General features: G+C 36.5%; 1 pseudogene; it reads right to left on the reverse strand.

Annotated features, from left to right (window-relative positions):
* Positions 1 to 39,288: 39,288 nt before the first annotated feature.
* LOC112914503 (acireductone dioxygenase pseudogene) lies at positions 39,289 to 99,814 on the reverse strand (annotated as a pseudogene).
* Between the last annotated feature and the right edge of the window lie 38,246 nt (positions 99,815 to 138,060).

Below are 138,060 nucleotides of genomic sequence, written 5' to 3' on the forward strand. Positions count from 1 at the left end.
TAGTAATAGGTAGTGAACAATCAAGTCCATCCTGTGAGGCAGGGAGCATTGATTAGATTTTTTGCTAGATAAAGCTCAATCCATCTCAAATGATCTTCTGATCTTAATTCATTTTCTTCAACGTGCTTAAATGAAGGTCTCAAAAAATGAAAACCTAACATGGTGCTCTGATAACTTTGCTCTAATATTCAGGCTTACTTAGTAATGAAAAATAAGAGAATCTCAAACACTTTCGTCTGAATGTTGACATTATGCTCTAAACATGTATTTGCAGGCAAAACAAAACAAATAGGTTTTTCTAACACATCACCTATAATATTTAAATATTATTTAATATTTGTTTTCATTTTTTTTTCCTCAAGTGAAGCTGGTCCTTATACTTTCATCACCCTGAAGGTGTTAAATAAATACAGAACAATCACCTGTAGCTTGGGCATTTTTTCATATCAGTCACTCAGAATACTTTTTTTTTTTTCACTGTGTGTGCTGTATATTTTAAGTATATAACAAGAGATCATCAATTTACTTAAATTTTAAAATGATCGTGGGTTACATAAATATTAAAAATGAAAAGCATTTTGAAAATGGCCAAGGGCCAAATATAAGTTTTATGAAAATATATGATAATGAAAAGAATAATAAATTATTATGTGAATATAATTATCTATCAATTAATGGTTACCACATCTATTTTGAGGGTTTAAAAAATAAAATAATCTAATAGCCACATTTATAAAAGACTACTAATGAAAATATTTCACATTCAACCTTGACATTTCCTTATTCCAAGTTCCTAGAAAAGCTGGGAAAATATTAAGTTAGTAAATATTTTTGAGTCAATACAACCTCATGAGGTAGGTATTGTTAATAGCTCTATTACACGGATCAGAAAAACTAAAATACATAAAGACTTCTAGTTTCCAGTTATGCATGTGCTTAAAGTCACTATCCTAACAACAAGTAAAACAGATTGAAAAACCAACAACTCTCCTTGCATCTGCAGGAGAGGTGAAGATACCAGGAAGACCACTGACCACAGGATTAGAGAGACAGATGGGCAGATATGGGGAATTGTGGCTTACCTGAGCAGAGACTGAAGTAAGGAAATCATCCTGGGTACAGGGGCTGGGGTAAAAAAACCTGAAGTGTACTTGACAAATTACTGGAGGCCTGGGTGGGCAACTCTAAAGGTTAAAAACTCCAAGCAGGTCCCCTGCAATACTGTGAGTTTTTCTTCTAGGAGCTTGACTAGGTACTCACAGTAAATATCAGAAAAAATTTCCCTCATGCTTCCAGCAGGAGTAGGAAAAAAAAAAAGCCCTATATGGAATATACTGGATCATTCTGTTTTTCTTAACAAGCTCTTTCCTCAGGAAAAACTAGTTAACCAGAGCCTAATTTGCTAGAGTATTATCAGGGCCTAAGTGACCTGGGAGCAGAAATACCCAACTACAGACAACTGTAACCTTCCACATGGGAGAAGGGAAATACATCACTTCCACTCTAGCCAACCTGTCTCATGAAGGGGGAGAAAAAACTGAGAAACAATGAAGTTTGAAGTCTAGAGGCACAAGCTTACGGAAAGTCTGGGACTTAATAATGGGATTATAGGTTGCTTCCTGCCCCCTCCCCATCCTGCACACACCTCACCACCACATTTGTAAAGGCCACTTACAACAGTTCCCTTCACATGGTACAATATGTCCAGCTATCAAGAAAAAAAAAAAATAAGGCATACCAAAAGGCAAAATATATAATTTCAAGAGACAGAGCAAGTATCAGAACTAGACACAGCAAGGATGTTGGAATGATCTGACCAGGAATTTCAAACAACTATGACTAGTATTCTAAGGCCTCTTACTTACCAGATAGAGGGACAGCATGCAAGATTAGATGGGCAAATAACAGAGATATGGAAAAACTAAGAAAGATCCAAAAAGAAATGCTCGAGATCAAAGATCCTGTAACAGACATGAAGAATGACTTTGATGACAGTTTAGTCATTAGTAGACGGGCCACAACTGAGTAAAACAATCTCTAAACTTGAGGATATCTCAATAGAATCCCTTAAGACTGAAATGCAAATAGAACAAAAAAAAATGAAACAATAATAACAACAGATTATTCAAGGACTGTGGGACAAATGCAAAAGGTGTAACATATGCATATTGGGAATAGCAGAAGAAAAAGAGAGAAAGGAACAGAAGACATATTTGAAATGATGACAGGGTTTCCTAAATTAATGTCAAACACTAAAACACCAAGCAAGAGAAAAGCCAGAATAACACACACACACACACACACACACACAGCCATATTATTGTCATAGTATAGAAAATGAAAGATTAAAAAAAAAATCCTAAAAGAAACTAGAGATAAAAACTACCTTACCTGTGGGGGGAACACTAAGAGTCACATATAATTTGTCAGAAACCATGCAAGCAAGAAGAGATTGAGCAAAATATTTAAAGTGTTGGGAAAAAGAAAAGACACACCGATATAAAATGTGAAATTATCCTTCAAAAGTGAAGGAGAAATAAAGACTTTCTCCAGTCACAGAAATTAAGGAAATTTGTTGCCAGTAGACTTAACTTGCAAGAAATATTAAAACAAGTTCTTTAGAGAGAAGGGAAATATATTGATCAGAATCTTGAATCTATATAAAGAAAGGAAACCACTGAAGAAGGAATATATATTTATTTTATATAATATTTACATAGGGCAGCCTGGGTGGCTCAGTGGTTTAGTGCCGCCTTCAGCCCAGTGTGTGATCCTGGAGTCCTGGGATCGAGTCCCGCATTGGGCTCCCTGCATGGAGCCTGCTTCTCCCTCTGCCTGTGTCTCTGCCTCTCTCTCTTTCTCTGTGTCTCTACAAATAAATAAATAAATAAATAAATAAATAAATAAATAAATAAATAATATTTTAAAAATCTATATAATATTTATATAAATAAAAAACTTCATTTTTATCATCCTTAATTGATCTAATTAATAGAAGTGTGTTCAAAATAATAGCAACTGTATTCAAGGATGTCTGCTTATGTATATCATATCGTGATTATTATTCTTATGTATAAGCAAAATAGATGATAGTGATAATACAAAGGATAAGAGGGAGGATTTAGGATTATGTTGTTATAATGTTCATATTACTCAGGAAGCAGTGTAATGTTATTTGAAACTAGACTTGGATTAGTTATAAAGTGTATTACAAACTATAGTGCAACCACTAAAAAGAGTTAAAAAAAAAAAAAAGAATAACCGATATGCTAAGAAAGGTAGGAAAGTGGAATCATGGAATGTTCCATTAAAACCACAAAAGTCAGAAAAGTGTGGAAGACCAAGAAAAAGAACAAAGAAGAGGGCAACAAGTAGGAAACAGCAACAAATACGGTTGATATCAAGCCCAGTGTATCAATAATCCAATGATCACTTTGAATGTCAATGGTCTGCACTAATTAAAAGACAAAGAATGCTAGAATAGATTTTTTAAAAAAAAGGCCTAGATATATTTGGTCTACAAGAAACCCACTGCAAATAAAAAAGGCCCATACAAATTAGAAATTAAATGGATGCAGGAAAATACACTATGTAAACACTCCTCCAAAGATCATAGAGTCTCTATGTGAAGTTCAGACAGGACAGAGTTCAAAGTGGGGAAAATTATCAGGAATAAAGTAGGATATTACATAATGATAAGGAAATTTATCTCCCAGGGCACCTGGGTGGCTCAGCAGTTGAGCATCTGCTTTTGGCTCAGGTCCTGACCCCAGGGTCCCAGGATTGAATCCTGCATGAAGCTCCCCATGGGGAGCTTGCTTCTCCCTCTGCCTGTGTCTCTGTCTCTCTCTGTGTCTCTCATGAATAAATAAATAATCTTAAAAAAAAGAAATTTATTTTCCAAGCAGACATAATAATTCTTAATATGTATGAGCCTAACAACATAACATCAAACCAATAAGGTTTAATAAACTCCTGGAACTTCAAAGGGGAACAGATGAATCCACTGTCAAATGCAGAGACTTCAGCATTCCTTCATCAGAAATGGACAGATCCAGTAGGCAGGAAATCAGTGAGGACAGTTGAACTCAAAAACACCATCAATCAGCCGGATACAAAAGATATCCGTGGAGTACTTCATTCAACGATGGCCGAGTACACATTCATCTCGGGCACACCTGAAATGTTTACCAAGATCGATTGCATGCTGGGCTATAAAGCACACCTGCGCACATTTAAGAGACTATAAATCATACGATGTCTGCTTTCGGAACACAAAGAAACTGAATTAGAAATCAACAATAAAGAGATAAATGGAAAATCCAAAAATACATGGGGATTAAACAACACACTTCTAAACACACACACGCATACACACTTCTCAGTAACACATGGGTCAAATAAGAAATCTCAGGAAATTTTTAAAAAAGTATTTTGAATTAAAACAAAGACACAACTTATCAAAATCTGTGGAATGTAGCAAAAGCAGTGCTTGGAGGAAAAGCTATAGCATTGAATATATATTAGAAAAAGGAGAAAGATGGAAAATCAATAACCTGTTTCCACCTTAGGAAAATGGAAAAAGAAGAGCAAATAAAATACAAAATAAGCAGAAGAAAAGAAATAATAAAAAAGAGATAGAGAAGTGAAATTTGAGGCTATCTGGAAGAAGAGCATTCCTGGTAGAGGGAACAGCAAGTGCAAGAGCCCTGAGGAACAGGCGTATCTGGAAAAATTGAGGAATGAAGAGTGTGACTGGAGTAGAAGAGTCAATGGCGGGGGAGGGGGGGTATTAAGGGATGGAAGCCAAGAGGAAGCCCCAGGTCAGGTCATGTAAAGCTTTGCAGGATATAATAGGACTGAATTCCAATGCCAGTGAAAAGGAAACCATTAAAATGATTTTTAAAATTAACACACACAGACACACATGCACACACATGCACAGTAGCTGTGTTCAGAAGGATACGGGAAGAGCAGAACACAAGAGTGGAAGCAGAAATGTCATTTTCGAGGCTGTTGAGATGACCCAGGTATAAGATGATACAGCCTTGTAAAAGAATGGCAGCAAAGTGATGATGCATAGTAATGTTTAAATAAACTTTGAAAAAATAAGATTAAAAACATATCTTAATAGATTTCATGTTAAGTGTGAGAGAAAGACAAGGACCTAAAAGGACTTTGAGGATAATGATAAAAATAGGCCACAGAATCAAAAATAGGTTGGGGGTGGGGAGAGGAAATGAGAGAATGGTACTATACCATCAACATAATAAAACAAAAGGAGGAAGAACAAAAAATTTCAGGCTAATAATTGCTCGAAGAACTCTTAAAAAGTCAAAGCCAAGTCATAGTTTGAATCCTAGAGAAGGTAAACGAGGAGAATCTCCAGTAATGGTCCATCGCTAAGATTCTGAAAGGTGAGCATTCTCTACTATGATGGCCTGGGGGTGAATAAGGGGTGGGCAGTGAAGGTGGCATGGAAGAGGTTAGAAAGCTGAGACATTAAGGACCCAACGCCGTAGACAGGTAATGAGTATAAATACGTGAAATGTTTTAAATGCATTAAATTCACTGAAAAAAAAATCCAGAATAAGTCACACAGACTTCTGTTAGCTAAAAGTTGAACTCCAACTAATGAGTGGGGATGACTGGCAATCCTAGAAGTATTAGCTCCCAAATGAAGTGGCACAGGACCGCGTGACATCCAGAGCTGTTTTGTGTTGGGTTTTTATTCTTTTTTTGTTTCTAAGAAGTTAGAAAACTAAAATGATAGGGAAGCTTCCGTCATAAGCATGTGCGGGGGTACCTGCCACACTTCACTTTTCTAAGTTTGAGATGGGGGCAAGAAACCCCCTTTCACTTGAGAGGGCTACAAGGAAGATGGTGCATCTTCCAGCCAGATTTCAATTAAGAAATAGAGATAAAAAAAAAAGAAAAAAGAAATAGAGATTAAGGGCAGCCTGGGTGGCTCAGCAGTTTAACACCTGCCTTCAGCCCAGGATGTGGTCCTGGGATCTAGTCCCACGTCGGGCTCCCTGCATGAAGCCTGCTTCTCCCTCTGCCTGTGTCTTTGCTTCCCTCCCTGTGTCTCTCATGAACAAATAAAAAATCTTAAAAAAAATGAAATAGAGATCAAGAGAAAGAAATAAGCTAGTAGAGAAAAGGAACCCCTTCAGAGAGTTCCAACAAGCACAGTCGAGGGATGCGGGACAATCCTGGCAGAAGGGTCAGGTTGGTTGCATGACTTGAACTTGAGTGGGGCGGAGCAGTGTGATTGTGCAATTTTGCCTGGTGTTAGCTAAGAAGCATTGGACTCCCCTAGGCGACTGAGACACGACTATCTAAGACATCACAGTTCCATAGGGAAGGGTGGACAATTATTCTAGGCAAGATTATTGAATATTTAGCCCAGCGTTGTAGGGTCCCCATAGTAATTCATGGCTCTGAGCAGCGCCAGGGAAGAAATGGAAACGTGTGTTCATCTTGGATCTGTCAAAGAGTAACTCAGAATTATTTAAGCAGTAAAGTCATTAATTGGAGACATTATTATTTGGCTGCTGCATAAAATTTATATACATATGTAGGAGAATGCCTTTATTTTTAGAGAACACAGGAAAAAGCCTATCAATAAAAAGGGGGTGGAAAAGGGTGTAAGAAAAATACTTCAGATTACTGGGGATGGGGAGTCTTGTTTGCTTTTTCATTTTCAGGTGAACAGAGGAGCCGACATCTCTTGAAGAGGACAGTCTGGAGAATGTCCTTAAGCAGCAGGCTGACTCGGGGCATTGACAGCGCATCCCTGGAGCATACGTGGCAGGCTGTTAGGGTCCTTCCTTTAGGACCTGAGCCACAGCAAGGCCACATCTGGTACCATGCTCTTATGGGAAAGACCCTTCCCCTAGTTATTCTGTCTGCCAACACAAGTTGGAGAGATCTCTGTGTCACAGCATTAGCGTAGAGAACTGAAAGCCATGCGTAGAAGGTGTGGCATGGGAAAGAGCAGAGGATAAATCTTTCTCCAAAGGTTTTCTCCAAAGCAGCTGGTGCTTGCAGGCCAAGAGGACACATTGCTTGAACCACAGAATTTCTAAAATGTGTCCTTCAAGTTTGCTTGGAGCTCATACCTGCATTTTATACTTAAGGATACAATAGAAGAGAATATATAGAATTTTTAAAAAAGATTTTATTTATTTTTTCATGAGAAATACAGAGAGAGGCAGAGACACAGGCAGGGGGAGAAGCAGAGAGAGAGAGAGAAGTAGCTCTATGCAGGGAGCCTGACGTGGGACTCGATCCTGGGACTCCAGGATCACGCCCTGGGCTGAAGGTGGGCGCCAAACTACTGAGCCACCCGGGCCTCCCCGAATTTTCATTTTTTTTTAAATTGTAGCTCATCACTCCTAGTTAACCAGCTTTGAGCTCAATGAGTTTTGTGTTTATTCTAAATAGATGCACAGTTTGCAAAGCCGGACCCTTGAACAATGAAGCTCAGATAAGATTCTTAAATTTACACACATGCCAAAAAAGTCCAACAGTACCTTTTGAAGAATGTTCTATTAATAAGCCTCATTTCTATTTGGTTATGTCAAATATTTTAAACAGATATCCTACCAGTTAAGATTTTATGACATCTATAAGAGAAAACTGAACTTTAACCTGCTTAATAAAATGGAATTATTATCTCCTACCATTGTAAGTGCAGGAAGCAGGTTGGGTGTCACAACCTGTTTGATTCATTGACCCAGCTTTCGGGTTTTAAATGATTAGCCCCTGTGTCTGCCATGCGTGGCATCAGCATCATCCTAAGAAACACATCCCCTTGGGTCATGAGACAACTGTGGATAAACTCCAGGCTGCCTGTTCCTCCTCTAAGTCCACAGAAAGAGCAAGAGTATGAAGAGTTTGAAGAATCTTTCTAAGGAATTACCCCAAAACGTCTTGCATCTCACTGGCCCCCGTTGGGCCACCTACTTATCTTTGAATCAGTGATACAAAGGATGGTATTTCACTGATTAGCTCAGGCCTCAGCCACATGCCCCTCAGGAAACCACTGGTGAAGTCACTTTTTCTGGAAGCATAGGGAATGCTCCGTGTAGAGGTGGGCATCTGAAGAGCAGCAGAGAAGTAGCCACGAGAAGGAAAATGTAATCTATTTACTAACTGAGCAGGGCATGTAGCAGAAAATGCCAAATATCCTTTTATTACGTGAACATTGTTCACATGGGACACATTGATGTACTCACTACACTTTTGTAGAACAACTCATGGGATTCTCATAATGAGTCACTTGGATATTGTCACATTCTAATAAAACCCACTTAGACTGGCCAACTCAACCAAAAATGAGGTATGTGTTCAGCAGTCAACTTTCCAGATGTTGTCATTACTCTATAGCCTGAGAGAGTAAAAATATAACCCAATGACTCCCTTCCTTATAAATTGCTGCTTATATTACTCCATCCAAATTTTGGGTGAGTACTTCCTGTCTAGATTGGTGCTCAATAATTTCCACCACTGAGCAACACCCAAATCCAAGTTCATCCTCTAACCCGGTGACAGGCTGCAGTGTGAATCCTTTCAAACTACGAGGGTCCATAGCTTCCTGTGCAGATAATTCATAGGTTTCAAGAGTCTGGAAAAAAAATAAAAAAAAAGATTCCATCTCTTTCCTACAGTAGTCAGTAGTCAGCCATGCTAGATTTGCACTGCAGAAGCACAATAATACCAAACTCAGTTTAATTTTCTTTCCAAAACTCCTAGCAGGAGTTCTAGGATCATTTGGAAAAGAAATGCAAAAGCAAACTAAAAAAAAAAAAAAAAATGTTAAGGCATTTTTGATACGAAGAAAAAAAAAAAAAAAAAGAGAAGGAAACACCAAAAGAGAAAACCCATAGAAATGGCTTCTGTGTTACTTCCCATATGTAGCTTGTTAGGGATTGTTGGAGTCAGCCTGTCTCAGCTCTGTGACACTGTGAGTTTTTTCTCCCATCAAACCCACTGAGTCAGTGGTCCATGAGACTGAACCGTGCCATTAAAGAAATCTGCCAACAGAAACAGAGTCCCCAGCAAAGAGCTTTTGCGGGACTTGCTTTGGTGCTAACGTTTGGCTCTGCACAGACTGTAAGTTCACTTCCAGTCTCAGATTGAAGGAAGATAATCCTTTCCTTTCACTTTATTTTCATTTTAGCAGATACTCATAAAGGGCCGACTATTGGCCAGTCACTGGGCTTGTGAGGTTTATAGACATTTTATCCTACAGATGAAACTAATAAAGAGAAGAAAAATAGTACTTTTCTTGAGTACTTCTCAGCTTGCCAAGCTAAATCTGAATTCCTGGTAAATGACTATAATGAAGCTCAAAAAAAATGTTGATGCTAATTTGAATATTGGAAATTCAAACCATCTTTAGTGCATTGGTGGCTCCTATTATTTAGGATAAGCTCAGAGTGAATTAAGATGGATGTAAAAATTTCCTTGTGGGAAGGCTGCTAATCATGGCATTTTTTTTTCTGCCTTTTGGTGGTGGGAGTAGATAAGGAAGTTTTTCTGAAGCAAGTGATATTTTTGGTATCCATATTTTGTGGAGAGCTCATTTGAATCATAGGCCTCAGCACATGGCAGGCAGGCAAGTTATCAGGAACACAGAGGATAAAATAGGCTTCTGGTACTTCTTACCATCTTGGTATACTTTTAGAACCTTCTGCTTGAGAAGACAGTTCTTTCTAGTACAAAACCAGATTGTGAGATACAGTACTTCCATATAATATTGAGAGATGAGTAATTCAACATGGATCCAACAGAGAAGGAAAAAACATTGAATCTGTCAGATAATTAATAAGCTCCTTGAAAATAGGTATTTCTTTTTAATCTTCATTTAAGATTTGGGTCCTCAATGTGAAAAAACTGGACCATATCATCTCTAATGTCCTATGTGTCTATAACTCCATGGCTTTTTTTAACAAAAAAAAAATCTATGAAATGGCCTAAAACTTAAGAAGATAGATGTGACTAAATTTCACTCAATATAAGATCCCATTGGTTGTAAAATGTGCCCGTATTTTATAAGTCGCCAAATAAGAAAAAATGCTGCCACATAAACCATGATACAATGTTTCATCACTTAGAATTTTTTAAATACACTTATTTAAAAATTTCCTGTCATATATCACTATTATATGAACATAAAAAGAAAAATACAATCAGAATAAATTGGTTGTGGGATTTCCTATTACATAATCTCATTCAAGGACCTTTTCTTCTGAATCACTTTCTACTCAGACCTATGGCATCCATATTTTTTCACATGGTAACCTCCTTTGTTCTAAAGGAGAGTTTTGAGAATGTGGAATTTCCTGAGAGTTCTTCAGTAATATCTCTTAAATTGCCTCTCAAATGATTGACAATCATTAACTCGTAACTTAGTATGGACCCTTCCAACAGAACATTTTGAGACAATAACCAGGACTCATATTTCTTCTTCAAATGGTCCACTAGTGGTTTCTTGACTATGAAGTCAAGAAGTTACAGTTGTACCATTATGCCCTCTGCAAAAGCAATTTTACACACAATGCTTGCCATGACAGCGATGATGTGAAAGCCGTCTGGTATAAAGTAGCTACAGGATATTACCAGTTGTAAGATAAATGCTGATTTTTTAAGTATTAAAAATGTGTGTGTATGGGGATCATTTAAGAACAATGAACTATACCATATAACAATGAATAGTAATCCTGTGTGTAGACACAGTCCCTTTAGTTTTCTTTCCTTAAGTAGACATTTACTGAACTACTTCTATGAGCAAAGCACTGTGTTAAGAAAAGAGGGTATAATCATGGGTAAGGTCTACCTTTTGTCAGCTGTTCTGGAGCAAAACCAAAAACATGGATGTTCCAAAAGAGAAAAATGGTTTATCTCAAGTCTAAGAACAAGGCTCGGGATAGACAGAGAGGAAAAGAATGGTATTCTAGGAGGTGAGGGAGAAGAGGAAGGTAGGGACCAGGGCATGACCCTTTGGGCTATCTGAAGGATTTAGACCTTTACCCAAAGACCCATAGGCACTAAAATACTTAAAGTGTAAAGGGAAAGATTTACATTTAGAAAATATAATTCTAGTTACAGTGTCTTCATGAATTAGAAAGGAGGAAAGAAAAAATGGCAGGGAGACCAAGTAGGAGCATGTCTTACCATGATGACAGTTTGATCTAGAATAGTCGGGGTGGAGATGGTGAGAAATGTATGGATTTGAAAGGTGTTTGGATTATAAAAGCTACAATACATAGGTTTACATAGGAAAAATAACAGCTAGCAATGTAATAAGACATAGCCAGAAACAAATCACTCTTTCAGTTCTATGGTATATATTATTTACAAAGGTCCATCTGTGTATAAAAAAGAAAAATCTGTTGGTTTCCATCATGAGTGTCAGTTCACATTTATTCTTCTGACCTATTGTATAAAAATCTAACTGTCCCAAACTATAGTAAGAATTTCAAAGTGGATTTGCTTTGCTAGTTTATATTATAGCCGTGGAATATTTTTCATAGGAGGACTAATGAAAATCTCTCTCTCTCTCTCTCTCTTCTCAAAGTAATCAATAGCTGTCATATTGGGCCAAACTCTGATAATAAAAAAAGACTAAACAATTCAAATATCCAGGTGCTTTGATTAGTTTAGTTCTTGTCAGTGTCAATGCCTCTGTAGGAACAATGACCGAAAGTGTTTACAGAATAGACAAGTGTGTTTTTATAATGATGAACTAAGCAACCTGTACTTGGTTCATCATTAGATGATAGATTGGCAAACAAAAAATTTGAGAACTGAAATATTAAAAATGAGAAGGATCTGGAGGTGGAGATGAGGGTCAAGAATGGATGTAGTAGGCATAACCAAGCCTGCTGTCTGGGAAAAGAGACTTGTGGTCAGACTTTAGAATGCTTGAAGCAATGTCATTGGAGGAATAAAATTTACAATAGATAGAAAATGAGAAAGTAGGAATTTGACGGTGGCTTACTGAACCAAAGAAAGAGTTAAGACATCAAGGAAACTGAGAGGCTACCATTGAGGGGATTGCCATCCATACAGACTTGACATCAATCAAAACTATACAAGCTTTAGTCAAATAGCACTTTTCAATCAAAAGTACCAAGGTTCTTGATAAACTGCAGAGATTGAAATAATAATAATAAAAAAAACAGGTGAGCATAACTAGGTGAGTGGGTATAGAGCTTAATTTTGCAAAATGGCCTGCATCTCAAAGAAGTAGATTCATGTGATTTGTTTTTAACAAATCGGGATAGAGGATTCATAGCCCAGGAACAGTAATGGAGAACCATCACAATCTATTGGGTAGTAGGTGAGCTTCGGAAACAAAAATGATTGAGGAAAATAAGTTTAAGATTCTTAATGGATCCAATCTCATTGGCTTGTTACACGATCTAAGTCTACAACTTCACATTCAGGTCTTTGCCAACACAGACAATCAAATGTGTAATCACACCAACTGTGTCATGCATTCATATGGTTAGCTGTATTTATAATGTCTATTCCACAGTATTTATAAGGCTTACTCTGATGAATTATATATATTTTTAGCTCAAATGTAACTTAACTCTGACCTTCTCCTTCCCCACTGTTCTCACTATTCATCCACCAGCAGATTGGATGGCTCCCACGTACTTCCATGGCTTTTGGACGTAGCTTCATTAACATACTTCCCTGATTCTGTAACAGATATTTTTAATGTGTTTTCTCTCCCACTAGACAGTGAGCAACTCGAGGGCAAGTTTCATACCTTACTGATCTTTGCATTATTTCTATCCCCTGCATAGAGAATGATCCAGGGTAAACAGTAATTAATCGCTGAAATAAATTGAATTAAAAAGTATATTGTTCCTCTACCATGTCAGAAACATTGAATCTCTTGTCCTCTGGCAATGGCGTATTTCAGATGCCCACGAGATTTAAAAGCATTCAGCAGAGAGCTGAAATGAAGACTCATTCTAGTGCCGCATTAGAGTTACCAGGTCATATTTTGCAACCATACTGCGCCACCAATATAATTAGAAGATATTGAACTTTCATTAGTTAGAGAAGCCAGCCACCCTTTAATTGTCATTATTTAATTTTTTTTTTTTTTTTGCTGACTATAATAGCCGTATGAGATAGACATCTCATTTCTATGATAGACCCAAGGGTCACCAGTGGTGTAATTTTATTTCCCTCTACTTGAACGCAGCCCAGAATGGTATTCAACATTTAATACATTCCTAACTTTCATTAGTAACTTCAGCCAAGAACAAATTAATCCAGTTTCTCATTTAAAATCAGAATTTCTCAGTGTTGGAAAAAGAGGTAATTCACTGCTACTTATATGATGTTTGTGTGCCTGCTCAGCTCTCCTGTCACCCGTGTTCAGTCCTGTGGCCAAACCCCTTGAATGCAGAAGAATTCTCTGCCTCCTAGGACAACTCATTTCACATTTTTTACAACTTTAACTTTCCTGTATAGAATGAAACAAACACATTACCCAACAATTTTACATCTATCATTGTAGTACATGACAATAATCCTTGGTCTAATCCCTTTTATAATATTGGGAAACAATTCTGTTGTCCCATGAGACTTTATAAAGCTAGGCTATTTATGCGTAGTTTTCTAACCTATATTCATGCTATATTATTTGTGTTCACGCCATTTTCTTGATAACTTTCTTTCCTTTTGCTGTGTTTATAACCCTTAAGATGAGGCCCCTGGAACTGAATCAAATACCCTCATGGTTATGTCTATGTGATGAAGGAAAACCAAAGCTTCACTCTTGGGTTGCAGGTGGCTATCCTTTCCAATATGTAGACTAACTTTCTTTATTTTATTTTATTTTATTTTATTTTATTTTATTTTATTTTATTTTATTTTATTTTATTTTATTTTTTAAATTTTTTGTTAACTTTTATTTATTTATGATAGTCACAGAGAGAGAGAGAGAGAGAGGCAGAGACATAGGCAGAGGGAGAAGCAAGCTCCATGCACCGGGAGCCTGATGTGGGATTCGATTCCAGGTCTCCAGGATCGCACCCTGGGCCAAAGGCAGGCGCTAAACCGCTGCGCCACCCAGGGATCCCTATTTTATTTTATTTATTTATGTGGTGGGTGATGTTACAACAAATTTTTGTAATTGACATCTCACTTTGACACTTATAATATGGAGAGTAAATTGTAAAATGGATCCACTTAAGTAAATTCACACCCATGGAAACTTTCTCTAACCACCATTGCCCCCACGTACAAAAAATGAAACTGAAGTACAGCAGTAGTTTACCTTACCTCTATAATCTTTCATGCTTATTAAAATTATTGTTTATTATATCTGCTTAGTTAAAGGTAGTTCACAAATGGTGTGCTTTGACAGCAGCACTTGTTTCCTGCATCTAACATAGTACTCACCTCGCTGTACTGCAACTACTGTGTGTGTCTCTCTCTCCAAACAAGAGTCTGTAGCTCCATGGTTAGAACTGGTCTTACATGGCTCTGTATTCGCAGCACCTAGCACATTGCCATTTGTTGAATAAGTGGGGATTTTTGTATATAAATATCATTGATTTTTGTATTACTGCATTCATGTAATATGAAATATAGACACAAAGGGTACAATTTCACTTGGTAAAACATAGAAAAATGCTGCCAAGTGGAAAAAGGATTAAACATCTTCTGCAATAGCACCAACATGAACTAGACCAATAAGGAACATTATACAGAATATATTCTAATTTTTATTATTATAAATTGGCAAAGGATTTTCAATAATCCTCAGCTACATAAAATTCCAGGTAAGTTGTTGGTTGTATTTATACTTATAAAATCCACTATTACTTTGTCATCCCCAGTCACTCTCCCCTGTGAGAGACTAAAACAACTCAACATACATTGATATAATGGCACAAATGTTGAGGAACATTAGGATAAATAGAGCCCATGATCAAGGCATTGATGAGTAGTTTTTTGGGATTTTCTTTTTCCTTAAAAATAGCTAACATTTATTTAGCACTTATACTGAGTACTATTCTGTGTTTTTCATGGATTATTTCAACTAATCCATGTAATCACCCTATGAAATAGCTCAAAGTATAAGTTCATTTTGCAGATGATATATTTAAAGCCAGGATTACAACTCAGAGATTCTGATGCTAGAACTACTGATACATCCATCTTTCTGTAAAACATAGTCTGAACATCTACTTTAAATAATGTATAAAACAGTTCAACCTATTATCTTATTTTAGGATATACATATAATAAGCAAGTTTAACTTTTTAAGTACTCATACAACTCAATAGCAAAACAAAATCTGATTTAAAAATGGGCAGAAAAACTGAGTAGACATATCTCCAAAGACATACAAACGGTTACCAGACACATGAAAAGACGCTTGACATCACTAATCATAAGGGAAATGCAGATTGAAATCACAACAAGATATCACTTCACCTCTATTAGAATGGTCAGGATTTGAAGGAAAGGAACCCTTGTGCACTTGTAGTGTGATTTTAAATTGGTACAGCCACTATGGAAAATAGTATGGAGGTTCCTCCAAATACTAAAAAATAGAACTATTATATGTTCTAGCAATCCCACGTCTGTGTATATATCTAAAAGAAAAGAAACCAGTATCTTATCTGTACTCCCATGTTCATTGCAGCATTATTTACGATCTATACTACTTAACACATGGAAACAACTTAAATGTCCACTGAAAGATTAATGTAGTATCTACGCACACATTGGAATATTATTTGGCCAGAAAAAATGAAATCTTGTCTTTTGCAACAACATGGATGGGCCTTGAGGACATTACGCTAAGTAAAATAAATCAGAGGAAGACAAAAATCATTTGATCTTACTTATATGGAATCAGACACACACACACTCGTAGATACAGATAACAGATTGGTGATTGTCAGAGGCAGAAGGATGGGAGTTCAGTGAAACGGGTGAAGGGAATCAGAAGGTGCAGACTTACAGTTATAAAATAAGTCGTGGGGATGTACTACTGTACAACACGATGACTATAGTTAATAATACCGTGTTGCCCATTTGAAAGTTATGAAGAGGGTAAATCTTAAAAGTTCTCATCACGAGAAAAAAAGTTCCATAACTATGTATGGTGACAGATGTTATCTAGACTTATTATGCTTATTATTTTGCAACATACTCAAATATTGAGTTATTACATTGTACACCTGAAACTACTATTGTATATGTCAAGTGTACCTCAAAAAACAAACAAGCAACAAATACTCCCTAACTCCAAAGTAGGATTTCTTAACCTCAGCTCTATTAATATTTGGGGCAGAAAATTTCTTTTTTTGGGGGGGGATGCTCTTTCATGTGTTGTAGAATCTCTAGGATCATCCCTGGCCTCTGTTCACTAGGTATCAAAAGTATCCTCTCTCTAGCTGTGAGAATGTTGCTAAGACATTGCCAAGTGTCCCCTAAGGGCAAAAAACACTGTCCAAAAGTAAAGAAAAATGATCTGATTTTAAAGTCTTACCTTATCTTTATCATCTTTTTCTTTATAAAAGTATTTCTCATGTGCCATATAGATAAGTAACATAATAAAGAAGTAATCTTTGAAATAAGGGAGAAGAGCTGATTAGAAGAAGATGCTTCCTGTGGATCCATTGATAGACCTAATTTCTCTTTTCTTTCTCCTATGACACAAAATGATTTTGGGGTCCTCCTCAACCCTGTACCCAAAGCACACATACTAATCTCACTCTCCTCCCCCATCCTAAAACCCCTGCACAATACTTCTATTTTTGTTATTCAATCTTTCAATCTACTTCGATTGGTAGAGACAGATTACACTGCAACATAATTGGTCCAGAAACATCCTATTGTCTTCAGACCTTCTCCTGTGTCCTCCTAAACTAAGTTGCATGAAAATCCATGTTTCAATTTAAGTTTAAGAAGCAAATGCCATCAGATCTTCATCAGATGCACTACTGCTGCTGCTTCGCTTCTTCATGTTCTTAAACTAAGTTTAGGGTAGAATTTTAGTCGTGTCTATTATACCACTCTTCATAAAATAGTAACTCCTTTCAGGGAAAAGTAAGGAATACATTACATTTAAAAAATATTCATCCCAGTTTATTATATATGTACATTTCCTACTCCATTTGTATGTTCTGTAAGGTTAGCAATGAATTTTAACATAAAGATAGGATTTTATTGCTGATTGCACAATCATTTGAATGCAAAATACAATTTTCAAGGACGTTAATATTGAAGCATATGCCTTCTATCTTAACCCGAAGGGGACAGTAGGCAGTCCTACAGCATCTTCATCTCTAAGGTTAGAGTCACTCTTTTCCTCCAACTCATTTCAAATTTGGCTAAAAGCGTCTCCCACCCACCCCATCCTCAATGTTATTCTCAATCTGCAGCCAAATGCAAATGAGTTCATCCAGTAGAGACTCAGGTCCTTTTCTTTCAGCCAGAAACAGTAATGGCAGGAAGAAGAGAACATCCATATTCTGAATTTTTTATCAGTTATTTACTCTAACTGGACAAACAAGGTGAAAGTAACATAGCTTGCTTCTCTCGCAGAATTCAAGGACTAGCTTTCCTAAATTAAGTTATAATTTGATGCCTAAGTGCAATACACACACACACACACACATTATGCCTTATTTCAGTGAATTCCAAGTATACGTGAAAAGATGAATCAAAATATTTTCACCTGACCAATATCTAAGTCTTAATTTCTTTTTAAAGATACATGTTAATCCTGAAAGCAGATAAATAGAAATTAAATCTCTTTTAATCTTTGGAAAGAATTGTAATTTTATTCCAAATTGTCATCTAATATATATTGAAAAGAAATACAGCCAAGAGAAAACTTTATTAATCCAGTTGCCACTTATAGGAATTATAAAATATTACACTTTTATTGATTTTACTAATAATTATATTTTTATGTCATTGGTAATGACATTTTTGTGTTGAATGAGACCTCATAGATTTTCAGGTAGTCATGTTTATTCTTTCTCTGAATACACTAACTTCTTTGAGACTAATGATCTTAACTAGTGTGTTGCATTTCATCTCATAAATCAATATTAATATAGTAATATTGAACATGTTATATTTCTTCATGGCTTGCAAGCCTATATGAAGGACTATGAATATATATTCTCACTTGATACTCAGAAGATCCTCTTGAAGTAGGTGCTGCTCTTTAATAGATATGAAAACTGAGGCTTTGAGATTTTAACTAATTTCCCGAAATTGGCCAATGAATACCAGTTGGATTCAGAATTTGACTCCTAGCCTCTCTGATGCCCAAACTCAGACTTGAATGACTCTACTTTATCTGACATACATGTGCGTAAAACACTTTAATGCCTTATTGCTCAGAGATCTGTTGACCAGCAGCATCAACATCACCAGGGAACTTGTTAGACAAGCAGAATCTCAGCATCCCCCTTATCAGAATCTGCATTTTAACAACATCCTAGGTAATTCCTATGCACCTTAAAATTCTAGAAGTACGCACCTAGTGCATACTGGTGGGTTGTCTTCTGAGCAAACATTCCATCCTTTTCCAGAATGTTCACCATTTCAGTTTAGAAAATCAGAAAGTGGGGGACGTGGGTGGCTCAGTTGGTTAAGCGTCTGCCTTTGGCTCAGGTCATGATCCCAGGCTCCTGGGATGGAGCCTCACATGGGGCTCCCTGCTAAGCAGGGGGTTTGCTTCTCCTTCTTCTTCTACTTCTCCTCCTGCTTGTTCTCTCTCTCTTAAATAAATAAATAAATAATAAATAAATAAATAAATAAATAAATAAATAAATAAATAAATAAATAAAAATCTTTTAAAAAAAAAAAAGGAAAAGAAAAACCATAGAGTTCCGGCAAAGGTAAGCTCTATACCTAGATACGCAATTCATATTAAGCTAAATTGTCCATCCCATCAGAGTGAGTTTCTAGATTTTTGCTAGGAATGTTGGCACAAAAATTATATTCTCAAGGCCAGGTAGATAAAGGGCGCATATACAAGCTTAGATACAGGGGCTGGAGAGACAAAGGACAGGAAACAGTAAGCCACACTATGCATTTGAGAATTTATCCTAAGACAAACCCATTTTAATTATGGTGTGTGTGTGTGTGTGTGCACGTGTGTGTTGGGGGTAGAGAGGTGGAATGAGTTGGGTTGACATAATCAGATTTTGAAGACTACTTTTGCTACATGATTAAGAAAAAATTAAAAGAACAACGAAGCCCTAAAGAGGAAGCCAGTCACAATCTGTTTCTGCAGGATACTCTAGAGAAGTTCATAGTTTACAATGGGGTGATAAGCAGGGAGAAAAAAGGTGGTAAACAAATTCTAACAATACTTAGGAGGGAGAACCAGTAGCCAAATAGTTGGTAGACTATAAATAATGAGGAAGGTATTAGGAAAAACTTCAGAATATCTGGTTTGAGCAATTGGGACAATAACCTTCCCTCAGTCTGAACAAATATTAGAGTAGGAGCAAAGTAGGGACAGGATAAAGAGTTTGGTTTTGGACAAGTTGGACTCTATGCTGGATTTACACTTTGTTTTGTTTTTTAAAGATTTTATCCATTCATTCATGAGAGACACAGAGAGAGGCAGAGACACAGGCAGAGGGAGAAGCAGGCTCCATACAGGGAGCCCAATGTGGGACTGGATCCTGGGACCCCGGGGTCACACCCTGAGCGGAAGGCAGGTGCTCCACTCCTGAGCCACCCAGGTGCCCTGGACTTACAGTTCAAATCCATGTTCACTTCTTGCCACGACTTTTTGTTCTTAATCACCATATAACCTGAGTGCATATCAATCGTTTAAAAAAAATGGATAATGCAAAGTCTTCTCCATTTTAAATCACCCTTCCTTTGAAAATAGTCTTCAATATTTTTGAAGTTTTACTGATAGGCAATATAACTAATTCAGAAATGTAAGCACTTTCCCCCTGGTATTAAACTCTTAGTGTGACTAAAATTTCTAAAGGGAAAACATAACCTATAATCAGATCTCTTACAGAAGAAAGGAATCTTGTAAGAGTGACTCCTTTCCTGCTCCATTAATTGTTAATTATCACTAATGAGAAGGAAGTAGGATTTGGTTCACATCTGATCAGCCCATAAATTAAAATCATCTAGAATGCTGGTTGTGTGAGCATCATCAGATCTATTCAGTATGTGGCTCCCATTTTTTTTTTTCTTTCAGTTCCTTTAAGATAAGCTTCCAATGCCTAAATACTCAAGATACAATCTACTGAATTCCGAGTTCCAAACCCCTGAAGGATTAGACTTTGCTGCAATAAAATTAGAAAATATTAAAAATTTTACTGTGACTGGGCTTTAGAGGGAATCTTCAACTGTTTTTTTTTTTTCAAGATTTTATTTATTTATTCATGAGAGACCTAGAGAGAGAGAGGGGGAGAGAGAGAGAGAAAGAGAGAGGCAGAGACACAGGCAGAGGGAGAAGCAGGCTCCCTGCAAGGAGCCTGATGTGGGATTTGATCCTGGGACCCGAGGTCATGATTTTTCGTTTCTGAAACCCCTCTACTGAAGAATCGGGTACAATGACCTCACATGGGCCTTAAAATCTCCACAGAAGCCCAGGAACCTCTAAATGCATCGATGGTGATTACAGCATTTAATTTCTCATTATTCAGATGTGTTCCAGAGGACATGATATATTCTGTTTATGTTTATCTTGTGTTTGTTTTTAAATAGTCAGCAACCTCGAGGAGACAATAAAGTAACAAAACTGTTCTGACAAATAATTCACAAATAAACAGCGCATTAATTAAAGTTGGTCCAAATGCTTTCATTCCTCAGCAGATGCAGTATTTTTTTTTTGAAAAAATGTAATTGTAGAGCTGCCATAAGAATACTAGCAAACAAAGAGGGCAAAATTCATTTCTGAGAGAATAAGTATTGTTTAAAATCACATTAAAGTATGCAGCTCTTATGCTGAGTTTCTGCTGGGGTAGCTGAAAGGCCCACTGTAATCTGTAAATGAAGAAATAGGATGTAAAAGGGGAATATATACATGTGCCATATGGGATTAGCAGAGAAAATATCATATACTACTCCCATCCAAGCAATTAGGCCTTTCAAGAGACTGATTTTTTTATTTTTATATATGAAAGGGCTATGAGAGGTTTAGAGCAACTCTGCATACATACTGAATGTTCTGTGTGAATGCTGATATTTTCTGGAATATAAATACAATGGCTAATCTGTTTTCTGAATTGGATGTCTCCCTTAATTACGGGAAAGTGAAAGAGAGAGAGAGAGGGAGAGAGATGGGGGTGGAATGAATGAATACAAGAGGAAACAGTTGCATCCCAGAAATATTCTGACATTTTTATCTTCTAACAGGTGAAAAGGGAGGAAGTCCTTTAATAAACTTAGCTTTTTCTAATTATGACGGAGCAAATTATTGGCTTTTAAAAGTTGTCCCAACCTTAAAGCATATTTTCTATCTTCAAGTTAAAAGCAGTGTTATAAACTAGAGTAATCTTAGAAACTGAAATGACTCAAGCATTTTTCAAAAACCTATTTTATGAGTAGTCAGGCTAATTTCAAGTCTGAAACTGTCCAGCAGAGTATGAGTCTTCAGTTTGATTTTTCTCTTTTTTAATTTAAATCAAATTAGGAAAAGAAAGGAAGAAGGAAAATGGTATTTATGCATTCCTCCGTAGGCTAAGCTTTTAATATATGTTATATAACCTTCATAACATTCTTGGGCTGCAGTGTTATTATCTCAGTTTTAAAAGAGGAAAAAAAAATAAAAGTCTCAGTCAAGTTAGTCATCTCTCTCCAGGTCACACTGTTCCTAAGGGTTAAAGGGGTAGAGTTGGGTTTAAATCTAGACTTTCACTTAAAGTTCTACCCTTTTTTTCTTTTCTTTTTCTTTTCTTTCTTTTTTTTTTTTTTTGTATGTTTAGGCTAAGCTGGGCTCAAACGAGCTCTCAACAATCAAAATTTATAAAAGCATAAAATAAAGACATGAAGCAATGCAGAAAGTGTTGCTTGCTATTCACCAGTTATACCCAACAAAATACACATTCTTCTCCTAAGCTCCCAACAACATCTTTTTACAATCAGCAACACATCATGAAGATCAAAGTTTCATCACGGTTGACCAACAACACCCAATGTTATAATTTCATTCATGCCAGCTATTTAAGAAGTAGGCATTTTTCTCCCAATCCTTTTTTGGGAATAGCAAGGAAACACACAAACTAAAAAAAATCAAAGCATAATTCTTAATCTGGGGAAGCCCAGGACCTAGCTCGAAGGAAAAAGATGTATAAATATGCAGAAAATAACCAGAGAGGTAGCCAACCTATCAACCAGAACATTCCAATGTGCAAGACAATTTGCAATAAGTATAAAAACTTACTGGATATCCTCAGTGGACAACTATGTATTTTTTTACCACACATACTTCCCAGTTATACAATTGCAATTTTTCACTGCTTTTGAGCTATTTACAAACTATAGGTAATTCTTTACAGATAATTCATGGCAATGAAAAATGATTCTGACTTATACACACAAAAATAAATTTTGTCAGATAAAGGTTCAATTGGCTTCTCTCTGCCACTATGTTAGAAGGCAGTTTGCCCTCCCTTCATTTGCACATTCATTTTAATATTCTTGATTTATAAATGTGTCTGTTCTTGGTACTCTCTTTTGAACTAATTGTAACATCTTACCGGTTCCTTCCTTAATAATGAGTGAAATTCAATCTTGATCACATGTTCATTTTGTCTCTGTTTGAGATTCACGATTTTACTTTTTTTTCCTGAAAATTATTCTTTAACAAATGTGATTTAAACACTAATGGTTGGTGTCAATAGACTGCAAGGGAACAAATGATTTTCTCTGGGTATGTGGAAGAGAGGTGATAATATATATCCTCCTGTAGGCTGAATGCCTAAAAACATATTTTTGAGATGAAAGACACTGTTCTCTGTAAACAAATACATCAGTAATCTGCCCATACATTCAGTCAGGCTATACATAGTCTAATGATCTCTGCACCTGTGTATCAGTGAGAAATGAATCGATATATCTTTCTAATAACTTAGATTTGAAAGAAAGCACATACACACAAGGACTATAAAAATAGAACCCGGATTGCTTTAACCATTAAAATATTATCCTTTCCATATTTTCAAATGAAATAGAAAAAGAACACTATATCATTCTATCAACCTGTTGGTATTAATAAAGTTAAGTTTCCCAGGGAGACTTTTTATTGATACTTTCAATTTTCTCTTTGATTTTACGAATAACACAAATATTTTCTCATCATTATCTTCTTCCTCTGTTCTTTAGTAGTTACAAAGTTGATTTTTTTTTCTCACGAGACTTTGAAGAGAGCGGCCCTGTCTCTCTTGAACATCAGATACAAGATGACTTGGCAAGACCAGATGCTTTTGACAGAGAAAAGAAAATTTTCTTCTTAGTACTTATTTATTTAATAACCACTTCTAATACCTGCAGCATTATTTCCACTACTTTTTCCCTGAACAAACAGTATCTTTGGTATTAGATAAAATTACAACAAATTGGTTTATTTTTCTCTTATGGGATTTGTATGTCTATCAAATACTGAGTTACTCCTTAAGAGTCCAAGGACATTCTTCAGACCTGAAGTCATGGCTTACCCCCATGCAAGAATTCAAGTATGCCATTGGTGCCATGAAAAATTATTAAACATTTTGGCAGATATTTCTGGAAGGCCTAACTAAAAGGCAACTGAGTGGGAAAAGGAACATATGGTAAAAGAGGTGGGGAAAAGTATAAATGCAGTCTTTTGTGAATAAGGTTCTCTGGAGTTTTGTAGAAAATGAGTCCCGCCATGAAGAGGCGTGCAGGCATGGCACCTGCTGTACATCATCACGTCTCACGATTTTAACAAATCAAGACCAGGATGATAAATTGCTTACCTTTTCCTATATGTACAAAGAGTTGAACTGGTTCCCATGATCTAAATGTTTTTTTTGTTAGACCAACCAACCAGCTTATAAATTGAAATGAGTCACTTTCAGAAAAACTGGTAAACTTGATATGTAAAGAGACATAAATACATGAGTAACCTTTTTGAAATGATTTTATTTATTTGTTTGAGAGTGAGTGCACATGCACATGTGAGCAGCAGGAGAGGCAAAGGAAGAGGGAGAAAATCCCAAGAAGACTCCCCACTGAGCATGGAACCAATGGGGTCTCAATCCAACAACCCCAAAACTTCAACCTACACCGAAATCAAGAGTTGCTCAACTGATTGAACCACCCAGGTGCTCCCATAACATACCTCTAAGCTAAGCTCTACCAGTTTGCAAACTGTGCCTGGGCACGACGTACCAAAACATGCAGATATCCTCAAAAGATTCAGATAATTATTCAATTACTTTAATAAATTTTCTCAAAGAATAAATACTGCCCATGTGAGAGGGTAACATTTATTGAATTAGCTCACAGAAAAGTCATTTGGGTGTCACAACTTCTGTGTCCCTAGAAAAAGAAACCCCATCTCTTAATTCCAGAATGGTACTTGATTTCCACTGCTTTAACAACCCTCATTAGAAATTGTGTTTTAAGTCATTTACACGTGAAGCAATCTTCAGAGCCTTAAGACACTGACCTTCATAAAATTTAAAGAACAGGGAAACTAATACTGTAGAATCAAATCATTTGCCTCATCTCTGTCACTGAAAGCTTGAATATTTTAGTTGTTAAGAGTCCAGGTATTTGATGAAACTGAGGTCTATTTTCATCTCTAACACTTAGTACCCATATCAGCTCAGGAAGTTCCCTTAACTAATTAAGCCAATTAATTTCTTCATCTGTGAAAACCAGTAATAGTAAATTTCTATTTACTGAGTCCTGCGTTAGTCAAAAGTTCTGAGATTGCTTTTTAAGCCTTTTCTAATTTGCATTTTTAAAAACAGAAACTGCTTATACAAATGGCCCCAATAAAACACTTTATCTGTGTGACACAGCATTAGAAGTAAAAGTGTTGTAATATTCATTTTGTGTATGTTTAAGATAACACATGGAGAAATGAGCTGCTATAAGATGAGGATTGTCTGTGAAGATGTCAGTGTGTTTGACACACAGTGGTCACTCAATGAATTGCATTAAAATAAAAGAATAAATGTAGAGGGAGACTCAGAATGCAGAGATAATGGGCAGAGTATCTCTATGCAGAATGTCATGAAGCCACCATACGGAACGGCTGTCCATGTCCCTCAGCATAACCGTAGACAGGGCCAAGATGGGGAGAAGGGCTGATGCAAATTACCAGGTGGTCATGAACAGGTCCCTGCTGAACTTTGTGATTAATCAGTAATCACCCTCTATCAGATTTTTAGCAGTCTGTCCATTGCTACAGGCCTGCACAGACCCTCAAAGGGTTGCCACACCCACAGAAGATGAAGTCTTTCCAAACAGGCACTGCCAAGAACCTTCTCATATTCTCAGGAATACAGAAGGAACAGTGGGAATAAAATGGCTTTTTTAAAGAAAACTATCATCAGAAACTTCTATTTTGCACTCTGATACTAGTACTAGCCTTAGAATAAAACTTTTGCTTAAAAAAATACAAATAAATAAAGCCCCAAACTAATTAATACCCATATCCTATTAAGAAAATACTTGTAATATATTTTAGCAAAATGTCTGGCACCAAGTAAGCAATAGGAACAGGTAGCTATAATTTCCTCTCCTCCCCAAACCAGTTGGTGATACATTGCGGAAACAGTGGTACTACTTCTTAAAAGCCAGTAGAAAAAATATTTAAGACAATGTAGACATTTCCATTACAGTAATTTAGACTCACATGGAATCAATGCAAACATCATTAATTTGTGTTCTGTTGGCCTCTTCTGGCTGAATGGATTGTTACAATGGTGTGAAGCAAAGGAATTCACTTTGGTATGCATTCAAAAGTCATGGATTACCTAAACATGGGGTCATTAAAACAGATCCTAAGGGGACAAACACAGACACTTGACATTAACATTACTCTTACAGTGAAAGCAAACACATTTGGCCATGGGCATTGATTCCATATATTTTCTAAAATCATTAAGAAAGGTTCTTGTACTATTTAATACCACATGGCAAAAATAAATGGAAAATAACAGACAAAAATAAATTAAGAGTAAAAAATAACTTCTGTAAATTAGTGAAGTAGTCAACCTAGCAGACATAGAACTTAATAATATACCTCTCAGGGATAAGCAAATAGCGTTCTCATGATTAATTCAGTTATAAAGGTCAAATAAAGATATCCTTTAAAAAAAATTAAAACAGAGGATCAGGGAGGTCTGAAATGAAAATATTTTGGTGGGAAACAAATCTGACTCTATCACTAGTTTTCATTTCCTCTACTATTTTTAGAAAAATTAAAGACTTCGGCATCAGATCTGAGTTTGACACCCATCCTGCTAGTTTATTGTGTGACCTTGGTCGCAATCTCAGATTTTTGGTTGGTTCATTTTACATCTTTAAAACATGGATAATAACGCCAAGATGACTGTTATTAAGAGATCACAAAATGATGAAGGTAGGCACCTGCTATCGTCTCAGGAAATTTTAGCTCCTTCCTCTTCCCCTCTCTGCTAGCATCCTCCCCTAGGCACCCCTCCAAAATACTTTTTTTTTTCTTCCAAAATACTTTTCTAAATGTGCACAGAAATCCTATCCTTGGTTCCACCAAGGCAATGACTGAGACCAGAGACTATTACAATCCCAATTACAAAAGCACTTTATTAAAATCTGGAGAAGAACAAAGAGAAAACAACGTTCTAAAATGTGCAAACATGGAAGTTTTTAAAGAAAAGTCTTTGTCTTGAAAAACACAGAGAAGTGGCAGAAAGTTTAAAGGAACCAAATATGCTTATTCTCTTGTAGCCACTGTCTTTTCCCAAAACTACCATAGAACTTTGCACTCATTGGCTTTCTATATTCCTGCAATGCTGCTCAAATAAGAAGGCTCCAGTTATCAGTGGTCATTTGACCTCCATCTACAATACTTCTTTTCTTAGACTCCAGAGGATAGTGCAAATATGTCTGTGATCCTTTATCCCAAAAATCTCAACAAATCAAGCCTTATTATTATCCAATTTATGATTCCCAGGTACAATACCTGAAACCCTAAACAATCTTCAAGTTGGTTTCAAAATTTCAGAAAAATTTCACAATCTAAAGGAGTAGAAAAAAGGTTGATGACAAATTATCCAACCAGTTTGAAAAGGATAGTGATTGTTAAATATGATACTCATGCATATACACACATAAACATTCCTTTGAAGATTCTCCCCCAAGAAAAGATCATCCAGAGTCTCTTTAGGGTTAAATATTAAAAGCTTATATAAATTCTAAAATCTGTTACTTCAGTATACGGGCTCATGTTTTTATAAAAACAGAAAATGTTGACAATTATCTTTAAGGGGATTCAACTCATTTCTTTTCTTATATATTTCAGGTGGCTCAAGCGGTTTTTATAGATTTAATATATTCAACCTCCCTTTTAAGTGTTTCAATGTTCAGTAAAACTTTCTGAAAATTTAAGTAGATGTCATGCATCTAAAAAAGTAAATTAACAAATAAGCTGTCAAGTTGTCTTAAAATGTCCTAATACTGTATTTAACAACTTAGAACACTTTTCACTTAAAAATCACAATTTTGAATCAATTATGGCTTGAACAAAATCGTTATGACAATGTTGAAAGCCACCCTTCCTCTTCCACCAAAATAGGGAGGTGGTCTCCTATGTTCCTTAAAGAAACAGAAAATTGACTCTCATCGCCTGGACATGACTGTAAACAGCAAAATAGGCACGTGGAGGAGGCTCACGGCACAATTGAAACTTTCAAATTTACGGCCAGGCTAGAGATTTGATGAAAAGATGTTTGAAACTTAAAATGTTAAATTGTTGTGACCAGCAAAAAGACCCAGATTGATGATCAATATTTTAAAAGATTAAAACTCTTAAACTTGGGTTTGTGCTCTCTAGAGAATGAAAAACGTCTCACTCTTTTCAAAGGGTCAGTACAAAAGCAGCGGAAATAAAGTGTCATTTGTAATTAAAATGAGGGATTTGGATGTTGTTTGAGGATAAAAATGCAGTACCCATCTCTTCAAAATAACTTAATTACAGAGATCATACAGGGGATTAACTGAGTTTTGAGGACATTCTTTCAGAGAACGAAATGACAAGAATGAAATATTGCAGATGTGCAGATAGTAAAAACGTCCATGGAAACAAATTATCCATTGATAATCCAATTACCTGTTGCTTGCAGATCTCCAATCTGTTAATTATCTCCATTTATTTTGAATCAGCTTTCAGCCACTGAGATTCATTATAGTCCATTCAAGTCTCTGCCATAATTCAACACTTTTTACTCTTTTTCTAATATAAAGAAAACGGTCTATCATTTCTTCACAGCTTGGATTTGTACTATTTTCCATTCCTTTCAACTGTTTTGGATTAGTATTATTTTCCTCTAATATGAAAACATGCTCAATCCCAGCCTCGATTGGAATATCAGGTCCTGAATATATTAAGCCAGTATCAACATTATTTATGAAATTCCTGTGTATGGGACCTTATAGAACACATAAAAATGTAACCATCTCTCATCGTGATAGTATCCATTCCTATTCTAGTTGCTATCACCCTGCTATTTCCCTACATCGGTGAGGCATGATTAAATATTCATGACATGACACTGAAATAGTGCAAATAAAATGGAAAGAAATGAGTTTATTTCTCTTCTTTATTCACTCACACTGTCTTCGCCATGATTGTATAGGTTATCATTTTTGCTACTCTCTCTCCTAGGGTAGCCAGAAAAGGGCACCGTGGGAATCTCGAAAACACCTTTGCAGTAAACCTAGTAGATCTATCTATATGGCCAGAGTAAATAGTGCCATGCTACTAAATGGAAATGATGTTGAAAGGAATATACGGTTTTCTGTAAATAAAGACAAAAATAATACATAAATCCATAGTTCTTTTTCACCTCATCAAATATATTCTTTGATATGCACCATTTTCCAATACCGATGCCCATGGTTCCTAGCACTGATCCTCAAATCTGGGGAATCTAACTTAACTAACCCATCCAAAGCTGGCCCCGTTAGTCAGGGTTGTTATGAGATGTAAAGTACCAGGAGTTCATCTGGTACAAATGTGTCAACAAAACTCAGTCCTCCAGTAGGAGGCAGGAAGTGCTCCTATAAAACACTGCATGAAAAAGGTGTGCGGGCCAATATCTCTTTTATACCACACCTTTGCTACTCTGGGGCTTTTGTGTCTTTGCACATGCTCTTTCCTCTGTCAGTGATGCTTCAGCCATCATGCATGGATACCCTTCTTCACTTGCTCTTCAAGAGTGAAATCAAATATCCTCTCCCCTGCGATGCCATCCCTCATCTCTAATTTCTGTGTTCGCATGGCAGTTTCTTCCATAGACAACCATCTCCTCAATAAGGACATGTTTTGATGAAAATCCCAACAAAGAGACGGAGATGTCCAGAATGGATCAACAAGCAAAAGCTAACTCGGCTGTCTACTGCCCACTATTATTAAGAAACTGTAGATGTAGAATACATGGAAAAGTGAAGGTGAATGATGGAAAAAGAATATTAAAGCTAGAAGCAAGTGAAGGCTGAGTTGGGTGAACTTTGGAGGTTCACCTTACTGTGTGTCTGTGAAAGTTGGGTGATGATAATAACAAACCTCTATGAGTTTTGTGAGGCTTAAATGAGTAAACATGTAAAATGCTTAGATCAGACTCACAGTTCTAAAAAAGTGGTTAGAGATTTTATTTTTGGTTTAGAAGAGGCTATAAATATCATAATAATATATAATATATAACATAAAAATATCATATCATATATAATATATATAAACACTTGGAGAAGGAGCTGTGGACACCCAAACATGATGTGATTGTACCTGGTAGTTGATTGAAGGAATTCAAAGAAGAGGCTGGTGTACACAAAACTTGGGAGGACACCAGGAATGTAATGAGTAAACAGAAGCAGGAATACAATTTCAGGAGGTGAGTAAAACATGTTGGAAAGTAGACGGTGTATTCGGGGGAAGAGGGAATGGGGATTGGATTGGAAATGCAACATGGTGTCCTTGACCGTATTGGGATTCAGAGTTGCTGTAACATAAAGAGCTTGAGATTCTGGTAGAGATAGGAGTCCTGTATCCTGATCTCAAACACGTTAGCTGTGTGATCCCTGGAAAATTGTTTAAACTCTGTACTTCAATTTCTTTGGTTGTTGTAAAAATTAAATTAGATCATGTGAAACATCAGAATATTTGTGGGATAAACGTATGAAGCCACCACCTAGAAAGTTGCTACATGCGAAAACTGGAGAAAATCATCTAAGCTCTTAGAGTATCAGGTTCTTATATGTAAAAAAGGGAAAGTAGTGAAAAAATATTACTCCATACGAAAGCAATATTTGTAAACTATAATGTACTCTATATATTAACAAAATTAAGGTACCATTTCTTAGATACCTACGAAAGTGCTCTCTACTATACAAAATAAATAAAAATATACATATGTTCAAAAAACATACATATGTTTCCTTTATTTCTTTTTTCCACATATTCTCTATAAGTTAACATAGATTGTATTAATTCTATTTTTATCAAGAAAGACACTGGGGCCGAGAGAAGTTAATTAATTTTCTTAAGTTCACACAGGAACTTTAAATATCTTTGTCATTTCAAATTCTATGTTCTGTTCCATTTTGTTTTAAGATGATTGTTATTATGAATACTATTTATTTCCTATTAATAAATATAATTAACTGGGCAATTTTATTATGTAAGTGACATTCTTAATCTAGAAACAGTTCCTTATCTGTAATTCACTCATGTCCCTGTTTAAACAAAACTGCAAAGGGCATTTTTGGATGCTAACTTCAGTAAATATTAGAAATATTTACTTCGTATGGAAAATATTTCAAGAATGCATTGAGAAATTATCAAACTAATAAACAATTCATGAAAATAATTTAGCATATGATTAGAATTAAAATGTCCACCTCTGAAATATCTATCAGACGATGCCACCTGAGGTTTTTATAGTCCCTTGGTGAGAACTGTGACATGAAATACATTATGCAAAATCTCCCCTTCTCGAAAACCTTGAAGTATACAGTAGGGATAGAAAGCTACTAACTTTGGTCCAAAAAGAATGACAGGCCCACTATTATCTTAGGAGGGCCATTGACTCTAAAGATCACATTGAAAATAATTTCTCTAATCCTCTTTCATAATTGCATAGCCAGACTATCTTTTTTTCCTCTCACATGTATTTTCAAAAAAAAAATCTTCAGAAATACCTCCACAGTCTAAGCAAAGACTATTTTTACTAATAGGAGTCCCAATTATAATTATTACAAGATGACCTGCCATGGTATGTACAGATAGGTTAAAGTATGTAGACTTTAAATTCTTTTTTAAGTATTTATTTCTGAGAGAGAGAGAGAGAGAGAGAGAGAGAGAGTATAGGGGGAGGGTCAGAGGGAGAGAATATTTCAAGCAGACTCCCCACTGAGTGTGGAGCCCACCAAGTGGGGCTTGATCCCAGGATCCATAAGATTATAATCTGAGGCATGATGAGATCATGACGCAGTTGAAACCAAAGGTCAGTTGCTTAATTTAATGGTCACACTCAGTAGCTGTGACCAAGTAAATCTATACAAACTGTCTCCCCTAGAGTGTAATTACCAGTGCCTCTAGGGGGAGACCTGAAAGAGAGTTTCTGGCATCCTAAAATTAAACTAGGTATCAAAAGGAAACAAGAATCCTAAGGAGCAGTATGAAGAAGAGGCAGAAAGACCCCTTGACCCACTAAAGCCCAGGGCCAGTGTACCCCAGCATCCGGCACCTATGTCCCTCCAACACTACCATGCCCGAGAGAAAGGCTAAAGGGGACATGAAAGAGATAAAGCCAGGGTGAAGGGTGAATCGCAGAGAAGATCTGCTTCCCCAAAGCCAGAGCCTAAGCCTAAAGAGGTCCCTGCAAAGAAGGGAAAGAAGGACCCAAAAAGAAAAAGAGGAAAGCTGATGCTGTCGAACATGGAGAGGCCGAAACAGAGCAGACAGGTCCTGGAGATGCCATGTGAAATGCGTGTAGTTTTGGTAACTGGGTGTGTCTCATGACTGTACAGTTTGAAATACTATTTTAAATCAAGTTTTCTAAAAATGCAGAATTTTGTTTACTTTTTTTTTATTTTTATTTTTTTTTACTTTTTTTTTTTTAAAGCTATGTTGTTAGCACACAGAACACTTCATTGTCATTTTAGGGGAAGGGCCTATGTCCCTAATAGAATATCTCAGAAGCTGGATTAATACGGGGGAAAACCACCTTTCCCTTCTAGTTTTGAGACTATCCCTCTTGGTTCCCAGGAGGAAAGATACCTTGACGTTGGCGGACATTAGCCACCATTGCACAAACTCGTTGTGGTGTGGAAAACCAAAGATTCATTTAATTTTTTTTTTAATTTCCTCTTTTCCCCTATCTGTTTTCAGCATAGACTCGACTCTCTTATACCCAGAGACTTGTTGGAACCTGACCCCTCCCCAAAGTGGTCCCCACTACATCAGGCAACCTGCCATTGAGACGGTACCCCTTCAGAGAGCTCCTTTTTTATCTTGTACATCTTTGGATTGATAATGCTGCTATTTTCACTTCATTTCCTGAAAGTCAGGGTTGGCTGGTGAAAAGTTGTTGAACAATATGCTAAATGCGAGACGTCAATCCTCACTCTAAACTTTCTCTGTTTCGAGCATCACAGGAAGACTTCCTTGGGTTTTACAGTGGCTTTCTGATCTCAGCAGTCCTTTGGAGAAGGGGGTTTGGAAGTCGTATGCTGGTAATGATTGTCTACCTGTGTCCTGCCTGAAATGCCACGGCTGTTTATGAAAAGTATCTTTAAGGAAGCGGAATACAGTTTGTCTAGGGGAAAAACAAAAAACAACAACAACAAAAATCAAAGGAAACAGACTCCTTAGATGAAAAAAAGCACTATTGTCTTTTTCTCTTAGTTTATCAAGAGCACAAAGAGAAAACCCAGCATCTCTGTGGTTTTTCACCAGGATATTTAAGAAGACCTCTTTGTGATACATTGAAAAGCACATGCTCTTTGAACATAAGGAGTCTTTGACCACCTACTTGCTATTTGATATGTGACGTCTTAAGTCCTCAACTGAACTCTGTTTTCCTCTTTGTCAAACTTTATTGGAGCTGTGGAAATATAACTTAATTCAAGTAGTACTTTGGGAGCAAATTTTACCTCTTTAAATTGTTCTAGATCATGTCTTCCAAGCTTATTGTCAATATAAGGAATCTAGTGGGATGCCTGGGGGGCTCAGCAGTGGAGCGTTTGCCTTTGGCTTGGGTTGTGATCCCGGGGTCCAGGGATCGAGTCCCACATCCGTCTTCTCTTTCTGCCTGTGTCTCTGCCTCTCTCTCTGTGTCTCTCATGAATAAATAAATAAATAAAATCTTTTAAAAAAATATGAGGAATCTAGTGAGTACACGCTTTCCATAGGATGCTTAGTTCAAAGGACAGGCTACTTCATAAGGTCTTTTTTTTTTTTTTTTTTTTTTTTTTTTTTACTGGAATTTTCAGATGCTCTACTGAGTCAGTTGTCAGTTGGTACTTCATGCCAAACAATTAAAGTAAAATAAAATCCAGCTCAACGATGATGTTATCACTTATAGTATGACAAATTATGATTACTGATCTTCCTACTTCCACCTCCATTTATTTGAACTAGTAGGTGCTTCACCTTGAGAAATGGTAAATTTATTTCTTAATAATTGCATAATTGCTAATATGCAACATTCACTGGAGAGGGTACTAATTGATGTGCACTTCCCTGATTTTCCTTTGTTCTTTGATGACGCTGGAATAGATATAATATTTTAGCTTAAATTGAGTATCAAATTAAATACCAATTTACAACTGCATTTTAGCGATAGCCAAACTCTAATGTAAATCCAGATCATGAACTATCGAATAAGACATCACCAAAAAACCATTCAAGTTTAGGTAAATTGAGGTAATCAGATGCAGAATAAATTTTGCCTTTTGTTCTTCTTTTCTAACAGAAATAACTATACCTAGTTCACTTATGCTTGGTCTTTGACTAATGTCACTGTGCCTCACATTGTCTTTATCTCTGATTCATAATATGAAAATTCATTTATAGCACAAAAATAATGGGCACATTTTACCTCTAATTAAGATTACTCATCAGTTCACACCCACCAAGGATTCTACTGTGCTTTTAATTCATCACTGCTTACTTTAATATACCTAGTTTAATCACAGCAATGCCAGGAATTATTCCATCATAACCAGAGCTGCACTAATTTATTCTTCTCTAAAAAAAAGAGAAATTTGAATGTTGAAAATTTGGAAATTTATATGTGCCCATGTTTAACAATACACATATATAAAAATGTTTTTATTCCTTATCTAGTTCTTGCTATCATGCAATCTGAAGAGTGTTTTAGGAAGTATGTTTGCCTTGACTCTGAAAGGAAATTTGTTTCTGTTTCCATATTCCATCAGGGTATAACAAATAGCCTGTGGATTTTGACACATCAAATTACAAAAAACATTATCTATTAAAAAGTTTCCTTGTCCCAATCTCCTCCACCCCCTTCTAGAGTGAAGAAATAATTTATAAGAGCATTGGGCTGCAAGTCTTGGTTCAAGAATTAGTGAAAAATGAGGATGGGATCTCTCAACCTTTTCAGAAGGTCAATTCTTATACAGATATCTTCTGATTGTGTGCTTCTCAAGGACAGTGTTTCATGATTTAGACTAAAATCCTATAGTAATATTTGGAGAAAGGCCATTGGAAAGTGCTGCCTGCTTGTCTTCAACCCAGTTGAGTTCATAATCGAGCTTCATTAGTGTCCCACGGTGCTGGCTCCAAGTTCTGTTTGTGAATTAGGTAAAATTACGATGAACTTTCAACCTAAATAGTTGTTCAGAGATTCTCTATCATCTCCAGAAAAGGTTAACATAGAACCCTGTAAGTCTACCACTATTCTAAACACTGAGTTCTTCTTGTCGGGATGTTTGGTGTATCATAGTCAAGGAATATGTTTTATGCAAAATAAATTTTAAAGATTGTTTTGTATCTTCACGTATATTAAAGTCAAAATTGGGAATATATATATATATAATATGTATGTATTTCCAGTTGTGGGTGGGCAGCTGGGTGGGTCATGCATTTCCAAATAAAACATGATTCTATATACTGATAATATAAACATAGATAAATAAAACCTATGTATGGCCTATATATTTATAATGGAGGTAAGGAATTTGGAAAAAGCAAGAAAGGGTAGACAGGGTTTGAGATTAACCTTGAGGGTTGTGCAGAAGTTGGATGGGTGATGAGGGGTATGGAAGGTTGGGTTCTGAAGGTGACCCCTTAACTACCCATCCTCTGTTTGATCTTTTTTTTTTTTTTTTTCTGCTGTTCAATCTAATACTAATCAAGGTACTTTGCTATGAAAGGTTTTTCCAGATGTCATTGAAGTCCCTCAGATATGACCTTGAACTACTGTAGATTATCTGAGTGGGCCTGACTCAATCCAGTGAAACTCTTTACATGCAGAATTTTCTTTTGCTGAGGGCAGAAGTTGGAGAGAGATGTACTCTTGCTGGCTTTAAGGAAGAACACAAATAGCTGTGTTATGACCTTCTGGGGAACAACGTCTAGAAGCTTAGAGCAGGCCCCTGCTAGCAGCCAGCAAGAAAATGGCCATATACCTGAGAGGAAATTACATCTTCCAATAACCACAAATATTGGAAGAGGATCCAGACCCTGAGATGAGGATCTTAGTGCTGCCAACGCCTTGATTCACCCTGTGAGATCTAAAATGGAGGATCCACATAGCTGTGGTAACACTTCTGAGCCATGGAAAACATGAGATAATAAATGGATTATCTGAGGTTGCTGCATTTGTGGTAATTTGTCACTACATCAGTAGAAGCTAACACAACAAAGATGTGTGGGAACAGTCAAGAGATGAGAGGACTCACATATATTGATATAGATAGACATACATATACTATACATGCATACTTATATACATATTTATATACATACACTAGAGTGTATATATGTACTAAATGTTATATATAGAATATACATACGTGGGATCCCTGGGTGGCGCAGCGGTTTAGCGCCTGCCTTTGGCCCAGGGCGCGATCCTGGAGACCCAGGATCGAATCCCGCGTCAGGCTCCCAGTGCATGGAGCCTGCTTCTCCCTCTGTCTGTGTCTCTGCCTCTCTCTCTCTCTCTCTCTCTCTGTGACTATCATAAATAAATAAATAAAAATTTAAAAAAAATTGAAAAAAAAGAATATACATACGTATTTATATGTATACATCTGTGCAGAGTGAAGGGGTAATAGTCGTAAAGAGGAGTAGCCCATTTTAGAGTTAAATAGCAGCTTACTGATTGTCAGGCTGCAGTTTAGACTGTCTGCTGGAGAATCAATGTAGCATGGCAGTCTCAAAATGAAAATGACCTACTTTATGCCAAGTATAATATGGCCTGAGGGTACAAGAGTGTGGAATAGGAAGGCTCTATGAGGCAAGCAGGAGGAAGAGGGATGAGGACAAGAGCAGGTGAGTAAGAAAAAAACAGCTGTTAGAACAAGACAGACAGGTCTGGGAAACAAACACCCAGGGAAAGAAAGTTTAGAATATAAAGCTATGGGAATAAAGAACAAAATAATCTGAAATACAGGGAAGAGAAAATTAACATATTCTTGAAAATATTCAGTCACTCTCTGATAAAATTGTACTAACAAGAAAAGACTTTGGTATTAGAAAGTGCCTGGCTGACTCAGTTGGTAGAGCATGTGACTCTTGATCTTTGGGGTCATGAGTTTGAGATCAGTGTTGGGCATAGACCTGACTTAAAAACCAACAAAAACAAAAAAACAAAAAACAAAAAAAAATATGAAATACTAGTCTTCAAAAGACACTGTTAAGAAAATTAAAAGGCAAACATTAGGCAAAACATAACTAATCAAGAACTCATGTTTATAAGAAAGTGAGAAAGAAAAAGCAGTAACTCTAAGAGAAATTTACCCCATGAATAACTTAGCAAGAGCCTGCTTTGAAAGATGGAGTTAATGTGGTAGGTTTTACACCATCTGAAAAGCTTTTCAATACGTAGTTACCATGCACTAGGATTTATGAGGTTATATTTATGTATCGGTGAGTAGAGTCAATAACTACTGGTGAAAATTTAGAATTTCATGTTAACTGACATTTTCCTTATAGTCTCTTGAAAATGTATCAGATGCTTGAATTGTCAAGGGAAGCAAAGAAAATTAAATTCATGTGTTTTCTGGAAGTGACTATGGATCATCCAATTAGTAATCTGGAATGCAAGTAGACTTATTGAATCTATGATACTAATTGAATTTAAAATATCAGAGTAGGGTTCCCTGGGTGGCTCAGCGGTTTGGTGCCTGCCTTTGCGCTAGGGCATGATCCTGGAGTCCTGGGATCGAGGCCCATATAGGGCTCCCTGTATGGAGCCTGCGTCTCCCTCTGCCTATGTTTCTGCACCACCACCCCCAATGTCTCTCATGAATAAATAAATAAAATCTTTAAAAAAACATAAAATGTCATAGTAGTTGGGATTTTCTAGATACAGTACAACAATATCAGAGATTCATGACAATTTTGCTTCTTCCTTCCCAATATTATTTTTTTTTTCTTTATTACACTGGCAACACAATATTGAAAAATAATGACAAAGAGCAGACCTCTCTGCCTTGTCCTGATTTTAGAGGAAAATCATTCATCTTTCACTGTATGTTCATCATTTTGCTATTTATTTTCTATATGTCTCACAATTATATTTTTCTTTTTCTTTTTGTATATACTTGTTAAATAAGTAGTTTGCTGTGTCATTTTCAAATGTAGTTATTTTATTTATCTTTGTGGCTGTTCTAAGGATTAAAAAGGGCCTCTTAATATGCACAAGCTATCAGGAGATGTGGGAGGTCATGGGGAAAAATAGTGAGTTTTAACTATGTTAATGTCACAAAAATATGTTCATTCATTCATCAAGCTGCTACTGTTAAATCTCACCCATTCATCTCATTTTGATAAGTGGAATAAACTAGTTTTCCTATGAGTGCACCTCTGTGGGGGCATGAAATTAAAATTAAAAGATGAGCAATTTCATGGTAGCTTAGTGTTTGTTATAAATATAGCAATGTCTTCTCCTTTGTTCTCAGTGGAAAACTATCTGTCCCTCTTAAAAATATATTACCAAAAGGAGAAATTGCCTTCAAAATATGTTCATAGTGCAGCATGGTCCCAGAGCTGCAGGAGATCTCCTTGAGAACTCTGAAGAGTCTAAGCCCATCAATGCTTCTGAACTGGCATCAGCTCACCTTTTGAGGTCCCGTAAAGAATAAATGGCAAAGACACCTTTTAAGATCTTTCTAAATACCCAGCACTGAGATGGTAGCTATAAATATGAGGTAGACAAAATGTTATTATTCTACGATTGATATAAATTAGATCCCTTTGGTAGAGTATTTACCATGATTTCAGAACAGAAATAAGAACTTTTTGTTACTTCATTTAGACGTATTATCACCTTAGTAACCACTAAGTTTCCTCAACAGGGCCTCACTTTGGCCCTACTCCTACTCCACCCTTATGAGGAAAGGAATCAATAGACTCAAAAAGAATTTGCCTCCCAGAACCCTGAGACATCCTCTAATGGTGGAGGTAAAAAAACAAACAAAAAAGGCCCAAAATGGAGGCACTTGTGCTAAGCCCTGCATCACCTAACTGAGACTTAATTACACTTTCAGCATGCACAGAAATGGAATCTTAAACCAATCTGTCAGGAATCACTTCATCAGCATTACCTGGATAATCTGCCTGAGAAATCTTCCCTGTGTTTAGGAAAGGAAAGTAATTGCAATAACTAAACCACTTTTTCATGGTATACCTACCTTTTACCCACTCCCTTCTGTGCACAGAAGTTTTTCATCTTGTTTAGCATCTCAGAGCTCCTTTTGATCTGTTAGGTGAGATATTGCCTTCTTTGAATTGACTTTTGCCCAAATGAAGTCAACATTTTTAATAGGCTTCAGTTTATCTTTTAACATGGCTAATATTCTGGCTACCTGGGATCATGGAAACCTTTGCCCTCCTCCCAAGCCCAGTTTCAGAGTATGCAAGTGCATGTTTCTGAGGTCCATTTCCTCCAGGTAGATTATAAGCTTGGCACATGCACACTTAGGCCTGGGCATGATCAAGGAGAGCTGTTCAGGGGTTGGCAGATGGAACTGGATGAGTTGCTCATGGTGAGCCAGTAACCTGGGAGTGGGAAGAGAGGAAAGCATGAGCTCTGAGTTGGAGACTTGCAGACCAGGCACCAGCACTCCACGTTCAAAAGTTTGAAGAATTCAAGAATTTAAAATTTTGGATTGGCTTTTAGGTCATTATGAAAATATCAAGGTAAGAATGAAGAAGACATTTTATTTAACAGCATGTTAACTTCTTATCTTTTAAACACTTAGCTATATGGTATGTTGGACTTCATACTTAATGATCTTGGCCCTATCATAGTCTGGGAGGGTTTGGGGGACTAATTTCACCTTTATACGAGTGAGAAAACCTGAGATTCAAAGAACTTGAATAATTTGGCCAACGTCACATAGCCAGAAAGAGAAACTGGATCTGTCTGGTTCAAAGGGCTATGAAGAAACCATTATATTGTGCTTCCCTGACATTGTAACATCACCCTTCCAATATTTGGGGAAACTTCACGGTAACTGGTTTCAAAGCCTGTGGTGGTTTGGTGATATCATACTACCATGGTGGCATCCAAGGAGTATAAAATACAAGCATAAGGAGAGCAAAAAATGCTGTCCTTTTTGTTTATTTTGTATTTTTAGCACCCACAAGTAGGTACCTACAAGCATATAGTAGGCACTCAAGACACCTGAGTTGAGAAATGAATAAATTCAATAATGTTGGTGTTTACAGCCACCCTGGTGTAGTCTCATATATAATGTGTGACTGTAATCCCCCACTGATAACACCTCAAGAATAGAGGAGCAATATAATGATTGGAAAAAACTCTAATGAGCAATCTATTCTAGGTGTGAGCAAAGGATTTGCTTTCTACAAGGTGATTTTTATTTTTAAAAGGAAGAAAAGGAAGAAAAAGTGAAAAAAGAAAGGAGTATAAAATAACACTGCCAGTTTTAATAGAGGCTTTCATCTGGGAAAGGAAGAGGGATATGTTTTCCTCAGGTCTGTCAAAGTAACCTATAAAACAAAACAAAGCGAAGCCAAAAACAAAAAGTCAAATCTGTCAATCACCAATTGCTCTGCAATTAAACAGCACCTCCTCACCTCACTTATCCTGGGTGATTCAGCAAATGGCAAAATTAGCACCTCAATTGATTATGAATTATTCAGGTAAATGGGTCATAAACTGAGATTTAAGAGATGGAAAGGAGTGAGGGCTACGGATTGCCATAGGGATATGATCTGCCCAGGGAGGTGTACCGCAAAGGCAGGCTCTTCCTTCTGAGGACAAGCACCTGGAGACAGGAGCCATGAACCATGTCAGGAAAATAAATTTGAATCCGGAAAAAAAATCAGCATGTCTACAGATAAAAACCTCTGCACACACAGTGGGGTGAGTCATTGGAAGGGTCAAACTGAGGGCTGGCTCTATGGTTGGTGCACCCAAAATGGTTAGTGATAAATGACACCTGAGCTTGGCTCATTCCAGGGCTGGTGGGGCTGATTTAATACAGAAAGTTACATCGGTTGTGAAATGAGACTTCACCAGCAGCACAGCATTAATAATCCTTTGTTTTTATGCAGGAGGATTGTATTATCTTTACTATGGGCTTAAAAATCTCCTCTAGGATTTCTGTTCCTTAAGTGTCTCTTGCTAACAGGAGCTTGGTTAAATTGCTTATAAGAACAGAGGAGAGAGGTTGTAAATTGCAGACTTCCCAATTCCCAGAGCTACTCAACAATCTTGTACATTTGAGGGACATTAATATCTCATACAACCCTACTGCAGTCTTGGGGGGAAACACACACACACACACACACAAAACCCTTCCTTCTTCTCTATCACATTTTCTGCTCTATTATTTTATCTCAAATAAAAGCATCTTCACCCCTCGTTTTCTTTACGACCTTGCTGCTTCCACCTGTCTAAGCAGGATAATCTTTTATCGCTATCAGCTTTGTTTCTAACCTTCGATGACTTCTGGGCTTTTCTGGGACAGTAAATACTTCTGAATGACTCAGGAGTCTTCACATTCTGATTTCTCTTCTGATAAGGGATTTCAACTCCCTACAGCCACCAACGACGGATGCTACGGGAACAACTAAGAGAACAGGTAAGACAGTGATGAGGAGTTCCTGACAGTTCAACTGGTTTTGAGGCATATTATTGAAAGTCCAGTGAAAGGCTATTGTCCAGGAGACCATGCAAATTCAAAGTAGTAGGCACTCTTGAGATCAAATCTCCCCTGCCATTGCCACGGGAAGGTCTGCCTGTCTCTCGATTAAACAATTTACAGGACTTGAATATGGGACTTAAACTTTAGAGAACCAGATGCTCCAAATTGATGTATTTACTAAAGCAACTGCTTGCCTCTGACTATCCCAGGAGGAGTTAACAGTTTATTAAAATACATAAGCTGGCCAGTTTCTGTGGCAAGAAGTAAAGAACTTGGAATAATCCAGGAAAAATATATCTGAAGTTCATCAGCAATCTATTTACCAGTTCCTAACATTTCCTACAGGGTTTTTCTTGCTGACATAATCTCTTATTCATTCAACAAATATTTATTAAATGCCAACTTCATGTCAGTCAATTTGACAGGGACTTTGGAATCAAAGAGAACATCCATTCCTGACCTCAGACAGCTAATGGTCTAACGGGGAAAGACCTCACAGTGGTTTAATGACCTCCATAAAGGTCAAATTCTGAGATATTGGACTTTTTAGCACTTCAACATATAAATGATGGCCGAGCATATAGTAGGCATATAGTAGGCATTCAAGAAGTTTTTAATGAACAGTGGGAGTATAGGAAGACAGGGAGTATAGGGAATATAGGGAGATGTCGTATTAACCATTTATACCACTGTTCATTAAAAACTTCCATATTGAATGCCAAGCTCTTTCGCCTTCCCACCATCTTGAGCAAAAATAAACACAGTAACCATGGAAGCCACAAGTTGAAGTAAGTAAAACCACAAGAGAAAGACACCAGATTCTTGAACCACCCCTGGAAGGAGACTATTCAGTCTGCCAGGATCATATACTTGACATTACACAAGCAAAAAAAAAAAAAAAAAAAAATTTCTATGTTTAAGCCATTGTACACATTGAATTTGTTCAGCAACTAACTTTGTAAAATAGTCTTGGGTTGAAAACACACAACTTGTGCTTAGAAACTGAGTTGCAAAAAAAAAAAAAAGAAAGAAAGAAACTGAGTTGGTTGCCTATCTTCAAAATAATGCTCAGAACATATATTTTCTTTAAAGATGCAATAGGCTTATTTACTTTGATTTTTTAAGACATATCATGGTTATAATTCCCAGTAAATTCTCTGATAAAGCAGCCACCAGAGTCCTCAAAGTATTTGAAAAAAGTATCCACAGATCTTACCTTAGGGATCCCTCAATGGCCAACCAAATTCTTCAGTTGTCCTAAGCCTCAAACCATATCTTTAGCTACACCACATCTTTTAAGATAAATTTGTAAAACGAGTTACAGAGAAATGTTGATGAAATGTCTTTAATATTATTTTATAGAATTAACATTTTTGAAGGCTGAACAACTGGAACCAAATTCAAAATGACTTTAAAATATGGGAGATTTCAAGTTGTTCCTCACTAATTTAAAGTAGAATTGTGGTAAAATATTATATAAAGTCATCAAATATCTGAGTCTACCTGAAATTACGTGAGCCTAAAAAATATAGCCTGAAGAAATATTTCACCAGATTTGCTGACACTGTGATTCATATAAGTTTTGAAATTAGAATTTTAATGCAAGAATTTGGAGATTAAAAAAGACACTATTGATGAGCTGCACAATATTAGATCTAGGCCATTCTAACTCCATTCAAAGAGTTGGCTTCTAAATTCTAATTATCTGTTGATGTGTCCACAAAATTTAATAGTCAAAGAATCTGAATTATACACATTTAGTGAGATACAATAATAGTATGCATTCGTTGATGGGTCCTATTTATTACTTGTCACCTGTATTAGTGGAAATAGGGAAAATATCTTGTAAATCAAGCTGTGGGATATTAATGCCAGGGATAAAATTATAATTTGTACTTTAGGATAAATGCACAAGAAGAGAAAAATATAATTGCTTGGAGAACTTTATTAATAACCCAATGCTCAAATGATCAGAACAACTTTGTTATTGCAATGTTCTGTGCCAAAATGCATCTACCCATATATTTACCAATTTCATTTAGCCCAACAGTTCACTGGGTTCTATTGATGAGTTGTTTCATTTTACTGGAAAGTTTAGGACATTGCCAATATCATAAAAATAACTAATTAAAGAAGTCAAACTGGATATTAACTCCTTATAGGATATATAGTTTACAGATATTTTCTGCCATTCCAGAGGCTTGCCTTTTTAATTTGATGACTCTTTCCTTTACTGTGCAGAAACTTTTTAGTCTGATGTAGTCCCACTTGTTTATATTGACTTTCATCGCCTGTGCTTTTGATGTCAATTCCAAGAAATCATTGCAATAACCAATGTCAAGGAGACTTTCCCCTGTGTTTTCTTTCAGGAGTTTTACAGTTTCGGGTTACACATTTAATCTATTTTGAGTTGGTTTTGTGTGAAGCATAAAATAAGGGCCAATTTCTTTCTTTTGCATGTGGATATCCAGTTTTGCCAACACTGTTTATTGAATAAACATCCTTTACTCATTGTGTACTCTTGGCACTTTTGTCAAAAATTAATTAACTGTATATGCTTGAATTTACTTCTGGGCTTCCTACTATGTTTCATGGACATATGTGACTCTTTTTATTTCTGTATCATATTGTTTTGATGACTGTAGTTTTCTAAGAACTCCTACAACTCAATAGCAAAAGTAATCATAATAATCCAATTAAAATGGAATAAGGACCTGAATAAATATTTTTGCAAGGAAGAACTATAAATGGCCAACAATTACATGAGAAGACTCTCAATGACACTAGTCATCTGAGAAATGCAAATCAAAACCACAATGGAGATACCACTTCACAGCAGTACTTATGGCTATTATCAAAAAGTAAAGGATAGTAAGTGTTGGTGAGGATGCAGACCAAAAAGTAACCTTTGTACACTCTTAATGGGAATATAAATTAGTACAGGCATTATGGAAAGCAGTATGGAATTGTTTTAAAAAATCTAAAATAGAGCTACCATATGACCTAGCATCCCATTTCTGAGTATATACATACAAAGGAAATAAAGTCATTATTTTAAATACCTATGTCCCTATATTCACACAATAGCCAAGATATGGGAGCAACCTAATTATCCATTGATAGATGAAATATTACATGTATAAAATTATTATTCAACCTTAACAAAGCAAATCCTGCCATTTGCAACAACGTGGATTAATCTAGAGGACACTAGGCTAAGTGAAATAACCTAGACACAGAAAGAAATAACTGCATGATCTCACTTTATTTGGACTCAAAAAGAAGTCAAACTGATGGTAACAAAGAGCAGAATAATGGTTACCATGAGTTGGGATTTGGAGAAAAAGGGGATATTATATTGGTCAAAGATATAAGCTTTCGGTTATAAGATGAACAAATTCTGTAGACCGAATGTATAATATGGTGGGTATTATTAATGATAATATATTGTGTCCCTGAATTTTGCTGAGAGTAGATCTCAAATATTTTGACCACAAAGAGAAAAAAAGAAGGTGGGAGAGTAACTATGCGAGGTGATATGTATGTCAATCAAATTGATTGTGGTAATCATTTCACAACATATACATATATTAAAACATTACATTGTACAACCCAAATATACACAATTTTTATTAAATAATGCTAGTGAAAAAGTTAAGCTTGGACCTTTTGGGAGCAATCTGTTTTTTTTCCCTTGATTTCCTTCTCATCTTTTACAATGACTTTGTTGGATGAAATCCTGCACATTGACCAACCAGAGTTCATTTGCTTATTAAATTGATGAACACATACCTACTGAGTATCTACTCTATGCTTATCTCAGGATACAATTATTAACAAAGGGGGCAAAATCTCTATCTTCAGATAAGTTAGATTATAAAGGAGATAGATAATTAAACAGGAACAACGCAGCTTATATCAGAGTCCAACTTCAAACTTGACTGCTTTCAGATCTCCTGAGTTTGTGATGGCTTCTAGCATAAAATCTCAACTGCGTTAGATTCCTTATCAGTCCATATGGTAGCAGCATAATTCTATACTGCTAAGAAATATCAGAAATAAATGTGTTGCCAAGCACAAGGCATTGCTGCATCACTTTGTCAATCACCATCTAGAGTACTAGACATCAGAGAGTGTCAGGAAACCTAAATTCAAACCATAGATCTACAATTTGCATTCTCTTGGGGGAAAAAATTGATCTCACCTCTCTTTTATTATCTTTTTAAATAGGGACTGTGTTGGCCGACTCATAAAACGATGGCAGGAAAATAATTCTTTTGATGGTGATAAAACAAAATCTTCCTCACTGGGGCAGCCAGGTGGCTCAGTGGGTTAAGCATCTGCCTTCGGCTCAGGTCATGCTCTCGGGGCCTTGGGATCAAGCCCTACATGGGGTTCCCACTCAGCAGGGTGTCTGCTTCTCCCTCTCTCTGTGTTCCTCCCCTTGCTCCTGCTCAATCTCTCAAATAAACAAACAAACAAATAAATAAATAAATAAATAATCTTAAAAAAAAAAAAAAACCTCTTCCTCATCAAATAAGACATTAGGAAAACCCTCGATATTTTGGCACAGGTCATAAACATGTTAACACTGTGTACATTAGTTCACTTATTTTTCTAGAATTATTATGCTATTTCATAGGGCTAATAACTAATTCAACTCTGAAGGCTCCTTTTGTTGTCCACATATACAGGGTAGGGAAAATAAAGAGATGAGCAAAGTCAGGGAAGAGAAATGACTACATGTTTTGATTTTTCAATGACGGTATTTGATTTTTCCATTCCTAGACGTCTTGATGGTAAGAAGAATTGCTTAAGTTTATATAGCGTTCAATAACATAGTCATAAAGTATATAAGAAATTTCCACAGCAGTTTCCTTTGCAGCATCTTTTGGCTTTGACGCAATATCTGACATGGGAGCTTAAGGAAGAAAATAGGGTTAAATCATTTTGTCCCCGTAGAGCTGCGTAAAAAAAATAAATAAATAAAATAAAGACAAAATTGTTCAAAATAGTATTAGGGAAATTTATATCACTACAGAAAAATAAAACCCTTAGATTATATAAATTACAATCTCTCCCTGCTGTTAGGTTTACTCCTAAATCATCCCTTTTAAAAGGGGGAACCAGGAGGGCCCAGTCTGTTAAGTGTCAGACTCTTGATTTCAGGTCACGATCTCAGGGCTGTGACATTTAGCCTCGTATCAGGTTCCAGGCTGGCCCTCTCCCTCTCCTTCTGTCCCTCCCCACTCCCTCTCTTACAAATCAATCCATCAATCACGCTAAAAACGTATTTGAGAGCTGACAATCAGTTGTCTAGTAATACGTAGTCATAGCATGACACAGGTATGTATTTTATTTTCATTTTTAAATACATAGGTTCCTCAACCTATTAAAATTGGTACTATGGCCTTAAATTCACTTTTATTTCATGATCAAGTAGATTTGGCCACAAATGATACCTGGTCATTGTTTTACTTTCAAATAAATATAGCTTGAAAATATTTTACAGGTATTTCAGCATTGCCACGAGGGATGTGCTGAGATATTAATGTCTGTTCATAAATATCTTTGTGCTGAAATATTATAAAGAGTTGTGGTTAAGCTACTGTAGGCATAAAACAAATCATTGACCATTTATTTATCCATTCAGTCTTCTTTTCTCAAATGAGTGATGGCCCTACATTCGGGCATCTTTTACAACTCTTACATTAACCTCTTCCATGAGGAGAATGCAATAAATTTGTACAAAACCCATCCGAGATATTATTGTCCTCATAAAAACATTCCTTTATGAGTCCCAAACTTTAAAGTGCTTTTCTCCACCCCCACTCTGAAGTTGCCTACTGTCTTAAGTTATAAATATGTACAGAAATTCTCTGCCAAAATTAATTAATTTACAGTCAAATAAATACAAGTCAGTGAGCCACATGCAAAGAACCTACTATGTTCTCCAATGTGGAGGCAACAGCGGTAGGAAAGATGGACTCATATATAACCTTATCTTTGTGTAGAAAGAGTGTGTGTGTTTATATCCTCCTATAGGAGGACTAGGCAAGGACGGGGCATTGCTCAAATATCATACACATGCAAAGTAATAAAATACTAGTTTTAATCATAGATAAATCTACTCTCGTTTAATCCTTCCATTATACACTTTCATTTCTGCATTCCCTAAATATTTTATGAATGTCTTCCTTTTGAAATGTATTGGTCTTGCATAGTGCTGGTGAAAGGAAGGTCACACAAAAATGAAACAGACAAGGTCTCCGACCTCAGGGAACTTACAAGCGCGTCTAAATGTTGGCTCCACTGCTCTGGCGACTTTGAAGAATTTTGCACATAAAAGCATTATTGGGAATAAACCAATAAATGACAGAGAATAAATTATGTCCAAGTAAGGTAGCAGCACCAGTAAGTGCGAGTGAAGTAAGGGCACCAGTTCCCTTCCCTGTGCCTGGCTAAAAAAACAATAGGTTTCCTATGACTGGGATGGACCTATAGTTTTAGGAAAGTATAATGAGTTTGTCCTCTCCTTTCCCTACAATTCACCCCTCTAAAAGACAAGACCTTTTAATATGAGATAGATGTGAAAAATTGAAATCCTTGTGAAAAGCTATTAAAATGGCAGTCACAAAATTCATGATCTTGAATGTGTGCCCAAAGTGAACTGAGAGGAAGGCCTTTGATCACCACCTAGCCCGAAGCAATGAAGAGTCAGGAGAACCTAAGGAAAAGTTTTTCATAGTAAGATAATTTCGGGGCGGTTTTTAAGGTTACTAATTGAATCTGTTAAAGAAAAAAAAAAAGGTGGAGTAATACACATTTGTATCATGAAACGGTTTTACTCTAAAACAGTGGTTTTGAACATATTTTAGCAATGAAACTCTTTATTGAAACAACATCTAGGTCTAGTATAAAAACCAATAATCAATGAAATGCTTTGGTGGAAGCCGAGATAGGAGCCCCAGCATGGGTCTTGGCTTCCCCTGCCCTCCAAATTTTCCAGTGCTAGGAGATTTTGGGTCATCTGTCTGTAATCTCTGTGTCTCCAAGAAATATGGGTTTGGGAGCCAGACACAACTGGATTTGAGTATCAATTCTTTTCTATTATTTATGGAACCTAAATCAAATCATTGCAAAATTTTAAGCCTTAGTTTTGTCATCTGTTAGAGGTTATGACACAAAGTTAGTGGAAAAATAAAATGAAAAAAATATTTGTAAAATACGAGGCATACAGTAAGTCTTCAATAAATGTGAGTTTTCTCCTTTTTTCTAATACAGTGTGCACTGGATTTTACACTTTGGTAAACTATCAGAGTTTGTGGCAAAATATCAAACTACCAAAGTTGTTCTGTTTTGTTTTTTAGGAAATGATCAATACATTTATCTGCATCTAAATGTACAAACTCAAATCCAAAATTAAGGGACAGTTCTAAATGGATACATACATATAGTTTTATTTAGATTATTGATTTTTTGCATGATGACTAAGGAAAAAGAAAAGGCTAATTAATGAGATGAAGTTTACTAGCTTGAAAGATTTCTGTACCTCTATTTCTCCTTTTTTTCTTTTTTAAGGATTTTATTTATTTATTCACGAGACCCACACAAAGAGAGGGAGAGACACAGGAAGAGGGAGAAGCAGGCTCCATGCGGGGAGCTGGATGTGGGACTCGATTCCAGGACCCTGGGATCAGACATTCAACCACTTAGCCACCCAGGTGCCCCTCTCCTTCATTGTTTTAATTTATATTTTTTTAATTATAGAGAAAATTTCACATGTATTTATTATTTTCCTACCTTGAAGAAGATATTCCCTTAGTTGCTTGTGGCTTGTTTAAACTCCTTTGTAATTAGAAATAAATTAGAAAAAATGAAATTGCATATTTACGTTTTTAACATATAAAATTAACATAATTGAGATTTTACTCAAAGCAAAATCCATTATGATTTTTTTATAACCTATAGATTCCATGTAAGTTATGGGTTTTAAATTGTATGCTTTTTAAAATACATATACTACTTTCTTACAATCATTTTTATTTCTGTAGAATCAATAGTAATTTTCCCACCTTTATTTCTGATTTTAATACTTTTAGTCTCTCTTTACTTCTGAGTATATCTAGCAAAAGGTTTGTCAATTGATTTTTTTTTTAAGAACCAACTTTTGATTTCATTGATTTTTGTCTATTGTTTTTTTACTGTTTTGTTTGTGTTCTGATCTTTATTATTTCTTTTCTTCTGCTACCTGTGCCTAGTTTGTTCTTCCTTTTGTAGTTCTTTTAGTTGTAGAGGTCGGTGTGGATTTGAAGTCTTTCTCTTTTTTTTTTTTTTTTAAGATTTAATTTATTTCTTCATTTGAGAGCAAGAATGAACAGTGGAGGGGCAGAGGGTGAGTGAGGGAAAGAATCTTAAGTAGATGTGGCACTGAGCACAAAGCCTGATGCAGAGCTGAGTCTTGCCACCCTGAGATCATGACCTGAGCCCAAATCATGAATCGGAACCTAACCCAGTCACCCCGTTCTTTCTTATTTTTTTAATGTAAGCATTTATGGACTACAAATTTACCCCTTAAGATTTTTTTCACTGTATTCCTAAATTCTAGTATTTTCTGATGTTGTTTTTATTTGTATCTATGTATATTATAATTTATCTTTTGTTTTATTATTTGATCTATTCATTAAGAGTGTGTTTAATTTTCATAAATTTGTGAATTTTCTAGTTTTGTTTATTATGTTTTTAATTTTATTTCATTGTGATTGGAGAAGATACTTCATATGATAGCTATCTTTTAAAATCTGTTGAAACTTAATTTGTGGCCTAATATATGGTTTATCCTGGAAAATGTCCCATGTGCACTTAGGAAGAATGTGTTAACTCCTGTAGAGTGCTCTGTGAGGGTCTGTTAGATCTCTTTTATTTATTGCATTCTCTATTTTCTTACTTATCTTCTATTTGGTTATCCTATCCATTATTGAGAATGGTGTATTAAAGTCTCCGATTATTACTTCAGAATTGTCTATTTCTCCCTTCAATGTTGTTGGTCTTTGCTATATATATTTTTATGGCCTGTAATTAGGTGCACAAGTGTTTATAATTTTTACATATTTTTGCTACATTAAAAATTTATTAATGTATAATGCCATTTTTTGTCTCTTGTAAATTTCTTTTTTAAATTTAGAGGTTATTTTCTCTAATATTAGTACAATAATCATTGCTCTCTTTTGGTCATTATATGCATGGAGTAGCTTTTTATAGATTTTCAATTTCAATGTTTTGTGTCTTTGTATCTGAAATGACTCTCTTGTAGACAGCATATGGTTGGAGCATGTGTTTTATCCATTCTTTCAATCTCTGCCTTTTGATAGGTAAGTTTAACTCATTTACACTTAATGTAACTACTGATAAGAGGGAATTAACATAAAAGAATGTAGTAATGTATGCTTTGTAGGTTTTTTTGTTCATTTTCTGTATAACTGTCTCCTTTTATGTCTAGTTGATTCTTCAAAGAAAAATGTTAAAATCCTTTCTCATCTTAATTTTGTCCTCTCTTTTCTTTATGTTTACCATGGAAATTACATTTAACATCCTAAAGTTATAACACTCTAATTTGAATTTATATCTCCTTTATCTCAGTAACATACAAAAACTGCTTCTTGATAGCTCTGTTCCCACCCCTTTTTGTTGTTAATGTCACAAAGTTACATCTTAATACCTTCTGTGCCCCAAAACATAAACACTCAAATTATGCAAAACAAACAAACAAAAAACACGTAGCATTACAAGCCAAAGTTACAATAACACTGGGTTTTAGACTAATAATTAAAAATATATTAGTCTTAAATCATGTAGAAAACAAAAAGTGGAGTCACAAACTGTTGATGCAATAATATTACATTTTATAATAGTCCATGTATTCAGCCTTATTGAGATTTTTCATTTTTTTATTGCTTCCAGTTGCTATCTAGTATCGTTTCCTTTCACCCAGCAGGACAGGTCTAAAGGTGACAAACTCATGCAGCTTTTGTTTATCTGAAAATATCTTAATTTCTCCCTCATTTTTAACTGGAAGTTTTCCTAGACAAAGGATTCTTGGCTAACATTTCTTTTTTCTTTTACTTTAAATATATCAGGTTACTGTCTTCTAGCCTCCAGGGTTTCTGATGAGAAATCTGTTGATAATCCTGTTGAGGAACATTTCTCTATTGGCTGATTTTAAGATTTTTTGGTAGTCAAAAGTTTGATTAAAATGTGTCTTGGTTTGGATCTCTTTGATTTCAACTAACTTGGAGTTTGTTCAACTTCTTGAATGTTTATATTCATCTTTTTCTCAAATTTTGGAAAGTTTTCAGCCATTAGGTCTTCAAATGCTCCCTCTATCACTTTTCTTCTCTCTTCTCCTTTTGGGACTCTCACAATGCATGTGTTGGTCTCTCTGATACTGTTACACTGATCCCTTGGGTTCTATTCACTTTTCTTCAATACTTTTCTTTTGTTCTTAGACTTGATAATTTCCATTTTCCTAACTTTGCTGACATACTTCTGCTTGCTCAAATCTGCTTTGAATCATTGTAGGGTATCTTTTATTTCAGTTATCGTCCTTATCAGTTCCATAATTTCCAGAGTCTCTATCTACTTATTAGAGCTTTCATTTTGTTCATTCATCATTTTCTTGACTTTCTTTGCATCTTTTTTTTTTCTTTGCATCTTTAAGCATCTTTAACTGTTTAAAAATCTTTGTCTGGTATATCTGACAGCAGGTCGATTTCAGAGTTTCTGTTGATTTGTTTTCCTTCTCCTTTGAATGAATTGTATTTTCCTGTTTCTTTTCCTGCCTTATGGGTTTTTTGCTGTTGTTGTTCAATATTGGACACTTGGATCTAATAACTAGCTCTGGAAATCAGATTCTTTCTTTCCCCCATTTTCTTTTGTTGTTGTTGTTGTCATTGATTTCATTATTGTTTTTGTGGTTTTAATTCTGTGAGCTCTCTCTGCATCAAGGATCAGTCTGAAGCGTGAGCCCAAGGTCTTCTGTTCTCTTATGACTCTATGCCTTTCCCTTGGCATACCTGGCCACTTTCCAATTTCTTCAAAATATACAGTTGTTTTTGAATGTCTTAGTCTTTAATGTCTGGCTTCCAAAAGAGGAAAAGGAAAAACAAGAAGGGAGGAAAGAGGCTGCACCTTTACATTTTCTGGCAATCTCTTCAGCTAGAGAGGAAGGGGCTAATAACAAAGGGGTGGGAGGTGTAACAACAATGGTCACCTATCTCTTTGTACTTCAGAGATTGGAAGTAGCAATCATCATCCACAGCACGGATCCTCTATGATTAGGGAATAGGGTCTTTTTTGCTCTTCCTGGCCTCTGCAAACTGTGTGCAGGTTGTTCCAGGAACACATGCACATCTGCCTGCCAAAAGGTTGCTGGTGGAGGATGAATGGCTGCTAGTCTGCTGAGATGAAATCGAACAACATTAAGTGTGATTTGCCATCCAAGTCTTTCCCTGGAAGTTGCAAGCCTTTGGATAAACTGCAAGGATCCAGAATAGTTGCATCGGACTGAATCTGCCAGTGGACTTGTCTAGGTTGGGAGACAAATTCTTGGTGCTTCCTATTCCACCATCTTCCAGTGTCCATAATATTTTGCCCAATTTTTCCATTGGAAGTATTTTGATTAGTCCAAATGATGTTGAATAATTTTACTTTAATTCTAGAGAGGACATTTACCCCTTTCTCTTTCAATTCTGTTCTTATATATCTCATATATCTCTATTTTTATTATTCTCTTATTATTCTTATACATCTCCTAACTCTATAACAGTGGCCAATAAAAGCACTTAAGTTTGAGACTATTGTAGAATATTGATATTTGGTTAATAAAATCAGGCCCAGTGTTCCTGAGTGATAGTGCAGATTCATTGACAGATCCTTACTGTCCAAATCCTTCCTTTCCAATACTCCTTGTTAATTATCAATAGTATCTACCATCAAAATACTTTATGGCACACATGTAAAACACTGCTTGTCTATTGAAAGGCTATCTTATTTAAAGGTTATGCTATTGAGAGGCCACCTTATTTAAAGTCATGCTGAACCTTGGATAACCTTGAAACAGTATCCAAATATTATCTGTCATATACTTAAAAAATATTTTTTTCAATATTCCCCTGGCTATTCAGGGTCTTTTCTGATCCCACACAAATCTTAATATTATTTGATTCAACTCTGTGAAGAAAGCCCATGGTATTTTGATAGGGATTACATTGAATGTGTAAATTGCCCTGGGTAGCATAGACATTTTCACAATAATTATTCTTCCACTCCATGAGCATGGAATGTTTTTCCATCTCTTTGTGTCTTCCTCATTTTCTTTCAGAAGTGTTCTGTAGTTTTTAGGGTATAGATACTTTACCTCTTTGGGTAGGTTTATTCCTAGGTATCTTATGGTTTTGGGTCCAATTGTAAATAGGATTGACTCCTTAATTTCTCTTTCTTCTGTCTCATTGTCAGTGTATAGAAATGCCACTGATTTCTGGGCATTGATTTTGTATCCTGCAACATTGCCGAATCGCTGCATGAGTTCCAGAAATCTTGGGGTATAATCTTTTCAAGCTGTATTACAAAGCTATGATCATCAAGACAGTGTGATACTGGCACATAAACAGACACATAGATTAATGGAACAGAACAGAGAACCCAGAATTGGGCCCTCAACTCCATGGTCAACTAATATTCAACAAAGCTGGAAAGAATATCCACTGGAAAGAGGACAGTCTATTCAATAAATCGTGTTGGAAAAATTGGACAGCCACGTGCAGAAGAATGAAACCATTCTCTTACACCAGATACAAAGATAAACTCAAAATGGATGAAAGATCTAAATGTGAGACAACAATCCATCAAAATCCTAGAGGAGAACACAGGCAACACCCTTTTTGAATTTGGCCACAGCTACTTCTTGCAAGATACATCTATGAAGGCAAGGGGAAAAAAAGCAAAAATGAACTATTGGGACTTCATCAGGATAAAAAGCTGCAGCAAAAGAAACAGTCAACAAAACTGAAAGACAGCCTACAGAATGGGAGAAGATATTTGCAAATGACACATCACATAAAGGGCTAGTATCTAAGATCTATAAAGAACGTATTAAACTCAACACCCAAGAACCAAAAAATCCAATCATGAAATGGGCAAAAGACATGAACAGAAATTTCGACAAAGAAGACAGACACATGGCCAACATGCACATGAGAAAATGTTCTGCATCACTTGCCATGAGGGAAATACAAATCAAAACCACAATGAGATACCACCTCACACCTATGAGAATGGGGAAAATTAACAAGGCAGGAAACCACAAATGTTGGAGAGGATGTGGAGAAGGGGAATGCCCTGCATTGTTGGTGGGAATGTGAACTGGTGTAGCCACTCTAGAAAACTGTGTGGAGGTTCCTCAAAGAGGTAAAAATAGACCTGCCCTATGACCCAGCAATTGCACTGTTGGGGATTTACCCCAAAAATCCCGATGTAGTGAACACTGGAACACCTGCACCCCAAGGTTCATTGCAGCAATGTCCACAATAGCCAAACTGTGGAAGGAGCCTCAGTGTCCATTGAAAGATGAATAGATAAAGAAGATGTGGTCTATATATACAATGGGATATTCCTCAGCTATCAGAAAGGACAAATACCCACCATTTGCTTTGACATGGATGGACCTGGAGGGTCTTATGCTGAGTGAAGTAAGTCAATCAGAGAAGGACAATCATCATATGGTTTCACTCATATGTGGAATATAAGAAATAGTAAAAGGGATTGTAAGGGAATGGAGGGAAAGCAAGTGGGAAAAATTAGAGAGGGAGACAAACCATGGGAGACTAACTCTGGGAAGGAACAAAGGGTAGTAGAAGGGGAGTTGGGGGTGGGGTGGGGTGACTGAGTGACAGGCACTGAGGAAGGCACTTGGTGGGATAAGCACCAGGTGTTATACTATATGTTGGCAACTCGAACTTCAATAAAAAAACAATAAAAATTATATAAAAATAAAATAATTATTTTTGAGTGGATTTTCTGAGGGTATTTTCACACATTTTCAACAATGTCATTTTACATTTAAGTCTTTGGTTTTTTACTTTTATGTGATTATGCACATTAGTATCCATTATTTCATCCCTGCAAATATGATCTTGAATGAGTTAATAGAGCAATAACCTTATATTACTGTCCACGATATGACCATGAAATAGATAAAGCAAGTTTCATGATCGCCATGTTACAGATGAGAATTTCTTTCAACCTAAACACATTTAACAATTTTGTCATTATAACCTAAGCCTTTTCTTTCTTTTGATCCTTACAGCTTTGTGGTAGCACATAGTATGCATTTGAGAAAAACTTGTTGAAATAAATTAAATCCTAGCACAAAAATAATTTATCTGAAAGAGTGATGCATCTCTGAATCCAAATTAATTTATTTTTACCACTGATGAATTATGAATCCTGCACAATGAAGAACAGGCTAAAACAAATTTGACAAAGATTGTTCTTTGAGCAATAAAAATGTATATTTTTGAGAATATATTTCCTGCCTAAGAAATAATAATGTGTGTTTGTTGAGAATATATTACATACCTTACAGGTACTATAAAGCTTCCTCATGTATAACACAATTGCTATATGACAGGTGCTACTCTTATCCACATTTTACAGATGAGAAAATTAAGACTGAGAAGTCAAGTAACTTGTTCCACATCATGCAACCTGTAGATGGCAAAGTAAGGGCTCTAATTCAGAGTAGTTAGTCTCCTTGTACTGTCCCCCAAAGCTCTTACATTGTATTTATCTCATTGTTGATATGATAAGCTTTTTCCTGAACAGTTCCAATGACTATAAAGAACACAATAGAGAATTTTATAATTATTTTCTATTTTCTCACTTGTGCAATCTGCCATTTTCCTAGGTAATGCTTTTTTGAAATTGAGAGGCATTGTAGCTAACTATAGCCGTCCCTGCATTAGAGAGATAAAGGATGATTTAGATAAGTAGCTAACAATTTGCATTTATCTTAAGGAAAATTATAGCAATGATCTTCATGCAGTTTCTATCACCTCATTGCTCGGAGACCCCTTGCTCAGATAGAGTCTTTGCTGGAAAAAAAAAAAAAAAAAAAAAAAAAGAGTCACAGACTATGAGTCACAGAAAAAGCAAACACAAAACCATGAGAATCTATCCCTTTTGTTGCCATTACTTCATTTCTCATCTAAATGATTTGATCTCTTCTTGCTATAGCTAAGTGACTCACAAAAGCTTACAGGATTTACATGACCAATAAAAATCATTTCCACTGTTATATACAGGTGACAAAAATGTTCTCTTGCTGAAATGATCAAAGAGGGAATAATGTTTTTATGTTACCAAAAGATGAAGCTATTTTCTCCAGCTAAACTACACATTCATTTATGTCAACTGAGGAAAGGAAGAAAAATCTCCTGATCTTTATTACTATGTAATTAAGCTTTAGACATTTTTTTGATTGACACATTAATATGAGAGTCGAATAAGTTTTGAACTTGATAGTAAGAACTCAGGAATAGAGTAGTAAGAACGTGAGAACAGAAGTTAAAGACATTTAATACTGAAGAAGAAATTGGGAAATAATATCAGGCAGATTATGCTCAAACACAAAGAAATGAGAAATTAAATTTCTCCACTGGAGAATAAAGAAAAGCACAAGGGCTTAAAATCCTGCTGGCAGCACCTGAAGTTTACTGATAGAGTATATTATATAATCCAGATATCCATGAAGACAATTCAAAGAAATGTCACTGACCTTTTCATTTTAATTTAAGTGCATTAAAAATATTACAGCAATAATGGGACATAGACTGTTGGAGCTGATCACCCAGGTTACCAAAAAAAAAAAAAAAAAAAAAAAAAAGGTAACTTATGTTATAGATAAGGTAATTAAAACTCAAAGGGAGAGCTAAAGTAACTTTTGCAAAGTTATACCATCAATTTGTTAAAGAATTAGTAGTGATCTAATTCAACTTTTAATTTTTGTGAAAAAGTTATCTCATGAGAGACATTCTAATAATACATGAACTTAAGTTCTGGACCAAACCTTTCAGTCATTCTTATCATCTATGGTCACAAATTCATTGCCTTTTGTCAGAATCTTCACATACTTAGAAGAGATTTAAATCTACAAATTACTCATGGTCAGGGAAAAGGCCACACTTTGGGGAAATGTATGGACACACTCGCTGTAGAACGTTAAGCAAGCTACATTTCAGCAGAGTCTGGCCTCATGAATCCCAAAATGTAGTCCCTGGCAAAGCAGCACCACCATCATCTGAGAACTAGTTAGAAATAAAGATCATTAAATTGTAATCCAGACTTTGTGACTCAGATATTCTGGGGCTAGGCCCTCCAGCTGGGTCTGATGCAACAAGGTTTGAAAAGCCCTGGTCAGGGATCCCTGGGTGGCACAGCGGTTTAGCGCCTGCCTTTGGCCCAGGGCGCGATCCTGGAGACCCGGGATCGAATCCCACATCAGGCTCCCGGTGCATGGAGCCTGCTTCTCCCTCTGCCTGTGTCTCTGCCTCTCTCTCTCTCTGTGACTATCATAAATAAATAAAAAATTAAAAAAAAAAAAAAAAACCCTGGTCAATGGGAGGGGGAAAAAGCAAAACAAAACATACTGAAGAAAAAAGATATGGATTGTAAGTTTAGTCCTAGCATCTAGTCGATGTGCTACCATGGGTAATTGACTTCTCTAAGATTCACGTTTTTTTCATTTCTAAAATACATGTGAAGTTAGAATGAGATAAATTATAGAGAAAGTTACAGAGAAAGACTAGAAAACCATCAAACTCCATGCCAGTGGGTTTCGATTCTGGGTGAGATTATAACCTCCAGAGAACATTTTGTAATGTCTAGGCATGTTCTTGATGAACACAGTGGTGGAAGAAGTTGCTAGTGACATCTGGTGGGTAGAAGGCAAGGAAGCTACCGAACATCCTACAATGAGCAGGACAGCCCCAAAACCAACATTCATCTGGTCAAAAGTGCTAAGATTCAGAAACCTTGTACTGCACCAAAATAATATATAGAAATGATACTCTTATTATTTAATTTGCCATCACTTCTGTCTCTCTTTATTTTGCTCCAATTTGTAAATCATTAAATAGACACTAACAATACCAGAGTACATTTTTAAAAACATATAATGCAAATAAAAAAATGCAGGTAAAACTTTTTGGGTTCTTTTTTAATCTCTGGCAGTTGTAGTCGGAAGATAAAAAGTGTTCCTTCCACCCCATGTTTACAATGTACATTTTCCTCACACGGAAAATAAATCAAAGTAATTTGAAGAATCTGCTTCAGTTCAGTTCACTGAACAATTCTGCCCCTCTACTTTGCTTATGATAACTTCTGGCCTTAGCCATGATAACCGACCTAGAAGGTCCTATACCTTCATATAATTAGCTATTTTGCCACAAGTTCAAATATTATTCAAAGCACCAAGTACTAGAGACATACAAAGCAAATTAAAATAGCAAAGGAGAGAAATAGCTTAGCAGGTTCTTTGCAGGTTAGTTGAAGAGAGTAACTTATTTTTCTATCCTCATTCTTTTGAGCTCATTCTTGGATGACGGACCCTGGATGGTGACTGCAGTGGAAATGGATCTCCTAAGGATGTCTCACCACCATCCTACTAACAGCTCTCATTTATGACTGGAGAAGCAATAAAAGTATATTATACCTGATAAGGGATAGTGGGTGACAAATGGTGTTCGGGGATATGGAAAATGAATTATATGGTTAAATTTCTTCCTATATTTGTTATAAGGATTTCATCTGCAGTTGTAGTGCATCGTATCCACACCAATGGCCAAGATTTTATTCTCAAGAGCTACCTGCTCTTTTAGATTTCATCCCTTCCAATAGCTTATAGAATGGCAAGTAATAGTCAAGTTTTAGATTCTTACAGCATAGGAAATTTGCTTATGTTCAGAGATTTTAAGTGTTAAAAGATAACAGATGCATGTCTCCACAAAAATAGAAATAAAGATAAGCTCCATTGTTTCATTTATCTTAATTGAAAGAAGCCCTTCCTTTCAACATGCGACTCCCTACGTTCTTGGTATTCTGAGAAATCTAAAGATAGCATAATGTGGGATGAAAGTAAGGAGGTCATTTTTAGAATATTCATTATTATTCATTACAATGGCTTGGGTATGTGACTGGCACTTCACATGTGGAAATGAGGGATGTTCACCCCTGATGTGCAGTACTGGGCTGCGTGTAAGAAGAGTTATCCTGCAGTGGTTACCCTGGATTAGCTGGGTGGGCCCAGTCTAATCACAGAGCGGAGAACCATTCCTGGATGTGGTCACAGGAAGATGTGACTATGGAAAAAATGGCCAGAAAAAAAGATACTGCTGCTGGCTTGAAAGATAAAAGGGGATTAGCCACAAGCAAAGGAATGTGAGCAGCCTCTAGAAGCGGTAAAAGGAAAGAAAGAAATTGTCCCCTACAGTTTCCAGAAAGGAATAGAAGCCTACTGGCACCTTAGTTTTAGCCTGTTGAGACCTATGCCAGACTCCTAAAATGCAGAATGATAAAATAAATGTGTGATGCTGTTAGCCTCCAAGTGTGTGAACATTTGTTATAACAGCAATTGAAAATAAATGCCTTGCCCTAAATTGCCTATTGTCCTAAAGCATTTTATAGGGAAAGAAAATAAGAACCAGATAAGTTAAATATATTTGATGTCAAATCAAAGCTGTTGGTCCTGGCTTTCTATTCAAGTTCCACTGACATGTTATTATTCAAACATGCTGCCGTGTGTGTGTGTTCTATTTAACTTTCATATAAAATTCTTGAAGACATTTTGAATCATTATTTCTAGACCCTAATGTTCCTTTCCATGTGCACAAAAGTACAAACTTGAATTGTATAAACATCACAGTTTACAAAGATGTGTTACCCACTTTTTCATTTGGTTTCCATCGAAGTCATGTGAGGCACGCAGAGGAATAAAAACTCTTAAAAAAGTTGTAACTTTCTAAAGAACACAGAGTTCTAATACCAAAATTCCCTTTTCCCTAATACATTTTAAAACTATCAGTCAGATGTGTTGAAGGTTGACATGTTAGACACCATCTATTCCAACTCAGAGGTTTCTGTGGTAATAATGCTCCGCATACTAATAATAGCTCTTATTTAGAGTGTTTACTATGAGGTAAATGTGGAAAAGCTGGGAGGAATCTAAGATTTTTTAAATGTGCTGGAAAGCTAACAACTTAGCCTGCCATCATTGGGTGAATGCTGGCAGGAGGCTTAGGGTTATAAATGAAGTGCTTTATTACTCACAGAAATAGCATTAATTGGAGGATTAATGTATTATTGTGCCCCATTTCCACAGGATGACACAAAGGAGTCCAGGGGAGAAGGGCACATTGTGTGTTTTGGACAACAGCAAAGGAATTCTGAATTAAGGCACCTGATTCTTTTATAATGGTCAGTAAGCTTGTCTTCCCTCTGCTCCAGAGGAAGACACTATCTCGATCTTCCACGGCCGTTATTAAATAGACATTCCTAAAAAGATGTTGGGAGCAAAGGGCAGCAGTGGTCTTGCTTGCAAATGTGAAGACCCATACAAGACCCATAAAGAATTGTATTCTAACAGTGGGCAGTAGAGGGGTACAGCAGAGGGGACCCCTCTGTGCAGCAGAGGGGTACAATTTGGGTTTAGGCTTGACTGAAATTCAAAGTGTTTGGTCATTTTTGACAAACTGTCAGGGAAGGACTGCCTTATCTAGTTCATCTGAGGGAGTGAGGGATCCTAGCTTCAAAAAATAATTAAGACATTTTTATTTTAAAATGGCAAATGATTCTGAACACAGTAAGGTATCACTCAGAACTGCCACTTACCTACCTCCCAGACTCCTAAACTTGCAACAAGACCTCTGGATCTAAACATTAGTCTTTGAGGTGCTTGGGTGGCTCAGTCAGTTAAGGATCAGACCCTTGATTTGGGTCAGCTCATGATCTCTGGGTCAAGGGATGGAGCCATGCATTGGGCTCCATGCTGGGTGTAAAGTCTGCTTGAGGTTCTCTCCTTCTCCCCTCCTCCCATGATCGCTCTTCCTCTCTCCAAAATAAGTAATACATCTTAAAAAAAAATAAACATTAGTCTTCAAGGCAGTTAGACTTTCACTTCCTTCTAGTAACATGGTCCTTGGAAATGTAAAGGGCCCTTCATACTGCAACTTAGCCATAGTCATACCTTAACTTTGATATTTAAAGAACCCTGGATGTCAGTAGCAGCAGCCAGAAGAATATGTAGGCAGTTCCAACGATGTGGCAAAGAGGATTGGCACTATTCTTCCAAAATGAATTTCTGGAAAAATGTGCATATCCCCACCAGTTCTTGTCAGCAATATGCACCCTAGGAACCAGGGTCTTAAACACAAGAACTCAAGAGCAGTAATAAGGGAGACCATTTGAGAACCCAAGGCCAAGGAGACACAGTGGAAATTAGCTCAAGTGGCACTTGCTTAGAAAAAGTGAAGCTAATCGAGAGGAAAAGAAATGGTTTTTGACCAAAGATAGAAAAGGGAGATTGGATTCCGTAATAGTTAAAATAATAATAGACAATAGTATTTAGCAAGTGCTTATGTTCCTAGTATTGTGTCGAATCCTTATAATAATGTGTTAATATAGGTTATGATAAGCTAAGTTTACAAGTATTTAGCGGAAGTAACTTGTTACTAGCTAATTTCTCTGATACTCTATATTGAATCCCTTGGGGGGAAAAAAAAAATCTGTCTTATTCTACTATCCACTCAATACCTATGCCTTGGAAATCATTGACCTAACTCTTTGGTAAAGGTCAATGACTAATTTCATCTTCCAAGCCAAAGCCCTTTCCCTAATACTCAATCTTTGACTTTTTCCAGTAGCTGATAGTAGTAAAGAGCCTTGGTTTCTTTAAACTTACCTTTACATATGTTTCTTTCTCAAAGTTCCCAGATGACTAAATATTTATGTTCTTTTTCCAGCTTTGTATTCCTCCAATTGCCCATACATTGTAGGAACTCCTAGGTTCTGACACTACCTTCCGTGCTTTTCTTATGCACCTCCTTCTGATTATCTCTTGTATCAAATAGAATTTCTAATGCAATGTCTTTTACATCTAATTCTTTAGGCCCAACATTTTCTCCTAGAGCTGCAGAGAAACATTTTAAATTTATATCTGGGTATTTCCCCACGATGACAGGATGATATCTCAGAGTCAATATACCAAATAATGAGTGTATCACTTTTTCTATTTCCTGAACCTTTAAGCTAGCGTTGTTCTCTTTCTCCTTTTATCCTTATTTTTAATTTTCTTATTTTTGATTAACGATACCATTAAGTAGAACTTTGATCTCTCTCTCTTAAAATTCCATCAGTGTTTGGTCATTCTAAGTGATCTTTAAAAGGGTATTTGACCACTAGTATTCAAGGTAACAGCTCTCCAAAAGAAAAGAAAGAAAGAAAAAAAACATAGGGAAGGAAGATGAAGATGTAATGTGGGAATAGTAATTAACCTAGTTAAGCTGAAACTGGGGCTCACCGTGCAGGCCCACTGAAAGGTAAAGCCCATGCAAAGAGCTGAGAAAAATATTACATATTACAGTGGCTTTGAATAGCCCACTAAACAATTATACTTTATTCTGTATTCAGAGGGGGCTCTTCACACTTGCATATCAATTTGCTTATAACTCATCTCACAGTAGTTACCACATTTTGTCTATATTTTTAGTGTTCAGATTTCATCTTCTCTGTTTTTTTTTAATATTCTGAAAGCTGAATACTTATATTTTCTTCAGTGCCTACTTATATAGCATCTATAGCTCCAGCAAGGGTTTGAAACTTATTGTGGTCATGAAATATTTGCTCAACTCGATGGGTCCACATAGAGTAGAAACAATAAACAGAATGGAAATGTTGGCTTGGAGTTGGTTACCAACTGATAATTTATTAAATATGAGTTTGGGTCATTTGCACCCTACAGAGGAAAAAATAGATCAGCTATTGTATAATTGTTTGGTGATGTCCATCTAGTTCAAGATCCACTTGAGCCTCAGAACTGCTTCTCTTTAATCATGCATAATATTTGGAACTGGTCCAATGAGAAAAATGGCCTAAGTACAAGGGGCCCAAGTACAAAGGGTCATATTATTATTAATAATGCTATTTGATGGTCATGATCAAACTGAACTCCTTATTTATTTCTGTGCTCCTGACACTGCCCTGCACTGTCTGACATACTAAATGGGAATGTTTTCATTAATGGAGAGTATGATATACTCATGTAGGCTGTGATCCAAACCAGGCTCTACGATTCAAACCAGAAGCACATAGTATATGGAAAGATACACGGTCCTCCTGGGAAAGCATTAGCATCATGACCTCATAAGAGTTAATGGACAAGAAGAATGACTTCAATGGGCTGTGTAGAAAAACCTGCTGTTTCCTCTCAACACTTGCAAACCCCAATGAAACTTTAGTGATTAATAGTGATTGGATCCAATAATGATTAGGCAAAGCATCTGCCATGGGCAGCTCATGGGCACTCACATGACCTTCTCTGTGTTAATTAAAGACATCAGTGATCCAAATAGCCTGGTCTTCAGTATATAACCCCACCACATGCAAGAGACTCTTTCCTGCCTAGGGAGCCATAAAGACACAAATTGAGATGGGTTTTCTTTTCAAATCAAAATGTAAATGTAATTTATATCTACAAGTGACTCTTAGGTCAATTGTACCTATGCTGACTTTGGGCTTATAAATAGACATAAATGAGTATTTAAGTGGGTAAGCCATTTAACTTACGCACAAACTCCTGGGGCACAAATACATAAATACATATAAAGTTGCTTATTTGGGGTCTTTCCCAAAGATTAGTCAAACTTCCAAATGCAGACGAGAGCATATAAACAATAATAAAAATTCTAAAGAAATTCTGACTCCTCCCAAACCTAACTAGGAGGCTACTATTGACCGGAAGCATTATTGATAGCATAAAGTCAGTTAACATATATTTTGCATGTTGTATTATATACTATATTCTTATGATAAATTAAAACTAGAAAAAAGAAAATGTCATTAAGGAAATCATAAGGAAGAGAAGATGTACTTAGAGCCCCATATCATAGTCACCAAAATCTGTGTGGAAGTGGACCCACACAGTTCAAGCCCATGTTGATCATAGGTGAGCTGTATTATCCTTATTGCTGTGACTTTTTCTAGTTATAATCTCTGAATTCAAATTTAGTCATTGGAGTATGTAAATTCTAAGGTCCAATCTTAAATGGTAACTTTCTAAAAGTATTGTTAACAAACTGGGGACAAAACAGAGTTTGTACCAGATACCAGTATGCAGCTAAAGGTAAGGAAGAAAATATCTTCTACATTTACCTGGAAGGCAGTGTTTTTTCAGCAGAAGACTTCGGATGACACAGTGCCACTCTGGGGCCCTGAGAACTCTGGAAGCTGTGTGGCAGCCTGCTCTGAGCCAGATTAGCCCCGTTAAGTGGCTACTGTGATAATGAGCAGAAGCTGCAGAGAAGCCTGGGAAGAATTCATGCCAAATGAGATTCAGCTGCAGAAGTCATTTACCTGCTCGTAATCAAGATAGCAGTGAACTTGATGGGACGGGCAGGAGGCAAGAAGTGTAAGAGGAGATACATAGGTGGGCTTCCTGAAACACCTGGGAACGTATGGCTGCAAGAGCCACTGATGACAAGAAACCACAAAACATGGGTCATGATTGTTTTATTTTGTTTTTATGGGCTTGAATGAGAAAAAAAGGAAAAAAATAGCATATAGATATGTCTTTAGTTATGTAAGAAGTATGGCTATTCAGTACCTATATTTTTGGAAAATGAAGGACCATGAATTATCTGATTATCACCTTCTCAGTGATTTCTCTGAGTTGAGAAGCTACGTATTTAATTGTTATCCAATAATATGTTAATATCCAACCACTGATTCATTTTCACAAACATGGATAGAGAGAGGAAGCATAATGTGATCCCAAAATTTGCCACTTTGACATGTGAATTATTTCAAGCTGTAGACAATCAAGAGCTGGTTACCTTCACCTTAACTGCCTATAAGAATTTAGATAGAGGGCCTGTACCAGGAGAGAGCTAATACCAAAAATAACTTTTTATTATAAAGATTTAACTGCATGTCATGGCAAAGATGTGTTTACCAAACATTTGTCCTCTTCATCTCCCCGTGAATTGTGTTACTCCCCTGTGAAGCCCCAGACCCCTACTGCTTCTTAGGATGGCATATAAGACTTGATGCCTGACTGTCTTTGGGTCTCATGTCTTTGGGGTTCCCATATGCATGAAATTTGTTTTTCTCCTGTTAATTTTTCTTATAACAATGTAATTATTAAACCAGCCAAAGAACCTAGAAAGGAAGGAGAACATTTTCTGCCCCTGCGCTTGCTACATGCGAGCTACTCTGACAGGGATCAGAAAACAAAGATGAATAAAACATTGGCCCTTATGTTTAACAAGCCCATGATTTAGTTAGGTGTAGGTAGTGCTTTAATAGGCCTTATCAAACATGTTCAATGGACTTAGGTTTCAGACTATGCAAAAAAAAGTAGATGTTACTTTAGAAACCTTAGCACAATGATTAGAAAAGTGAAAATTAATGACTATTTCAAAAGTGTTTATGTATATGAGTTTTTTTCGTCTTATATAAATATATTACCCATTTCCAACTATAAATAATCACATATACAAATATGCCTGCTACTCCAGATTCCTGTCTTGAATTATATTAATATAAAGTGCATTTGCAGGTCTGAAAACATGTATATTATATTTAAATAATTGATTTTTATGATACTCAGTTACTACTCTTCAAAAGGAAGTTGTTTTTTTTTTTTTAAGATTCTATTTATTTATTCATGAGAGACACACATAGAGAGGCAGAGACACAGGCAGAGGGAGAAGCGGGCTCCCCACGGGGAGCCTGATGTGAGACTTGATCCCAGGACCTGGGATCATGACCTGAGCCCAAGGCAGATGCTCAACCATTGAACCACCCAGGTGCCCCAAAAAGAAGTATAATTCTGAAGACAGACCTTAGGTAGTCATAGAGTAAATGAAATAGATTCTGAAAATGTTACTAGAAATATGGAAAATTAAGATCTATTGGGTCACTTTGGGCTTGTTGATATATGATGATTTAAAATGAGCAAATCGGGATGCCTGGGTGGTTCAGTGGTTGAGCGCCTGCCTTCTGCTCAGGGCATGATCCTGGAGTCCCAGGATCGAGTCCCACATCAGGCTCCTTGCATGGAGCCTGCTTCTCCCTCTGCCTGTGTCTCTGCCTCTCTCTCTGTGTCTCTCATGAATAAATAAATAAAATCTTTAAAAATAAATAAATAAAATGAGCAAACCCATTATCAGAAATCTGTAATATAGCATTGTTTTTATTCTCTGCGAGGCCAGAGCCTTGAAATGCTATAGCTCTTACTCCTTCCTATTGGAGGTAACAATCAAAACAATTCATCACTCTGTCTTCAATTCATTTTCCAGTGGTAGAAACATGACCCAATCTACATCAATCAGATGTCTTTCTTAGTAATTTTTTAATGATGAAAACTGGCAGAAAAGTGTTCTTTTTCTGTTTGCGAGGTTATAACATAAAAAAGCCCAAAACAGCATGTGGCCATGGTCTTGGGTTTGTGGAGATAGCTTGTCCAAGAGAATGAACTGAAATCAAAGAGAAGTGGAGATAAAAGACAACGAAAGAAAAAAAAAAAAAATAGACCAGATCCAATGCAAAAACAATAGGCCTGATGACCTTGGCATTCCTGCATCGTCATTAATGAAACCAGATTTACCCCATCTCCTATTGCAGTTTGCTTCATGTATCCTTTCCACTTAAAGCTAATTGAACCAATTTTCTGTAACCTGGCTCAAAATGAGTCCAAATACATTACTGAACATATGTTCCAAAACTATTATAAATTTACAGAATCTGCATGCTCAACAGTCTTTGTTCATAAAAAGACTTTCCATTGACTTCCTTAAGCCTGTGGCGGAATGTAGCTGCTCAACCTTGTTCAAGCCCTTAGATATCAATTACACAAAAAATTTAAGACAAGTACTATTCATGGAATAGGAGACAAAAAAAAAAATGAAACTTAGAGTACTTCATTTGTTTGAAGCTATTGAATTAAATAGATATATGAGGAAATGGGAGCTTTTTTGTTTAAAAAAGTTAAATGTATTATTTTTTTATTAAATGTCAATTATTATTATTTTTATTTTTTTATTTTTTTACTCTGACTTCAAATTTTACCTAAACCACTATGGGAACAATTTCAAAATCCCATGAATTTCCATTGACCAATTGTAGAGACTTCTTCTTATATAGTAATGTCTATTTCAAAGTGCTTTAATTTGTTCTACTTCATCACAAAGCTTGGAAGCGTATATCATACGGTTTTTATTGGAGTGAGAACAGTCTTGTCCAAAGACACAATACTGGTAGATGGCTTTACAGAAAGGAAAATTGGGGTCTGTATTTCCAAGGTGCATGTTCAATAACAATGATCTTGAAGCACGAAGCTGTGATTATTTACATAGATACTCATCAGTTAGCATAACGGAAATAACTGTGTAAAAAATTATAAAAGCTTTGAGTGATAATGTATATAGATTGAGGTTCGGATCACCTGCCATCCAAACCACCTATACTGTGCAGGTACCAACCTGAGCTGAAGGTCAGCTACTAAAATCATTTCAAGTTATCAATGCTTATCGAACAGAACTACATTAAAAAAAAGCATGATTTATTCAGATATATCTACTTAATTTTTTTATCAGTGACACAGTACCTATCCATAAACATTCCAAGCAATTTTGATGTGATGGAAAAATTACAATCTCAGCTGAGCTACTCAACAACTATACAATCAGGGTGAATTGTAACATGTATTGTAAAAGAACAATTGCACTGGACACTTGCTAAAAATAGCAGGGAAGATTTTATTCCAGAGGATTGTAATAGAGGTCAAGATTATTGTAATTGGGGGAAGAGATTGAAATCAAATTAGCAGAAGAGAAGGCTGAAGGAATTTTAAATGCTAGACTGAGTTAGTGGAAAGTACAGGAAAATATTAGAGGAGAAGACTGGTCAGGGAGACTGGCCCACTGCGTTTGCTGAATCATCCCTTATCAAAGCGGGATTCCTACCCTCTCAGAGACTAGAAGAGAGAGGATCTATCTTTATTGATGGTTACATTTCAAAGGTATGGCTGCCAGGTCCTTGAGAAAGACAATCTTGGATTGTAAAGAATGTATCACATAGTCATTGGGGAATTAAATGAAAAATATGTTATTTCTTAATAAATATTAAGTATTGATGTGAATCTAATAAAGCTCGTATCCTATAACGATCAAAATCATTGCAATATAGACGTAGGATAGAAATCAACAAAATTACTTCTATTTTCCCATTTTTCCAATCCTTTTGGTCATCTTTAGATTTCTGAGGTTTCATTCTGTTTCCAGTCACAATATTTTATAGAAGAAATAAAATGTATACATTGGAATTCGATGGAACTGAATGTGAGTTTCATTTTTGCATTTGCTGTTAACTTTACACACATTAATTAAATTTTCTGGGCTTCATTTTGCATGTGTGCTATGTGGCAGGATAAAATTATTTGGAATAAAATGGATAGCAGATAGGAAACAACGAGCATCTACCTATGGTTTTGTAAATCCTGTTCTCCTGGAAATTCCCTTCCTTGCCCTGATTGCCTTGCTGTCTTCCCAATCTTCACAACGAGGTCAGCATTATTTTCTCATCAAAAACCATCCCCGTCTTTTTACCTTCCACCCTGTGTGGATTTAAATCCCCCTGTCCATACCTCTATCTGCACTGCACTGCATAGACTAATAGCTATGACAAACAATGAACAAGTTTTTAAAGAATTATTGCTCAAATGTTTCCAGTCCAAAATGATTTCATGGGCAAGTTAGTTTTTCAAACAGTTAAGAACAAATATTTCATATGACATGTAAAAATGATGAAGTGCTTTTCAATTCATTTTATGACCCAGGCATAATCCTAAAACTGATATACGAAGAATAATAGCAGAAAATAAAAGAAAATTTTACACATCATTCCTCCTTATAAATAGATATAAAATATCTCAAATAAAATAACAACCCATAACTGAAATAAATAATAATATATGAGACTCAATAAAAGGGTTATTTCATAAATAAATCTGATTGGGAAATATTTGATACACATCATCACATAAATACATCAGGGTAGAGTAGAAGACACACAAACTTTATAAAAATGCTATAAAAGCATTTGATGAGATGTAGTGTCTTTATTATTATTACTATTATTATTAAAAGCTCTAACTAAACTTGGAATAATGTACACCTCCTGAATATATTATTTTTCTTAAAATGACTACCAAAATCAAGATTATTTGTAATGTTTTAGAACAGAAGAGTCAGTCACCCACCATCACTGTCTTTTAGGGCTGTACTAATTTTCTATTGTCAAGTAACAAATTACTACAAATTTAGTGGCTTAAAATGACTTCCCTTTATTAGCTCACAGCTCAGTAGGTCAGAAGAGTGGGTGGGCCTAGATAGCTTCTCTGATTGGGGTCTTACAAATCTAACATCAAGGTGACTGGACTCTTACCTGGCAGCTCTGAGGTAGGATTTACTCCTAAATGCATCCAGATTATTAGCCGCATTCAGTTCCTTGAGTTTGGAGGACTGAGGTCTCCAGCTCTTTGTTAGATACTGACGGGAGATGGATGTTCTCATCTCCTAGACACTGCATCCTGGCCCTTGCCTATGGCCCTCCATATCTACCAATTGAAAAGAAGGGATAAAATTGGAGGAGGATATTTTTAATATAAATAACTTTTATACAAAATAAACTAAAAAAAAAGAATAAAAAAATAAACTAGCAAATACCCAGTAGAAAACTACTCACAAATTAGAAGCTATTTTTTTAAAACTATAAAATAGAAAAAACAATGAGACTCATTAAAGATAAAAAAGAAAAAGAAAACAACATAACTTATTTTCATACCAATAAAAACCAATATAAAGGAACGATTTGGCTGTACATTTCAGATATCTTGAAATTATGCCTAACGTTTATTACAGGAAGTTTATCTATTGGTTTGTATTCTAAGGGAATGATTAAATATCATGAAAAAATTTATAGTAATGAGCAGCCCAGCATTTTCTTTTATAATTACAAACTTTGGTAATGTAAAAATGTCTGGCACTTCAAGGATGGTTAAAAAAATTTCATATACTCATATATATGAATACCATTAAAACTGGTGACATAGAGTCATATTATTCAATAAATGGAGAATGGATTTAAAAAGCAAGCAATCAAGAATTTTAGATAGTATAATCCCACTTGTAGAAAACATATATACATAATTGCACAGAAAAATTATGAAAAGGTATATACAAGCATATTCACAATAATTTTATTTGTGCCATAATTGGCGATGTTTATTTTCTTTATGTTATTTCTTTTTTTAAAAAATACTTTATTTATTTGAGAGAGAGAAAGAGAGATAGTGAGAGAGCACAAGCAGGGGGGGAGAGGGAGAAGCAGGCTCCCCACTGACATGGGGCTGGATCCCAGGACCTTGGGATCATGACCTGAGCCAAAGGCAGAAACTTAACCGAACTGAACCATCCAGACGCCCCTATATTGTTTGCTTTCTAAATCAACAATATGGACTGGCTGCTGAACTGCAATTCACTTTAGACTAGCAGCCTTTTACCTAAAGGTTGAATTATTTATTCAAGAAAGAGAGAAAGAACACGAGTGGAGGGAGGGGCCAAGGGAGAGGGAGAGAGAGTCTTCAAGTAGACTCCTTGCCAAGCACAGAACCCAACACATGGTTCTATCCCCGGCCCCTGAGATCATGACCTGAGCCGAAATCAAGAGTCGGATCTTACCCGACTGGGCCCTCCTAGACTAGGAGGATTTTAAAGGAAAGGTTTGAGACCTATTCAAGAACTTCCTTCAGGGCCTGGTTCTGAGGGAGGAGCTTGGTGAATGTGTGCTGTATAACTGGTCACAGGATCAACCACTTCCTCGTTACTCTTTTTCAATAAGAAAAACAAATTCTGCTTCATTCCTGGGTGCTCTCATTAAATCTTTGGCCATTTTATTGGAAAGCAGCTCATCTCTTCAAGTGTGAAAAGGGAGACTTTTAGACCACACCAAAGTAAAATTTTATAAGGTACTTCTCTGTGGCATGTTAGGTAGAAGTAAAATAAAACAGAAATATGTGACAACATTTGTTACTCGGCAGGGTTCTAAAAACAGTGTTTGACCTAAATACTATGAAATCCAAATTACATTAGAACACAAATTGATTAGATGCAGTGGAAAGATTTTTGGGGTTTACTATGGAAAGGAGCTGGAATGGGACCATTTTTTTCCCCTTCAATTTTCAAGCAACACTAAATAAGTGTTTTGGAATGAACCATATTCACCTTGTTACTCATTTAGCTTATTTTGTTTGAAAACATTTACATAGTGAAAAGCTGTTAATGGCATCCTGATAACCCTGGAGCTATGAGTAAAGAGATTGCTGCTTTGTGCTAAATGTACACTTTACCCTTTTACTTCTTCTAAATACCTCTATTGCTAATGATGTTTTTCCTCCTGAAATTCATATTTCCTAAGTAATCTGCAAATGTAGGAGAGTCATGGAGGGACAATCTCTATTAAAATGAGCTGTCTTCCCCAATCAGCAAATGAAGAGAATTTCATTCAAGGGAAAACATCATTCTATTAGAGGAAATTGAACTGGAAGTTTTTATTACCTGATGGGATATTGTCTTAAATGTGATCTAAATGACAGCTTATTCATCAAATGATCAGCTTTTTCTTTTATATATGGTCATTATATTGGCAATTTTTATTTATTTATTTGTTCATAAGAGACAGAGAGAGAGAGAGAGAGAGAGAGAGAGGGAGAAGCAGGGTCCCTGCAGGGAGCGCGATGTGGGACTCGATCCCAGGACCCGGGGGTCACAACCTGAGCCGAAGGCAGATGCTCAACAATTGGGCCACCCAGGCATCACAAATTGGTAATTTTTTAAATGGACTTCATAGTGAAAAACACAGGGAGAAGCTAAATGTAAATGTTACCTAAAATTAACACGTAAAACTAATGGGGATATATATTCTGGTTTTAATATGCAGCAGTTTCTATTTTACTGCATTTTACTCTAATGTACATATTGAATACTGATGAAACATATAAGAGGGCTTTTTATGAATGCTCCAGGAACTGATGGGTGGGCTGTGTCCGCGATAGAAACGCTCTGTCCTGACATCTATTGGGATGTGCCTCACCTGCCCTGGGCCCAGCTATGGGCTAATGTCTACAGCTGAATTAAGTTCCCACTCTCCTCTCTGGTTGCCAGGACTATCACAGGGCTCTCACTAGAAGGAAAGTGTACTTTTCTTGTGTCCTTATTTCCTAAATACATTTGAGGTTTTTTTAACCATCCTTTTCTTGCTCTGATTTAAAAATTCAGTGAGAAATAGGCTCCAGCCTCCTTTTCAGGGATTCATAGCAATGACCAAATTCAAGCTTCTAGGTGTAGAATGTTCTTTAGCGATAGACCCTAGGCTCAATAAGAATAAATGTTTTCTCATGGTGTGATCTATAAAACACTGTGGTTCCTAATGGGTCTTAAAGTAGTCTATAGGTAATTTTGTGTGCATGTGGGTATAAATAATATATAAATTTTAACATATTTAATTTTATAATATATAATCATAACTATAAATATAATATTACATACCTTAATACATAAATAATATATAAATTTTATGCATATAGTATGTATACATATATAATTTTCCAAGTATTTCACAAATATGAAATATAAGATTTTTAAATGATTTTCCCCCAGAAGCCCCATTACAATTTTCATGTTCATTCCGCTTGATTTTTTTTTAACTCTGTTAACCATTTTTAAGAGTAGAGTTTGGCGGGATCCCTGGGTGGCGCAGCGGTTTGGCGCCTGCCTTTGGCCCGGGGCGCGATCCTGGAGACCCGGGATCGAATCCCACGTCGGGCTCCCGGTGCATGGAGCCTGCTTCTCCCTCTGCCTGTGTCTCTGCTTCTCTCTCTCTCACTGTGTGCCTATCATAAATAAATAAAATTTAAAAAAAAAAAAAAAAGAGTAGAGTTTGGTAGTGTTATCTGTATTCACATTGTTGTGTAAGAGATCTCCAGAACTTTTTCATCTTGCAAAATGGAAACCTATATCCATTGAATAACAAACCCCCTTTCCCCTTCCCTCCAAATCCTGGTAACCCCAATTCTAGTTTCTGTTTCCATGAATTGACTACTCTATAAATCTCATATAAGTGAGATCATACATTAATTGGGGTTTTTGACTGGCTTATTTCACCTCAAGTTTCATACATGAAGCATGTTACAAAATTTCCTACTTTTTTTAAGGCTGAGAAACATTTTATATAAAATTTAGAGAGAGAGAGAGAGAGAGAGAGAGAGATAGATGTATTCCATAGTCTCCTTATCCATTCATTTGTCAATAGACATTTGAGCTGCTTCTACCTCTTAGCTATTATGAATAATGCTAGAGCTTAAGCAGGCATGAGCCTGGGGGCCCTGGAGTGTTCTGTGCTGGGGTGAGGGTACCCAAGCAAGTCATCTGAAGACAAAGTGCTATGGCCCTAGAGTGTTCCAAGGTACTTTGGGATGATATCACCTTGTCATAATAGCAGAAGCTGTAGTGAGCACTGGCCAGGGGTGCCCTGGTGTGTGCCATTCTGGGGCTACCTTGGTGGGATGGCTGGGGCTGATGTGGGTTGGGGCCTGGGACTTGTTGAGGTGGTAGGTCAGTTATGGCACATGGGCCCTGTCTCAATTTGCACTATCAAGGTGCAGGGGACATGTAAACCATGGTGCTCACCAGCCCCTCCAACCGAGAGAGAGTTCCAGCCACTCCTCCAACACTCCCCTCACCCCTGCCCTGCTGTGGCTGGTGAAAGTCCAGGGCTGGATCTTTTATATTCTAGTTCCCTTTTAAACCACAGCTTTTTTTGCTGTACCTCAGGGCAGATGAATCTGCTCCTAATCTTTCAGTCTTGTCCTTCCCCACTGTCCTTCACAGCTTTGGGGTTTAGGATTCCCTTCCTTATGGTGTCTCCCATCTCTCTGGCATTCTTTATATGGCCTCTCTATCTTTTGCTGTGCATAAGCTTTTCAGTCAGCCCTCAGTTATTCAGAAGGAATTTCTTTATAAATAAATAGATTTGGTATTTGTGGAACAGGTAAATTCAAGGTCTTCCTGGGTTGCCATCTTTTTTTTTTTTTTTTAGATTTTATTTATTTATCCATGAGAGATAGAGAGAGAGAGAGGCAGAGACATAGGCAGAGAGAAAAGCAGGCTCTTCACATGGAGCTCAATGCAGCACTCCATCACCAGACCCAGGATCACACCCTGAGCCAAAGGCAGATGCTCAACCACTGGGCCACCCAGCTATCTCCCTATGTTGCTATCTTGAATGAGAATCCCATGATCACTTAGCTTTTAAATGCTTTTAATATACATTGGCAATATGAGAATTATTGGGGTCCTAGAGGAAGGAGAAAGAGAAAGAGGGACAGAAGGTATATTTGAGCAAATCAGAGCTGAGAACCTTCCTAATCTGAGGAAGGAAACAGGCATTCAAGTCCAGGAGGTACAGAGAACCAATAAAAATAGATCAACACACCACGTATAGTAGTGAAGCTTGCAAATTTCAGAGATAAAGAGAAAATCCTGAAAGCAGGTTGAGACAGGAAGTCCTTAACATACAAGGTTAGGAACATTAGACTGGCAGCAGACTTATCCACAGAGACCTGGCAGGCCAGAAAGGGCTGGGATGATATATTTAGAGTCCTAAGTGAAAAAAACAAACAAACAAACAAACAAATAATGCAGCCAAGAATACTTTATCCAGAAAAGCTGTCATTCAAAATAGAAGATGAGATAAAGAGCTTCCAGGACAAACAAACAAAAAGAATTTGTGATTACTAAACCAGCTCTGCAATAATTATTATGGGGGATCCTGTAAGTGAAAGAAGAGCTCAGAAAGAACATAGACCAGAAAGAAACAGAGACAGGAAACAGGGACGTTGCAAGTAATACAATGAACTAAATTCATATCTTTCAATAGTTACTCTGAATGTAAAGAGGCTAAATGCTCCAATCAAAAGACATGGAATATTAGAATAGATAAAAAAGCAATTTTAAGAACATATTATGAGCAACAATTTGCCAACAAATTAGGCAATCTGGAAGAAATGGATGCATTCCTAAAGACTTATAAGTTACCAAAACTGAAACAGGAAGAAATAGAAAACCTGAATAGGCCCATAACCAACAAGGAGATTGATTCAGTAATCAAAATCAGGGCCATATGTCTTCCCAGGGGAATTCTATTAAAATTTAAAGAAGAATTAATACCTATTTTTCTGAAACGGTTTCAAAAAATAGGAATAGAAGAAAAACTTCCAAACTCTATGAAAACAGCATGACCTTGATCCCAAAACCAGAGAAAGAGCCCATGAAAAAGGATAATTAGAGATCAATACCCCTGATGAACATAGATGCCAAAATTCCCACCAAGCTATTAGTCAATAGGATCCAACAGTATGTTAAAAAGATTGCCTACCACAATGAAGTAGGATTTATTTATTTTTAATTTTTTTAAAAGATTTTATGTATTTATTCATGAGAGACACACACACACAGAGAGAGAGAGAGAGAGAGAGGCAGAGACACAGGCAGAGGGAGAAGCAGGCTCCATTCAGGGAGTCCCACGCGGGACTGTATCCTGGGACTCCAGGATCACGCCCTGGGCTGAAGGCAGGCACTAAACCACTGAGCCACCCAGGGGTCCCCCCGAAGTGGGATTTATTTCTGGGCTGCAAGAGTGGTTCAACATTAGCAAATCAATCAGTGTGATACATTACATTAATGAAAGAAAGGACAAGAACCATATGATCCTTTCAATTGATGCAGAAAGAGCATTTGACAAAATACAGCAACCTTTCTGATTAAAGCTCTGCAGTATAGGGATAGAGGAAACATACTTCAATATCATAAAAGTTGTATATGAAATCCCAGAGCAAATATAATTCTCAATGGGGAAAACCTGAGTCTTTTCCCCTAAGGTCAGGAACATGACAGGGATGTCCAGTCTCACCTCCGTTGTTCAACATAGTACTAGAAGTCCTAGGGTCAGCAATCAGGCGACAAAAAGAAATAAAAGGCATCCGAATCAGCAAAGAAGAAATCAAGGTCTCATTCTTCAAAGATGACAGGATACTTTATGTGGAAAACCCAAAAGACTCCACCCGAAAATTGCTAGAACTCCTACAAAAATTCAGCAGCATGGCAGGATACTAAATCAATGCACAGAAATGAGTTGCATTTCCATACTCTATCAATGATACAGAAGAAAGAAAAATTAAGGAATTCATCCTGTTTACAATTGTGCCAAAAACCATAAGATACCTAAGAATAATCCTAACCAAAAGGTAAAGGATCTGTACTCTTAAAAACTATAGAACACTTATGAAATAAATTGAGGAAGACACAAAGAAATGGAAAAACATTCCATGCTAATGGATTGGAAGAATAAATACTGTTAAAGCATCTATTCTGCCCAGAGTAATCTTCACATTCAGGGCAATCCCTGTCAAAATACCATTGACATTCTTCACAGAGCTGGAACAAATAATCCTAGGAGTTATATGGAACCAGAAAAGACTCCAAATAGCCAGAGGAATGGTGAGGGGAAAAAAACAAAGTTGGGGGCATCACAATGCCAGATTTCAAGCTGTATTACAAAGCTGTAATCATCAAGCCAGTGTGGTACTGGCACAAAAACAGACACATAGATCAATGGAACAGAATAGAGAATCTCGAAGTGGACCTACAACTCTATGGTCAACTAATCTTCAACAAAGCAGGAAAGAATATCCAATGGAAAAGGGACAGTCTCTTCAACAAATGGTGTTGGGAAAATTGGTCAGCCACATGTTGAAGAATGAAACTGGACCACTTTTTTTTTTTCACTTTTTTTTTTTAAATCAGTATATAACACTGATCCTTATTTTTTAAAAAAATATTTTTTTACTCATGAGAGACAAAGAGAAAGAGAGAGAGATCCCAAAACTGGACCACTTTCTTACACACACCAGACACAAAAATAAACTCAAAATGGATGAAAGACCTACATATGAGACAGGAATCCATCCAAATCCTAGAGGAGAACACAGGCAGCAACCTCTTTGACCTCAGCCACTTCTTTCTAAAGACGTCTCCAAAGGCAAGGGGAACAAAAGCAAAAATAAACTATTGGGACTTCACCAAGATAAAAAGCTTCTGCATAGCAAAGGAACCAGTAAACAACACTAAAAGGCAACCCACAGAATGGGAGAAGATATCTGCAAATGACAAATTAGATAAAGGGCTATTTTCCAGAATCTATAAAGAACTGGTCATACTCAACACCCCAAAACCATATATTCCAGTCACGAAATGGGTAGAGGACATGAGCAGACATTTCTACAAATAAAACAAATAGCCAACAGACACAGGAGAAAATTCTCCACATCTCTTGCCATCAGGGAAATACAGATCAAAACCACAATGAGATACCACCTCACACCCATGAGAATGGCTAAAATTAACAAGTCAGGAAACAACAGATATTGGTGAGGATACAGAAAAGGGGAACCCTCTTACACTGTGGGTGGGAATGCAATCTGGTACAGCCACTCTGGAGAGTGGTATGGAGGTTCCCCAAAAAGTTAAAAATAGAGCTATCCTATGGCTCAGCACCTGCACTAGGGTATTTACCCCGACGATACAGATGTATTGATCCGAAGGGGCACCTGCACCCTGATGCTTATAGCAAAATGTCCACAATAGCGAAACCATGGAAAGAGCCTTGATGTCCATCAACAGATAAATGGATAAAGAGGATGTGGTCTATATATACAATGGAATATAACTCAGCCATTAGAAAGGATGAATATTTACCATTTATAGGGACATGGATGGAACTGGAGGGTATTATGATGAGTGAAGTAAGTCAAACAGAGAAAGACAATTATCATACAGTTTCACTCATATGTGGACTAGAAGACACAGCATAGAGGGTCACAGGGTAAAGGAGGAAAAATTGAAGAGGAAGCCATCAGAGGGCGAAAAACCATGAGAGACTCTTGACTCTAGGAAACACACTGAGGGTTGCTGGAGGGGAGTTGGCAGGGAGGATGGGGTCACTGGCATTAAGGAGGGCTCATGATGTGATGAGCACTGGGTGTTTTACACAATTGATAGAATTGTTGAACTCTACACTTGAAACTAATGATGCACTATATGTTGGCTAGTTGAATTAAAAAAAAATATATATATAAATGCATCTCATTTTATCTGAGATGCATTTACCAGAGTAAGATGAGCTGTGGCAAAATATTTTCACTTCATGTGGGTATTTTCCTTCATGCTGTGTTTACCTTTACATGTTTCCCAGCACTAATATGAATTTTATCTATCTTTTTTTATAAGCATTGCATTTGAATGATATATCTTTATCTTTATCAGTACTATGAACCTCTTGTTATTTTTCAACTTTTTAAATAAAAAAGTATTTTTAATAAAAACCCGATTGATGTGTACCATGTTTTGTTTAAAAATTGTATCTAAATTTGAAAGCTTTACCACATTCTTTCACAAAATTTTATAATTAGAGAATGCCTTTGGGATCACAATCATAAGAATCAAGGTCCTGTAAAATCCAATTTTTCATTTATTCATTTAACAAATAACTGAACACATTTGATGTGCCAAAAACTACTCTAATGCTCAGAATGAATATAATAAATGCATATATTATGTAATCAATTGTAAGATGATGAGTGCTTTTGTTTAAAAAGAAAAAAGAGCAAGCAAGTTAATAGTGATACAGCATGAGGGACTAGAAATATGTGTAATTTTAAATGCAATTGTCAGAGCAGATCTCATTGAAAAAATAACATTTGAGAGGGGAAAACCTTAAATGAAAGTTTTAGCTCTATATCCACCTGAAGAAGAATGTTTCAGGCTGAGGAAATAACCAAGACAAAGTTACAAAGGTGAGAACATTTCTGTTATGTGTGAGAACAACCAAGAAGGCCAATATAGCTGGAGTGCACGAGGTAAAGAGAGATAGTAGAGGATAAGATTAGGAAGGGAACATGGTGGCTGACAGATCATATAGGGATGTGTAGGCCATTATAAGAACTATATGAAGTAGAGAGCTATCATGGAGTCTGGAAAAAAAAATCAGCCTTTTATTTTATTTTATTTTTTAGCCTTATATTTTAAAACATTTACTCTAACTGCTGTGTTGACAATTATCTGGAAGGGGGAAGGAGGTAGTATATGGTCAGAGAAACCAGTCAGGAAACTATTGTGCTAATTCTGTAAGAAATAATGGTAACTTCAAACTTGGACCACAGTGATTTGTTTTTCTGAAACTCAAATATGTGCGTATCATGTGTTTTATTTGGCAACCCAGGTGAGGGCACATTCAGTAGTAGTTTGGGATATGATGAGTTTCAGATCTCTAATCACCATCCCAGTAGAGATACTAGTTGGCCGTTGGACTTATGACAATAGTTTCCTAGAGAAGGCTGAAGATAGAGGTTTGACACATTTCAGCCGTGGAGTTGGATGGCATCAACAAGGAAGTGAGCGTAGCAAGAAAAAACAACCAAGAACTGAGCAACAAGATGTGCAATACTAAGATGTAAGGGTAAAAAAGGGAGGAATTAGTAAATGATCCTGACAAGAAATGAGGAATAAAGGACCAGATTGAGAGGAAAGCCGAGGAAGGTATAATAGTATGCTAGAAGCCAACTGAAGAAAGATTATCAAGAAGTCTTTGATTATATTAAAAGATGCTGGTTGGTCAGATAAGATGAGGACTGGGTGCTGATAATTGGATTTAACCAGGTGGAGGTTAACTGAAGACGTCAACAAAACCCATTTTGTTTATGTACAGGAACGAAAGTCGTACTAGAATAAATTTTTGAGAAAATAGAAGGGCATGAATTGGAGATATCAAGTTGAATAAATTTTCCTGAGATGTGTTGCTACAAAAAAAGAAAAGGAGGAAAAAAAAAAAGAAAGAAAGAAATGAGATGAGAGGATAGCTAGCACGTACGGTGGGATCCTGAGTGCATTTTGTATTCATTCATTCACTCATGCATTTATTTCATTCATTTTAGGTAGGGGAAATTACAGCATGTTTGCTGATTATAATCATCCAGAAGGGAAAGGAGAAAGTTAATGAAACTATGTTCTTGAATAGGAGAGGATGAGGTACGTAGAATGTAGAAGCTACGTACAAGTATGAATCATTTGTTTACCACGACAGATGGGTAAGCGGAGTATAAATACTCAGGCATTGGTGGTAGATGAGCTGGTGGGAGCTTGCAAGACTTCTCTTAGGATTGTTTCACATTAAGGATGAGAAGCAAGGGTTCGGGCTGAGGACGAGGAGAAGGAGAAGGTGTTAGGAGTGTGAAGGGAAGGCGTGAAAGACATCTAGTGGAATGAGCGAACAACTGGTCTACGAAAGCATATGATTGCCTGACAGATTTGATGTGTCACTTACAATTTGAGGACATGAAAGTAAAATGAGGCCAAGCAGCACGATTATGCGCTTTTCCTTAATGGAATCAGATGTAAAGGTGCAGTAGTAAGAGGTATGAATCTTATCCTGTCTGTGGCTTTGTAAAGAGAAAATCACAAAGGCAAGCAAAGAACAATGGCGTGGATGCTCTATGCAAGGGAGGAGGTATGATGCCCGACTATGGAATTATAAATGGGAAAGAGGAAGAGGGCAGAGCATCAGTGAGGTCAGGGTTAAACTCGTTGAGTCAATAGATGAGTGTTCAAGGAGTAGTTGAAGGGTAGTGGCTGGAGTTGGGGTGTAGAGTGAATGAGTTGAAACTATGAAAGATTATGGTCAGGGAACGGAATGCATGAATTTGAGATTGAGATTACGGCAACAGTGATATTATTGATGATGACAAGTTCCTTTGTTTGAAGGAGGCAGGTTTGACACTTAGAACATCTGAAAGCTGAATCTGCAAATTTTAAGGTTTCATGCAGCTTCGTCCCTTAGGAACCCTTTCTCCACGACTTCATATGCTGAAACCTTCACACTTTCAGTGTTCAGTGTGATGTACTCGCTGACCTAGTAGTTGAAAGAGTGATGTTGATGCTTTTAAGGAGGAACCTGTGCATAATTTCTTAGACTTTGTTTTACATAATTTTCCAAAACTATCTAGCAGGGCCATGTAGTTATTCCTGATGGATTTTCCAATTCCTAGAACTAAAAACCAAGAAAAAGATGTCTGGATGCAAACAGTATTACGGTTGAAGATTCTTTCACTTAACTGAATGTCATAAGCTATTCAATGATCATCGACAATATAGGTTCTCTAAGATAAATGAAATGAGTTCTATCATTCCATTATTATTTTTATAATTCTTACTATTATTTTAAATTTATTTTCTAATATTGTGTCTTATTATTTTAAATTTAGATAAATCTTTCTATAAAGTTTTGCCAAAAAAGAATGGTTTGCACGTTCAAGGAATATCCATATTGCTATCTATGGAAGCAAAATTTTTAAAATGATTTTATTAATTTTTTAAAAGATTTTATTTATTCATGGGAGACACAGAGAGAGGGGGGGGTGGGGCAGAGACACAGGCAGAGGGAGAAGGAGGCCCCATGCAGGGAGCCCGATGTGGGACTTGATCCCAGGACCCCAAAATCACACCCTGAGGTAAAGGCAGATGCTCAACCACTGAGCCACCCAGGCATCCCAAGATTTTATTGATTTATTTGAGAGAGAGAGAGAGATAACATGAGCTAGATGGAGGGGCAGAGAGAAAAGCAGACTCTCCTCCAAGCAGGGAGCCTGATGTAGGGCTTGATCCCAGGATCCTGAGATCATCACCTGAGCCAAAGGCAGACACTTAACCCACGGAAGCACTCATACAGTTTTGCATCTACTATTCTACACTTGCCTCTTAGACCATATTATTAACTTCCATGAATTTAAATGCTGTCTGTCTGCTGATAGACCCTACATTGATATTGTCAGCTCAGGTGTTTCTTCAGAGCTCTGTACCCACATACCCAAATACCCCCCTGACTTCTTTATTTAGTTGTTTCACAGACTTCTCCCCGTATATCCAAACCTGAGACTGGTTTGCTTCCATTACCAATGGAAGTTATTGGTCAGTCTCCTAAGGTTTCCTGAATGACAATTCTACAATCCCAGTTTGTCAAGGCAGAGATATGAGATATCTTCCTTGTACTTCCTTTTCTCAAAATCCATATTCAATGTATTGTAATTCACATAAATTCTAACTTGGGAAAAGGTCTAAATTCACCACTCTCTCTCCACTAGCCATACTAATTGGCCAAACTAGAAGTGTTTCTTGACAGAGCTGCTGGAATGGCTTTCCAGTCTCTGACCCTTGTTTCTCTCTAAATATTCTACAGACAGCAACTAAAAGAATTTCAACAACAAATTGATCATGTCAACTCCCCAGAAACAAACACACAACATGAAAATCTTCATTGGCTCCCCGATTCAATTATAATAGCATTTAAAAAACATTTAATACCTCTCAAGACTTGATAAGATGTGGACTGCCTCCTTTTTTATGTGAATCTGATAGCAGTCATGCTCTGTACGTCAACTGAACTGTCTTTTTTTTTTTCTAATTCCTCAAACACATCTGGCTTATCCCTAGATTAATATGTGTTCTCTCTGCCTAGCACTTTCTTTGCTGCAACACATTTCAGTTGTCAAAAGAAAGACATTTTCTGGGCCCCAGTCTAAGGTAGTAAACCCCATTATACTCATGCATAGCTTTCCTGTATTACTTCATGATAATCGTACTCACATATTTTTAAATAATTGTCTCTCCACTCTATTTAAACTCCATAAGGAAAAGAATCATGTCTGTTTTATTGGCATCTTATCTTTATTTTTTAAATTATTAAGTTTTGTTCACTTTAATTCTAGTATAATTAACATATAGGGTTATATTAGTTCCAGGTGTATCACAGTGATTCGACACTACACATCATTCCTCAGGGCTCATCATAAGTGCACTTTAAATCCCCTTCACCTATTTCACCCATCCCCCCCATAGCCTCCCTTCTGATATGCTGTGTTTTAAATGAGCATTTTATCTTTATCATCTAAGAAGGTACTCAATAAAATTTGTGGAATGAAGAAATAAACTTGTAAAAACCTCTACTTTTTAATTTCAGCATTTTAATTAGCTGAGGGAGCCAAGAATAGTCTGTTGGAACACTCTTCACTCAAAATCTCCCTGTCTTCTTTTAATTTAATATCTATGCTATTAAATTAGAGACAATTTGAGTCTTATTTTTTACCACTAATTACTTGGACTTGGATTAAACAAATATAGTATATAGTCTCTATTGGCAGTTTTCACAGCCTCCTCCTTTCTTAGTTATATTTCTTTTCTAAAAACCCTGTTGTTTCAGGCACTGCTCTGAATTCGATGTGGGGGTCAGGGGGCAGATTTAGGTTTTTCTTCTGTTATTCTAGCTAACATAAAAAAAATACAGAATCTCACTCAAAAATTTTGGTAATATATTTGTTCTGGTCTATTGTCAAGTTATATATTAAAAAGCTGCATATATATTAATATATATTCAATTAGCTATTTTCTTAATAAGTAACTAGTGTGACAATATCTAGACATCAGAGGAGTATCCAATAAAAACTCAACACCTCTGCTTTCAAGAAATTGAGAAGCCTGTGGGGACAGATTTACGTATGTTTAATGGAACCTTGATAAATGTGTGAGATACAGTATTTTGTGCGGTGGGATAGCATTATGTGGTTTCAGAGATGTATTTAAGTACGTTAAAATTCACTGAACCTAAGTGATGAATAGGTTTACACTTCTTTATAAATATTTGTTTCTTTCTTTTTCATTTTTCACCTTTGAAGGATGGTGGATTTTTTTTAATGGATACACATATGAGTTCCTAAAATATTGTAGAGGAAGGCCATATACAATAAATGCTTAATTTTATGGTGAGGACAGATAAGTTTAAAAGCAGAGAAACTGCTACGAGGTACAGAGGATCAAACACACAGAACTAACAGCAAAGAATTCAATTAACATTAAAAGCTCCCTATGTCTGTCCTTAACAAGATCATACTTGTCTTCGCAGTCTCACAGCATAGGTGAGTTAATGGAAGAAAGGGAAAATCCTATTAATCACCTTATTTTCCAACATCTATTTAACTGAAAAGTTATTGTAAAAAGGAGTTTATTTTTGCTTTAAGTAGCTAGCTCAGTGAAGAATCAAGTTTTGGTCTCTGGTTCATTTGTCTTCAACAACATGTGAGCCAACTACGATACCCTGTGGACATTATTACTAACTAATGTTATTATTTCCTAAACTCACATTGCAAACTCTCAACTTCTACTAGATCATTTCCATTGTTTTTAAGGACAGCTAACTGCTAAATATCTTATAGAAACACTCATATAAAACTAATAGCAGGCAATTTATTTGACTTTCTTTTTTTGTTTGTTTGTTTTTGTTTTTGTTTTTTTGACTTTCTATAATAAGGAGAAACCATATTTGTCTTTTGTGAAGTTGAAAAGGGCGTTCAGAGAATACCTACCCTACACAGGCAATCCACCCAGTCTGCTGCTTGGCTGAGAGGGCATACCCAGGATTCCACCATAATTTACAGCTAAACACACTAAATGCTGTTAAATTTGCTCTAAGGATAGTAGCACTGATTTAAAAAGTGTGGCCTACCGAGTGTTCTAAAGTAACTTAAGCACTGTGGTCAAACTTCATGCTGAAATATGACATTTTCAAGGTTAAAATTTAAATGTGAGGGGGTCTAATCTGTTAAAATCCTGAAGGGTGATAAGAAAAACAACAACAAAAAGTTTTGTACTTAATAGAAATTATAAGCACCTTAAGAGTTGCATGAGCAACTTTATTTATTTTTTTTATTTTGTATTATTACCATTACCATTATTACTCTTGTTATCACCATTATTTAATGCCAATTGGGAGATCAGGATCACTTGGCACTGAGTACTCCTTTAAAGAAATGATTTACTTGCCTTTCACAAAGCTGGAGCAGTGACAATTGTTTAGAATTCAATCTATAGACCAGTTTCACACAAGGGAAGATCTAAATCTTCTTTTTATTCGTAACCTCATAAAACTGATGCACCTCTTTCGAGGTAATTAAGCTGAAATCACAAAAGGATTTGGCCACGGGGCTCAAGGGAACTGGTAATAAGATATTCAGCCTTTTATCTCCATGCAGTTGGTGTGAGAGTGTCTTGGGCTGATAATGGATAAAAGCAGCAAGCGTATGCCAAAGGATTCAGGGTTCCTGCCAGCCAAGTTCATGATTCCCTCTCTGTTTTCATGTTTCACTTGCAAACTGGCTTCTAATTTATCACTGAAAGGGGAGAATCATGCTATTAAATGCTTCCCTACATTAAACATTTGATGTTCTTTAAAGTTTATGTTTATCCTCACTATCAACCCCTAGAGGAGTCAGATGTTAAGATCCCCAATGGCTTCACAGGCCAATGACATATTCAAGGACACATAAATAATTGTTGACTAAATGAGTACTTGACCTAGAAGTGAACAAAGATGCTTTTTTAAGGCATCTGATATGGTCAGTTGTAGTGTGAGAGGTTTCCTGGCAAAAATTCCAAAGCTGAACTTTATTTTCCCAGTTGGAAAATTATAAAGAAAACGGACAGGCTGCAGGTAGAAAGGGGACTACTCCTCAGTGCCTCCATACAGCAAGCATTTAGTAAAATTTCTTAATAAAATTTCCTGTTAGGGGCACCTGGGTGGCTCAGTGGTTGAGCATTTGCCTTTGACTCAGGGTGCGATCTCTGGGTCCTGGGATCAAGTTCTGTATCGGGCTCTCCGCAGGGAGCCTGCTTCTCTCTGTCTCTGCCTTTCTCTCTCTGTTTTTCATGAATAAATATTTTTAAAAATTAAAAAAACAAGAAAATTTCCTTTTATTCTTACAACCTCTGATAAAGACATTATTAATTTCATTTTACAAACTTGAAATTCAGAGTGGCAGACATATACTCCTCTGCTTACAATAAGAGGTTTTTTTCCATAGTTTTGTTTCATCATTTTTAAAACGGTGTGATGAGATTTTTACAAAACGGTGTGATGAGATTTTTACAAAATTAACTGAAAGTTGTGTCACAATCATAGTAAAAGGTATGTTATGTCTAAAATACAAAGAGGAACAAGAGGAACAAGAATGTTTTCTTCCTAACAAAGCTATATCTTTTCTGGCATTTTAATTTATGTCAAAATGTTGTATCTTTACTGATTTCTTGTTATTCAGGCTTATTAGGAAACAATACTCAAATAATATGGAGGTAGATAATGAAAAATGTAAAATTGCACCCATATTTACACATGAGATAGACCAATTTTATCTGATGTGTGTCCTTCTAAATCTTTAAAAAATATTAATATATCGTATCTGTTAATTTATAAGAGATTTTTCAACAAATGTAATCATTGATAATGTATTGCAATCCTTGGTATGCAGTATCAATTTATTAAATCGATCTATTGTTAGTGGACTTTTTCTCGTTCATTTCTTTTTATTTTCATTAACACTGTAGTAACATTCCTCCACATTTACTGAAGATTTTCTTAAGGTAACCTGTTAAAATTGGAATTTCTGGGTCAAAATATATGAACATTACAGATTCAGTACATACTTATTCATCCATCCATCCCTTCATTCTTTATTCATTTAGCAAATACTGAATATGTTGTGTGTGTCAGTCATGGTTTTAGATACTTAGGTTTTATCAGTGACTCAGACTAAAATATATCTAGGCTTCTGAAATACACAATATATTGAGAGGAGAAAGATCATTTGAAACAAATGTTCAGTAAATGCACTATATATTATGTTTAGTGGTGGTACATTCAAGGCAAAAATTGCCTGGAGTTGCGGAGTCGAAAGAGTACAATTTTGAACAGGGTGGCTAGGGTATAACTCATTGAGAAAGTGTCCGTGAATAAAGAATTTTAAGTTTTTATTAATTTACATCCCCATTCATAAAGTATGAGGGTGCCTATATTCCCAAATCTTCGTCAACATGTGGTGTTATCAATCATTTGAATCTTATGTACAAAAGTGATACGTCACCCTCTTGAGGTGTAACTTGTTTAATTGAGAGAATGTTGAAGATCTTTTTATGTACTTAAGGATCCATTTGTATTTTTTCACTTGAGATTTTGTTATCTCTTCTCTTTTTCTACTGGTTTATTTATCTTTTTTGTGTACTAATATTTAAGCATTATTATGTAGTAAGGATATTAACTCCTTTGTATTCATACATGTCAATATTTTCCCAGTGTATTTGTTTTGTCTTGTGATCTGACTACAATTGTGCCTAAATCCTCAAAAATGACTTTCCTTTCTCATCCAAATGTGTATCTTGTTGTGTGAAAGAGGATAAAATATCACCTCACTCTGGAGCCTCTCTTGATTACTCCCGCTGCAGCACTACTCAAGATCCATATTATACAAGGTTATACATTGTTTTCTAATTTGCTTATGTGCATTTTTGTTCTTCAACCAAATGACCAGCTATATGTTACCAAATTTCCATGAATTGATCAAACGATGAAAAGCCTGGCCCTGGAAAACAAAATGAAACAACACAAATAAACCAACAAAATCATGGCTTAAAACACAACTGGAAAACAGCCCGCCCTGTGCTGAAGCAGTTCATGTTGACATAACCTAGATGTCATCATCAGCCTAGTAGTATGAAACAAGGCTGTGTGGTTCTTAGAGATGCCCAACTGCACATTTATCATCCACCCTGGTGGCCTTACACTAAGGTTCCTCACACTCCCTTCTCCTAAGGTTTCAGGATAGCACAGTCTACACCATCTTGGCTGGGTCGGGCAAACCAGTCCAAAGGCAGTCTCAAGCCTTTGACCTCCTGCCTGCCTTTAACTTCCCCCACAAAATGGATCTGGTGATGAAACCAAACTCATTTTTTTGTAATGAAATCTCAGTAAACAGGAAGGCTAGGCCTGAGAACCAAACATTTATTCCAAGTTGTTCAGGGAACAGAGGTCAATATCCCTCAGAGGACTGGAGGTCTGTGTACAACTTGTGTAGGTTGTTTTGCCAAAGACAGAAGGAGACTTCTGGAACTAGATGGGAAGTTGTATTTCTAATGACCCATTGTCATTCTAAAAGGAATAAAGATAAGTCTGGTGAGCAATAGGCATTGTACTAAGTTTAAGAAGCTAAGTTAACCTTAAAAAAAAAAAAAAGAAGAAGAAGAAGAAGGAGCTAAATTAGCATAGCACGCAACTTTACATAATCAAGAGACTACAGTGGCAACAATCTACTAAAAAGCCTTTACCATAAAATTAATCTTCTTTATAAAACTTAATTGGATAGAGAGAAATCAATATAACAAGGTATTAAATTACTCGGATGTGTTGTGTTCACTCAGTCCTTTCAGTCGTGTACAATCATTTGTCCCATCTCCTCTCTAACTTCTAGGTTGGTGGTGCTCTTGAGTCCACGTACTCCTAAGTAGGGATTATTTATTATGTCAAGTTGTGCTTCAGTATTTCCTGGGCTCTGTTGACTCATTTGTTCCTTCTGCTGTGCCTGGATCCCTAACCCACCTCGTCTGAAACTTTAGTCAGCACAGGAACCTCAAACACTATCATGGCTTGCTTTCTTTTTGCTGTGTCGTGGCACCCTAGGGCTTAGGATCACCACTTCTGTTTGTCTACCTAGATGTTATTCATCCACTCAAAAAAGAAAATTATTGAGCACCTCCCAATGAATCAAGTACCATGTAAGGAATCAAGGATGCAGAATCGGTTCATAGAAGAGCGCTGACCCAGAGATTTTGCCATCTTGTGAAGGAGACGGGCATGTAAGCCTGTGTTTGGGGGACACTCTGGAAAGATGATCTATCATAGAGTCATGTGAGGAGGGCTTTGAAACCACAGGACATGGTAGGGGTCCATGGGTTAAATAGAGGAAGTGACGCTAAAAGTAGAGAACTCAAGTAATGTGTTTGGCACATGAGCTTAACTCATTTTTTATCCTCCTTATTCTCAGTTGTACTTTCTCGCTTATTTACAGACTTCAAATTTTCTTAACAGTTATTATTTTGGAGGCCCTTCTCTGGATATTACCTTACTAGACATGTCCCGGTTTTGTAATCCTCCTGTCTTACTGCTCTTCATTAACAGCAAGGGTATCACTTTCCGTGACTATTTTTTTCTTCTTTGTTCACTAGTTTGCCAATATATAGGCTAACCCACATTTAGCACGAACCTGACAATTTTAATTCCCCAGTACTAAAATGGCAGATATATTTAAAATATATATCCTGACAAAAATGAGCTTGTGCTCTACTACCTCTACCTCTGTTTTAAACACAGCTGGCATTCTATTAATAAATGCAAGGCATTATTTTAGTTACTTTCCTGAGCATAGACACTGACACATCTTGTTTCACATTTGGTGCTGAAGTAGTCTGCATTCTCATAATGCAAAAATTCAGGAGGAAAAAAAGCATATATTTTTTTCTGCTTTACATCCTTGTTTTAATACATGACTGCATTTTTTTAACACTTAAAACCTATTTGCTAGTCTACCATGAACATTTTTAAAAATGAAAGTATCAGAATATTACCTAAATCCAGAATCACCATCCAAGCCAAATTAAATTGAAATTTCACCAAAAGTTAGCTAATGTGTGTGTTTATTATATTTGCATCACTCTCTTTTCTCTAATGACCTTATATTACAAAATCTAAACAACAAATTAATGATGAGCTATATCCTTCAGATTAAGGATAAAGGTTCCTTACTTGTAGGCACTGTATTTATTTTTCAGGTGGTGCCTACCATCGGTTTTACACAATAAAAATTTTAAACACATATGCAGTAGCCTCTATAGCGTATGGCTTTGTTCAGTTGCTCCAAACTTGTACTTATGCCTGAGGACTTGAGTCAGAATTTTGGAAGATAGATTACATTTTTTGTCTAAAAAATTAATAAATAAAATATCCTTTGCTGGTGAGAATGTAATAAATTGGACACTATCTATTGCCATAATAATGCTACTGAGGAAAACACTCACAAAGCTTCAGTGGGGTGTAACAAGAAATGTTTACTTTTGCTTGCCATTTGTGGGTTATCTGGGCAGTTCTGAAAATAACTTGGCTCTTTGACACAACTGCAAGTCAAGGAAGCAGTTCTACTGAGCTGGGCTGGGCTCCCTTACATGTAAGTTTGATTGACTAGCTCTAGGCTGGTCTTCAATGAACTCAGGGGTAAACTGAGTCTACCTGGCCTCTCACTGACCATCAGGCAAGCTCAAGCTTATTATTGTGGTGGCGACAGGATTTTAAGGGAGGACAGAGGCAAGCAGGGCTGCGTGAAATCTAATTTCAGAACAAATACATCATTTTTTTCTACATTCTATTGGCCTTAGCAAGTCACATGATAAACTCTTTCAGTGAATGGGAAAGTAGGGCCTACCTACTTCTTAATGGGAGGAGCTTCAGGGTCACCTTGCAAGGGGATTGTGGATAATTGGGACATTTTTCTACCACCCACACTGACATTTATTTCTGGTGAAAGAAAATTAAAAAAAAAATGATTACATGAGACTAATTAAACCAAAGTAGGTTTAAATTTTTTTGATTGTAATCATTTATCAATTGATATATTTTCTGTGAATATAATCAAAGAAATGATATAAAAACACAAAATATGAAGGACAAACAGTGTATGTTCTCATTCATTTGGGGAATATGAATAATAGTGAAAGGGAATATAAAGGAAGGGAAAAGAAATGTTGGGAAATATCAGGAAGGGAGACAGAACATAAAGACTCCTAACTCGGGGAAACGAACTAGGGGTGGTGGAAGGGGAGGAGGGCGGGTGTTGGAGGGGAATGGGTGATGGGCACTGAGGTGGACACTTGACGGGATGAGCACTGGGTGTTTTTCTGTATGTTGGTAAATTGAACACCAATAAAAGTTAATTTAAAAAAAAAAAACACAAAATATTTTATATGAAAATGTCATCTCACAATTGTTTGTTATTTAATAAAAGACAAAGATCAAGGGATCAATAACATAAAACTGATTAATCTAATTGATCACATCCACTCTAGAATATCATACAGTTTCAAAAATAGCTGTAAAGTTTATAGAGTAACATAGAAAACAGGGGGGGAAAGTAAAGACTAACATTCCCAGTCAATTAAATATGGAATATCATACAATAATACAGGAAACATATAAGACTTCCCTGTTATAATTATTAGAGTATATTTAATGATAAACTCAATCTCGTTTGACCATATCTCCAAAACTCTCAATTTGTTTCTTTTCTTTTTTCTTAAGCATTCAATTTTTATATAAAAAAATTATAAAATATGGGCTTTCTTATGACTTACTATTAAGAATACATAGCAGATATGTCATTTTTTGAGTATAATTAATCAAAACCCCCAAACCTATGCATAGAAAAAGACTTATGTGTAATAAGTGTGCAAATTTTAAAAAATTTTTATATATTCAAATGATCTATTTTGAATTTTTCCTATAAATAAGTACAGTAATTTCTCCCTAATCATGTGCTGCCTTTACATAAAATTTCAGCATATGCATATTTCTATGATACCCACACAAGGAAAAGAATTTAAGGGCACAAACTTGGAAACCATATTGTGCTGTGAAAATGTTTTGAAATTAGGAAAGTTGACATAAGGATAGGATCCAAGAAAAGCTACTGGCATTTGATCACTGGAAATCATGGAAAAGAGGAAGTAATGATGAATTAGGTCTGACAGTGGTGCCAGGGGCAAGGGATGCTATAACACCACATATAAGAAGCTCCAGATGTTTGAATCAGGGTGATTTACCAACTATAACTTTTTAAGATTATCTAACTCCTCCGCCTGGTTCATAGTCAACCAATCACAGAGCTGAGCTAGTCTTATATACAAAAAAAGGTGTCCCTGTTTCACATTGAATAAGTGGACTAGTCAAATAAATGTTTGATGGCTTGTTTCTGCTTTGATGATTCTTAAAGTCCCAACAGCGGTATTGAGTTATAAAGCTTTCTCTGGTGAGTTTTAATATATGATTATGTATTGTGGATTTTTTAACTGTCATGTTTTCCTGAAGCCTTGATTTCCACAAGAAGGCTGTGAGCACCCTGCCTGGGTTATCAGGTGCAGCAGTGTGGTAAGGCTGGTTCTTGCCGCAAGTCCCTCTTCCTGCCCTCCTCTGACTGTGATCTAGTGACATTTAAATGCACCAGGAAAATCCCTTCATGCCTTCTGCTTAAGTTCTTCATTCTGACTCCCAGGGAAGGCACTTGCCCACAGGTTCTGTGTCTCTCTTTCCCCTACACCAGCTTGGATAAGCCTGCTCCCTTGAAGCTCCCTCCGCATGTCCCTCTGAGGAGTACACTGTGCTGCCCTCTCCTAGGACCTGAAGGTATCATCTATCTCACTTTTATTTCTCTCTTTGTGTTGTTATTCCATGTCTGCACCAGACTGATCATCAAAACCCCCTAATTTAGGGGCTCCTGGGTGACTCGGTGTGTTAAGCCTCCAGCTCTTGATTTGGGCTCAAGTCATGATCCCAGGGTTGTGTGACTAAGCCCCACATGGGCTCTGTAAGCAGCAGGGAGTCTGCTTAAGATTCTCCTTCTCCCCTCCCTTTGCCCCTCCCTCATTCTCTCTCTCTCAAATAAATAAATCTTAAAAAAAGAAACCCTAATTTAAAATAACTATTTCTACAACAGAGATTAGTGTTGAAGAATCTAGCCATTAGGTTTCCAATCCTGTGAAACTGAATAGTTGGATCAGTAACACCAGTTTTGGAGGGTATCAGGACACATTACATCACTATTTCACAAGCAGAGTCAGATAGTTATCACTGGAAATGATAGTGGTAGATTCATAAAAATAAGTGAATCTGTGGTTTCTAGGTGTGCATAGCTAATTTTAAGCGTTATCACTGGTAAATTTTATGTATTAACTTGGCTATATAGGCCATGGTACCCAAATGTTTAGTCAAACATCATTTTATACCAGATGTCAAACACCAGGGGACATTGTGAAGGTATTTTGTGATGAGGTTAGCATCTAAATAAGTAAACTGAGTAAATCAGATTACCCTCGACAACGTGATTGGAACCCATCTAATCAGTTGAAAGCCTTAAGAGATAAAGACTGAGGTCCCTCAAGGAGGAGAGGGGCAATTTTGCATCCAGACTATCCTCAGACTCGGTCTGCAACATTGGCTCTTTCCTGGGCCTCCAGAGTTCAGACTTGCCAGCCTCCACAATATCAGGAGCCAGTTCCTTAAATCTTTCTCAACCTCTCTCTTTCATCTTCTCTGTTTCTCCCTGGCTCTCTCCTTCTCTAGATCTCTCTAGATACATGATAGGTATGTAGGTAGGTAGATAGATCAATAGATATATAGGTAGATGATAGATAGATTGATAGATGATAGATACATAGGTAGATACATACATACATAGGTAGATAAATATAGACTTTTACACACACACCCACACACACTCACACACAGCCCTTACTGGTTTTCTCTGGAAAACCTTAAAACGTTGTTTCATGTTCTGATATACTTTGAGCCATTTAACAATTTATTTCCCATGGTAGGCACAATACTGTATGTCACTATATCAATCCTCTTTGTGGGAACTCCGAGCACCAAATCATCCAGCCTCCTCTGTAGTTATATTGAATTCTGTCCAGTGGAATGTCAGTGGAAGCAAAGCAAGCCTCCTTCAGGCTTAGTCCTTAAAAGCATCCTACTGAACCTCCAACTCACTCATCCTCTTACAAAGCAACCTTGAAGGTCGTGTGTCCCAGGTGACATAACAACAAGGTAGAGAAAAGCTCTCTGGTCCACATGTGATGAGTCAAATCAAGAAATGAGCTTTATTGTATGCAGTGATTGACATATTGGGGCTTATTTCTTACTGCGGCATAGCCTAGTATTGTCAGATTTCTAGCATGCATTAGGTGAGTGAGCTGCGTTCAGCAGTGTGCAATAGCAAAACCAGAATCTGCTTGGTCTCAACAACACAGAAATACATTATATCACATAATAGGAAGAGCATTAGTTGCATATGTTTTTCCGCTGGTTGAATATATCAATGATGCTACCAAAGGCTGTCTTTTAAAAAATATCTCTATTTTCCTCAGTGTCAGCTTGGCCTTCATGCTGGTTACCTGGCTGTGACAGATACAGACTTCACATCCAGATCCACAACTTCTCCAGAATTCCTCAGCAGTCTTTCCCCATCTCCACTGGACAGAGCTGAGATATATACACCTACCCCCTGAACCATCGATGCCAAGAGAATTAGGAACACCATCATTATTTTAAATAAATGAAGATTTCCCTCCCTGAGACTAAAGTCAGGGTATATATATCCAGAGTCATGTGAAGAAGAAGTGGTCATTTGAAGCAAATCAAAGCTCTATCAATAACATGTCCCAAACTCAAGGTCACTGGGACACTAAGTTTTGATAGTAGGCTCTGGACCTATGAAAGGGGCCATTACCTGAGCTACTCAAGAATCGAGCTATAAAGGGGTCACTACCTAAGCTGAAGAATCCTGGCCAAACCAATCACAATCCCTTCAGGGTGAGGGATATATAGATAGTGCCAGGGTCACATTACTAGGTTGTAAGACACAGGCAGGGCAGATCACATATGTCCTGAGACAAGCCATACTCTAACTCTTAAGAAGTTGGTTTTTCCACTATAAGAAGCTGTCAGTGATTCCTCCCAGTAGTTAATAATGTGGACGAGGCTAGTCCTTTCACTTAATTCTCATGAGGAGAATAAAAAGTAATAGGGTGATCTGTAAAATGCCTCATTGGGAATTCAATATCAAAACACATTAATTTCAGCATCAAACAACAGAAAAATACATATCATAATACACGACCACATCCCTTTAACACCCAAGAGAACAGTAAAAATGAGGAAGGGGAGAAATTTGGACAGAGATGGGAAAGATAAGGGAAAAATAAAGGAAAAACATGAATGACAAAATGCCATTATGCTTCATAACATTAATTGTCTTCTATTGCATGTCATACAAGAGCCACATAATCCCTGCTCAAAAAGATTAACCCAGTTTATACGAATTAACTGAAAGCAAATCCAGCTTTTTTGTATATGCTTAACAGAAGCATACATAAAATAATAAATACAACACACTCGGATTAGACAGGAGTCATTGTAATTTCATCTTGTGGACTAAGCATTAAAACAGCAATAAAAATAACCTATTCAGTTGTTGAGTGTATCCTAAATGTCACTTTATAGAGGTGCAGAGTATGAGGTTGACTTTACCCGCATGACATTCTATGAAGTGGCAAATGGTTGATTGGGGAGTTAGGATTTCTAGTTTTAAAAATCTCTCAATTATTACCTTTGTGACCTTGGGGCATTCACTTAAACTTTCTTAGGTTCTGTTAATTTACCTAGAAACAGCAATGAATATATTCCTATAAACCTCCAAGAGTTGTGTTATTTAAGTAAATATCACCCCAAGGTTGGACAAAAGAGCTGATATGAATCATCACCGGCATACTATAGTGATCAAACATTTATGGTCTTAAAATAACTGCTCATTCATTAAAATATTATACACCTTATTCAGCATTTGGCAGCTCTAAAGCCTTATTCCCTTATTATGATTCAGTGGTAGTCATGGAAGACCCACTACTCTACTCAAAATTGTCAGGAAAGGGCTAGTGTCACAGCTTTTGTATTTCCCCCTGCTTTACTGAGGTATGACTGACAAATAGAGGTTACGTATATTTATGATATTCAACATGTTTGGATATACACATACCTTGTGAAATGATCACCGCAATCAAGCTAATACTACCCATGTCCTCACATATTTACCTTTCTTTTGTGGTGAGAACATTTTTTTTACTTTTTAGAGAATTTGAAATATACAATACAGTATTAACTGTCGTTCCTGTGCTGTATATTATTCCTCTTATTTATCATGAACATCTGAAACTGTGAACCCTTTGAACAACACCTCCCTGTATCCCCTTCACTCCAGCCCCTGGTGACCACCATTCTATTCTCTGCATCTAAATATTTATGTATTTTATACATATATTATGTCAAAAATCAGATAAATATTTGCATGGTCTTACTTCTGGGCTGATAGTTCCATTGGTCTGTATGTCTGCATTCATGCTAGGAACGCACTGTAACTTCGCAGTATCTTAAAATCAGGCAGTGGGATGGCATCAGCTTCGCTCTTCTGTTCAAGATTGCTTTGACTATTCTGGATCTTTTGGGGTTCCACATGAATCTTATGATTTTTTCCTATTCCATGAAAAAATGCCACTGGCATTTTGATAGGGATCACATTGACTCTGTACTTCACTTTGGGTATTGTGGACATTTTAACAATATTAATTATTCTGATCCATGAACATAGAATATCTTTCCATTCATTTGTGTCTTCTTCAATCTTTCATAATCATTTTCCAGTTTTCAGTGTACAATCTTTCACCTACTTGCTTAAATTTAATTCTATGTATTTTATTCTTTTTCATGTTAGTATTAATGGGATTGTTTTGTTAGTTTCACCTTTGGATAGTTCATTATTACTGTATAGAAATGCAACTAATTTTTGTATGTTGGTTTTGTATCCTACTACTTCACTGAATTGGTTTATTATTTCTAACAGGTTTTTGTTGTTTTGTTTTGTTTTTGGTGGAGTCTATAAGGTTTTCTATATAAAATCATGTCATCTGTAGACAAACAACTTTACTGCTTCCTTTCTGACTCAGATGCCTTCTATTTCTTTCTCCTTACCTAATTGACTAGGATTTCCAGTGGCATAATGAGTAGAAATGGGGAGAGTGGACATCCTTATCTTGTTCCTGATCTTAAAGGAAAAGCCCTCAGCTATTCACCATTGAGTAAAATTATAATGTCTCTTCTTTCATTTATATTTTTATTGAATCTTTTTTTTTCTTAGTATATAGCTAAAGGCTTGTTAATTTTTTTTAATCAACTAAGTTTTGTCGATTCTATTTGTTTTCTTCATCTCCATTTTATTGATTTCTACTCTAAACTTTATTATTGTCTTCCTTTTGCCAGTTGGGGGGCTCAGTTTCTTCTTTTTCTAGTTCCTTGGGGTATAAAATTAGGTTATTTGAGATTTTTTTTCTTAACTTGGGCATTTATCACTAGTAGAGTTGCTTTTTCTGTATCCTGAAAGTTTTGATATGTTGTATTTCCCCATTATTATTTTTCTTGAGTTTTCTATTTCTCTTTTGATTTATTCTTCAAACTTTTGGGTGTTCACATTCATGCTGTTTAATATTTCCACATGTTTGTGAATTTTCTGATTTTCTTCCTATTACGGATTTCTAGTTTCACACAATTGTGAGGAGAAGGAATACTTGATATGATTTCAACCCCAATTTGTTAAGACTTTTTTGTGGCCCAACATATGATCTATGATAGAAAATGTTCCACATGTGCTTGCATGGAATATATGCTTTGCTGCTGCAGGATGGGATATTCTGTTTATATCCTTAAGGTCTGTTAGGTTTATGGTTTTACTGAAGTTCAGTTTTCTTACTGAATTTCTGTCTGGAATATCTATCAATTGTTGAAAGTGAGGTATTAAAGTCTCTACTATTGTTGTATAGCTATCTACTTCTCTCTTCTGCTCTGTAAATATTTACTTTGTGTATTTAAGTATCCTGATGTTGTGTATATTTTTGAGGTTGTTATATACTTTTTATATAAAATTAGGGCAACTACTTTATTTTGAACAAGAAAGTGATATAGGTAACTCTGAGTATCATCCCACTAATATGAGAACTCACTTCCAATAGCACTCTCCACACAGTTTTGGGAGAAAAGTATTTTCTCTCTGCCCAGTCCTGTCATCTACTATGATATCTTTTCACAAGGCAGGCAGACATCAACTGACATCTGCTTACAGTCAAAGAACCACGTCTGAATGGAGCAGCTCAGCACTTACATTTGGAGAGAGGATTCTTATTCTGGTTAAAATCCAATGCATGTGCCAACACAAGGCTGCTGACTGCTGATCTCGAATTGGGTAAAATGAATATGATTGGTCCACATCATTCCCACAGTTGCTTCTATATAAAAATCACTTTTATAATAAAGCTCCTTTCATCAAAACATACTCTGAACAAATCTTGCAAAGGAAACTCACCTAGTCCCAAGTCTACAATATAAAAGCAAGGAGAACGGATGGGTTCTCTGCTGTGATCATGTTCAGGACATTCACAGGGGTGAATGAATGGTGAGGTAGGCACTGGGAGTGCCACTGTACTTTCTATGCCAAAACTTCCACATTGGTCACCCTCCCCAGCCTCGAAATGGTCAGCTGTTCGGTTGTACACTGTCCACAATGGTTCTCCTGCAAACAGCCAATGGACTTCACATAATTCTTTTCCTCCAGCATGAAGCGGTGATAAATTTCTGCAGGAAGAGTTATCATGTCTCCTTTTAACATGGAAATGTGAATCCACTTGTCCTTTTTATCTCTCCCATCAAAGTAGCCACTGCCACCCAAGATGTAGAAATCTCCTTATCCAGAACATCTTAATCTTTCCTTTGTGATTTAGTTGTTTATCTTTTTATATGGCTATTATGTCCATCTAGGAGTAGCTGCTCTCCAGATTTTTCTAATTCTGGATCATTCTCATGTTTGTCAGCAACCAACTTCTAGAAAGAAGCCCCAGCTGGTGCATTTGCTCCAGGCTGACCTGGCGGCTGGCTTGGTGTGATGGGACTGCCTGAGGTCATACGTGGATTTGTCCATGTACCAGGTCTACAGCATGGCCTGGCCTGGGTGCAGGGAGCGCCTGTTTGCTAAAACACCCTGCCTGTCTGGTCCACTGACCCCACATCAAGGGTTGTGGGAGGAAGTGGAGGAAGAACAGCCCTTGTATACTTTTCATGATGCTTTATTTTTCATTATATGATGTCTTTGTCTCTTTATGACAGTTTTTATTTAAAATCTATTTTGTCTGATATAAGTGTGGCCATCCCTGTCCCCTCTTAGTTTCTATCTTCATGGAATATTTTTTTCCACTCATTGACTTCCCGCCTATCTGTGTCCTTAAAGCTATAATGAATCTTTTCTAGATAGAATATTGTTGGATCTTGTTTTTTCATCCATTTAGCCATTCTATGTCTTTTGATTGGCAAATTTAATCCTTTTACATTTGTGATAAAATGAAAACTTCTTTAACGGTACTTATCACACACCGGGGAATCTCAATAAGGCTACCACTGGATTTCTTAGTAGAAATTTTGCAGGCTTGGAGAGAGTAGGATAATATATCCAATGTGTTGAAAGAAAGAAAAAGGAAAACTCTACCTGGCAAAGCTGTCCTTAAAGAATGAAGAGAAAAAGACTTTCCCAGATAAGCATAAGCATAGGAAGTTTATCACGAGACCTGCCTTACAACAAAAGCTAAAGAGTGTTCTTCAAATTAAAATTAAAGACATTAGCTACTAACATGGGAACATAAAAGTATAAAACTCACCATTAAGATAAGTGTACAGTCAAATTCTGAACACTCTAACACTAAATAATTGTAAATAATTTTTAACTCTGCTAATAGCCCAGAACATTCTGATGTCATATTTCATTCATTATATATCAGGCTCATCACCACATTCCTCCCTCAACAATGTTTATGTGCTGCTTCCCTGGGATTTTTTAAGATCAGACACTGCAGTTGTTTTATTCACTACTGACATACATAGCGCCATACCTGGCACATAAAGCTAGTCCTTAGCTAAAAAAAACAAAATAGTTATGCATGCTATTTAATGATCTATGTCAGTTCTGCTCAGAGTGTGGCCTTCAGACCAACAGCATTGGCATTACTGGGATTTGTTTTAAATGTAACTCCATGAGTCCTACAGAGACACATAAAATCGGAACACATAAGGGCTGGAACCAGGCAGATGTGGTTTAACAAAATCTCCAGGTGATTTGTATACTAATCAAAGTTTGAGAAGCCCTGGTCTAGGTAAAGTCTTGAAGAGGCAAGTAAAAAAAAAAAAATAGAACTTTTGTTTTGAAAGTATAATGCCACTGAAAGAGGGACATTATTATAGTCTAATATATGGACAGATACAGTGGATAGTTAGCACATGTCACATAAAGATAAACTTTTCTAGATTTAGAGTCTATATCTCTTAATTTATTTTCGCTTTTCACAAAATTAAATGACCACTTTTGACATGGTGGAGGTATTAATGAGTGTGCACTGGGTATACCCCAATAAATTAGAAACTTAGCATATATCTGAAAGAAAGAGAGTCCTTGCATTATCATATATGAGTTATGACAAATAATAAGTGTGCCATAAAATTTGAATAAAATTACTATCTTGATAAGAAAAACTCGGTCGTCAAGGAATATGATGACAGCTTAAGACTATTGCTGATACTGAGAAAAACCTTTGGGAAGAAAGCATACTCTGAATTCTTCTTAAGTAGAATACTAATGCTTTATTACAAAAAAAAATAAGCACTCATGGCACATAACCAACAGCTTAGTAAAAGTTTAAGGAGGAAAAAAAACCCCACACATTTGGGAACTCATAGGCAGAAACATTGACTAGAAGGGAAAATAGAGACTGAGACACAGAGGAAAGTGAGAACAACAATAAAAAAATAAGCTAGAGCTAGAGAGCAGATGGAGATATAGCCAGAGGTAGAAAAAAAGAGCAAAAGGATCGTAGAGGCGGTTAGCTGAGGATGTGTAAACTCCTAAATATGAAGATACTTCTATGGGGGCTTCAGAATTGCTTAGGCACTCAATGAGCTGTATGTGAACACATTCACATGCCTCCTGCCCACACTCTCCCACTTGTAGCTACAGACAAAAAGGAGAGGGATGAGAACGGTGTTTGGAACCCTATCCCAATGGCATTTTTGTCCTGGTGTGTAGGAAGTGTTGAAAATAATAAGGCTGTTTTTAAGATGCCATTCCTTGGCTTTCTATGGGAGCAATACCACATCCACTGTAAGATAGCAAGTGTAAGATGGTCTCCTGAACTCAGGAGACTTCAAGAATCCTCCCCAGGAGAGACACAGTATCGGAATCATCGCCAAGTACCATGTTATTGTAAGAATTGTCTTTTCTTCTCAAATTTCAGAAGGAATAGCACACTTACAGACTTCCATTACTTTCATAAACATCACTACAAAAGCTGGTCATCGTTATGGTATTTTTTTTAATTAAAGGGAATTTTTAGAACAACATCAAACCAAGGTAAAGCTACCTAAGGAGAGAGAAACTGGTCAGTTTTCAACAGCTTTAACCACACGCTATTGACAGACATCTTTACACGACACATTTATGTGCATGTGAATTTTAGAAAAAGAAGCTCACAGGCTGCACCAATTTTTAGTGCCAATCCACCAAGTAGCTACAATCATTGCTATTTTAATAACTGTATTCATTTCAAAGAAACCCAAGTAATGCAGCTTTCTGCAAAAGCCTTGAAACTGACTAAGCCCTTAGGGTATCAGCATTTCTCAAGGAAAGAGGTTCACAGTTTACCATGCTATTTATAAGCATATTGAAAGAGAAAGATTAAAAACAGCATTGTAAGTGTCTCCCTACATTTTATGCCTGCCAACTCTTTACTCATATTATAAAAAAGAAAAAAAGAGAAGAGTGTAAACTAAGAGGATATAATCTACTCATACCTTGATTAAACTAAGGCAGGAAAATCCCAAAGTTTCTGTGCTGCTCTGGAGAAATGCCTTGGAGGGTATCTGATGAAGCCACTCATCCTGCAAAAGCCCTCACAATTGTGGAGCTTGTCATAGACCAATCTAGCTGACCACCTCCACGAAGCCTTCAGAGATCAATCCGGTTCCATACGGATTTCTTCCCTGTTCATAAACACCAGATTATATTCTCGAGTAGCATATTTAAATCTTGATGTGGGTTGACACTCCCCACCTAGATCACTTAGTCTTGAAGAAGCTTCCCTTACAGCCCACCCAGGATGCACTGTAGTATTTTTATGCACAGATGCTAAATATTTCAGTTTAAGACTGAGTCATCATGCTTAATGTATTTACCAGAGATTCCATATTTGTCACACAAGGATATTTGACTCAGCCAATATTGTAACTACATATAATTTGTTTAGGAGCTGAGTACTTTTATAATGGTTGCCAAGGGTAATAAATCTAAGCAGAATTCAAAACTCACATTTTGTATTCATTATAAACTTTTCTAAAGTGAGAAAAGGCCTATGCTTTTTATACCCAACATTTCCAGAGAAGATCTTTGAGGGAGAATTCTCTCGAGTTTGGGGAGAAAGGAGAAAAAGAAGACAACATTTGTAAAACTGACATTTACTTATACTATCCTTCACAGTCAGGGATTTATTTTGGGATTGAATGGGTCATGGGTGCCTTGATCGTGATTGCCAAGCCCAAAATTCCAGAAGGAGCCTGCTGAGCCAATATTTGTAATTGGGATTGTTGAAAAATCTAGAATAGTAGCCAAAGACATGAGACTCTTTATACCTCACTCATTTAGGTTTAGAGGAGGTTATTGTTTAGGATCCAACAATAAAAAAAAATAATTGCTGTGAAAAAAAAATAATTGCTGTTCTTCTGAAGAGGAAGTCTATCATCCACCTTCAAGCTCTTATCTTGTAGCATAATTACTGGGAACGTAGTTAGCCAGTTGTGTAGAAAAGTTTAGTGTCTATGTTTTGGAGAATATCCATTTTTTCTTGGAAAATTTTAGAACTCCAATCAACAGATGCTAATCTGTAGCAGCCTGTGGCTCTTGAAAGGCATAAAGCAACCCTTGTTAGTGATCTTTTCTGAAAACAATGTCACATCCTGCATCCAGGTACCAAGTGAAAATTTCTCTAGCCTGTAATGGTTTGAATACATTTCTTCCCAAATATCTGGCATATTTCTCAACAGATTAAGTTTATCTCTCCAACATTCCCAAATAAATGGCTTTAGCACATATCCAAAATAATCACAAATTTAACTTTTCAGGCAGGGGAAAGATGATACAGTATGGAAGATTGGAAAAAGATCAAGATTGGGTACCAATCTGCTTGGTTTCTAATCTCATCTGTGAAATAATTTTGGGAGTAAATGTCTTTAGCTCTCTGGGATTCAGCTAAACACTTTCCATAGTCTTATCCAGCTTTATTCTGTAAGATGAGGAGCCTGGAAATATCTCTACCCTTTTTTGACCATTACCATGATAATATATTGTCAATAAGTATATATAATATTCTTTATATCTTTCATCTGCAGAATGTACTGTTTTTCCAGCCACATATAAAACTGAGGAATTTTAGACCCTGTATTAATTAGGGTTCTTCTGGTCAAAATTAATAAAACAGGACTTGAATTCATTCCAAAACAAAACAAATTTTTTTAAAATAAGTATTAACTGAATAAGATATAGAATATCATATAGGCCCATCCAGGCACATTCAAAGAAATATGATCTGTTAATCAAATTTAATTATTAATAAAAGAAAATTAACTAAAATCTTTACTGAAGTCTCAAACAAATTCAAAGAGATGGATTTGTAATTCACAGTATTTCATAAAATTCTCCACTTCTCTAATTCCCAACAGCCCTCATGTACTGAGACAAGCCTCCTGTCTTTTCAACTCCCACTGAGTCCACCCCTAATCCAAAGTGCCCCAAGCGCCCCCCCAAGTAGATCATCCCCATTTTTCCCTTCCTCTCCTTTTCTTTTTTCTTTTCTTTTCTTTTCTTTTCTTTTCTTTTCTTTTCTTTTCTTTTCTTTTCTTTTCTTTTCTTTCTTTTCTTTTCTTTTCTTTTCTTTTCTTTTTCTTTTCTTTCTTTTCTTTTCTTTTCTTTTCTTTTCTTTCTTTTTCTTTTTTTCTTTTCTTTTCTTTTCTTTTCTTTTTCTTTTCTTTTCTTTTCTTTTCTTTTCTTTTTTTTCTTTTCTTCTTTTCTTTTCTTTTTTTTTTAAAGATTTTATTTATTTATCCATGAGAGACACAGAGACAGAGGCAGAGACACAGGCAGAGGGAGAAGCAGGTTCCCTGTGGGGAGCCCGATGGAGGACTCCATCCTAGAACCCTGAGATCATGACCTAAGCCAGAGGCTGATGCTCAACTATTGAGCCACCCAGGCACCCCCCCCCTTTCAAAATTCTATAGTCTTGCCTATTTTTAATGCTCCCTTCCAATGTAAAGTAAAGCTCTTTTCTTCCTAATGCTTCAGGTCTATCTACTCATCACTCAGAATCAGTAGTAAAAAGCCAGGGAACTTAGGGGGGAAGCTTGGAATCAACTTTAAAAAGTGAAGAAAAAGAGGTAAAAAAAAAGGAAATGAATTATCTCAATGAGGATATTAAAAAGGGATAAATTTGAAAACTTTCATAATTTTACATAATCTTTTATTTTCTGTACTTTAACATTCATGAGGGAGGGACGGGGGCTCCTGACAATCTACACGAAGCATATAGCTGGGTCTCTGAAATTTACTAGAAATAATAGTATAGATATTTTCAAGGGTATCTTTTTTCAATCTCTGCTTTTTCTGTTGATGCATGTTTGTTCCTTTCTTCTCTCCTGATCTAGAGACTGTTCCTCACTGCATTTTTGTCTCTATGTGAGAAAGCACATTCCTAGTGAGCTTTCAGTTTAATATGTATTCAGTCACCCAGAGAGTAAATAATCTCTTTGTAATAGGAAGGGAATCTGATTCAGTTTATATCTCATGTCCATTCAACGTTAATTAAAAATGGCCAAGGTGATTGGCTCATATTATCCCAAATATGTCTCAATACAGATACAAGTAGGATTTCTTAAAATGCAGTGGAGGGTATGGTCTGTGAAGACAGTGCAGCTGGCATCAATTACAGGGCCAATCATGAATTCTAAGGCTGACTGTAAGAGTAAAATTCCTAATTATGTAGATGCACTTGCAGTATCATCCAGCCCCTCTTTATTGTTGTTATTTTAGTTGTATTTCCTGTATCTCAGTTTTAATGATGTATCCCTTATTGTAGAGAGAAAGATACTTTAAAAATGCATTTCTAGAGATAAAATGTTTTGTTCATTACTCATGTATATCTTTGCACAGTATTGTCACGAGTATCAGTTTTCCTAATGAAACTTACGGATTTTTATCTTTACCCTCAGAATCTTGCTTTCAGATCAGTAAGATATTAAAAATTTTCAATATATTCATTGTAGAGATGATGCAACTGAGAGACTTATCCAACACACAGCTGGTAAGAAGAAAACACAACAATTTTATCTCCTCTTTACTTTTCATTTAATTTCACCTGTGGGTCCACGCAGTGTCAGTAAACCTGTTGCAATGAAGGAAGAGTCAACTTAGGATTGGCTAGGTTACAGTATCTAATTTTCAGAAGAAAGATAAAGGTAGAACCAGTAGCTTTGTAATTTAATACAAGTTAATATGCTAGCTAAATTCATTGTTAAGCAAGGGACAAAGTTAAATGACCCAGGAAATTCATAAAACTCTGGATTTTCTTTGTATCTTAATACCTACAGTAATAGTGAATCCTTTCATGGCTTTAGCTGTACATAAGAGGTTTAAAAGTGACCTTCAATCAAATACCTGCATTCCAGGCATACAGAAAGGATTCATCTAGAATGTAAAACTGGATTTGAACTTGCCTTTGGTCAGATTCACCTAGATTTTGCATTCAACTCTTTTTATATTAATAAAGAAGGGAAAAAGAGGAGGAAAAAGATGGTGCTAATTTGATAATGATAAGGTCGGGAAGGAAGATGGGCGAAGATGGGGTTCAAAGAGTTATCTCCACTGACTAGAAAGATCAATAAAACCATGGGACAGAAGCAACAAGCCCCAAAAGTTTTCTTGGTGATAGAGTTATGTAGAGTCTAGATTTCTTAAGGGCAGTAACACAAGAACTAGATTTCAGAGAGATCCAGATCCAGGATGTTTCCAGTTAAGGCCAAATTCACACACATAAGTGCACATTAGAACATGGGATTAGGTGGGATAGGAAGTGGGGCTAGTGGAACTAGGAGGTAGGTCAAAAGTATTTATGGATGAGTTGGCAAAAAGCCAACTCAACTTGGAGGATTTTGTCTTCATAATAGTTAATTTTATGTGTCAACTTGACTTGGTTAAGGGAAGCCCAGATAGCTGGTAAACTTTATTTCTGGGAGTGTCAGTGAGGGCACTTTTAGAAGAGACTAGCATTTAAATCAGTAAAGAAGCTCCATTCTCACCAATGTGGGCCGGCATTACCCCATCTGTTAAAGGCCCTAAGCAGAACTAAAAGTAGAGGAAGGATACATTTTGTGTCTCTTTGTCTTTTTGAGCTGGAACATCCAATTGTGTGTGTGTGTCTAATGTTTTTCTTCAATGGGGACATTCCATGTTTTCTTTCCCTGGGACAATTGGAGCTTTTGGTTCTTAAGCCCCAGCTTTGGACTGAGTTGTACCACCAGCTGTCCTGGTCCACCACCTTGTCGATGGCATCTTGGTAAGGGCTGTGGTTAGTCTTGAGTGGGCTTCATATGAAAGACCACAGTGATTTATGATGCTCCATTTAGAATAACTATAGTTTTCAGTTGTGGGCTCATGATGATAGAGTCATTATGAATATATACTTTTAAATATATGATAGTCTTTTAAAATATGTTTTCCAGTTGGGGCATGCATTCTTTGGTCCTGAAATCTTCACAAAATGTTGCTCTTCTTAACCCATCCAGTTTCAAATTAGTCTGAAAAGTCTAACTCATTCTGTGTCTTCGAAATGCCTCTTTGGAATCTGAATTTCTCTTTAAAATAGAAATGGTATGAATACACTAAGACTTGCTGTGGCACAGCCAATTAAAAAACAAAAAACAAAAAAAACAAAAAACAAAAACAAAACTCCAGGAGTTTCCTGATCCAAGTTTCCCTCCATATCACCACCTCACACTCAATGCTCACTTTCATCCTTACTTCCTCATGTTCAGCGTGAATATTAGAAAGAAATTCACACTGACATAGGATTCTTGGTGAACAGTAAACACAAGATTAGCTCTCTTAAATTTTCAATATTTGTGTCCATGAAAAGGAGAATTGAAAAGAGAAAAAGTTCCTAAGTGTGCCCACTTCTTCTTTTAGATCTATTAAAATGTTATATATATCTTTAAAAATACTAGATATAGAGATTGTATATATATATATATATATATACACACATATATAATGCATATACATTATATGTGCAATATATATAATGATACATATACATATAAAGTTGATAAGCTATAAAAATAAGCAAGTAAGATTCTAATTTTCTTATCTGTAAAATGGGGATGATATTAACTTACTTCACGGGTGATTATGAAAGGGAAAATAATTGCTAAATGTTGCCCATAAGTGCATGCCATTATTATCGCAGATGCACAGCTCCATCTGGGTTGTTTTTATTTATATGTATATATATATATATATATATATATATATATATATATATATATATATTTATTTATTTAGTATTTATTTATTTATAGAGCATGAGCAGTGGGGGTGGAGCAGAGGGAAGAGAAGAGAGAATTTTAAGCAGGCTCCACACTCAACATGAAGCCCAGCACAGGGTTTGAATCCCATGACCCTGAGATCATGACTTGAGTCAAAATCAAGTGTCAGACACTTTACCGACTGAGCCCGTCTGAGTGGATATTCAAACAAGAGGCTACCAAATGCTAGATGCAGTCGAGATGACCTCAGTGTCTACTCAAATCTTGAATTTGGGAAATAGTAAATTTAGGGGGCTTAATTCAGACTTACTGAATCAAAACTTCTGGAAGTGAATCTGAACTTTCTAAGTTCCTCAGTGAATTCTGATAGATGGCCCAATTTGGCTTTAAGTGAATAAACACTGTTACAATTGCTGGTATTAATACAGTTTTAGCAACTAGTTTTTATTGTGTGTTTGTGGTTTGCTTGGCACTTTGCTGTGTGCAATGTATGTCCCATGTCCCATTGTCAAACCTACCATAGAAAAGAATAGCTTGGTCACATTTGACAGATGAGGAAACAGCCACAGAATGGAAGCAACTCCCCTAAACTGACAGAGTGGGGTGATGACAAAGCTGGGACAGGAACCCAGGTCTTCCCGACTCCAGAATTAGTCCAGTAATCTTACCCGGTGCACTATACTACCTGTTCTAACACACTGTGATACACTCTCCTCATTTCTTCCCTGTGGAGTTCCATAATTCCATAACAGCTAAAACCATTTGAGCACATTCCACTTTGTGTTTTGAGCAATGGGTCGGCTCCAAACGCCAAATCTGTGTGAAATTATGGATAAATCCTCTTAATTTCTTTCTGTTTCATTTATAGTGTCAACACATTTGTAGCTTTTAGAATTATCTACACATTTGAGAGCTAATTAGGAAACTTTAAAAATGATAAAATGTTCACAGAGCCTTTGTAACATCTTTTTCTTTTTAAACATGAACAATAGCAAAGGTCCCTTTCCTTTTACAAAGCTAATCATCACCAAAAGAATCTAATGCTTCCAGGCACCATTTTTTTGGGGGGGAGGGGGGGCTTTATTTCCTGGTTTCCATTTTAACTATGTCGCTACTTTCTGGATATGAACAAGGATCTGTTAAGGACATAAACTTAGAATCATATTTGAGGGAACAGTTATAGTTACCAAGAGACTTGATTAGCCATGCATTGCAAAGGGATTCTGATCAATTTTTTACACAGAAGACCCCAAATCAGTGTGGCTTATACAGTACAAAAGCTATTTTTATCTTACATAGCCTATTATGGGGCTATTACAGAGGATAAAAGAGAGCAAGCATCTAGGCTTCTTCTCTCTGTTGGTCTTTGCCTTTATGAACATGTTGTACATTGATGATGGTTTAAAGATACCCCTTACTCCGACCTGCAGTAGAGCCATATGAAAAGAAAAACAAGGGAGAGAAGTGCACCTCTTTCTTTTAAGGCCATGATCCAAAAAATAATCACATCTCTTCTGCTCATACGCCTTTGGATAGAACCTAGTCACATGGTCACACCTAAGGGCAGAGAAGACTGTAGGGTATGTGCGTGTCTGGGTGTATAGCCATGTGCTTAGGTAGGATTTATATCACTATATAAGAAAAAAAATGGACATGGATGGAAAGGTAATGCCAGCCTCTGCCATTATCCCCATTGTTTTAGAGATAAACATTTATAAGTGTTTAGAAGAGATACAGTCCCATTTTTTTTTCCACCTTGATCCTATGTCTTGACCTGTCTCACCTAATCCCTGGTTGGAATTTAATAAAGAAAGTCTATTTAAGTCAAATCTTAGAAGTCCTACAGCATTAGTAAACATTTCTTTTCCTTCTTCTTCTTTTTTTTTTTTTTTTTTGATTTTGCCATCTCTACAGATGTTAATGAGGTCTTAATGGATGAAAGCCTTAAAATAAATACTAGGATCGTTGTTTGTAAGGAAAATACTCTTTCTATTGATGCAGTATAGTTTCAGTGCCTTCTATCAAATTAAGCAAATGTCTTCTACTGAAAGCAGCATAAAAACGTTGAAAGGACATGCGATATTCAACCAATGTCTGGAAGTTGGGTCTTAGTCTTAACTCTACAGGTGGTATGCTGAATGGCCTTTGGTAAGACACTTTGTGATATTAATGTTGTGGGCAAAATAATGGCCCTCCAGAGATGTCCAGGTCCTCATCCCCAGAACCTGTGTGTATGCATGAGGTCATATGGCAAAGGGAATTAAGTCTGAAGGTAGAATAAAAGCTGCTAATGAGCTAACCTTGAGAGAGTGAATTACACTGTATAATTCTAAGGGATTCGATATAATTGCAAGAGTGTTGTTTTAAATCACTAGGTTTATGGTAATTTGTTGTAGCAGTAATTGGAAACAAATACTCTTATATAGGATATTTAGATTCAAGAGTTTTACTACATGATTCAAAGCATCTCTTTAACTCTCTAAAGTAGGTATTACAGGAAAACCAGGATTAAGGAAGTTAAGTAACTTTTTCAAAATCACACAGGAATTGGTGAAAGGAGTATTCAAATAGTGTTCAAAGGTCCATGGTGTCCTATTTCAGACCCAGTCTTTGTATGTTGTGATACTTTGTTCCACTGTACATTTGTTTTAAATACTTTTCCAAATGTGTTATATTTCACAAATAACAAAATACATAAAAGCAAAACCAAAAAAGACATAGTCCTTATATTCAAGGGTCTTAGAGGGGTTCTGATTCATTAATTTTATGGTGTTTTAAAGAGTGTAGAATAGGAGTTGGCAAACTTTTCTGTAAATACTCACGTGGGAAATGTTTCAGGCTTTGTAGGCCAAATGTTCTCTGGCCATACTCAATCCCACCATTGTAGCATGAAAGTAGCCAAGACAATACTGTAACAAATGAGTGTTATGTTCCAATAAAACTTTATTTACAAAAATAGGCATTGGACCATAATTAGCCCATGAGTGTGGTTTACTAACTACTGCTCTAGAATACAAGAGCTTAAATACAGAGAATTCTTCTATTAAATGATTTAGCTCAATGGACACTATTCTCTGTGAATAGGTAAAGATTTTTTTTTTTTAAGATTTTATTTATTCATGAGAGGGGCAGAGGCATAGGCAGAGAGAAAAGCAGGTTTCTTGTGGGGAGCTTGATTCAGGACTAGATCCCAGGACCCCAGGATCACGATCTGAGCCAAAGGCAGACGCTCAACCACTGAGTCACCCAGGCATCCCATGACTGTTAATATAAGGTGTAATTCAAAATGCATCGGCCTTCATCCTGGTACTTTTCATGACTATTCCCTTCCTGGTATGCTATCCCACCCCCAGCTCCCACATCTACACAGCTATCTTCTCTTCTCTTTTCAGTCTTTATCAAATTTGACCTTCTCCATGAGACTTACCCTGATCAATCCATTTAAAATTATAATTTTTTATAATTTTTTTGTCATAACCGCATGATAAATCCCTTTTACCTTGTTCTACATTTTCCCCCTGCTAGGGTACTTATTGCCTTCCAATATATAACATATGTATTCATTTTATCTGTGGTTAAGTGTCTATCTTCCCCTTATGAAAATGATCTTTGCCTTGTTTGGCTTGCTGACATATCGCAGTACCTTAGTACATAGCACACTCTCAACACATATTTGTTGACTAAATATTGCCCATGGTATCTTATATGTTCCTGTTAGGTCAGATGAGTAAAGCATTAATTTCTTTACACCGGAAGTGTGTACATGAGTAAGTGAAGAAGACTTCACTTAATATTAAATTTCATTTTCCACTAGGATAGTGCACTTTCCCTGCCTTGTTAAACACAAACATATTCTATTTAACCCACTGAATCTTCCCTCATTCAGATGGATTTGAAATTTTCTATTCCTGTCTCTAAATTCACCTTCCAATGCAATTCCAAATAGTTGTTGCTTTTCTCCCTCAGAGAATCTCACATCAGTGATCACAAAGTACCTGGAAAATATTTCAGAAACAAGTGGCTATTTAAATGCAAGTTCCTATATGATAATGAAGGAAAGGAGAGACATTGCAAGACACAAATGAAAGATAGAGCATGCTTGTGTTTATCCTAGAGCTGTATTGGGATTCCTATAATGATTAATGATGCAATAATATAATAAGAACTCAGTGGCCATGAGGCAGTGGCATTTGCAAATAAAGAATGAGATCGGAAAGTAATCAGCAGCAACTTCGAACTTAGTTAAGGTTCCAAGTTATGCACCATTTTTTATATCATGTTAGTTCATTTCCTTTCATATTACTACTCTAAATCATCTTGCTCTAAGGTAGAAAGAACAGCTGAGTTGAGTATGGAGATTAACGGGCAGTATATCTATCTTTGTTTGCTAGGATGAGCACCTAAAGTTTAGAAAGCAAATCAGAACTTCTTGGTTTGCAAATTGGACTGGAAAATTGCCCAAGAACAGGTTTTCCGCTAAACATGCTCTCTAACCCTGGTCATACTGGAAATGTAATGCTGGTCCCTATTAAACCAAATACAAGCTCTGAAGAGGCCACGAATATAGGACTGAAAAATCGCAACGTATTGAAAGAAACCAAGTCTCCCTGACAGGTTAATCAAGCTGAAGTCCTGATTATTTGAGTGGGGGCTATTTATTAATTCAAAATGTACTTCTCTGGACTTTGGCATCTCTCTTTCTTGACATCAGCTCCTTTTCAGAAACTCAGACCTGCGTTCCTGCCTGCCTGACTTCTCCATCCGGTGTCTTGCCCAAAGACCACTCATGCTATAAACCCATCACGTTCAAATTAGAATTTGTCACCTTTCCCTTAGAGTGCCCGCTAATAGCACCAGTCACAGAGATTTGATCCCTCTTTATGACTTCTGTTATCTAATCACTTAGATTCTGTGCTCTCGGTATCCTTCATATTTGGTTCATTCTCACCTATGTTACACATTATAATACAGGTCTTCATAACGAAGCTTACTTTGTCATTGTAATAGCCTTCTCACTGGTCTACTGCCTTCTCGGTCTCCAAGGCAACATCCTGCCACCAGATTAATCTTCCTAAATTATAGCTCTGACAATATCCTGCTCAACTACTCACCAACTCTCCAATAGCTACCAGATTAAGGATGATTTTTTCTGTCTTTGTATTTGAGTCTTCCTAGCTATTGTTACTACCTCTCCAAAAGCATCTCCAAGGTGCTGCCAAACACAGAGGCCCAACTGTGGCCAAAATCCCCTTAACTTTCCAAAGTCACTGCTTTTGCTCACAAAACATTCCTTATCTGAGATGCCCTCCCTTAACTCTTGTGCTGGTGAAAATTTTATCTACCCATTAATCTCACACGTGGATCCCTTTAACACATTCCTATTTTCCTCAAAATGTCGCATCCTATTTCTGTTGAATCCCTTGTTAGTAGTTTTTCATAGCCTCACCTCTCTCCCAGTTAGGTCAACAAGGACTGTGCTTCCTCTATATTTGTATCCTCCTTGATGTCTTGCACAGGGTACCACACCGAGCAAGCACTTGTTGTATGCATGTGGCAGTAAGTGGAAATCAGAAATATGAACAAGGATATGACTAACAATTTCTAAAAGTCAGTTAGTAGATTCCAATCATTTTAAACTTCAATTTTAAAAAATATTTTATTTATTCATTTGAGACAGACAGAAAGAGAGAGAGAAAGAAAGAGAGAGAGAGTGATGGAGAGGGGCAGAGGGAGAGGGAGAAGCAGACACCTCACTGAGCAGGAAGCCCAAGCAGGACTCGATCCCAGGACCCTGAGATTATGACCCAAACCAAAGGCAGATTCTTAACCAACTGAGTCATCCAAGCACCCCTAAATTTAATTTTCCACAACTCTCTTTTACCCTGAAAATTATGAATATTTTTTTCACAAGGGAGGAAAAATTCACCAAAATTCAGTTAACTAAATTCAGTTAATCTTTATAATTGATCTAGTTATAACAAGATCTAGTCATAAGCTACTAAAGTTTGAAGTAGCAATGAGCATATATGTTTTGGTGAGATATCTAAAACTACTGGGGTAGCCTGGGAGGCTCAGCAGTTTAGCGCCACCTTCAGCTCAGGGTCTGATCCTGGGGACCTAGGATCGAGTTCCGCATCCGGCTCCCTGCATGGAGCCTGCCTCTCCCTCTCTCTCTCTCTCTCTCTCTCTGTGCTTCTCATAAATATAAATAAATAAATAAATAAATAAATAAATAAATAAATAAACAAACAAACAGACAAATAAATAAATAAATTATTAAAAAAATAAAACTACTGTAGTGATACATGAAAATATGTTAGTTACAAGGTTGACAGATGACAGGTACTACTAATACTTCTGATTTATCACCTGAATTCATAGATAATAAATAATAGTTTTGTCACACACACTGATAGCCAAAAAGTATTAAAGAAATACTAAATTTCAGTTAGAAGGTAATGAAGATAATGATATAAACTTGCCAGCCAAGTTCATGGACTCTTTCTCCTACTTGGAAGACCTTGCAATTTATATTCCCTCAGCTAGAAACACGGTCTTCTCACTCTTCTAGCACTGAAACTGCATCTCTATTACAGCACTTATATGCAACAATGTCATCTGATAGCAAATTTTACATATTTTAAAGAATCTTGGAAATTTTTTTCTTGCAATTCTCCCCGAGATTGCCTGAGTCACTTTAAAAGAACTCAAAGCACTAGATTTGACTCAACTTCTAAAATCTACAAATAATGTCTCCTTCCCTAAAATTCCATAATACTTCTTTAACTTCTCCACAGATCCTATTTGGCATAAAGTCACTTTCTAGGTTCTGGGTGGACCCACATTTTAGGGTATACTCTTCAACCCACTACAGGTAGCAGAAAAATAACTTTCCCATGGGCTACATGGTCCTATAGTCCACACCAATAGATGCTTGGGAGGACAGTCTCTAATGTAAAAATAAGGATAATGATAACTGGTGTTATTTTGAGTGGGCCCGAAGTCTGATGACTAGTATCTTTGTTAGAAGAGGAAAGGGCACCCAGATAGAAGAAGGTCAGGTAAAGCCAGAGGTGGAGATTGGAGTGATGCAGCTAAAAGCCAAGGGACACCAAGGATTGCCAGAGACAGTGGAAGCAAGGAACAATCAAAGAAGGATTCTTCTCTAGAAGCATTCCTCCTATGCTCCTGAAAGGAAACGTGGTGCTACAGATACCTTGATTTTGGACTGCTAGCCTCCAGAAAAATCGTAAAATAAATTCCTCTTGTTTTAAAGCATACAGTTTGTAGCAATTTGTTACAGCAGCCCTAGGAAATGATTATATTACCTAGTGAATCACAGAAATTCCATATTCAAGGGTCGTGGACAATCATCTGTAATTCTTTTATGATACTTTTAAAGAAAGGCAAAGTAGCCTAGGTATTAATAATGCAAGTGCTTCAGAGCAAATCTATATATATTATATATGTTATTATTAAGTTATATTGTTATATAAATTGCATATTATATGCAAGTCTTTATGCATAATATACCATGCAAATGCATATGTAATTTATTACTATAATGTATGATTACATATTACTTTATGCATTATATATATTTAAATGTACAGCACAGTGAATGAAAGCTTAGATGTACAGCCAAATAGAACTGGGTTTGAATCCTAGTTTTACTTATTTACTTATGCTCTGAGTCTTTGGATAAGAGAATTAACATCTTTAAGCTTCAGCTCTTCATCAACAAAACTGACATAAAACAATAGCTACCTCCTAAGGTTCTTGTGGGAATTAAAAGAAATAACACATATAAAATGTCTCTCAGTTATTGGGACGTAATAGGCATTCTACAATGGCAGCTGACATGAATGTTACTTTAGTTTTAATAATATAGTTATTACTACATATCATTATCATCTTCTGGGGAAGGGATCAACTTCTCCTTTGTTAAGTCCCTGCTGTCTCATAAAATTAGAACTTCTATCAGTACTTCCCTTACTTTTGTTGGTGAGAAAAACTACCTCCATAGGCTGATAAGGTGGGGAAAGTCTTTGTCATTCAGTATAGTCTAGACCACGTTACATTAACAATCCACCCCCTCCAACACACCCCACACTTAGAGGTTTAAACCATCAAAATCCTTTTTTTCATTCATCCTAAGTGACTGTGATTACCTGCTAGTTCTGTTCTATGCCTCTCTGATTCAGGCCAACCCCAAAGTTGCCATCTCTGTAAGATGTCTGTAAGAAACCTTCCGTTAAGAAATGATCTTTATCACTTTTATTCATATACTATTGGCTGAAACAAGTCACAGGGATGCGTCTAGCTCCATGGGGGCAGAAAAGTGTCATCCTTTCAAGTGCCAAATAGCCAAATTAAACTTATTTAGTGAATTTTTCTGATGACTACACCCACATAATTTGCATTGGCCCTTTGGTTTTGCTGGGCAACTGTAATGTCTTAGAGTTTGCTCCTCTCTTTCACAGAATTGAGTTGGACCCCTGGGATCCCTACCTCTGCGAGGAAAGTCCATAGGTTTGTCTACAGGCTCTGCTCTTGACTAAGTAAGTAGCTCAATTTAGGAGAAAGAGAGCTTAAGCCAAACATGTACTATGTACTTCAGCTTTATAAATAATAATACATATGTTTTATCTACATAACTCCAAAGACTTTCTCCATTTGTTAAAAATCTCATGGCAAAGAGAATAAGGATTAATAAATAGAAACCCTCAGAAGCCACCATGTTTGAGGGGCACATCATTCTGAAGTTGGTTTTTTTGCCAAAAATTCACAATTTTAATTTAATCATATTAGAACCTCAGATCAAAATTGAAGGTGTTTTACAAAATTTCTGACCAGACAAAAATACAGAGGTCATGAAAGATGAAGACCAAGAAATGCTCCCAGAATAAAAAAAAGAGATTAAGGATATGTAAAAACTAAATGGAATGTGGGATCCTGAGTTGGATCTACATCAAAAACAAACAACAAAAAGACATTACTGAGACTTACTGGCCAAATTGACAAAATTTGAGTAGTCCTACATAAATGTTAATTTCATAATTTTTTACTTACTGGCCAAATTGACAAAATTTGAGTAGTCTTACATAAATGTTAATTTCATAATTTTTTGATTATTTGTGTTTCTATAAAATGTGTTTTGGGAAAGCTGATTTAAAGAAACTTGTGTTCTATTTTTGTGACTTTGTGTATCAAAAGTTAAAAATGAAAAAAATGAATTTAAAAAGAGAACACAATAATTTTTGAGAAGCAAACACTTGGCCAGGAGCATTCCCAATTTCCTTGCCCAAATCTTTGTCCTCCCAGAATTATTGTGTTCATTTATTCAAAGTATTAACCATTCCCAAACTACCAAATCTAAAAACTCTAAGACTATTTTGTGGTTGAACCTGTTGCATCATTTCTCCCATTTCTCTTTTTTCTTAGCAGCAATTGCCCTGGGAACTAATCATATTTCTGAGATTTCTATTTAGACTAAGTCATGTGTACATGACTGAATTTTATTTGCTTGAGGGAAAAAAAAAGACTGCACCAATGGGGAGCAAAAAAGCATATCTTGTTTTATTATATTATAATATAGGTGTACAATTTAAAATTGCAACTCTGACTTTGTAAACCCAAAGGAAAAGTGTAATTATTAATTATAATATGATTTCATCCTTGTATTTGCAGATATTTGCTCCAAACCTAGTGACAGGTTCTATGTTGAAAATGAACACTTTCGATGAAAGTCAATAATTAGAAAACCAATGTTACTGTGAGCTGCCTCGCACGTTTGTACCATCAAAAGAGAATGTAAGTTTGATCTAGTTTTTCTTATGTTTATTTATTAAATTTTTTAATATAAATTTATTTTTTATCGGTGTTCAATTTGCCAACATATAGAATAACACCCAGTGCTCATCCCATCAAGTGCCCCCCTCAGTGCCCATCACCATCACCCCCACCCCCCGCCCATCTCCCCTTCTACCACCCCTAGTTCATTTCCCAGAGTTAGGAGTCTCCCATGTTTTCTTTTTTTTCTTTTTTTATTTTTTGTCTCTCATGTTTTCTAAAGGAAGGACCACCTCGCTGCAGCTGCTTTGTTCCACTTACAAAACCGAGCCGCTGAGAATGATTCTCCTTCCCTCTTGCTCCTCATTGTCCAAAACAAACATCTCCATTAAGTCAAATGCAGGGGCCACCGCAAGCTTCCCCAGCATGTCCAGGATTCACCAAACTTGGGGTCCTCAGTATCTCTTTGCCTGAAAGTTTGCCATCTGCTTGGCCCTTTTGCCTAAATGCACATGAACAGAAACTCACAATAACCCACAAACACACCAGCACTCCCTGCCCCCACCTCCGACACCTGCTTATGCACAATATACAGGTAATTAAAAGCAAATAGGTATTTCCAATGCATAAAGGGAAAAGGTCCAAACCTTTTCATTGCTGAGGACAAAGCTTTGCATAACCTGGTTTCTTACCAGCTTGCTCTCTTGTGACTTCTCACGTCATCAAAAACAAAAACAGGAACAAAAAATACATGACAGTGGCATGGCTCTATGGGTGCTGATCCCTTGACGTGACATCTTATCCACTCTGCTGGCCTCAGTTGATACCATTATGCTCCAGATGTTCACATCCCTGTTGGTAGCTCAGCTTTCCTTTCTGAGCTCCTGGCCATGTTTTCAAGTGTTTACATCTCCTCTTCATTTCAATGTCTCATGCTTCTTAACATTCAAACCAACCAAAGGGTTGCTACTTTCTCCACCATCCCAACCCGCTCCTTCTTTGCACTCTAATCAGTGAGGGGAACAATATCGTAGTAATTTCCCCAAGTCAGACATTAAGTTTCATCATGAATTTTCCCTTTCCTTGCACACCGATAGTATATTCAATCCTACATCTTGTTGAAGACCTAATAATCTCTTGAATCCACCCACTCTTGTCCATTCCCATGCTGACTCTAAATCGTCACCATCTTATCTCTATTTTTTTTTTCTCCATTCTTATCTGGTGCCCTCAGTGCAGAAGCCTTTCCCATGTGTACTTTTCCTAAGGTAGGTATCAGCACCACCACCTCCCTCGCCCTCCCATCTCCTTGAGCATAGATAGATAGATAGATAGTAGATAGATAGAGAGATAGATAAATAGATAGATAGTAGATAGATAGATAGATAGATAGATAGATAGATAGATAGATAGAAGATAGCTTTTAAAGATTTTATGCTTGATTTGGGACTCAATCCCAAACCCCGGGATCACGACCTGAGCCAATGGCAGATGCTCAACCCCTGAGCCACCCAGGTTCCCCTGTATTTTTTATAATTGTGTCTTTGTGCCTTGTATATGGTGGTCCAAAATGGATAGTCATCACTTTTATTTATTTATTTTTTTGGTCATTATTGTTAAAAATGTGTAAAGTACTTGTGAAAATTAAAAGTGATTATTTTGTCATCCATGATAAAATGTATAACGGTGAGTTGTGTGACACAGGAAAAATATATGTAAAGGATGCAAGAAATAAACCTAAAACCAATGGCTTTTTAGCCAATTTATGCTGACAGAGCAATTTGAGAATATAATGGAAGGAAGGGACTGGGGTGTGGATTTGCATGTGTATGTAGTTCTCAGTTGCCTAGAAATCATTTAGTTCTTCACCTCTACAACACCAAACCTGGACTTGCTGGTTTGTTAAGACTCTCTCTCCTTTTGGGCATTTGGCACATCAAAAGACCAGAGAGTTGCCCACATCAAAGAATCCTGATGATAAAAGAGATTTTCTCACCTAGATAAAACCTAAAACACTCCATGGGATATTTATTTATTATCCGACCCTTATTCTAAGATCAAACATGTCCCAAGTCAGCCAGCTACTGATCTAACCTAGGTATCAATTGATTTAAAAAGTGAGAAGCAAGCAGATGTAACCAGTCAAATGCCAGGGCTTACACACTTTCAGCCTTGAAAATTGAGGTTCTTAAGGAAATTTCCATTTACGTACTCGTAAAAACTGAAGCAGCCTCTTGATTTAATCTGCCAGATGTGAATCATGCAAGGGAGTGTGAGTGAAATTTTATAATCGATAAAATCAACAAAAATGGAAGTCATTAAAGTCAATAATCAATAAATCCATTGAAAAATCTGTTAAAAGTAAGAATAACTAAAAAAACTACTGTTTTTTTTTTGTTGTTGTTGTTGTTTTAAATGTGTATCTCAAGGACTTTGTATTTGTAATGACATAACACACCCCTGCCCCTTTTGAAAAAGTGAATCCCTCCGTGAACACCCAAAGAAAGGACATTTCCCATTTCTTCAGTTTCACAGCATTGTGTTACCTGTTTGGGTGTTCACCGGTCTTTTCCTTCAGCCTCTTTATATATGAAAGCAAGTATCATGTCCCTTTCTTCTTTCTTCCCACTTTCATGCCCAGGGCCTGACATTACTATGTGATGAACAATTAAGCCTTCAAGAATGGACTTACTGAATTTACCAGGCCAAACTTTTGTACTTGAAACTTCCTTCTACCTGAGATTTTCCATTTTAAAGAGAAACATTTCTGCCAGGAGTTCTCAACCTTGGCTGCAAAATTAAAATCATCTGGAAAGCAATTAAAAAAAAAAAAACTAAATTGGCTCCTCCTCTATATCAATTAAGTCAGAGAGAGACTCAAGGGTCACAGATGAGTATGTGTAAGAATTCTCCTGAAACGCTTGTTCAGTTCAGGCCCCTGGGACATACAGTCTCAGGATCTGATTCATTATACTTCACTGGGGCCATGGAGTCTGCTAAACCTGGATTCCACACTTTTCTTAAAATATTTATGGGGTTTGGAGAGGACTTTACAAAAATTGTGCACTAATTAGATTGGAATAAAGAACCCATTCCAGAAAACAACATATTTTAAGTTAAAAACAATGCCTTGAAATTAGCCTTTTTTTTTTTTTTTTAATAACTGCTATTCTAAGAACTGAAGCTTGGGCTTTGCTAGATTGTTTAATAACTATTTAATTCTTTCCTGGTGGTTTGCTTTATGTTAGTCCTGCTTTACCAAACTCCTTAAAGTTAGAAGCATGGACTATGGAGTTAGCCTTGGATTTTAGTCTTCACCCTATTACTAACTCAGTGAACCCTATGCCCACACACAATCCGCTTCTCTATAAAGTGGCTACTGATGCATTTACCTTGTAGGTTTAGTTTGATGTCATTTATGTGCAATGCTTAGCAAGCAAACACTCTATATGTTTGTCCCAAAAGCTACCAACTACTTCTTTATAATACTCTGTATACTGGCTTGCACCAGGCACAAGCTGGGGCATTTTATAGCTATTTACTAAATATTATTATTATTTTTTTAAGATTTTATTTATTTATTCATGAGTGACAGAGAGAGAGAGAGAGAGAGGCAGAGACACAAGCAGAGGGAGAAGAAGGCTCCATGCAGGGAGCTGGACGTGGGACTCGATCCCAGGACTCCAGGATCATGCCCTGGGATGAAGGCGACGCTAAACCTCTGAGCCACCCAGGGATCCCTATTTACTAAATATTATTAATTTCACTATAGTAAAAAGAACTAACATTTTTTTTTAAATGCCTCTTGGACGTAAAGCCACATGCTAACGATGCTTTACATCCCTTATCGTATTTATATCTCACAACAAACTCATAGCAAAGTTGGCAGATAGAAAACCAAGTCCAGAGACTTTCGGAAACTTGACCAGGGTCAGAATTTTAATAACAGGCAGAGTTGAAATTGAAACTATAGTTGATTTCAATGCCAAGGTTCTTTCCATTGCACTACACAGTACCACCCTCTGGAGGAGCCTGTGCCAGGGGCCCATGGGTCTAGAAGACTTGCTCTGACCTTCTGGCTCCGCCTTCTCATGGAGTGAGAAAAACATAGGGTTAAAAGAACATGCCCATCACAGCCTACACCCTCATTGTATTTTATTTTTTTAAGACTTTTTTATTTATTCATGAGAGACACAGAGAGAGGCAGAGACACAGGCAGAGGGAGAAGCAGGCTCCCTGCAGGGAGCCCAATGCAGGACTTGACCCTAGAACCCCAGGATCACGCCCTGAGCCAAAGGCAGACGCTCAGCCAAGACACCCCCAGGGGCCCCTGCGCCCTCATTTTAATCCACACTTCAGTTACCCGGGACCCTGTATTTCTCTACCCAAGTATTCCTGGGCCAACTTGAGGTGGACTATGGCACATCTGAAGCTCTGGGGGATAGTGAAGCGTCAGCATGGTGGACTTAGGAGGTTTATTGTGTCTGTGGTCCCCAGAATAACTGATGGAACAAAGGGGAAGAAGAGAAGGTGATAGGGCTTCAGCATGACTCCCCCTGAACTACCGGATTGTGAGAGGGCAAGGAAGTTAAATTCACACCTTCCTTCCAGGCCTAGGTGTGGATTAAGGCATATTTGTCAATGCAGGGTAAGAGAATACATTTTATTTACCAATTTGTTAACTGCATTCATAAATTTTAGCTATTTAATATATGGTGTATGTCTTCCATTCCTAAGTTTCTCCAGAACCCTGTGGATATTGTGTTGGGGTTTTTATTTGTTACCTGTAAATAAATACATATCGTTTGTTTGCCTTGGAGGAGAAACCACTAACTCAGATATGCCTCAGAAGTAAGATCATAAGCACAGTTTATATATATTTAGCAATTATGGTTACCTTACCTGCTTCAAAACAGGAATTTAAGTGATTTATATTAAAAGACCAGAGGAAATCAGAGCAGACAAATTTCCAATCACAAAAAAGCAAAGAGGGAAAGAAATATGAAAATAACAGCTGATAGATTTTATAAATAGCAATAAAGGGCACATAGAATTAAACAGACTCTTTCCTATTTATATTGACAATCTTGAGAGTACTTAGCTTTAAGTCATGCAGCTCTCGTGGTCCCAGGAACTATATTAAGAGGGAATCTTTCCAAACCGTGAATACCACACAGGGTGAAGCCAGGGAGCCTCCTCTGTCGATTCGTTCGCCTAATCGGATATGCAATTCTCCCCACCTGGGATGTTTCAAGAGAGGAGAAGGGCCAGGAAAAGACAAATGCTCCCAGGTAAACTCCATGCTTAAGAAGCTTTTCTGCTCTTTAAAAATCATCTTTCATGCAATATCCACATGAGGAAGAGCACGCGGCTAGAATGCCAACCATCAAGGGCCGAAGCACATTCTGTCTCCAGAGGCAGCTAAAAAATAATTTCCCATCATTACATACACTATGTTTCTGAAATGTTCTTGAGCAATGTGCATTTTAAAAATATATACAAATATGGCCATGGTTTTCAAATCACCTTTCCTATATTGGCAAAAATTTAAAATCTCTGTTTCGAGGAACTCTGATGAGGAATATCTTCTCTGCTGAAGTTTGGTGCATGTGGTGTTGAGCAGGAAAGTGAAGAATATGATCGTACATTTATTTATTTAATGATACATTCAAGAGTCATCGAGTGAATGTCTCCTACATGCCAGGCAGCGAGCTAGGTGCTGTGTAGGTAATAGTATTTGTATTAAATGTGGTGTGCCCCTCTTGGAGCTTATTGTAAGACTTGGGCTCAGCAAACTTTTTTTCTGTACGCACCTAGATAGGAAATATTTTAGGCTTTGTGGGTCAAGAGGCAAAATCAAGACTATTATGTAAACACACATCCAGAAAGAATATAAATTTCCATAAATTCTTATATCAACATGAACCATGCAAAAGCAGGGTAGGAGGATGGATTGGTCCCACAGCTGACCCCCAGTTTGATGACTCCTGGTATAATGTGTGACTAATCATCTTTCACCACGAACTCAAGGCATAGAGTGAATTTGCAGAAGCTCAGCTTCGATTGAATTTTATCTAGATGTTTCCATCCATTCACTTATTTATCCGTTCATTTATTAACTATTTCACCTTCTTCCACATTGGGCCAGGCCCATATAAAGCTCCATTTTTAGTACATCAAAAGAAACTCCATTTCTTTTTTAATAAAACCCCTAGTTCATAAATACTTATTATACAGGAAATTATTTTTTCCTGAAGTCACCCATGTGCCATAACACTGAGGGGAATATGAGCTCCAATTAGGAGACAAGAAAAATTGGAGCCATACCAAGAATGAGAATTTGTTAGAGATTCTGACTTAACCCAAAGACATTTCACACAGTCCTCTGTGAGCTTTGTTAGTCATTTTAGTAGAAAGCAACAGTGAGGGTAGTGAGGGGCCCCTGGGTGGCTCAGCGGTTGAGTGTCTGCCTTCAGCTCAGGTCATGACCCTGGGTCCTGGGATCGAGTCTCACATGGGGCTCCCGGTGCATGGAGCCTGCTTCTCCCTCTGCCTGTGTCTCTGCCTCTCTCTCTCTGTGTGTCTCTCGTGAATAAATAAATAAAATCTTAAAAAAAAAAAGCAGGAGTGAGATGGGAGGCCATACATTTTATCCATCCATCTGTCCATCCACTCACCCATGTTTACTGGGAACCTGCTCTATGTTTAGCACTGAGGCTAAGATACACCCAAGCCATGTAAAACAGAGTATCTAGCGCCTTAACTATGGGTGCCTCTCTCTCCCGAAACATATAAGCTTCTCTCAGGGAAGAGTTTGAGAAAATGAAGTCATTGCTTTCTCGCATGTCTACTTCTTTACTCAGGGAAGCCGGACACCTCACCTCACTCATACTTGCACCCCCACCCCGGTAAACAAAATAACTGAAAAAATAATCCCTGTGTGTTTCCTTTGGCACCCATGTCTGTCTTTGTCTTGAGTGTCCTTCTCTACAGAATGAGTTTAAAATACCCCTTCACCTCCAACTTAAGAAATTCCCTGAAATCAAGCTCTGTTCCCACTTTTGCTGCCGTGGGGGGTCTTGCTGCAGATGGTCCTGTTGTAGTACACTGGAAAATAGCTCTTGCACAGATTGGAGAGAAAGAACTTGGGAATTTCCTCTTTCCTAAAATGCATAGATTAATCAGGATAATAGTTGATTGGTAATAAAAGTCATACTTTATTTGTAATCACCTAGGCTCCAGACCCCTTCCTGATATTTTATATACATACATTATTACTTCACATAAAGCCTCACAAACTACTTTATGATGTAGTTAGGCTATTATTCTCATTTTACAGATGAATGAACTAGGGCTTCAGTGCTTAAATTGTTTCCTTTCTGGTGAGTGTTGGAGACAAGATTCAAAGAGGCATTCTAAAGCCAGGGGACTAACTAGTAAGGACTTCACTTAGTTTACTTAGTTGCTGGTACAAGGAATATTCTTTCTCCTAAAGGACATAATTATGATATGATTGATATATATATGATATATAATATGACATATAATTATCATAAATAATTATGATATGATATATATATACCTCATGACAGTAGCTTAAGCAAAATAATCATGTGCAAGATAAACCCCATATTTATCTTGAAATATATTATATATTTTAAGATTTTATTTATTTCATTATTTATTTATTTATCTATCTATTTATTTATTTATTTATTTTAGAGAGAAGGAGAGAAAGCACGAGAAGGGAGAGGGGCAGAGGGAGAAGGAGAAGCAGATTCCCCACTGAGAGCAGAGCCCTGATGAGGGGCTCCATCCTGGGACCCTGAGATCATGACCTGAGCTGAAATCATAGGCTTAACCAATGGAGCCACCTAGAAGCACCAACATCTTTACATATTCCTCTATCGTATTAGCTCTTCCATTTTAGTAGTGTGTATTAATTTTAGAATTAAAAAAATGAAACATAAAAGGAGAAGAAAGAGAAAAAGGAAAAGAGGAGGAAAGAAGGAAGGTAGGAAGAAGTAATAGTAACAGCATAGGGCATGTAAGAAATTCAAACAATGACAGTGAAATAAATATTTGGTATAATACACAATATTTCAAAAAGAGCTATAGATTTATATATTTTTATGTATTTATATATGTTTAATGAGAAAAAACAATAAAAATTATCGAGGTATTAGAACTCATTGAATTACATTTTGTGAGAGAACAAAGCTCTTTTGAGGCATTCTTATTTTTATCTGCTAGCTGAGCACTGCCTCTGTGACATTATTTTCAGCATAGCTTTCACTGGACAATCCAGGAGTCGAATCACGAGATCATACCCTATTGCCACATCTGAAGGTTAAGCTTTTCATTCTTCCACCCTCTACTTATCTTCCTCTTCCTCAGGAATGAGCCCTTGACTAGTTACCTAGGAAATTCAGCTTCCCATCTTCAGTGAAGTTTGTATCTTTCTTATGCTAGAAAAAGCTTATGACTGCCTCATTCTCAAAGATGTCCACTGATGGGCATTGTAATTTTCTGTATTCCTACATCCCGGGTCCTATGTATACTCACAGATACTTTTAGCCTCAAGGATTATGAATGGCTGCTATTTAAACTCATTGTGATAAAAGCATATAGTTGACAACCAACTCCTGTTTTGCACAGTTTCAATTCATATACGTTTATACCATTAAGCCATCACGAGTATTGGTTGAGTCTGAGATTGCACAGCAAATGGAATGATGGAACGCCATACACATGTATGATAATACCATTAATCTGGAAAGTAAATTCTAGTCATCTGCTTTACATGTGGTGTTAGAAACTACGTTTGCATGTATTGCTTTGCTCATTCAAGTCCATCCCAATTTCCATCAGAAACTTCACAGGCTTTGCTACTACTGATGGTCTATTGGGTTTGTCATTCCATAGAATCTATCTGCCTGCAGCGATTAAAGTGTTCAGATCAGCAGTTTTTTAACTCTAGTCTATGTTATAACTACAAAGGGATTTTTAAAAAAATACTGATGCTTTGGTCCTACCGTAGACCAGCTCAATCAGAACCTCTGAAGTATGCATGGATCTTGAATACTGTATTATGTAAAAACTTCCAAGGTGTTTCTAACGCAAAGTCAGGATGGAGAGAGCCTGAGTTAGACATTTAAGTGGGAAGCAGAGGCTATGGATAGATTCTTTATGGGAAAATGATCTGTAAAGAAGCTTTTCTTATCTTGGATTACTAAGCAAAGAAAAATCTCCTTATTGTTCATTATTCCAAATGGAGATCTGGAACTTGTTCAAAAGCACTTGGAAGATAGATGTGAAGTCAGACTCCTCAAAATATTAGATATTAGTTTTAGTGAATTGTGGGCACATTTAAACTGCCCTGCCAAGTTTCAAATCCTCTGCAATTATTATCCAAAATGTACTTGAAACCAGCTTAATTTATTCTTTTATCTTCTCTTTGATGTAACTATAGATGGAAGTAGAACGCAATGTAATTGTGTTATTTCAGACAATAAAACAAATCATCTACCACAGAGAAGTAATCAAGCCATTTAAATTTGTCATGGTTGCCTGAACACCTGTCTTCTTTATTTTTAGGCCTGACTATATTTCCCTAATAATTCTAGTTGAAAAAGAATCATCAACACAGAAAAATAAATATTTCTTCAGGAAAACAGCATTTAGCTGGAGAATCTGTTCAAACATATAAGCTTAGCATAGGATACTGGGGAGAGTTTCTAGGGAACACTCCCATTTGTGGTGCATTGGTTTTATCTCTTCTTTACAGAAAGAAGATCAACCCATTGGCCAGTTTGCTTTTGACCATGACATTCTTGTTGGTTTGCTCTGATGCAATAAAAAATATTGAAAGTGGTAATAGATTCTGCAACCAGTGAAACACTGAAGGAATCTCAAAGACGACAAGATTTTAAAGCATGGGGGCAAGTCCAATGCAGAATTCATTGAATTAATTCATAAATAGCATGTGGAGGAGAAGGTAGTTTTGAAGGATACAGATATGGGACTTCAGAATCAAAGGATAACAAACCATTTAATCCTACGTAAGTGATTGCTCATGATTGCAGAGACTAATTAATTTCCATCTTCTACACCAGGAGTTGTCAAACCATCTGTAAAGGGTCAAATAGTAAACATTTTAGGCTTTTTGAGACATACAGTCCTAATTGCAACTACTCAGCTCTGCCTTTGTGGTATGAAAGCGACTACAGACAATGAGTACCTAAGCCAAGGACATGGCTTACGTGTCCATGTAGGGCTGCTCGTCCCTTTTATGAGCAGTGTGCTTGGACGAAGGGTAGTAGTTTGCTGACCCTGATTCAAATAAACTTTGCTGAAAGTAAAATCTTGCCGCATAACTGATCTGCAGATTCATTCTATAGAGTCTGCAACATTTCTGATGTAGCCATCACTTTCTTGTCAGTTGATTTGAAATTTCAAAGGCTTTCTGCTAACATATTTTAGCAAAAATCCAAAGGATGGAATCATTCTAAAGGGAGAACAGAGAGAAAAGAGACCAAGTTTCAAATAAGTCTAGGGCTCTTAAGGTCCCTTCTAACCGTGAAAAAGGGGCTTTAGAGTAAAGCTGAATAAAGAGTAAGGAGAATATTTGGCAAAAATACCTACAAACTACACATAAGAATTTGGAGCCATGAAACAAATGTAGCTGAGCTTTGCAAAAGTTTTCTTTTAAATTCACTGACATGATTCTATGGTGTGTGGTAACTGGTGCGTGCATCGTACTTTTAAAATCTATTGCATCTTTATGTGTGACGTCTTTGTGTTTCAGTATCATATGATCAAGTTTTCCACTTTTCAGTATCCCCAAATGCAAAATTAACTAAAAATTTTCAAACTGCATCATGTTAGATATTTTCTGAAAGCCTTCAGACTGAAAACACAGTGGATTGGCAGAAATATGATTGAGGCCAGGAGGTGAAGTCCCAGGAGCCCATATTAACTCAGTTCTGTTTAGTGAGATAGTCATTGAAATATCAGGAAGAGAGAAGGACTGGGCATCAACTTTGCAAAATTATAAACCGTGCTTTTCACACTTACTCCTTTTACATCCCTAATGGATTTCTTCAGGCTACATTTTCAAGGTCTCAGTTTTAGGTCATTGAAAGGGTTCCGTACTCTGAAACACATTTCCAGGAGACAGAAATAGTTTAGAACCAGAGATTTTGCGTGTGATTAACTTCTGCGGGTCATGTTCCCTTTTACGGACCTAAGAGAGGCTGAAGTGAAATTAAGTATAGATTTACTAACCACTTTCTTCAGTTCTTCCTTTGTCCTACTAAATAGGATTTAATAAAGCAAGTTCTCTATGTAAGCAACAAGTATGGAGGCAAAATTCCCATTCCCCAGAAATAGCCATTAGTAGAAAAGGAATAAAATGGATTTACAACTCTGGTCCTAATTTTTACCAACTGGGGTGAAATCTTCCAACTCGTGCCTTATTTTTCTCAAAAGAATAGTGTTTAGTCTTAATATTGGGAGCAGTTAGAAAAATTGAGAAATGTAGAATCAAATTAATTAACCTAAGAGCTGAGAATTTATTGAATGTTAACTATAAAAATTATATTGATTATAATTAATGATAATTATGCTTATCAATAATGTAGATATACAAATTACATATTAAGCAAGAACTATTTTTCTCAGAAGGAAAAGAAAAATAAAGTATATTGAAAAATAATGTAGTTTTCAATTTGATACTATCTTCAATAGTTTGAATCTATCAGAAGCAACTACACAAATTAATAAAGAAGAAAAAGCATATACTATGGCCCTCTCCTGTTCTCAAGTTTTAACCTACGAAACTACTGGAAGAGAGAAACTGTATTACACATTTACTAAAAACTGATAAAATCTTGGTTCATGAGTAGCAAGAGAAAGGAGATTATAAGTATGGGAAAGAAACACATGGATTTATACCCACACGAACATGTACACAGATATATCCAGTCACACAAATACTACAGTCATGTAGCTTAAAAAAAGTAAAATCTTTTTTTCTAAATGGAAATTTGGAAACTAAAAATAAAAGCTAAAGAACTGCAATTAGTGAGTGGGTGGCTGCTAAGACAAAAAAAAAAAAAATTGAAACTGAAAACTTGAATAGTTGGAATTAGCCCAGATACAAAGGTTTGACGATACTCTCTCTCCTTTCCTTTAGATACGCCCATTCCAAATTTTTTTTATGACTAAAACTCAGTGACAAATGTGTAAATCTAATAGGGTAAGACTTGGTCCAAAAACATTATGGCTAAATGACAATGTTTGTGCCAAATATTTAAAGCCAGTATATAAAACAAATATTCTAAAATGTAGGATATTTTCCATAACTATGAAAAAGTTGAACTATTTCCAGGTATAAAATAAAATGAAGCACCATCAAAATCATTTGTTTTAGAGATATGTTTGTGGTCACTTTTTTGAGGACCAAAAGAACAAAAAGATAAAGGGTAAAGAGTCAAAACTCGATACATATATTTGATTCATTGGGTATAGACAGAGTTTAAATGCTCATGGACTTTTAATTAATCCATTAAGTTTTAACCAATCAATCACTTAAATTAGTCAAGTTAAATTAAAGATGATCAACTTCAAGCAGGGACTCCATCTAAATTCCATACAGAAGTGTCCATTTTGAGACATGCTCAGGTCATGGAGAATGAAATGACGATGGGCTTGCATGGGTGCTGAGCTAGGAAGTGTCCAACTGAAGAACCGCAAAGGAAGTAATGTAGAGTCCCAACCACCGGTCTTAGGTTTTGTGAAATTTAATGAAGAGAAACTTTACTAAAAATGGAAGGCCAGAAGCGAGTGCTCTCGCTGCCCATCACTTGACATCACTGCAGAACCAATACCTCGTTCTGTACAGGATAAAGCTAATACTCTAACAGGAGGAAGAAAGATTTTCTCCTCCCCTAGCAACAGCCCTGCTAATGAGAGGCTATCCCAACTCAGTCAATGAAATCCCCTACATTTGAACACCCAGTTTGTTCCAATGGACTTTCTGTTTATACCAGCCTGTTCTATCTCCTCCCCATCTTCTATAAGAAGGGGCTCCTCTCCTTTGTTCTTTGGAATTGCCTATGGTTTGGCAATAGCTTGCATGTCATAAATCCCAATTCTCTGTCATTCCTAAATAGACCTATTCCTGCTGGTAAATTACCTCAAGGTTTTATTTTTCAGGTTAACAATGTATGACTTGAGGGACGCCTGGGTGGCTCAGTGGTTGAGTGTCTGCCTTCGGCTCACGGCGTGACCCCACTGTCCTGGGATCCAGTCCCACATTGGGCTCCCCGCCTGGAGCCTACTCCTCCCTCTGTCTGTGTCCTCTGTTTCTCTCTGTGTATCTCTCATGAATAAATAAATAAAATCTTAAAAAAAAAACAATTTATGAATTGAAAAACTGTAATATTTGTTTTAAACACTGTGTCTGGGGAGCGTATCTCTACTTACTAAAAAGATTGCTGCCCAACTCATGAATAGTTTGATAAAGTCAATTACAAAAATAAACACACTGTGTCTAATGAAAAACTTTTCTTTTTTTCCCCCTCTTCTGGGTCCCCAATTCTAATAATTATCATCTTGATTCAAGTGAGGTTACCTACTCATGCTTTTTTTTTTTTTAACCTGCTCATGGCTTTTGATTCGTTTTCATTACTTAATGGTTAGCATAGAAATATTTTACTCTGACCTGCATGCCAATCATGGCAAACCCAGTCATCATGACCCAGCAAGGAGACTCCAGCCTTCTTTTCTTAAATACTTTTCAGACTGTTAATTATTAATACAAAAGTAAATTTATTATTGTTTGATAAATACATCTTACTATCTATCGCTATGAGCAGATCCCTTGTAAATGTTTTATGTAAAAATAAATTAGAAATCTTTGTCATTTATTTACTGATTTCATGATTTCATATCGTTTCTCTTGGAATAAGTACCAAAAATTTTTCAATAGCTTTCCGATGGTTGGATTGGTATTACATGTGATTCAACTACACATTTAATGAGATGGAAGAGATGTATTACGACACTTCTTGTCTGTATCTTCGTGTTCACAGCAAGATAGTTACCTGTAGTCTGGTCTCCAGAGGTTTCATTTATTCCATGTTGGAACTCTTACTACTTTCCTTGAAATTCTCTTCTATGTTCTAGTCGCAAATTTAAAAGCCTTTACTCCTTTCATTCATCATTGTTCTTATCTGATGGCATCGGAAAACAGCAACTGTACTCTTTTGTTCTAAGCTATTATGGCATTAATTAGTGTTATTTAATAGATGGTAACCTAATTTCACTCCCATAATGGACTCTGAAGTATTTTAAATTTCATGTTTCATTGTTCTTCCTTTAAATGCAAATTTTATTACTTCATTGGATATCAAGAGATGAAAGAGCCTCCTAAAATTGATTAACTAGCCACTCAGGAAATGTATCAAAAGTATTTGTTTCTTGTTCTTTCAACTATTGTACATTATAAACCATTCTGGATATAGAGATCCTGAGTCCACGATGCCTTGGGAAATTCTCTTTATTTCCAGGTAGTAATAGTCTACTCCTATGCTACAGATTAGAAAGTACAGAGTTGATTTTTTAAAACAAATCTACAGCATTTTCATGTCATTTCCTCTAGCCTCACTAGATTGGGATTTATAATCTCAGTGATGCTCCATTTTGTTCTAATAGATTACACATGTGATATGACTGTTGGTCCATATGTACCTGTCTCTTCTATGGCTACCTTCTTGCCTCCAGAATAAGGTCTGAATGCCTCAGACTAGCAATTTCTGTTGCTCTCTGTCTTCTCCTTCTAGTTAACATCAATTACCTCTAGTCTATTTCCATTTTCCTTTTAATTCCTTCAAAAGAATCCATCTCATTGCTTCCACTTCTGCTCCTCCCATTAATTTCCTCTCTTTGCTATAAGATGGCCTCCCTTTCTTTGCCCCTGCCCCCCCCCACCAATGCATACAATCATTTCCTAAAACTCTTTTTGCTAAAGCTATCACTAACTTCCCAATTGCCAAATTCAGTGAATGTTTTCAAATTTCTTAGATTATTGGATTTATGCCCTTCACAAAATTCTATTTGTCTGGCTCTCATAAATCTTCTCTTGGTTCTTGTCTTTTTTTTTTTTTTTTTTTTTTCCTTCTACCTTCTCTTTTATCTGCTTCCTGAAGCCTCAGGCACTTAACCCAGACAAGTTCCTCTATTTCAAAATCCCTTTGCCTCCACTCTGTTTGGCCTTATAACAGTTCATTCTTCCTGTTGCCCTTTAAAAACCGCTAAAGAGATCTTCCAGATGAGAGCAGATTTCCTTGTTTTACATTCTCAATGATGTGATCCTGCAATTTTACCTTATAGTTAGTACCACAGCTGCAATTAAATAATTATCTTTGTCATTTGTCTTCCCTTTTTAGCCTGGGACTCATTTTTAAAGTGATAACACCAAAGTCTAGCGTAGGACCTGGCATGGAGCAGAGACGGGATAATTTTTTAATGGATTTTGAGATATGGTTTTCTCTTCCTCCCCATACCTGTCAAATGGCATGATTCTGTCCTTTACCCACAGGACTTCCTGTATTGCATACTAGGTCGTCCCACCCACCCACTCAGTTTTCTTTTACTATTTTCTATTATTTACTAAATTTTCTATTAATGATGACAAGATTGGCACTGCTAATCCAGAGAAGCTTCCTGCTGCACAACTCTGCCTGGATTTGTCAAAGGTATTGTAGAGCCAAACTAAAATGACGTCCCTTATGTCAGGGACAAAATGGGAGATGGTCAACACAAGTGCATAAAGGAAATTTGACCTAACCTTACAGAATTTGAAACTTTCCTTGGAAGTCAGTAAAGAACACCAGTCAACCTCCAAATGCCAAGTCTGTTCACATTGTGTCTGTACTTTCTTGTTCCCCTGACCCAGATAACCTGATCCAAATAGGGAAAAAGACCAATAGGCAACCAAGCAGCTACAAAAGTCAAATAATTTCTATTATTAATCCCATAAACATCCCTTAGCCTGTGAGCATCTAGGAAGTCATTGTTCCCATAGCTTTGAGTCAGTCTGCTTGCTGGTTGAAAGCATTCCAATAAATTCATCTTTCTGCTTTGTTTTATTCCTTAGGCAGAGTTTGGCATTGGCCAATACTCAGACTCCATGTGGCTAAAACTTAGTGAACACACAACCTTCCTTCCCCAGCACCCATCCAGAAAAGCATGTTCTATCTACTTCATCTGCCAACTACAAGCATTATCTTCGACCTCCCACTCACCTCCATATTTCTACTAGTTAACAAATATAACACATCTTGACTTCCTATCCTCTCCTCCACAGCATCTAATGAGACATCAGTCCAGCTAACTAAGCTTACCTTTTCCTTCAGGTGGATCCTTTAACGTGTCCTGACTAGTCATCTCTTCAGTGTAGTAGTGAAATGGGTTTCCAAAATGGCTTTCTTTTTTTTTCTTCTACTGTTATGCAAGTGACCTATCCAGAGCTCAAATCTGAGGATACCACTCCATTACTTAGAAAATGTTCATACTTCATCATCATATATGCTAAATTCAATAGGGTCATCATGGTTTAAAGGTCTTTAATCATTGTGTTGGCCTTGTTTAGTCCTCCAAATAGAATTATTTTGCTCTGACAACATTAAACCACTTACAGTTCTATCCTATATGATGTTGCTTGTTTCTTGACCTTCCTGTACATCGTGCTGGAAGAGCTAATGTATCCCCAACATCCACCGGGCTAACTCCTATTCATCTATTAGGGCTTAAGCCAGGCATCACTTTGTATGAGAAGCAAACATGATTTCCCCCCCTTTAACCACACAGCCTACATCTGCTGCCCTGCTCTCTACTTACACAACATGCACTGCTTCTTCTGTTCAATGTATCTGCTGTATTTGCAATACTGTGATTTAGTACTCCTTGAAAGCAAAGACTATGTCCTTATTTTTTGTATTCCTGACACTTTTACTCATTGCTGGCATATAGCAAACACTCGATGAATGTTTTTTGCATACATGAATACAAGTATTTAAGAATGAAAAAAATACCAAATAGAGTTGAAGATTTAAAACTGACCACTGGTGCTATATTAAAAGATGTATATACAACTAGAGACACATTCTCGTTGGTCACTCATACTTTTATATGGAGAGACAGCTTTCCAAAAATATTTTAATGCTGGTACATATAACCAAATAATTCTCTCATGTGGCCATTTATTTTTATGATACCTTCACTTTGATGAATTCATTATTTATCAAGAGGAATGCTTTGACTTAGTGTGAAAAATAATTACAAAAACAAAGTATAGAGGCTTCGATTTGTAAGGGATACTTGGCTGAAACAAGTTTTTTTTTTTTTTTTTTTTTATTCAGAATTGTTCATTCGAATCTCCAAATTTCAAGTTAAACCTCTGCCTTTGGGAGTATAACTTGCATTTTTGGGGTGTTTCTTTTTTTTTTTAATTCTCTCTTTTAGCTACGTTGCAAATAAAAAAGTACTGCCTAAAAAAAATGTATTCCCTAGTGTTTACCTCTTAGATAGCTTAGGAGACTTTAAACAGTGTGTTGTATTGTAAGAAAGAGAAGTTGGGTGCTTTTACTGATTCATGAAAACAGTTTACATAATGAGATGTTAAAAACTATTGAGATTGGTCAAGAGGCTTTTTCTTACATGGAAAAGAGCTGGAATATGATACTTTAGCTACTGTCTTATTCGTAAATGTATCCATCAAAGACATTTGATTAGAATATAAGTGTGAATCATAATGAAATCCTACAAATAAAATACCTAAAACTGATTAATTATGATGGTAATTGTATTGACAGATTCATTTCTTCTTTGAATGCTAGCTGATCCATAATGTTTTTCGTTTGAAGCTCTTCTGTGAAGTTCAACATATCAGTATCTCGAACACTGCTACACTACCCAATCAAGTACTTCAAAGATACTGGCCTACCAATTTCATTAATAAATTTGAATAAGGAACAAATGAGGCTGACACTAATAACCAAAGTATGTCCCCAGGAGAAGGCTGTTGTTTTCCAGGAGGAGATGACCTAATAGAATCCAAGGCATGGAATATTCTGAGAAGAGCATCAGGGTTTTCTATTCTAAATAATAAATATCATTGCTAAATTAAGGTTTGAGATAGCCATCTGAAAACCCCAATTCTCTTCTTTCATCCTGGGTTTTCTTTCTAATTTTCATGCAGTGGAAAGAGTTTGCTCTCCATTTCTTCCTTCCTAAAAGGGAGAAGACAATGCCTATCCTCTAGGTTTGTGTAAGTACCGGAGATGAGGAGTATAGGGGCCCTGTAAATGGTCGCTACAATAATATGATTGTTGACATGCTCACACTATAACTGATCCTTGAGAGAAAGTTCTGTTTTCTGTACTTTTGTTGGACTCTACAGAGTGCTGTATGGAAATTATTCTAGGGAATTTGAGATAACAAGCATTTGCTCTTGTGATGACCTTGCCCAACTTAGAAACAAGGTATTTCTGGCCACTCCTCCCTTGTAGCCAATGTCATCTGGCATTGCCATTAGCAATGAGATAAGCACATTAATTTGAATCACGGAATCAAGGTAACAATTACTAGGACGTTAGGTCTAGAGGAGGGTGACCAACCATCCTGGCTTGCCCTGAATCAAGTGCTCCCTAGGATAAAGGACATTCATTGCTAAAACCACAAAAGTCTGAGCTAAACCAAGATGAATTGGTCACCCTATCAATATAGGGCATGGCTTTGTTTTGTTCATTGTTGTGTATCCAGTCTTCAATGGTGCCTGGACTCAGGCAGGTTGCTCAATTCATAGTCACTATGGGAATCTGTCTATTCAAACCTACAAATAATCTTACCATGTGTTCTCCTTATACCACTTCCTTTTTCACTTTCCCAGTGTTTTGTTTTCTTTCTTTCTTTTTTTTTTAATTTTTTTTTGTTTTTTGTTTTTTGTTTTCTTTCTTTTTATTCTGTTTGGGGCTTCAATATATTAACAGTTCTACCTACATACAGACAAATATGCTATTCAGGGAACATTTGACATGTTATTTAAAATATAATCACATACGATTCTTTCAAGGCTCAACAAATAAGAAAACAGATGAAAGTGCTTTCTAAGCTATAAAGCACACAATTTTTATTTTTGGGTTACCTTAGGATTACTTAATGGTATCCCACTAATTTCCACAAGCCCAGTTTATTTCTGACTTAATTTAGTCGTGGATCTTTACTTCTTAACATGAGTGCTTCCTCTGATTACTAAAATGGCTTTTAAATACCTGTTATAAATCACTCTCAGTGTTTGTTATAGATTGAGTTTTAAAAGAATTTAATGATAATGTCAATAATTTGAAACCATGTTGGCCAATAAATGAGATTTTTTTCTTATTAACATATACTTTCTGAAGAATAACCAATATGTATTGGCATTTGTCTTTGATAGGAAGCATGGTAACACATTTGTGTTTATAAAATTATAGATTAGATAAATTATATATATTTAAATTATTATATATATACATTCTGCAGCTTTTTAAGCATTTCTCAGGATTGTGAAATTCCTGCTTTCTTCAATTTTCTTGGAGGTAGAGGTTACATTGATCATAATAAAAATAGATCCATTAAGATCCATTACGCAGAGTTCAAAAATAGAAATTAAAAGAGGTACCTCACTCCTACAAAACCTAGGAAATAATTTATTGACCTGTA

Source organism: Vulpes vulpes, chromosome 5, assembly GCF_048418805.1.
Source record: "Vulpes vulpes isolate BD-2025 chromosome 5, VulVul3, whole genome shotgun sequence".
NCBI lineage: Eukaryota > Metazoa > Chordata > Mammalia > Carnivora > Canidae > Vulpes > Vulpes vulpes.